General features: G+C 32.4%; 8 protein-coding genes and 1 long non-coding RNA gene across 10 annotated transcripts; 6 read left to right on the top strand and 3 right to left on the bottom strand.

The window, feature by feature from the left end:
- The first annotated feature begins 5521 nt into the window (after positions 1 to 5521).
- On the top strand, positions 5522 to 16193 carry LOC139484250 (TBC1 domain family member 5 homolog A-like). Its single transcript, XM_071267986.1, has 5 exons — positions 5522 to 5744; positions 6938 to 7004; positions 13133 to 13509; positions 15023 to 15106; positions 15871 to 16193. Exons 1-5 carry the CDS (start codon positions 5522 to 5524, stop codon positions 16089 to 16091), a joined length of 972 nt encoding a protein of 323 aa, XP_071124087.1. The 3' UTR covers positions 16092 to 16193.
- Positions 16194 to 20176: 3983 nt separating this feature from the next.
- On the top strand, positions 20177 to 20542 carry LOC139484249 (bone marrow stromal antigen 2-like). The gene has a single exon (XM_071267985.1). The coding sequence runs from the start codon at positions 20177 to 20179 to the stop codon at positions 20540 to 20542; it is 366 nt and encodes a 121-aa protein (XP_071124086.1).
- A 9899-nt stretch (positions 20543 to 30441) lies between these two features.
- LOC139486011 (cyclic GMP-AMP synthase-like receptor 2) lies at positions 30442 to 35359 on the bottom strand. Its single transcript, XM_071270706.1, has 2 exons — positions 35334 to 35359; positions 30442 to 33776 (listed from the first exon to the last, which is right to left on the bottom strand). Exons 1-2 carry the CDS (start codon positions 35338 to 35340, stop codon positions 31810 to 31812), a joined length of 1974 nt encoding a protein of 657 aa, XP_071126807.1. The 5' UTR covers positions 35341 to 35359; the 3' UTR covers positions 30442 to 31809.
- A 6327-nt stretch (positions 35360 to 41686) lies between these two features.
- On the top strand, positions 41687 to 52061 carry LOC139486020 (uncharacterized). 2 transcript variants are annotated; one of them, XR_011655453.1, is made up of 15 exons: positions 41687 to 42040; positions 42396 to 42474; positions 43037 to 43127; positions 43708 to 43786; positions 44350 to 44440; positions 45013 to 45091; positions 45654 to 45744; positions 46317 to 46395; positions 46958 to 47048; positions 47621 to 47699; positions 48262 to 48352; positions 48929 to 49007; positions 49837 to 49927; positions 50504 to 50582; positions 51412 to 52061. It is a non-coding gene; the product is annotated as an uncharacterized lncRNA (long non-coding RNA). The 2 variants fall into 2 exon arrangements; XR_011655452.1 differs by having other exon boundaries at positions 41687 to 42474.
- Positions 52062 to 68019: 15958 nt separating this feature from the next.
- On the bottom strand, positions 68020 to 70481 carry LOC139486012 (uncharacterized). Its single transcript, XM_071270707.1, has one exon. The coding sequence runs from the start codon at positions 70361 to 70363 to the stop codon at positions 68519 to 68521; it is 1845 nt and encodes a 614-aa protein (XP_071126808.1). The 5' UTR covers positions 70364 to 70481; the 3' UTR covers positions 68020 to 68518.
- A 6498-nt stretch (positions 70482 to 76979) lies between these two features.
- Positions 76980 to 77321, top strand: LOC139484248 (uncharacterized). Its single transcript, XM_071267984.1, has one exon. It carries the CDS (start codon positions 76980 to 76982, stop codon positions 77319 to 77321), a length of 342 nt encoding a protein of 113 aa, XP_071124085.1.
- A 9625-nt stretch (positions 77322 to 86946) lies between these two features.
- LOC139484247 (uncharacterized) lies at positions 86947 to 88847 on the bottom strand. Its single transcript, XM_071267983.1, has one exon. The coding sequence runs from the start codon at positions 88816 to 88818 to the stop codon at positions 86947 to 86949; it is 1872 nt and encodes a 623-aa protein (XP_071124084.1). The 5' UTR covers positions 88819 to 88847.
- An 11536-nt stretch (positions 88848 to 100383) lies between these two features.
- On the top strand, positions 100384 to 103411 carry LOC139484246 (short-chain collagen C4-like). Its single transcript, XM_071267982.1, has 3 exons — positions 100384 to 100769; positions 101392 to 101463; positions 102951 to 103411. The coding sequence occupies exons 1-3, from the start codon at positions 100397 to 100399 to the stop codon at positions 103409 to 103411; spliced, it is 906 nt and encodes a 301-aa protein (XP_071124083.1). The 5' UTR covers positions 100384 to 100396.
- Positions 103412 to 133487: 30076 nt separating this feature from the next.
- Positions 133488 to 138393, top strand: LOC139484245 (uncharacterized). The gene is made up of 2 exons (XM_071267981.1): positions 133488 to 133515; positions 137933 to 138393. Exons 1-2 carry the CDS (start codon positions 133488 to 133490, stop codon positions 138391 to 138393), a joined length of 489 nt encoding a protein of 162 aa, XP_071124082.1.
- Positions 138394 to 139993: the final 1600 nt, after the last annotated feature.

Below are 139993 nucleotides of genomic sequence, written 5' to 3'. Positions count from 1 at the left end.
GTTTTCTAATATAAAATGAATACACGTCACAATGCATGTCAAGAAAACCGCAAACATAATTCACAAACTTAGTTCATGACCGGCTTAATGTTTGAGAATCAATATCACTAAAATTTCGTATCTGTAACAAAATTAACGCTTACATGAACTTATCATTTTAAAAATGTTGCTTGACCCTATTGATAGTTGAAAGTGTTAACAAGCAGTTCAGTCTATTGTATTCAATCACATGGTTTAACCGACTAATTCTATTTGAAGTGATGATGCAACGGCAGAATTTAACTGCGGTTGTAAATAGTCTGTCTACCGACCTATTAGATTCTAATAAAGTTCCAGTGACAGATCCAGGCGGGGGGGGGGGGGGGGGGGGGGGCATTATAATGGGGATATATGGTTGGACCCCCCTGTAACCTGGGTTTGGAACCCTCTTTTTGAAAACGGCTGGATCCGCCCTTGAGGTCACACTGCTATAGCCTATCCACATGGGTAATATCGAAATAGACAAAAAATATCATTACTTAAAAAAAAAAGTTCTTTCAAACAATCCAATCCAATGCAGCTCCAAATAACAATGAATATTCAAATGGTAAAATAATTTCCAAACAAGTTAAAATGTACAAATGATGTCCCGAACTTTGAAGATACTACCTGAGTAGCCTCAGACTATAAATTGAACAATTTCAGATACAACGAAAATCAAAAATTTTGTCAAACAGAAAATGTATTTATTATTAACATAGAAAAAAATATTGTGAAGGAAAACAGTTTGGATATCAAAGACTTTTCCCGCTGGTAAATCGATATCTCTATGAACATATTTCAGCTCGCCGCGTGGCCGCTCTTTTACATCGCGATGACCGTGAGGGCATTCCGATGTATTGTTGCCACATAGATTTGACTTTCGTTTTTGACTAGTAACCGATCGTATAAATACGCGAACATTTCTTAGTGCAAAATTACAATCCGTATCGCTTGTTATAAATTCATTTCTTCAATGAATACTAAAAAATAATGTTTAGAAAACAAATAAATAAGATGTAAATGTCTGTTGACGGTAGAAATGTGTATATATCTTTTCTATATTCATACATTTAGATCGTTCAGTGCTGTTTATTTGGTATTTTTATTTCACGTAATCGTTCTTGTACCATCATAACTTTCGTTACCGTTAAAGCTTTAGAAGTGTGCTAGTTCATATTGCACTTTACAAAAGATTAAGCACCCAAATGACGTTTTTGGAGGACTGGAAAGCAGTTATTTATTTATTTAGGGGGAATTTTAAAGATTTATAGATATAAGAAGATGATGCATGAGTTCGAATGAGACAACTTTCCATCAAAGTAATAATTTGTTTCAAGTAAACTATTATAGATCAAAGTAGTGCCTTAAACACGGAGCTTTGGCTCACAGCAAAAATTACGAGTGTTAAACCATTCAAACAGGACAACCAACGATCTAATTTGTATAAAAAAAAAGAGATTCAAAAGTACAGGTCAGATTTTGTCGAATCAATCTGAACGAGGACAGTATGATTCATCTTTGTCACAAGTTAGTTTCATTGTTATCAATAAAGAAAGTCTTCCATGCGTGCGTTGCGAGCATATCAGATATATATTAGTTCGGTGCATTCATTTTAAAATTTGCTATAAAATGTTATATATGTGAACAATAATTTTGATACATTTTCAAATTTTGAAATGGTGGATTGAACCTGGTTTTATAGCGCTAAACCTCTCACGTGTATGACAGTCTCATCAAATTCTGTCATATTTACAAGACGCGTGAATAAAACAGACATGATAGGTAAAACTGCCAAAATATGGGTACAGCAGTCAAATATTTATACTAATAAGTACTAATATTGATATAACAAAAACACTGCTATGATATTTTAAAAGTATCGCATTGAAATAAGAACTAATAGCATCTGATATTTATGTATATAAGAAAAACACAGCACTTCAAATTTTACACGGACATAAACGTTTGCTTCTAACTAACTTCTGAATGTATATTTAGACTCAATTGTTGTTTATATTTGAACAATAAGTTTTAAAGTTAGTATTTTCTTAATTTTTTGTTGCCGAAAACAACATTTTCCGCATGGAATGTCAACATGTTTACAATTGATATTAGACAATAGCGCTATGTGATATAAGAAAAAAAATTATCGATTCGCTTCTTGCATAGACTGATTATAATAACCAATAAACAGCACACCATACATACAGAAATAACGAATATATTAAAGCAAACAAAATTAGCTGTTTAAAAAAAATTTCACTCAACAATTTAAAACATCTTTTTATCAAATATAACACATGTGCAACATATATTTGAATACTACTAGTAGTATGCAATGTTTTGTGTAACTATAGGATATGCATTTGGCGACAGTACAGCGAAACCGGAGCGACTGTCGAATACGTTTGTCTACACCAGACCCAAACGATGTTGAAACTAATGGCGAGGATCATGACCGATTTTTTTTTTACACCAATTTTTATGCTTCTGATGCTGTAGGTGAAGACGTCCCTTATGCTCTTTGTCGCACAAATCATGCCAACACAGCTATAATGATTCCAGGGAAGAACACTTGTTACAGTGGATGGAAGGTTGAATACCATGTATATTTGTCATCAGGGCATTATGGTAATGAAGCTGCTACAACTTATGTTTGCGTTGATATAAAGCCAGAGTATATTATAGGAGGCGTGAATCAAAATCTTGGTTAACTGTTTTTTGAAGTTCTTACCAAATGCGGTTCTTTGAAGTGTCCACCATACAAGAACAACTACCCTCTGACTTGCGTAGTTTGTTCTAAGTAAACATAAAATTAAGAAAAAAATGAAGATTATGTTTTTGTGTTACTTATTTATTTCAACGTTCCTCTGCACTACCGAATGCACAGAAATGAAATTTAGCAAGAAAAGACCTCATCTTGAATTTCACGATTACAAAAAAAGAAAAATATCATAAAAGAAAAGAAAAATTTGTCTACGGAAACGAATGCCCTTGCTCAAGCTTTCAATTTTTCTACTTAAAAGTCGAACTTTGTCTGCATGTTGCGGTTCTTACATTCGGACGAGGAAAACTCAATTTTCAAGAGTTGGAAAGCAAATATGTGACGGACATACGGAAAAGTTGGCGTTCAAATGTAATTCATTTAATGCCCCAGTTGCTTATGACGAGGGCATAACTCATCTTTCAATAATGACGACTTTGGTATGTACACTAAGGAGATTTATCCTGCCGAATGGATTTTAAATAAAGCATATACTAACAATGGACACTGCCCTTTCCTGGATCTTGATATCTATATCTTAAACGGGAAGCTAAAAACTAAAATATATGATAAAAGAGATGACTTTTCATTTCCTATTGTTAATTATCTTTTTTTAGATGCTGACGTCCCCTTGTCATAACCTTATGGTATTCATATATCTTAACCTGTTCGATTCGATCGCTCGTGTATGTAACAAGGTATTTAATTTCAACAAAAGAAATCTATATTAATGCAAAATTATTACACAAGGATTTTCGATATCATAAACTAAGTCAAAACATTTACTAAATTTTATCATCGATACAAGGACACCATTCGTAAATATAAATCAAAATGAAGACTTCCAATATTTTATGGTAATATTCTATACAGAGCACAAAAATGTCGGCATTCACATCAAAAACTAACCAAACCTTTAAAGAGATTTACTCGGAAAGGTGCTAGTTACCATTCTGTTGTCATGTGATTAAAAATGGCATGTTTTGGTATACATATTGATTCACTTATAGGGTATTTGCATCGGAAATAAACACATTTATTCTAAAACCAGTTGTTGTCATGACACGCGTTATGTTCTTCTCATATATTTTATGATGGTATGATAATAATCCCATAAAAGGAGGGATTGTACTTGATTTTCATATGATGAAGACATTATATTTCAATCAATTTAATTGAGGTCTGGAGCTGGCATGTCAGTAACTGCTATTAGTCCTTTATTAATTTATATATATATATATATATTGTCATTTTTGCTTGGTTTCTTTTGTTACATATTCTGACATCGGACTCGGACTTCTTTAATCTGACTTTTACTGTGCGTGTTGCTATGTGTTTCTTTAATCATCATTGGCTAGAGGTATAGGGTTAGGATTGAGATCTCACAAACTTGTTTAATCCCGCCGCATTTTTGCGCCTGTCCCAGTCAGGAGCCTCTGGCCTTTGTAAATCTTGTATACTTTTAAATTTTAGTTCATTTATATGCTTTGGAGTATAGTGTGACGTCCATTTATCTGAACTAATACACAATTTATAAAAATGATAAATTACAATTTATACCCTTTTTTCAAATACTAATAACAAAAAACTACCATTTTCAATTCAGTATTCACCAGCATGAACCGCATACAAACTGTCAAAATGTGTCTACCTCTAGTTAACAATATTTTGCAAAACTGAGTTGTAGTCATGGTAGTGGTATTGAAAAAGTCAATAATTTAAAACTGTTGTTTAGAGTGTCGTTTAAAAAGAGTGACTTTATTGACACCTGTTGTTTCCTTTTTCCTTTTTCGATATTCAAAACTTGGATATGTCCAAACTGATTTTTTTTTACTCAAATTATTTTTTCCTTAATTTTTTTTTCTCTCAATTTTTTTTTCTCTAAAAACTTTTTCCTCAATTTTTTTTCTAAATTTTTTTTTTCTCTAAAAACTTTTTTCTCAATTTTTCTTTCTCAAAATTTTTTTTTCTCGAATTATTTTCCTCAAAATATCATTTTTCCCTCAATTTTTTCTTCCATTTCCTTCAATATTAACGTTTCGACGGCAGTTATTGTACTCTTGTTTTTGTTTTTTTAAGACAAGAAGTTTTTCAATACATGATTATAATTAGTCGTTTAAAGAATACTTTTCTTTAAATATGTCATGTGCACATCACATTATTTAGTAGTTAAAGGGAAGATGTGGTATGAGGTTAAAAGGAAGTAAATAAAGATGACTGGCGATACCTAGATTTTACATCCAATAGGTATAAGTAAATTTATTTTCTGCTGCCCTGGTAATTAGAAATCAAAATTGAAATAGTGAGAAATGAGTGTTGGCCATTGGTGTTCTTCATTTAAACTATTTCCAAAATTCCGGAACCGTTGAGTACCCTTAAAAATGCCATTTGCTATCAAAAAGGCTGCGGAACCATATGTGTTTTGTAGTTTCAATTACAACCACAGGTCTTGATATTCAGAATTCGACATGTTTTTAAATGGATCTTTGATAGTGAAAACGTATGACCAAAAAAGGCTACCATTGTAGCCAATGTAAATAATTACTTCTTTGTAACCGAAAGTGCCAATGTGACAACTCTCCATCAAAGTAACAATTTATAATAGTAAACCATTATAGGTCAACATTCGTATATCATTAAATGTCTGATAGCCTTTATGACCTTTTCTAGCTGTAGAATGATAAGGATCAATGTGTGTCACTTTATTTCCTCAAAGCTGATAATAGACGTCTTACAATGATTGCATGGTTAATATTTTTTCTTTCTTTTAAGGTCAGTCTGGTAAACACAGAAGAGAAGAGGTTTTTGCTTAATGACCCAGATGTGCTGGTAAATCGGTTGAATCGACTGGAAAGTGTCGTGGCGGTACTCAATAACACAGTGCAACAACAGTCAATAACAATTCAGAAACAGGAAAAGACAATTAAACAATTACAAGATTATGCTAGCACTACTCAAAGTAAGAGTATTTTGTTGTTTATAGTTCGTATATTTAACTAAGTAACTCAGTGATATTGTTGGCTTTTTTCAAAACTACCTCTACCCTTTTTTATTGGGAAAATTTGCGTCATTTTTATCAAATTGGGAAATTATGATAAACCCTGAAATTGACTGGAACTTTAATTTGCAGACCCCCTTTCAAGAGGTAAACCCTCATTTGAAATAAGACCCCTTATTGTCAGAAATGATACATAAATAGACCCTCAAATCTGCACATATAGTCATTTTAGGCATGAAAAATTAAGTTTGTATCAAAGACAATTACTACTGAGACTGCACTGTTTGGGAAAAAAGTTGTCTTTTTGGGAATAATTTTAAGCCATTTATATTTCAAATTGGGATTCTGCTCCAGGGGAAAAAGCCTTTATTCTCCGGTAGTTTAAGGCAAACAATATCACTCCTAACTATTTATTCAAATCCGTCTTATTTGACGACAAGATTATATATATAAAAAATAGAACAACTCGAACAAACAACAGATGTATTTTTTATCTTCTCTTAATAAGATTGCAAGGTATCGTCTTTAGCTAATAATTTGATGTTTCAAATGTGAAAGATATTTAGATTTGTATCATACATTCTTAATTTCAAAAGGTCTCCTAATGTCTCCTTCCATTGCTGCATTCAACGTAGCTAAAGTCGCCCTATTTTATAAAACCCGTGAATAACGATGTTAATAGATTTAATTATTTTATATAAATTATGCTCCTTTTTAATTTTTGAACATCATTCCTTCATATTGTGACATTATGAATACTCCCATAAAACGTTGTGAACAGAAAAGACACTAAATGTTTCTTTCCAGTAAAATGGGATAAACAGTACAAAAAGAGAAGACATTAAAAGTTTTATTCTTCCCTATACTAATTTATAGGTTTTTCCTATTGCACTCGCTTATTTTCAGTGTATTTATATTTTTTACACTTAACGCATGTAAAATTACAGTTAATGTTACCTGCGTTATATGTGTCTTTTAAACTAAAGGCATAATTATGTCCAGTTGGAGAACCGATTAGTCATTTTCTAAAAGTTGTAATCTGTGAATATACTCTTTGACAGATGACCAACTTGCCCATATATAATAACCATACGGCTGTCTTAGCCATAATTGCTAGTGTGCTTAAAATGTCTGAAGTAAAAAATATATTCTAGGCCTTGGGACAACGTATATTAGATGGGGAAGAAAGCAGTGTCCTAATAATAGCACAGAATTAGTGTAATCAGGTAAGAATGTAATTAAGATACTAGTAAATGAAACAAAATTAATTTAAATCACAAATATATGTTTTATGAAAAAAGAGTCTTAAAAATAGTTTACGCCGTTGCCTTGGACACGATCATTTGTGTTACCGGGTATCTATGCCTCGCATTCTGCAACCCGCGTCGAAAGCGAGGGGAATGAAAACAGCTTAAATTAGCTGTCTGATCAGTTTGCATCTAACTTAACAGTAAACAATGAAACGTTAAATCTAGTACTAGCTTCGGCATTTTTCTATATTCTTTCAATTTTGTTAGAATTCTGATCTCTATTGAGTTGCGGTCTCGTATATATAAGCACATATGAGGATAGCAAAATCAGAAATGAATATTTTGATTAGATTGATATTGTTTTCAAGTGTTTTTGAAAAACTTCAATGCAAACATAACCCTCTTTTTGTAGATAATATATAATTTCATGTTAGTTGTAGTTCAAGTTATGCTTAAAGTTGGTAAAATGGAGTGATCAACCTGATTTTAATTATCATTTTATTACTATGACTTTAAAAAAACCACCCCTTCCTCTTTCCCACCATTTGCAGTAGTTTTTATTTCAAAGAAGCAACGATATATAATCAGACTTGCTAATTCAATCCATTCTGCACAAGTATTATAATATTAAAACAGAGTAAAATTTAATGTATTTCCACGCCCATTTAAAGAGAATTTGACATATACACAGGAAATCGTTAAAAACACCTTCTATTAGAAGATGAAATAAAAACATTTTGGGAGGCAACTTATAAATGTTAATATCTGAAAAACAACCCTCGGGACCACTTGCATTGAATCTTATGTATAACTTTCGAATTTTGGAATTCTATTGGGCATGGTCATTGTTATATAACGTCTGAATGCAAATTGTAAATGTACACCAAATACGCACAAATGTCAACCTCAAACCATAATTGGCAACACTAATTTATCAAATAAGTCACAAATTTGGAAACTGTAGGATCAATCCTTTGAATATTTTTTAGGATGTTTAGACTTGAAGTCGTCAATATCGAGATCCTGCAAAACGTGTTTGTAATTGAAAATTTTAGTTGCAATAGGTTTGGTATAAGTATAAGAAATGATCGGTACAGACTGGTCTTTGAAATAAGGAGGTATATTCGATTGAACTAATTTATGATTAAGGATATTGCCTAAGTTGACGACATCGAGACCTTTGTTGGCAAAGGAAAGATTAAGGAAAGATCTTTTCTCTTTTTCATCTTTTCCAATGCGGACTGGTTGAAAAGTCTGTGACTTGCAATATCCGAAATTATAGCTTCAAGTTTGTATTGGATTTGAATGAGGGTTTGTAACAGTAGATTCCAAACATAAATTGAACAGAGAATGAAGTTTGTAAGGGGTAATGAATAAAGTTTCGTGCGAATGTGATGAATACCTAACGGCTTTTGTATAAATGGCAGCAGGTCATTAATAGAGACATCATGCAGAGAAGGTGATGTATAATGACGATGACCATGACTGCATCTACATCAAGGAGTCGAGTTGAAAATATTCATCACATTCACCGAGTTACACGAAGGACTAGATAGAATACGTATACCATAAATTTTGTCATTGCAACCATAAGGTGTCGCAGTTCCCAATTGTCGAATACAGTAGTCTTCTTTTTGTCTACGGAGAGTCGTTGAAAGATTAGGATTGTTAGAGCTATGGTATATCTTTTCGATAATGCGAACTGTCATAGAAACGATGGAATGATGGGCTGATTGAAATGCTGGTATAGAATGTCGTTAGCATTGAGGTTGATGTCTGATCTGTGACCGCACATACGTTTGTTTAGCCTTCCTTTCGTTTCACCGACGTATACCAATCCGCAAAGGTTGCACTCTAATCCGTAGACGACATTTATCGATTTACAATTCAGATCATCGTAACTTCTGGTGAAATATGACTTCTTGGTCAAATTGCTAGTGAATTCAGCATCTGTAATTAAAATTGCACCAAAAACTAGAGGTGATCTTAGGTGCTCCGGAAGGGTAAGCAGATCCTGCTCCACATGTGGCAACCGTCGTGTTGCTTATGTGATATCAAATCCGGTAAATAGTCTAATTCGGTAGGTCACATTCATGAAAGGGAAGGGGATTGTAGTTACGACGTAAGTAACATATCCGATATAATTTGTGAAACGGTTATTCCATAACGGTCAACCTACTCGTGATGGCGGCCGTAAAATTTACAAAGGGATGATTTCAACTTCACCATTTGAAACTCTTGGTTTGATAGCTTCCTTGTGAGCAACAACCATCTATCAAGAAAAAAATGATAGGAAATAAAAGCACGGGAATATCGTATCAATTGGGAGATATATACCCCGTATGCAGGTGCTGCTGGAATGTTGCTACTTAGAAATGGAAAGTTCACAATTGGAAAGCTGAAATCATCTGAAATTGTGTCGTAAAGTTTTGTTTTCAACCAACCCTCATTATCAATTTCTAGATGTAAGTCAAGATATGAAGCCGACTTAAACGTATCTGTAATATCCTTTATCTCTAGTTCAATGGGATAGATGCGGTCCACATAGTCACCAAAGTTTGAATTATTTAGTGAAAGAACATCATCTTTATAGCGGAAAGAAGAGTTAAAGGATATTGCTAACTTATCTTTCTTCCTAAGAAGTTCCTGTATGAAGTCAGCCTCATAATACTAAAGAAATAAGTCGGCAAGTAGAGGGGCACAGTTTGTTTCCATTGGAATGCCGACCGTAAATGTACAGTAAAAAGCAACCCCAAGAATGATAATGGGGTACTAGTACTAAAATATGAAAAAAAGAGTATTGAAAAAAATAAAGAATAGAAAAAATCAACCATTATTATTCAAAAATATGGAAATACCTTTCAGACCCTCATATAAACTGCGTTTGTTGGTTTTGAAGCTTCTTTCGATTTCTTATTCCAACAATGTAGTTAAAATTAAAATAGTTCATTGAAATAACACAAAATCACCAGCAGGCCCTTTAAACGTGAAGAAACTATTCAAACGTTTAATTTCGTGGATAAATAAGTTGGCTGTACGGTTTCCAATGGAAATGCAAAGAAGTGGAAGACGAGGAATTCACAAATTCACCGTCTATTGCAAAATCTCTGTTGCAAACTGGTTTCAAGTTTTATTTTGACTTCGATACTGAACACATATATTTTTCGGTAAAGCTATTTCGGTAGTTAAACATTAAAATGAACGTTGTAAAAAATCGAAATGAAGATTTCATGAGGCAACTGTTGACCGATGACCGCGTTAGACAAGTGACCGCTGGTTTGTGCCTGAGACAGTTGTTGGTATACCGTAGTTCATATGGTTCAATAAGAGTATTATTAAGGCCTTCAAATTGGAACTTGCTCTTAAATATCACTACTTCAAATGTTATGTGAATCTTTTTTTGTTGTGTAGGGTGTTATTGGTTAGATTTTATTTTTATTTTCTTGTTTGAGGGTTTGCGTTTTTTCCCCAGAAATTATTGACCTTTTTTGTTATACACATCGTTGTCTCTTATCTGATGTACACAATGGTTATCTTATCCGCCGCATAAAGCGTTTATCTCGTTACTACTGTACAACCTTGACAATATGATAAATCAACATTCATTGTCTCTTTACCATATTAAATGGAAAATTATAATGTATAGATCAAATGAGTTTGGTTGAAAACATATTTCAAACGGGATAGCACGTCCTCATTTTTACGGAAATGATGTTAACCATGCCCAGAAATTTAGAAATGATCCGGGTAAACTTATCTCTCCTTCAATTTAACTTATTCTAAAAGGTTACCAATTCAACACTTTTATACTATCATTGAATATTTTTTTTATTGGTATAAATATTGATTCGATTATCAGTAAATTAAAAGCAAACTAAATATTACTAGTATGTTATATACATATACACATTCATGGACCTACAATCTGTCGAAACCTATATCTTGGCAATGCACAAGGTTTATGACGTCTTTACACTAAATCCATTGGATGTTGTATGTGTACGGATTGATAATTTAGTCTTAGATGTATGAGTTTTTGTTAATTAGTGGTTAGTGGCTTTGAACAAGCTGTAAGTTAACTGCAAGTACTCTCAGATCTGTACCTAGTGTATTTTTGTTGTTGTGATGTATAAGTACCCGGCCAAGTCCACTTGTATTTTTGTACATCTGATGAGTTAAGCCTTTTTCAACTGATTTTATTTTGTACTGTTATACCACTGTTAAAGGTTAGGGGAGGGTTGGAATCCCGCTAACATGTTTAACCCCGCCACATTATGTATTTATGTGCCGGACCCAAGTCAGGAGCCTGTAATTCAGTGGTTGCCGTTTGTTTTTGTGTAACATATCTGTACATCAATAAGGCCGTTAGTTTTCTCGTTTGAATTGTTTTTCCATTGTCATTTCGGGGCTTTTTACAGCTGATTATGCGGTATGGGCTTTGCTCATTGTTGAAGTCCGTACGGTGACTTATAGTTGTTAATTTCTGTATCATTTTGGTTTCTTGTGGAGAGTTGTCTCATTGGCAATCATTCTACATCGTCTTTTTTATATTCTTGCGTAGAAATCAAATTAAACAAATCCTTATCAGTCCAAAAACATAAACCAGCTATTTTAAGCCAAACAGTCATTTCTTTTACAAAAAAATCACTACTGACGCTCGAATCAAACAAGCTAACATACCAAATTAAGAACGAAGTTTTAGAGCATTGAGGGCCATTTCGGAAAGGCTTAGCCAAATACAGATAAGAAAATCTTCTCCTGGGGTATCAATTCTTAGTATTACAATCAATTTTTTTGTTGCAATCAGTAAATTTTGAATGATAATTTATTTTTGAATCGAATTTTTGCCTTCTGTTGTTTGGAACCAAATATCCAGTCCTTCTGTAGCATATGTTGAGTGTCGTTTTTGGTCTTTAATAGTATATAATATTTTCTTTTCTTCTGTTATATAAAACCTTCAACAATATATCGCACTTGATTTCAATCGTTTTATCAAGATCTATTCAGAGTTTAACACTGTTTATACCTATAAATACATTTAAAAAACTTTCAGAACTTTTGGTTTTGGTCTTCGTAGGTATAATGCATGTAGGTAATTTTGAGCAGCCTGGATCGATTACACTAACAATTTAATCCTGCGTTTATCTGTTTATATTTTAGGTTTTTATATTTGACTGGCAGTTTAAGGCTATGTGTGTTGATTCACTAGGTATTGTGTAGATACACCATTGACCTTACCTTAGCATATCTTATATTATTCCTTTATGTTTCCAACTAATTCGTTTTTACGGATATTTTCAATGGTTACGCTTTTCTGAAACCATGCAGTTCATAACATACCTCAAACGAAACTCAGTAGAAGTTTTCGAAATGATAGAAAAGCTGCTGTTCGATATCATTAGGAAATGAGTGGTTTTGGCAAATTCTAGTAGTTTAATGTAGTTTACCGTAGTTTCATTTTTACGGTATTTTATTAATATTTCACAAAAAAAAAAGAATGCCACCCACAGTCCCAGTATTTTTGATCGGACATTTGAATAGTTGCAGTTCATCAAAGACTACGGGTACTACTAACGTTCGAATACTAAATTCAAAGAAGGAGCATTTGAACTTATTCAATGGTACATATCAGCGAATTTATTTCGAAGAACTAAAACGTTCTATGATAAATTGTAACATTTTAAGATTGGCTTAAATTTCAATAGTTTTTCGAATGAAATTGTAATTGTCACGATTACATTCTTATATATTATATATTTACGCTTTCGATGATTTCTTTTGTTTATTTGTTTTATAAATAATTCGATTTGGACAAATATAAAAAAATGCTTGCCTTAAAAAAATACCAGTCGGTGACACAATTATGGAAAATGTAGGAGTATGTCGAATCATAGATGTCCTTTTAAAAATGGTACTATCCAGATCTTTGGGTTCAAATACACCAGTTGGCATATGCATGTACACTTGTTGATATCTTTGTCTATGTCACCTTACTTAACACTAGATTGATAAGAAATAATTTGTATCAAATCGTTTCTTCATAGCACACGAACTAAGTTCAAGTATGATTATTTGGTTAATATTTTTCTTTTGTTTTAGTGTTCATCTGATCACTTCAGAAGAGAAAAGGTTATTGCTCAATGATCCAGATGTACTCGTTAATCGTTTAAACCGAGTAGAAAATATCGTTGCAATACTGAATGCCACAGTAAAACGCCTATCCACTGAAAACCAACAGCAGACGTTAACTATCCAACAGCAAGAGAAAACCATTCAGCAACATCAGATATCAACCCTTCAACAACAGGCATGGATTACACAACAAAACACATCAAATCAGCAGCAACAGGCATCAATTCAACAACATCAGGCATTAATCCAACAACAGCAGACAACAATCCAACAACAGCAGACAATAAATCAACAACAGGAGCAGACAATTAAACAATTGCAAAGCTCATTTAACAGTATTCCAAGTAAGATTTTTTTTCGTAAAGAAGAGATTCTTCAAAAGATGCCAACAAAAGTCAAAGAATAGCACACAGTGTCTTTTCCCAACAGCCGTGTTGCTACTAGTAACAGTATGTTGATGATGCATATGCGGTGAATATGCAAACCCAAAAATTCTGATTGATAGATATCTTTGTCTTCGTCTGAGCACGGCTGAGATTCATATTAAAATATATTTCGGAAGCTATATGAACATTTGCAAATATATGGAAAACCTTTGCATATATCTAACACACTATGTGAATAGAACGCAAATACAAGTGTCTTTTTTGCTTATGTTTGACGATGTTGTAAATTCAATGTAAAAGGTGGCCTTTCGTATATTTATATCGGACGACAAAACAACCAATTAAGGTTAACATTTAAATACGTTTCAGTACTTTATAAATGTAAGTTATTAATACGACCGTTGTCTTTACTTACATTTAACTTTGTTTTAAAGTTAAGGAAAGATTAGCATAATTTTTGCAATTTCTTTGCATATATAGTGTACGAATGCAAATTTATCATGTATTGATTCACCAAATAATGAGTATTGAGATATATAGTGTAACAAAGTGCCTATCTTTGCCTTGCCTTTATATACACGAGTGAAGTAATCCAAATCAACCTTTTCATGCAGTGAATCTCCTTTTTTAAAATTTTATTAGAATCTGAAGCACACTAAAAGTCTTAATTTTCTGATGTTAAAGTTTGAAACCGGACATTGACATATGAAATCAAACTAGATGTGGTATAGACTAGATCAACGATAAGTGGAATTTTTTATTTAACATAATGAGAGTTGTAACCATTACAGAAATAGGTTTTTACAACTTGTGAGAATAGGATATCGCTTGTTATCTTACCTTTACATTTCTAGGAATATGATTGGTTAACAGCGTTCTCGTGGAAGCCGAGTATATTCAATATAAGTTATTTGGGAGGCAGGGCTTATTTCATACACAGTTAGTAGTGGAGTTACGTCCTATTATATTCCATTTAAGGTTATAAGGAGGCGGGGCTTATTTCATAGACGGTTAGTAGTGGTATAACGTCCCTTTAAACAAAACAGTACTGAGAAAAAACCTTAAAGGTTTCAACAGACGAAGAAAGTGATGATAAAGTGAAATAAATTCATAAAACACATTTAAATCTAACAAATTGTCATTGTTGGCATCTGTTTTTGTAGGATCAAAGGAAGTAGTTTCTTAATCATGTTAATGTTAACTTTATTGAAGACTTGCTCATTTTGATAGGTCAGTAGTCTAAATTTTACACGTTAAGATAGTCGGTAAGATAAATTCGCTCTCACCCCATATGGAATTTACTGACCCCATATATACCGTATTATGTCACTAGCACACTATGTAACTAATAATACCAACTCGAGTTATTAGAGATCAATATAATGATAAACGAGCCTCCGTTTCATGTTTTAACAATCTATCTTTCAACATATTTGCCATTGGTCTATCTGCAATACGTCGAATATAATTTTCTTCATTCCAGGTCTTGGAACAACCTATATACGATGGGGAAGAAAGCAGTGCTCAAATAACAATACAGAATTGGTATATTCCGGTAAATATTATTATGAAGTTAATTTGATGGATTACACGGTTAAGGTTCTTGTAGTTGCCAGTCTTATTCCTGTGGTGCCTTGTTAACATTGTGTTTTCAACTGGAAGTAGTTTGATAAGATTAGTTTATGATCCTATATATGAAGTTTGTATATGACGAACATTTGCTAAGAACTCAGTATCTGGTTGAATCAGCATGTTAATGAAATCAGTATCATGTTATTCTAAAAAATATGTAATATGTTACGATTGTAAGTGTCAGTGTTACAATTTAAAATCAAATATTAATTTTGTTTTACCCAAATGATAAGACAACCGGTTTGCTGGTCCGAACTCAGAAAGTGTCGATGATCTTTTTCCGACCGTAATCACGAATCAAGCGCCACTGCAAACTAATATGTAGTCCAAACTGTCATATCGTCGACTTAGGAGGGTTAATGTTTTATTTGTTATTTTCCGCCTCTTTTTTCCTATCTTTGAATTTTTCTATTGAAATATGCAAACTTTGAGTGAAAATGCGTATTCTAAATAACTCTATCAGAACATTCCATCGGACGTTTTATATCAAAAGTATATTTTAGTGACGGTTATTTCAAGAAAGAATACATAGTTGTCTTCACTTGATAAAGAAAGAATTTTTATTTTAAAATATTGTATTTCACCAATATTGCATATAAATTTTAACAAATTTAAGACTATAACGTACATTTTTTGAAGAATATAAATGCAATATGTCTCAATATTGATATTACATTCTTATAACAGGCTTTGCAGGTGGAAGTCACTATACTGATGCAGGTGCAGCTGCTGAATATGTATGCTTACCACCAGATCCAGATTATGTAAAGACTAGTGGGACAGAATATGGTCGCATGTACGGTGCAGAATTTGACAACGCTTTCTTTGCATCCAATGCTAACGATGAAGATGTTCCTTGTGCTCTATGTAGAACAGAACGTGCCACATCTGTTGTTATGATTCCGTGAAAAAATACATGTTACAAAGGCTGGACGATGGAGTATCATGGATATTTGGCGTCAGGGAATCATGGTCATGCAGCCGCTTCGGCTTACGTATGTGTTGAGCTCAACCCAGAATATATTATTGGAGGCGTTGATCAGCATCTTGGTAAATTGTTTTATGAAGTTCTTTCCAAATGTGGATCCTTGAAATGTCCTCCGTATATAAACAATTATCCCCTTACATGTGTAGTCTGTTCTAAGTGAAAATGACAAGAAAAGAATTAATTAAAATCTATTTTCTCGTTAGTTCTATGAATGCTTTGAATCACAGCTTGACAATTAGAGCCCCGAGAAAACAAGTCTCATTACGGTATAAGATCCTTCCATATTTATTTTTCGTATACCGGAACAAAAAGGTTATTTTTGAAACAATTGTTGAGGCATATAACTAATGATTACGACGTGTTATTTCAAAGCATCATCCTTTAAAAGTAGAGTCACAAAAATATTGAACTCCAATGAAAATTCAAAACGCAAAGTCCCTTGTCATATTCCTGACTTTGTACAGACATTTTCGTAAGTAAAAATGGTGACTTGAACCTGGTTTATAACTAGCTAAACCTCTCACTTGTGTGACAGTTGCATAAAATTCCATTATATTGACAATGATGTGTGAACAAAACAATACAAAACAGGTAAAAATGTCACAATATGGGTACAGCAGTCAACATTGTGCTATAATCTCAATAACTATAAAAACAAACAAATATGTGACAAAGAGACACCAACTGGCATATAAAGAAAGCTCGTAAGCAAAAATGAAAGACAAGAATCCCCAAAAATACCATAGCAAAATAACACAATGACGGAATGAAGTACAGAGCCACATCAAATGAATATCACAAAAATTGACTAAACAGTCAAAGTAACATCCAAAGAGAATATTTTAACACGTTATTATGATGACATCAGTACACAGAATCTATGCTTTAAGACCATCGGATGTCATTTGTGAAGTTAATACGGAATATTTATCAACAAGGTCTTGGTACCTTTCGATGATTTTTTTTAGAAAAGGACGATAAGTTCTTTGGCATACCCCTGGCTTATTACCTTTTGCTCAGACATTGGTGACGTTTTACAAATTATGAGTAGTATCTGAATAACAAAAAAGTTAGGAAATGTATATCCCATATGCACGCGAAGTTGATATTTTGTTAATAAGTTTGGGGAAATTGAATAGTTTCAAAATTAAAATAGTCTCAGAACCCAATAAGAAAAGTTAGGATTATTAATGGAAAGAACATTATCAATATAATCATCTAAATGTGAAATTAAATTACCTGACATTTTTAATCATCTTGTTTTTTTTTGTGTCTGATGGAACTCCAACTCATATGGAAATAAGAAGAGGTCGCAAGGAAATGTGCACAGTTCGTTCCAATAGTAATGCCGACAATTTGTTGAAAAATTCTACCTGCAAATTCAACAAATATGTTGTCAATAAGAAACTCACGCATACGGATCACTTGTTCATGTGTGTAACATCTTTTACCTTTTTGTTCACTATTAACAAAATATGCTATATGGTATTCCAAAGTAATAAATGTATAGCGCATGCTACAATTTTTATATTGAAAAGTATGGTGGATTATTTCTTTTAGACGATTTTTTTATTTCAGTGAAATGTTGGTATACATTGTTGGAACCCTGTTCCTCACGTCGTGTTTTTAGTTATTTATATTCAAATATCATTTTCGATAGTACAGGATTTGTTTATCATGATTTCATTGGAAGAGGATTGTTGCTCACAATAAAGCAATTTTAATAACGAGTTCCTAGTACTAACGTTGAAAATTATCCCTTCAAAAATTTTACGGAAACGACGCCATCACAAGTTACAATGTGGTTGATTGTTTTGGAATTTTCTGTTTCAAAGATGACGACGTAACAATGACGTAAACAAAATTCCGTTCTCCTTTTCCACAAATGTGACATATATAATTAGACTTATCACTTGGTTTGTACGTACATGAGTAATACGACGGATGCCACATGTCGAGCAGGATCTGAATGTTTTAATTACTAAATTCAAAACTAATGATATCAAATATATGTTATTTTGTCTAGTCTTTGGCTTATGAAATTTAGACGTTTCATCCCATCTAAAATATATTTGTTCTGCTGGTATAGTTAAACTTTGAAATAAACTCGTTGTATATACATGATATATATGGAAGAATTTAGTTTATATTTTAAGTTTGTGGAAACGAAATCACTGATTAATTAACCATTAATACTATTAGTTACATAGTGTGCTAGTGACCTAATACGGTATATATGGGGTCAGTAAATTCCATATGGGGTGAGAGCGAAGCTCGAATCCCCATATGGAATTTACTGACCCCATATATACCGTATTACGTCACTAGCACACCATGTAACGAATTTATCTTTCCGACTATCTTAACGTGTGAAAGTAAGACTAGTGATTCTCAAAATGAGCAAGTCTTCAATACTGTTAGCACTAAGAAAATACTTCCATTGATCCTACAAAAACAGATGCCAACAATAACGACTTGTAAGGTTTAAATGTGTTTTATGAATTTGTTCCAATCTTAATCATCAATTGCTTCGTCTGTTCGAACTTTTAAGATTTTTTCTCAGTACCGTTTTGTTTTTTATAAAGGGACATTACACAATTACTAACTGTGTATGAAATAAGCCCCGCCCCCTTCTTACCTAATAAGGAATATAAAGGGACGTAACTCCACTACTAACCGTGTATGAGATAAGCCCCGCCTCCCTACTAACCTAATATCAAATATACACGGTTTGCACGCGGACGCTTTTAACCAATCATATTCCTGGAAATGTATAGGAGGTAAGATAAATAAATTTCCTTCATTAAATCACAAATACGTCACTTCAGACACGGGTACAGCGAACGCGTTATGATTAATAGTATACAAATACAGTGAAATTGTGCAAAAGAAACATCACCATTACAAAAAAAGGGAACGAGCTCGAGAATTCAATTATGTTTTATAATTTCGAGGTAACATGTCATGACTATTTATGAATTAGCTGCCTGTATCATTGACAAGACCTCTCACACATCTTTTCATATACCTCCATATGTCCGAATTATAACTTCTTCAGGGGTTAAGACAGTCTGATTTAAATTATAAATACAACATGTAGTACCCATGATAGAACTCAGCAGCGTATTTAGACATTTTTAAATGTAAAAGGGTTTTTAGTACATCAACCAGGAAATGAGAGGATTTATTTTTATTTGTATTTGAAAGATACTGTTAAAAACGGGGGAAGGCATATTCCGAATTCGCTTTTGGAACCGTGACACGTTGTTAAAATCTAGAAAATTACGGTCGTTGTTTGCAACTCCAACCTAACTAACAATGCATCTTATTTATCCAGAACTAAATATTAAGCATTATCATATATTATTTAAAAATATTTTAATGACTTTTGGTTATATGTTTAAATCTAAGCAAATCAAATACTGTGAATTCATTCATTTTCGTTCGTATCAATTTTCGTGGATTGCTGAAAACTTGCATATTTGTGGATATTTGATTTCGTGGTTTTGTCAATCTCTGTATTCAAAGCCAATTGCAAATATGTGTTATTCGTTGAACATTTGATTTCGTGGTTAACCTGTATCCACGAAGCTCACGAAAACTGGTTTCCAACGAATAATAATGAATCCACAGTACTTTGTTTTTAAATGTCGTAACATTCTTAACAAAACTGCTTGAACATTCATGAACAATTAATGAGCTGGTAAAAATAAGTCATATAATCAGAGTATGGTAACGGGAAATGTGTTAAAGAAACAGCAACCTGCCAAAAGAAAAGAAACAGCTACCTGCCAAAAGAATAGAAGACAACTCAAGACCACCATATACTCATCGGGATTTCAAACGTATATGTTGCCATAGGCATGATAACATTTTGAGACACCTTGTGAACTTTTCTGACTTTTGAATGATAAGAATCAATTTGTGTTGAATTATATGATAGCTAACATGGAACAGATTAGTAGAATTGTCTGTTTATATTATTTTCTCTGTTTTAAGGTAAATATGGTCAAATTGGAAGAAAAGAGGTTATTGCTTGATGACCAAGACATACTAATTAATAGGTTGAACCGAGTAGAAAATATTGTTGCAATATTAAATGCTACGGTAAAACAGTTATCTACTGAAAATCAACAACAGACGTTAACTATTCAACAGCAAGAGAAAACAATTCAGCAACATCAGACATCAATCCAACAACAGAAGACGTTAACGCAACAACAACAGTCATTAATTAATCAACAACAAATATCAATCTATCAACAACAGACATCAAACCAGCATCAACAAACATTGATCCTACAACACGAGCAGACAATTAAACAATTACAAGGGTCATTTAGCAGTTCTCAAGGTAAGATTCTTGTGTAATTTTTCTTCGAAGAAAAAATTAAAATCAATCGTAAGATTAATTATGTGAAACGTTTTAGAAAGATAGCAATGCATTCTTTTTGTTGTTGTTGCTGACTTTTATAACATGTTAACGTTATATTACCACAACAAAACTATATGATATGATATGATAGATAATAAGCAAAAAGGCAAATATTTTCGTAATACACATTCTCCAATGTATATTTTTAAAGGCCTAGGATATTGCAAAGCGTGTTTTAATCGACATAATTTGCGATAATTTGCCACATTGAGTGTTTTCAATATTTTGTATGTATTTTTATGCAAACTTGAGTGACATTTAAAACTTTATATATCTAATGTTTACTATGTACTCAAACGTATTGTAACATTTATTTTTAAAATATGTCTTCACTAGATTCCCGAAAGTTTTTGGTTAGCTATAATGTAAATCTCGTAAACGATAACCGAAATGGAATTTTTTTAAAAAGTTGGTAATCAAATTCGAACTTTTTCTTCGAAAATATTTCATCAAGAAGTTAGATTTTAATTAAAATTTACATTAATCAGCAAGCAAACATTGCGTCAATTTCAGATTTTGGAACAACATATATTATATGGGGAAGAAAGCAGTGTCGAAAAAATAATACAGAATTAGTTTACTCAGGTAAAGAAATTAATTTTATTAAACATATTATTTATTTAAAGTTTCTTAAAGTTTAATTTCCTTTATCGTATAACTAACCAGTTGACAGAAGATGTGATATGAGTGTCACTGAGACAACTGTTCATCCAAGTCATAATTTGTTAAAGTTATTCATTATAGGTTAAAGTACCGTCTTCAACACGGAGCATTAACACATCGATCTGCAAGCTATAAAGGACCCCAAAAAAGTGAAAAACCATTCAAACAGGAAAAACAGCGATCTTATTTATATTAAAAAAACCGGCAAACGAGTAACACTTATGAACCACATCAATAAACAACAACAACTGTTTTAAAAAGGTTTTCAAATACACGACTGCCTGGCGATACCTTTATCTTGACAGTCATAATTCAAAACTACTACAGGCTCTATTTATTTGCTCGGTCAATCTTTTCTTTGTGTTAAATAACAAAATTACCCTAGATATTGAAAAAGATCAAATTGTCAATTGTGAATTTCATGACACTTATACACAATGCATAGAAATTGACAACATACATACAGAGTTCGGATTGTGAGTCATTTCCCGTACTAGAGTAATGCCTCTTTTTCACTATTTTTCACTGTATACAATTAGAAATAATCAAATATCAGCAGTTTTAAACAAATTGAAAATCTAATATCGTTTGCTGTACTTATTTACAGGAAACGTATTTTTTTTTATATTGTGACTTACATGGATGACTAATTTGTTACGATATATATATATGTTTATACATGTCAAATGCTTCAACTGGAATATATATCGAGGTACTTTTTTACAGGATATGCTGGTGGGGGTTACTATGGGGTATCGGGCTCGGCAGCTGAGAGTGTGTGTTTACCACCAGATCCAAATTATTTAAAAACTAGAGGTTCAAATTTTGCTCAAATATACGGTGGAGAATTCAATAATAACTTTTTTGCCTCTTATGCTGATGGTCAAGATGTTCCATGTGCACTATGTAGAACGACTCAAGCTACTTCTGTGATAATGATTCCTGGAAAGAATAGATGTTACAGCGGATGGACGAGAGAGTATTATGGATATTTATCGTCAGGAGGGTATAAAAATGCTGCTGCTTCGACTTACGTATGCATTGATATAAACCCAGAATTCAGTATTGGAGGTGCGGCTCAACATTATGGTAAACTGTTTTATGACGTTGTGACCGTATGCGGATCTTTGAAATGCCCACCGTACATAAACAATTATCCGCTAACATGTGTAGTCTGTTCTAAGTGATATAATAAATGACAATACATAAGGTATCGGATTTGTTTATTACTATAGTTTCCTTGACTATGAATGCATAGCAAGATAAACCTAACCTGTCGTTACAACTTTGCGCATTTCGAATTAAGGTTAATCTATAATTTCATACCCCATTCTACCTTATCGCTTAAGAAAATATAAGAGCAACTATAAAGGTAATTAATAAATTGTGACATTATCTGACCGAGTAGATTCAACGAGATTTCCCGGCATCTTAAGATACAGATTTTATCAGTAGAAAATCCTTAGAACTATTGAGTGCCAATCTATTAATCAACAAGTACTAAAAATAACAATTCGATCTAATACTGGTAAACTTGACAATTAAACCTTAAATATCTTTATATAGATATAGGAAGATCTGGTGTGAGTGCCAATGAGACAACTCTCCATCCAAATAACAATTTTAAAAAAGTAAACCATTATAGGTCAATTTACGGCCTTCAACACGGAGCCTTGGCTCACACCGAACAACAAGCTATAAAGGGCCCCAAAATTACTAGTGTTAAACCATTCAAACGGGAAAACCAACGGTCTAATCTAAATAAAATTAAAAAAACGAGAAACGAGAAACAAGTATAAATTACATAAACAAACGACAACTACTGTACATCAGATTCCTGACTTAGGACAGGTGCAAACATTTGCAGCGGGATTAAACGTTTTAATGGATCCAAACCTTCTCCCTTTTTCTGAAACAATAGCATACCATCACAACATAGAAAAACACAATTCCAATAAAATTTGCTTGAGTAAGCTTTTACTTGCTTTTAAAAATCAACAGGCGCCCTATATTGAGTAGGAATCACTTACACTTCCATATAAGTAGGGTTTCAAAGTTCTCTGTGTTGTGTTTTATAAATGTTTAGTCTAATTCGTTGTATTTCGCTCTTTGCTGTTCAGTTTTGAAATTAATCATGTTAATAGACAACTAATCAAATAAAAAAATAATTTGGGAACTTGTTATCTTTGGGGAACGAACCATAATATTATAAGGTCACAAAAAGATAACTAAAAAAAAATTTACTTTTTTCATAACACCAACAACCTTACTATATGTAACTTCTGAATATGAAATTGACTGATAGCTTATGGAATGTTGAATAACGAACTGGGCTCATATGTAACATTCATTCGTCATGATAATAAACAGAATTACACACACACACACACACACATGCAATCATTTTTAAGTCAACATATGTTTTTTGATAGACAAGCCCGAATTCAATATGACTAGTTGGTAATGGTCTCAAGTAAAAAAAAATCAATTATATATTAGAAGATATTGGATGAATGATTGAATATTGAAAGCGTAATGACCAGTGTTTTATGCATAGTCAGGACAATTATAGAACAGGTGTCTGCAATGAATATGACAACAGTAATGTATCACAAATGGGAGACAATATTTTCGAAGCTATACTAGAAAATCTGAATTTTCTACAAAATCGTGTAGTACTTCGTATACATCAATTTACAACATATGAGTGATTAGATAAAATCATGACTTTCTGGACTCTTCGTTTTGATTTTTGTCGGAATTTGGTATTTTTGTTATTTTACTTTTTACATACATCCAATCCAATAGCTACGATATATACATAGACAATAACTGTTAAGTGTCGTAAAATATCAGCAGATTAAAAAAGCAGGTGTAAAGCTATCCAATCCTCGCACGTTTATGGCAATTTGAATGTTACACTAAAATTAAGCAATTACATGACCATTGAATACATTACAAATAAATGTAAGGATATTTAGGACAGAAAAATACAAAAATTAACAATACAATAGTACATTCGACATGCTAACCAGAAAATAAATAACATCATAACTCAATACATGATTGTTGAATAAAAAAAGTTCGTGACACGTCTTATAGCGAAACACCAGATATAATCCTAAGATTTTGGTAAGGTTTGTGTTTTGTTTACTGCCGTTTTTAATAGATTTTTAGTTTTTTCTTGTAATAGTATGAATATAGATGGAAACAAATAATTTCTCTGAAATAGACACAAAGGACTATATTGTTTTAACTGTTAACAAAACTTTAAATTTTTGAAATAGTAAGGCTTTTCTATCTCAGGAATAGATTTCGTAGCTGTATTTGGCAAAACTTTTAGGAATTTTTAGTCCTCAATGCTCTTCAACTTCGTACTTTATTTGGCCTTTTGAATTTTTTTTTATTCGAGCTTCATTGATGATTCTTTTTTAGACGAAACACGCGTTTGGCGTAAATATAAAATGTCAATCCTGGCATATATGATGAGTTTATTGGACTGTGTTTTAAGAGACGGTTGCATATACGTTTTAAAAGAAAATGGTCCTTTGATTCGACAAACAATTTAACCATTATCAGTATTTAGCATAATTCAACTCAAACTTTTATGCAGGTTAAACAGAGTAAATCTTGGACCAATGAATAATATGTTATTACCATTGGAAAATGTGCGTTTTATCATATTCATGTGGACTCTCTGTGACAGGCATTTTCTTGTGTAGAACATAGTGGATTAAACCTTGTTTGTAACTGATACCCACAACCCTTCGATTCTAAATGCAAGGGTTTCAGATGTATTCTAATTGTTTTTGTATAAAAAAATCTCTTTGCAATTTTGAGCATCAAATGTGCTATTCGCAAAAACATAACTACTTTTTTGAAAGAAGATGGTGTTCATCCATTTGCTGTATTATTCCTTATAATTTTTATTATTCCTCTGTATACAATTTATTTTATTAAACGAAGTGCTTTGTTTTTTTTCGGTCATTTTTTTAAATTATTATATAAGACAGTATTTTGTTGACCAAAGTTTCCAAAATAAGCCAAACAATTTTATAAAATATGTCGTATATACAAATCTCGATTTTAAAACGTGACATCTATAATATCAACCTGAGACCCTTTGTGACCTTTTCTAAATCTGTAATGATAAGATACAAATTGTGTCACTTGATGTCTTCATATGTAATAACAGCCTTCTAACTATGATTTTGTTGTTAATATATTTGCTTTATTTTAAGGATAATCTGGTTACTACAGAAGACAAGAGATTATAATTTATTCGTTCATAGTGTGTTAATTTACGTTTTTTGATTGATTTAAGCCTTCCAATGAACATTTTATAGTGTGTTTTTCTATGTTGTGATGTTATATTTTTGTCTCAGTAAAAGGAAGAGGGTTTGGTACCATTAAAACGTGTAATCCCACTGTAAATGTTTGCACCTGTCTTAAGTAAGGAATCTGATGTACAGTAGTTGTCGTTCGTTTATGTAGTTTATACATGTTTCTCGTTTCCCGTTTTTTTATATAGATTAGACCGTTAGTTTTCCCGTTTGAATGGTTTAATTTTGAATAATTAAATGTTAAAAAGAAAAATCATTTTAGAAAAAGAAACATTTGTTTTATGAGGTGACACTGTATAGTTGATATCATTTAGAAAAGTAAAATTTTCCAGTGATGTGGTGTTGTGAAAACAAATTAAAATTATAAAAATTAACCGTTTCTTGGTCTTCAATTAAATGTTAAAAAATATTCAAGGAATAAATGTTACGTTGAATTTTCCCCGGACATTTGTAAAATTGAGAAAGGAAATGGGGAATGTGTCAAAGCGACAACAACCCGACCATAGAACAGACAACAGCCGAAGGCCAACAACGGATCTTCAATGTACCGAGAAACTCCCACACCCGGAGGCGGTCTTCAGCTGGCCCCTTAAAAATATGTATACTAGTACAGTGATAATGGACGTCATACTAAACCCCGAATTATACACAAGAAACTAAAATTAAAAATCATACAAAACTAACAAAGACCAGAGGCTCCTGATTTGGTACAGGCGCAATATTTCGGCGGGTTAAACATGTTTATGAGATTTCAACCCTCCCCCAATACCTCTAGGCAATGCAGAAAAGTAAACGCATAACAATACGCAAATTAAAATTCAGTTTAAAAGAAGTCCGAGTCCGATGTCAGAAAATGTCACAAAAGAAAGTAAATAAAACGACAATCATACATAAATAACAACAAAATACTAGCAGTTAACTGACATGCCAGCTCAAGCCCTCAATTAAACTGATTGAAAGATTATGTCTTCATCATATGAGGGGTTTAGTATCATACTATCATAAAATATATGAGAAGAACATAACCCGTGTCATGCCAACAACTGTTGTTAAAAAAAAAAGTGTTTAGTTCCGATGCAAAATCCCTATTAGTGTTTTGCTACTGTGATGCCCACATCCAAATGATTTTGTTATGATTATTAGGTCTTTCCACTTTTCTGTGGAAAGCCTATTGTATTTGTTCTGATTATTTTTTTTTTTTTTTTTTTTCTTCCGCCTAATTTTGTTCTTGCGATAAACATTTGTTTCGCAATATGTCGCTTAGATATTTGGTATATGATATCGAACAGTTTATGCGCTTTTGAAATTTACCCTGCGTAAACGAATACTTTTCTTTGTAGGAGTTATCTCCCCAAACACTGTTTTCCTTGTTAGCGCAACTCCTTCGCAACCGTAAAATATTATGACAAATTTATTTTACAAAATTACTCGTTATATCCTTCGCATGATTTGTCCTATTTTGACCGAAGCGATATGAACGCTCCATATGAGTTATTTCCCCTTATGCATTTGTTATAAGTGATATGCATTTCTATCTTGTAAACCATAAGTGCTAGAGACCTAGGATCTTTTGATTTGAGGTCCTTGGTCCAAAAAAATGAAAATTAGGTCAAGGTCAAAGGTCAAGGTCATATTTTAGATTTTCATATGTCTTTGATTTCCCTATAATTCTTAAATGGTTATAGATACAGAAAATTTAAGCAGGGAAAAATGTTAAGGACTTCAAGGGGCAACTTTGTTACATTATGACTATATTGGTTTTACCATTGTGTAAGGAACATAATCCCCATTGATGGTTTATATAAAGCCATTATTAGACAAAACTCTTAAACAAAATGACCTTGACCCATAGGGTCTTCTGCAATGACATTGTGAAGAAATGACCTTGACAAAGGTCACAAGGTCAAAGGTCAAGGTCATGTACATATGTGATTTGGGGCACTACTTGAAGAGTTTTATGTGTGTTTGCCTGCCAACCAACCAACCAACCAACCAACCAACCAACCAATCAATCAATCAATCAATCATGATCATGATCAATCAACCAATAATTATCATGATCAATCAATCAATCACGTTTCCGTCTCGTGTGTTTATCATAGGGTTCAAGATCTTCTTTGTTTCTTTTTCGCTGTTTCAACTGACCCTATTCAACGTGTTTGACCAAACAAACAACCAACCAACCAACCAACTAATCAACCAATCAATCAATCAATCAATCAATCAATCATGTATCCGTCCCATGTGTTTATTATACGGTCCAAGATCTTCTTTGTTTCTTTTTCGCTGTTTCAACTGACCCTATCCAACGTGTTTAACCAACCAACCAACCAACCAACCATGCAACCAACCAACCAACCAACTAATCAATCAATCAATCAATCAATCAATCAATCAATCAATCAATCAATCAATCATGATCATGATCAATCAATCATGTATCCGTCTCATGTGTTTAATATACGGTCCAAGATCTTCTTTGTTTCCTTTTCGCTGTTTCAATTGACCCTATCCAACGTGTTTAATCAACCAACCAACCAACCAACCAACCAACCAACCAACTAATCAATCAATCAATCAATAAATCAAGTAATCAATCAATCATGATCATGATTAATCAATCATGTTTCATGAAAAATTGAAATTTAATATTGTTCTTGCGTCACTTCTGAAAAAAAATCAACATGTACTGTGAAACTACAAGTACAATCGACCTCAAAATTTGCAGTCAGCAGGGCATACATGTACTTAAAGTTTATAAAAAAATTTGGTGCAGATATCTCTCAAAGCTTTTCCTAGAGAAAAGAAATGGCAATGCCGTAAAAATCGCTTGCAAGGTCCGTAAATCTCAGTAAAAACCTACAATAAAATGTCCGCTCCGAGATTGAAATACTAATCTGTGTTACAAACAGGTGCTGAAAAATGTACAATATCAGAAAATAATCAATAAATGTGTTTTAAAGTTACACCGGATCAATTAAATCCAAAACATGCACTGCCCGTGAACTGTGATCCAAATGTCAATTTCCTACAATGACAAAAGAAATTACATTGTGTTTATTCCGTCTCTATACATGTTGTCTGTTCAAAGTCCCCACCTAAAAAGAAATAAAAAGACCAACTTTTCGTTATTATAAACCCGTGTCACGTGATGTGGCGCGCGCGCTGTACCTAAAATAAAAGAAAAACTTTCCAAACTAAACATGAAACTTCTCCGGTAACAATAATATAGACCCCATACAGAAACAAACAAACAAACAAACAAACAAACAAACAAACAAACAAACAAACAAACAAACAAACAAACAACCCCCCCCAAGTTCAATTAATTTTAAAGGGGGAAAGAAAAAAAAGCAATTGATTTATATTTGTTATAGGTTGCATTTCTGTAAATATTGACAAGGCAATTTCCCATAAGAACTCCTTTTACGGCTAAAACTGTACCACTTTTACTATGAAGTTTTGAAAAAAATCTAATCCTCGAATTGAAAGTGCATATGCACCCCATTTTTTTTTCAAAGGTCAAAATATAGGGCTGTGAGGCATATTTTCAACGTTTATATGCCCTGAACTTCTCAGAGTTTAAACTAAACTAATTTGACATTCCCCAATTCTATTCTCAATTGTATTGAAGGAACTTAAATGAAATTAAGGGAACGTGTACTTTTTTGCAAAATACAAATCCATTGAATATTTGGAAGAATAGATTCACTGTAGCATTTTCATACATTTAACAATGGAACTTTTTGTCTTTCTAAACTATGACAACTAATCAAATTTTCCAAATATGGCTTTTCGAAATATTTGTTATAAAATTATTAAAAAAGCATCAGTTAGTCGGCAAAATTTGTAATGGCATTTCATAGATAAAGCCATGTTTTCTCAGTGTTAAAGGACAAACAATTGTCTCCAGTTACTTTCATTCCATTAATTTGAACTGGGGTGGATAGTTATCACGATGGCAATCATATTTAGACTGAGGCTGCTTGTCTTTCATAAACCCTGTATTTATGTCATTCGCTAAAGCCTCGGTCACACCTTGCCGGATAGCTCGAACGACACCTAACAGATAACTTCTTTTCAATCCGTTCATGTCTGTTAGACGTCCGTTCTTATCCGTTAGACGTCAGTCCATATCCGTTGTATGTCCGTTAAGCGTACGTTTTATCCGTTGACGTCCGTTCTGTTCGGTGAAAAAATTTGAGCATGTTCAAAACTTTTAACGGACGTCCAACGGATAAAATGTCCGTTGAACGTCCGTTATGCGTCCGTTTTGTACGGTACTCGTCCGTTTTGTTTCCGTTTTGTATCCGTTACGTGTTCGTTATTTTAAAGAACAAACCAAAACCAGTTACACAGAACATTTTGAATATTAATGCGATCTACACTTATAATTATTGTCGCATTTAATTTTTTCGTATATCTTGTTTTATCCGGTACGCTTCTGTTAGGTGTCTGTTTTATGCGGTACTCGTCCGTTGGATGTACGTTCGACATCCGTTATGTCCGGTACGTTTTCGTTTCTCGGACGTTGCATATCCGTTGCATGTCCGTTATGCATTCGTTAGGGGTCCGTTTTATTTGGTCAGTACTTCAACGGACTTCCAACGGATAACAATTTTATCAACGGACAACTTTTATTTTCATCCGTTAGGCGTCCGTTCGTCTTATCCGGTAAGGTGTGACCGAGGCTTAAACTACAATCTAAAATTTATTCTAGATAATAAATATCCGCGAGTAGGTTGATTGAAGAACGCAAGTCTTGGTGTTAAATAAATTCAGAGGGAAATTTACCCTACCACCTTCCTCCAAAATGAATATCTATAAGATTTCTTTTCTGGATTTATTGTTTCAAGTTTCAAAAACTTACACACACACCTTATTAGAAAAAAGCATTGATAAACAGTAGTTTGACAACACCAATTTTGATCATTGCAAAGCTTCATATTTCCTAAAGAATAGAACGTCTTTCAGCTATTTTTACAGACTTCGAATAGTGTTATGTACCACCTTACACTAGTAATGACCTCAAACAAGACACATTGACAAAATGCATGTATTAAGCATATTTTGATGAATACTTACATAATCTGCAATTATTTACCACGAATTCAATTCTAGCTGACACATTTCGCAGGTGCTTCTAATCTCATAAAGAAATGGACTATCATCAATGGTTTTAAACAGAGTTTACAAAAAGGACTGCTTTTGCAATGCAATATACAAAATGTCAAGAGTCAAACAGTTTTTTTTAATATACCTTTGATCCAATTTGATAGAAGTCAACTGTCTCATTGAATACACCATGGCGCTAGAAGTCAACAGTTTTATTGACCACGCTAAATCACATTTTCGCTTGGCTTTATGGCTTTTAAGTAGCTGTCAACAACTGCGAGTTCTTTCAGATCTGTACTTAGTGTCTTTTTTGTATTCGAGATTTATAAGTGCATGAAGTACCCGGCTACGTCTACTTTGTGTTTTGTTAGATGTATCACTATTTGTTTCCATCTGATGAGTTTTCAACTGATTTTAATAGTTAGTTTTTATGTTGTAATGTTACACCACTGTACAAGGTAAATTAGGGTTTCGTGCTCACAAACATGTTTGACCACGCCACATTATGTATGCACCTGTCCCAAGTCAGGAGCCTGTAGTTCAGTGGTTACCGTAGTTACATGCTTGTCATATTTGTTTTTCGGAAACTGTTTTGTTTTTTAGTTAGACCGTTAGTTGTCACAATTGAAATATTTCTTATTTCCATGTCGGAGCCTTTTATTGCCGATCATACGGTATGGGTTTTGCTCATTGCTAAAGGCCATACGTTCGCCTATAATTCACTTACATTCACTTCGTTTGGACTTTGGTGGACAGTGATCACATTTGAAGTCATACCACATCTCCTTCTTCTTATTATGTTTGTATATATACAATGCATCCACACACAATATGCATGCTTGTATTCTGTCTTTATAAGATTTTAGCAGAAAAATAAAATAAAAAATCATATTGCCCAATTTGAATAATTTCTACCAGGAATCAGGTCGACCCCCTAGATATATTTAACTAGTTCTGTTATCTATGCATTGTACATTATTGTACAAAAAAAGTGCTAGAGAAAACAAATATCACTAAACGAATTACTAATCTGGAATAAGACCATCCTATAAATACCAGTCGTTAAACTGAATGTATAAAAATCACAATGAGCTCATTAACGAAAGTCTCTTATAAGAAGTATTGAACTTGTGATCAGGGTATAATTCAAGTGACTGCAAGAATGATCGACGGGCGGCTTCATAGTCTCCTGACATCTGTAAAGCAATACCAAGAATTTTGTAGTCTTCAGAAGGTAATTGTCCATTTTGTTCGATACAATAATTTTCTACTAGAATAAGTTGTAAAGTGTGGAGACAATTCTGACATTGTCTGACATTATTGAGATGATAATGACACAGAAATTTTAGAAAATAAGCATACACTATAGAAGAAATAAAACATACTTCATTTTCCACTTCCATGTGTAGTTCATTTGGTATTAAACATGACTTTTTTCCAAATTTCATGAAATCTATAAGCATTGTTTTCCATAGTCGAACGATAGTTTTCTTCTGAAATAATTTCAGTTCTAGCAATTGGTATTGAATATCCGATATCTCCATGAAGCTGTATAGTTTTTCGGCAGTACATTTCGATAAAGAATACATGATGATGCATAACGCTTTCTTGTACTGTTTTGATGTATAGAAAAACGAAGCTAGCATCAACCATCCGGAAACAGCGTCATGATAAATATTTTGGAGCAGAGTACACAGACAGGAATTATACTGTTTATATTGTTGTTTGTTACTATTTGTAGTACTATTCAGCGAAATAGTCTGCGCAGATTGTGCACACCTCAATGACAGGTAGTATGTATATAAGTATTTTAGGTAGGATTTATCACAGGACATTATCAGGCGGATTCCTTTTTTGTATACATAAGTTTGAATCTCAAACTCAACATCCTTCCAATTATTTGAAAAATATAACAACTTGGAATTCAGTATTTTTGCAATATCGATAGTATGCAATGAATGTGGTTCGACGTGATTAATCAACATTGAAACATGAAAGTTAGATAGTTGATCAGAAAATAAGACGCACCGCCAACCATAACTATGTAGGGTATATAGTCTATCTAAGAGAAGTTCACGAGCCCGGCCCTCTATTTTATTCTCAAACAGGTTGTTTTCTGGAATAAAGTAATGCAAGCAAGCTGAATACTTAATACAATAAATAAGTCTACTAAAGCAACGCGAAAAACAATATATAAGATTATTTGGTTTCCAGATGGATTGTGGTAATTCTTCTGATATCCAGAAAATAATTGTTTTCACAAAATATGAACAGAGTAAATCTGAACATTCGGAGTTTGTTTCTAGAACGTCTTTCACAAGAATTTTTAAAAGGGCATAGCATAATAATTGTGTGTGTGTAAATGTGTTTATGAGCATTTTTTCACCAACAGAAAAAGATATTCGCCATTCTATATCTTCTTTTGGTGATCCCTTAACTCCAATAGGTACAAAAAGTACTCCATGTTTTATGATACTTTGTTTGACATTATAGCTGGGCCATGAGTTGTTTGATCTTGTTATCCACTGGAATGCTTGTGATATCCATGTCTTACAATGTAAGCAAAAGGCTTGGTCTATCTGTCCTCCTTGGTGCGACAAACACGGTCCATGAATTTTGTGTATATCTGAATAAGATGTACCTAATACGGATTGTTTCAACAATGTGCTTGATAAAAAATATACTCCATTAAATTCATCCCACACTTTTAATTTGATACCATTGTTTTCTGGAAGCAAATGCGTGTAACCAGGTTTTACATCGTCTGTTACCATTCTATAATAATACTGTATATTTGGCCGTTGTCGTTTTTTTTCATCTGAATAAACCTCGATTGGTTTTACTACATGCATTATATCCAAATCGCTACCTCTCATATCAAGCCCTTCTCCAAAACTTCCACTTGTTATAGTTACATGATATTTGTTGCTTATCACATTATCCCTCACAGAATTCAGTAGTCTGATTGTTTTAACATGATTCTCAGTTCCAACTATGTTTTGACACAAGAATTGATAAAGTGCTAATGATTCGGTATGTGTGTCAGTGTCTAAAATAAAAACGAACTTACTAAAGCGATTTATTAAAAGAAATACAATACAATGTTCACTATGCTGACCGTTGTCATTGAACTGCAATTACAGTGTATTTTCAAATTGTGAGTCGTTGCGCTTTCAATTTAGCTCAAAAATGTGTAAAAAAATAAATAAAACAGAAACATTTTCCAAAATACTTGAAGTAAAAATGAAGTGTTGGGATGTTTTACTAATACGATTAAATGGAAAGTCCAAACATTGATAACTGGTTAAAGAAAGAAACTATTTTATTATGATCAATTGTGAGACTGAATAATCGTTACCATTTTGGTTTGATGATAAGTGACTAGCTGATCATTCTGTCATTTTATGGAGTATGGAGGCTTTTTTTTCTTTCTAAAAAGCAGCTAATTTATCGCACGACGGTACGTTCATGCTAAAGTCGAAGTTTAATTTACAAACTTATAGGTCGGAAGTTCAAGTCTTTTTATGCTAATTATACAAAGTTTTAGAAAAGAATAGTTTGTGACCACTTTACCGAACAAAAAAGGCCAAAACCCCCGAAAACATAACATAAACCTCGTAAAAACAATCTCAACCTGCTTTTTAGTGTTTTGAACCTAAAGGTAATTTTATAGAAATCCAAACACTTATACACCATGGAACAAGTCAAATGCTTGTTTTTAAACTGTTTCAGGCACCTGATTCCTTCAAACTACGACAATAAAACAACAATCAATCCTAGCCTTCCTATTGTTGTAACACCTTCTGCTACAATTTCATAGAGATCCATACACTTATACAAAAGTTACTATTTGTAAACAAAATGTTTTCGGTCAAAAAATGGGTTTGGTAAATGACAAAGACATCGTCATTACAAAATACGAAAGCAGAAATTTTGCAGTCGTTTAAAACGTTCCCACGTGACATAATGTGTATAGCCAGTCAAATTCATTACACACTTTTATTTGTAATGTGGAGAGAGTCAAAAGAGAAAATGAAAAGATAATATGACAGAGAGTGGTCAACAAATATTCCTTCATTAGAGACTCCTGGTTGTTTGAAGGCATGTTAAGCATGTAAAGGACGTTGCGGAGTTAGACTTAACTGTAATCACCGAAACTTTTCCCAAATCACGTGACTAGGACCAGTGAATCATTTGTGTATATCGACTAGTCTGTGACAGTGGCTCATCAACATGACATACAGGCAAGATATTCAATCATAAATGTCTCTCTCATGACAATTTTCGTATTTCTTCGAAGAAATTTTTTAGTGTCGAACCATAACCCATTCTAAATGCTCAATACACATACTCTATAACGAATACTTTTTAAAACGTTTTTCATAAATGCCATTTTGTTTGGTATTTCAGATAAACTATAACTACTTTCGTTTTTATTTTCATCAAACTTTGTTTTAAAATTAAAATCAAACGTGCAAATGTTTGTAACAAAATACGTTTGATGTAGCTAAAATAGAAACACAATAGCAAATGATTACAAATTTACGTGAAACATGTTAAAACAACATGTTTCATCCTCTTCAATTACTTCGAGAAAATTACGTACCTGCCATTTTGTTTTAGCTTTTCAAATGTGTATTTCCGTTAAAAATATTTAATCAACTTTCGTTTCTATTTTTAATCTTTCGTTATCAATTGAATATGTGTTTTTTAAAAACGAAAGAGGTCTTCAGGGAATAATATACATCACGACATAATTATGTGTAGACCAATAAATTCACAATTTAATGATCAAAATGTTTCTTATCTACATTATCGAAGTTGAATTATAAATAAGAAAAATTTAAAAGTTCAAACGTATACATCATGTACATATTCATTGACTTTACATGTGTAGAAAACAAAAGAGAGGAGAACTAGCTTGGTGAAAGTAATATAACTTCACTAGAAATAGAGTAATTTTTGTAAAGGACGGCAGGGTCACTTATATTTGAGGCATTTATTTTGCGTGTCAAAATTATTTTTTTCTTCATCAACTGTGAGAAGAAAACAAAGAAACAATAGGAACGTTGAGGTGCAAAAACAAACGCCAACATAAATAGAAACGAACTATTTGATAACACATGAATAGACTATTAAGTTTTATATGGTCTTATTTTCCTTTGTTTTCCTCTTAATGTAAAATGGCAAATAATTACTTCTTTATTTTTTGGGGAGGAGGGGCAATTTGAGACATTTGATTGTAATAAGTCATTTACATGTCCTGGCTTTGTTTCATTCAGGTACAACCTCCGTTTTGAAAGCAAAGTTTAACGTACACACTCTTGTCAAGATTGATTTATTATAACTTTCAATGAATGTGAAATAAAAAAGCGATAGCAAATGATGACAAGTATATGTTCAACATATTCCATCTTCTAATAATTACTTTTAAAAATTAAATTCCTGCCATTTTTGTTTGAGCTGTTCAGATAAGTATTTCCGTTGACAATGTTAAATCTACCATCGTTTCTATTTTTAAACCCATATCAAATAAAACATTGGTATTTCATAACAAAAGAGGACTTAAGGGGTGTTAATTATTCAGGCCTCAGAACACAATTATTCTTCCCCTTGGCTACAATGCATTTTTAGTTAAAGTCAAAGTGAATTAAAAAATTTGCACCGCCACAAACATGAAATAAATTTAACTGCTTATAGACCATTATTAATCTAATAAAATATGCTTGTCCCAGGACAATCCATCAGTGCTTTTATCTTTTGAGGGCCCTATTAGCATGCCAATGGTAGGATTTGAATCTTGAATAAATGACGAAGGCTAATTTTTACCCTACTTTCAGTTCTGCCTAATCACTACTTTCACTTTCAACAATATTTTTTTCCACATGTTTTACTTATTTCAATATATATGCAACTGATAGAACCACTTAAATAGTAAACATTTCAAAGAAAATAGTAGACAGATTCCTTGGGAAGAAATACCCTATATAATAATTGGGAACTATATTCCTAGACCACGAACAAAGGGGATTAATTGTGATCTGAGGCCTATAAGCCCTCAAAAAATTAAAGTATCCATATGAAACTTCACAGTTACTTCGCATTATATCTTAGTAGTATAAATGTCAAATTTTATTACATTCTGACAAATAACAAAAAAGTTTGGAATGTTTTTATATTAGTATATATGTCTGCGGAACATACTATTTGCAAAGTTTTAAGAATTCAGTCAAACTTTTATTCAGAAAATATTTTTTTTATATTGTTTTCCCAAAATAAGCCTTGATCCAGTTAACATAACTTGTATTTAGTTGAAATGAGACAACTGCTAAAGCAAACTGCACTTATGTGCCATTATTTTTCATATCAATATCTCTATGTTTATTAAATCAGAATTGGTCAATATGATAAAGGTACAGACATAAAAAGCATGATTGTGGATGAATAGACACTGAAAAATTGATTTTTTTCCCTTTATTCTATCCCAACTATTGGTTATTTACTTCTAAACAACTTAAACAACTAAAAGTAATTTAGACTTGACACTTTTAAATTTTTTAAAACATTTTATTTTCATTATTTTTAAATGTCTTTGTGTGTCATGTTATGTCCCAGGATCAACTCAGTTTTGTAAAACCTTACTAAATTGCATTTATAAGGTAATGTCATTGATTTAATGAAGTAATGTGGTACATTCTCACAATTGTATTCCTTTAATTTTCATTAGAAATCATGTCAACTGTAAAAAATGCCAATATCTGCCTCATATGCCCAAATTTGGTGAAAATGTCTTATTTTGATAGACTTTGTGTAATTTCTGTTTTCTTTCTTGAAAAGTAATCAGACAAAGATCATGTTGTTACCTGTTAGACCCTTTATTTACAATAATTGTGTTTTGTCCATACTCATCTCCTAGGCCTCAGAACACAATTATTCTTCCCCTTGGCTACAATGCATTTTTTAGTTAAAGTCAAAGTGAATTAAAAAATTTGCACCGCCACAAACATGAAATAAATTTAACTGCTTATAGACCATTATTAATCTAATAAAATCTGCTTGTCCCAGGACAATCCATCAGTGCTTTTTCTTTTGAGGGCCCTATTAGCATGCCAATGGTAGGATTTGAATCTTGAATAAATGACGAAGGCTAATTTCTACCCTACTTTCAGTTCTGCCTAATCACTACTTTCACTTTCAACAATATTTTTTTTCCACATGTTTTACTTATTTCAATATATATGCAACTGATAGGACCACTTAAATAGTAAACATTTCAAAGAAAATAGTAGACAGATTCCTTGGGAAGAAATACCCTATATAATAATTGGGAACTATATTCCTAGACCACGAACAAAGGGAATTAATTGTGATCTGAGGCCTTCATGATGGTAGAATATAGTATGGTCCAATAAATTCACCAATAGATGATATTATATTCATCTCAACTGGATAAATCGGTTGAATTATAAACAAAATAATTTTAAAAGGACGAACGTTAACACTTCCATCGACATTAAATATGAAGATACAAACGATGTGAGAGGAGAGTATGCTATGTCATTTATCAATAGTGTCATCTTTGTAAAGGACGACAGGGTCACGTATATGTTAGGCGTGTTTATGTCAAAATATCTTTTCTTCGTTTGTGTAACCCTTTATTTCGGCGGCATTTTGCTTTGCAATATATCTCTTTTAACTTTAAGTTATTAACCTGATTTCGTAATTTTCAAATGTTCATTTTATCATGTGCTTATAAACAATGTGAGACCCTTTATGACCTTTTCTATCTTATAAATGATAAGAAACAAATTGTATCAGCTGATGTGATTTCTTCATGGCTCGCATTAGACATTTAAGTATGATTGTATGGTTAATATATTTTCTTTCTTTTAAGATTTATCTGGTCACATAAGAGGAAAATAGATTAATAATAATAATTCAGATATATTTTTTAATCTTCTGAACAGAGTTGCAAATTTCGTTGCAATACTGAATGCAACGGTGAGACAGCCAACCACCAAAAATCAACAACAAGCGGTAACGATTCAACAAGAATAAAACTATCTGCAACATCAGACATAACACCAGCAATATCTGATATTAATCCAAATGCAGACCACATCATTTCAGCGACAACAGACGCTAATCCGAAACCAGCAGGTGTCATCCAACAACTAAACATAACAATCCAACAACAACAAATATTAATCCAAAACCATCAGATGATGTCAATTCAGCAACTAAATATAACAATCCAAAAACAACACACGATTACTATAGTATCTAAAACCAACAGACATCAATCCAACAACATAACATATCACTTCTGTTCAACAACAGCAGACATAAATCCAACGTCATGAACAAACGATAAAAGAGTTGTAACACTCATTTAGCATGAACACATTATCATTCTTTGTGGTGTGAAGATAACATTGTTATAAAGATTACCAAAACATATAATGGTAAAAGAACGACTACTAATTCCGGAGGGGAAAGATGTCAGCTGATATTTTGTTTAACATATACAAAAAAAGTTATGTGTTATAATTACCTATGATACAACTATCCAAAAAGTTCAAATGAATGTATTTTTGTAAATTTCGAATCTGATTTTTTAAAGTTCTTGTAAAGATGCATTAATAAAGGAATACCAAGTTTTACTGCATGCATTGCAAGAATATGAAATGGACAATTTGGCCTAATTTTTATTTTATTGTTAATTTTATTTTTGTTATTTGTTTTCAATACTTACCCTTTTACATTAATTTTGAACAAAAAATGCTAAAAATGCAATGTGCTTGGCCTAATCTTAGTGATGTCACAATGTTTTATATCCGGTGGACGAACTAGAAGGGCGAAAGTAGAGCAGGCCTGGATTTCATGTAAGTTTGCACTTTGTATTTTCGTTATAACACAGTCTTTTGTTGAATCTTTTGCATGTCAAAGTTTAGAATTTTATTGAATCTATAGACTGCAAATTATTGGGAACATACGGGAAACGTAACTGAAAATGCACCGCGATATTCGTTAAATGGACGAACTTTGGGGAGTGAAGAGTATGTTAAAATTGTGTTTAGATTTTAGACACCATTCATACAATTAACATACAGTTTAGATATTGGAAACTGGTTTGTTACATGCTCATATAGAAAGTTAATCAGTGTTATGTCAATCCTGTTAATGTTAAACAAAAAATATTGTCTTAATAAGAGAAACTTGTATTGTATACATTGATAAGCCTTTGAGTGTTAAAGCGAAATTTAAAAAAAAGCATAATTAAAAATACCACCAATAAAATAGTTTACTTAAAACGCTCAGTTCGTTTACATAACACTCATCAGCGACACTCGAATCACACAGCTTACAAAACTTAATACAGTATGAAGTTTGGCCTTTCTCTTGTAAATCTTATTCTTATATATTTCTCTCAAATTTTGTTTTGTTTTAGGGATATGTTCTTGTTGTTCTAAAACCAGGAATTTATTAAAGTGCCTTGGGCGAAACTCAGTTGCGATTTTAGAAATTAAAAAAGTGTTATATGATTCTACTTCGAAAATAATGGATCTTAGAAAATTTAGCCTTATGATAGGATTTTATAAAAAAATATTTCCCAAAGAATGGGGTTCGGTGCAATCCTTATTTTCCTCATTATGGATTGGTATTGGGATAGTCGCAGTTAATACAAGGTTTATCTCTAAATGGAAAACATGTTATGATAAACTGAAATGTTTACGCTTAACATTAGTGTTTCCATCAAAACGTTTTTTCTTATACTGAATTATTCATGTGATTATATTCTTACATATTATAGGCCTGATATGTATTTACGCTTTAAATGTTTGGTTTGTTTTGGCTTGGTTTCCACATATGAATCATATGAAAACCAGTTTGCCAATGAAAATGACAGTAGTTTCTTCCATTATAGAAAATTTAGAGTTTTTCGAAAGATAGATACCCTTTTAATTAAGTAAGTCATATACGCATCTTTATTTTTAAGCGTGCCATTTTTCTATATGCATGTTACACTGTTGATACCCTTCGTGACCTTACCTAACACTTGATTGATAAGATTTGTGTTAAATCGTTTCTTCATAGCACACGACAGGCATTTAAGTATGATTGTGTGGTTAATATATTTTCTTTGTTTTAAGGTTGATCTGGATTCTACAGAAGAGAAGAGGTTACTACTGAATGACCCTGATGTGTTGGTGAATAGGTTGAACCGAGTGGAAAGTGTCCTGGCGATATTAAATGCTACAGTAAAACAGCTAACTACTGACAACCAACAACAGGCAGTTACTATTCAGCAGCAAGAGAATATGATTCAACAACAGCAGACTTCAATCTAACAACAACAAACATTAACCCAACAACAGGACCAGACAATTAAACTTATGCAGAGCTCAGTTAACAACATTAAAAGTAAGACTTTTATATTATAATTTATTTTTTTTACATTACTTAGGAATTTATTTGTCCTTATCGACCAACATGACCCATTCAAACAGTTTGTTTATCTTAGACGAAATAACATTATGATGTAACATTCATGAACATGCTGAAGCACGCCTAGGGATACAGGAATTTCTCGCTGCATTGCAGACCCATTGGTGGCCTTCTGCTGCTGACAAATAGAAAACAGCAAACTTTTACTTCAAGAAAGCTATTTTTCTATGACATGATTATATAAAGAGCCAAGATAATGAGAAAAAAACCACAAATCATTTACTGTTTATACTGTTTGTTTGAGTGTGTACTTTCGATAGTACATGAACGTATATTCTATATTGAACGCAATCTTTAAGAATAGGAAAAGTATATGTGACACTAGCTACGAGATAAAAAATTTAAAGTACAACTTTTTTTTGTTCAATCATTAATGAAAGTGATTTAATGAAATAATAATTCGCTTTTAGGTGTAATACCACCAAATCGTATGTCACATCGTACGTCACATCCGGTTGCATACGAAAGTAGGCCTAAAAAAATATTCCCTTGAATTTGACAGCTGTAGAAAATTAACCCTGCATTTCAATGCACTTAAATTTTTCTGAGTCGTAAATATGTATGTCGGGTGTCTGAAAGCATCATTCTTTTTTTATTTGATGGTCTTATAAAATATTTTGGAACGTTAAGGTTACATAGTTACCAAAGTAGGTAACCAGTAAATAACAGTGTAAAAATTGGGTTGTCTACCCTTGGCGGTGGTTACTTTCTTATATGCAATGAAATGTATTGTGAAATTTTCACTGTATCACTGGAAAGGATTGAACTTTACACATGCAAAGTATTTCTTTGGTTGAAATAAAGGTAAATACTGTACGATTTTTTACAAGTGCCAATTTAACAAAGACTAATAGGGAAAAATCAATGGTGGTATTACACCTATTTAGGGAAACTAAATGTGCACTCGTGACCCTATTGTACTTTCATTTTTAAAAGTTATTAATAAACCAGTTCATACATTGTAAACATGGACTATTCGGAATGGATTTCGACACAGAAAGTACGTTTGAGGTAAAATTGCATTGAAATGGGGGTTTACAGGTGTTTTCTTAGTCAAATGGGTGGACAGACGAAGCTGTATTTAGATTACTGTGTTAAATTTTAAATTACCCTTACAGTTTTTGTTTTGTTTATACAACATGTGAATTTTTTATTTCAGTGTTAACCATGTTCTGAAGAGCATTCTGTTGAAAAATCTTATATGTGAATTGGTCTGCAGATGACACTTCAGCATTAAAGTATGTATCAACTATCATCATGTTTTTTTTGTTTTAGCCGCAAAAGTTTACAATTTGCCATTGTGCCGTCTACATTTTGCACAGACAATAACTCATCTAAACACTTATTTGTTTCTGGATTTATACACATCAGAATCCAGTCTCACATACTTAAACTTTATAATTCTTACAAATTATTTTTTGTACCAGCATTCCAAGGGACATAACCCTTTTCAAAAACATTTTGAGGTATTTTTTTATTACTCTTTCTCCCCATTTTCTAATGTAAAATACAAGAAAGTGGACTTTTTGTGTAAATCTATTAGAAATATACTGTTATGAGTAAATAAAAAGACTTTGATACCAGTAGCAATAAATCATTGACTGAAAGGGAACCGTTATTTCTCACACTAGGGGAACAGACCAAAAACTCAAGTTACACATAAGGGCTTATAGAAACTTCCGTGTAGACTGTTAACATTTATAGAGACAGTTCTTTCAGCTAAAACACTTTAATTATTGATTTAACATTACATTTATTTCATTTTTGTGGAAAAATAATCACATTTGTTTTATTTTTTAGACAAAAGATATAAAGTTTTGATGAAAAAGGAAGGAAGGAGGAAAAATGGACCAAAACAGACCAAAACAGACCTTCAAATGAACTCTAAAAGGTGCAATAAAATTGTTTATCATCTTAAAGTTGTCTTTTATATTCTATTTAATTGTTTGAATGCATATATCATGAGTTTATGATCAGATATTAGTCAACACTGCATTTTATAATGATACACTGAAATTAGGATTTTTCAAAGAAATTAGACTGAAATTGCCGCAGGATATGGCCTTACATTATAGTGATTTTCTCTGAAACTATAGTTCTGACTGAGACAAAACTTGACAGTTATGCTTGAAATAACTTGCAATTAGAGGGGGGAAAATTGCATTAAGTTTATTTGACATTTAGGTGTTCTTTATTTAGGGAAACTAAATGTGCACTCGTGACCCTATTGTACTTTCATTTTTAAAAGTTATTAATAAACCAGTTCATACATTGTAAACATGGACTATTCGGAATGGATTTCGACACAGAAAGTACGTTTGAGGTAAAATTGCATTGAAATGGGGGTTTACGGGTGTTTTCTTAGTCAAATGGGTGGACAGACGAAGCTGTATTTAGATTACTGTGTTAAATTTTAAATTACCCTTACAGTTTTTGTTTTGTTTATACAACATGTGAATTTTTTATTTCAGTGTTAACCATGTTCTGAAGAGCATTCTGTTGAAAAATCTTATATGTGAATTGGTCTGCAGATGACACTTCAGCATTAAAGTATGTATCAACTATCATCATGTTTTTTTTTGTTTTAGCCGCAAAAGTTTACAATTTGCCATTGTGCCGTCTACATTTTGCACAGACAATAACTCATCTAAACACTTATTTGTTTCTGGATTTATACACATCAGAATCCAGTCTCACATACTTAAACTTTATAATTCTTACCAATTATTTTTTGTACCAGCATTCCAAGGGACATAACCCTTTTTAAAAACATTTTGAGGTATTTTTTTATTACTCTTTCTCCCCATTTTCTAATGTAAAATACAAGAAAGTGGACTTTTTGTGTAAATCTATTAGAAATATACTGTTATGAGTAAATAAAAAGACTTTGATACCAGTAGCAATAAATCATTGACTGAAAGGGAACCGTTATTTCTCACACTAGGGGAACAGACCAAAAACTCAAGTTACACATAAGGGCTTATAGAAACTTCCGTGTAGACTGTTAACATTTATAGAGACAGTTCTTTCAGCTAAAACACTTTAATAATTGATTTAACATTACATTTATTTCATTTTTGTGGAAAAATAATCACATTTGTTTTATTTTTTAGACAAAAGATATCAAGTTTTGATGAAAAAGGAAGGAAGGAGGAAAAATGGACCAAAACAGACCAAAACAGACCTTCAAATGAACTCTAAAAGGTGCAATAAAATTGTTTATCATCTTAAAGTTGTCTTTTATATTCTATTTAATTGTTTGAATGCATATATCATGAGTTTATGATCAGATATTAGTCAACACTGCATTTTATAATGATACACTGAAATTAGGATTTTTCGAAGAAATTAGACTGAAATTGCCGCAGGATATGGCCTTACATTATAGTGATTTTCTCTGAAACTATAGTTCTGACTGAGACAAAACTTGACAGTTATGCTTGAAATAACTTGCAATTAGAGGGGGAAAAATTGCATTAAGTTTATTTGACATTTAGGTGTTCGGGAAACTAAATGTGCACTCGTGACCCTATTGTACTTTCATTTTTAAAAGTTATTAATAAACCAGTTCATACATTGTAAACATGGACTATTCGGAATGGATTTCGACACAGAAAGTACGTTTGAGGTAAAATTGCATTGAAATGGGGGTTTACGGGTGTTTTCTTAGTCAAATGGGTGGACAGACGAAGCTGTATTTAGATTACTGTGTTAAATTTTAAATTACCCTTACAGTTTTTGTTTTGTTTATACAACATGTGAATTTTTTATTTCAGTGTTAACCATGTTCTGAAGAGCATTCTGTTGAAAAATCTTATATGTGAATTGGTCTGCAGATGACACTTCAGCATTAAAGTATGTATCAACTATCATCATGCTTTTTTTTGTTTTAGCCGCAAAAGTTTACGATTTGCCATTGTGCCGTCTACATTTTGCACAGACAATAACTCATCTAAACACTTATTTGTTTCTGGATTTATACACATCAGAATCCAGTCTCACATACTTAAACTTTATAATTCTTACCAATTATTTTTTGTACCAGCATTCCAAGGGACATAACCCTTTTTAAAAACATTTTGAGGTATTTTTAATTACTCTTTCTCCCCATTTTCTAATGTAAAATACAAGAAAGTGGACTTTTTGTGTAAATCTATTAGAAATATACTGTTATGAGTAAATAAAAAGACTTCGATACCAGTAGCAATAAATCATTGACTGAAAGGGAACCGTTATTTCTCACACTAGGGGAACAGACCAAAAACTCAAGTTACACATAAGGGCTTATAGAAACTTCCGTGTAGACTGTTAACATTTATAGAGACAGTTCTTTCAGCTAAAACACTTTAATAATTGATTTAACATTACATTTATTTCATTTTTGTGGAAAAATAATCACATTTGTTTTATTTTTTAGACAAAAGATATCAAGTTTTGATGAAAAAGGAAGGAAGGAGGAAAAATGGACCAAAACAGACCAAAACAGACCTTCAAATGAACTCTAAAAGGTGCAATAAAATTGTTTTTCATCTTAAAGTTGTCTTTTATATTCTATTTAATTGTTTGAATGCATATATCATGAGTTTATGATCAGATATTAGTCAACACTGCATTTTATAATGATACACTGAAATTAGGATTTTTCGAAGAAATTAGACTGAAATTGCCGCAGGATATGGCCTTACATTATAGTGATTTTCTCTGAAACTATAGTTCTGACTGAGACAAAACTTGACAGTTATGCTTGAAATAACTTGCAATTAGAGGGGGAAAAATTGCATTAAGTTTATTTGACATTTAGGTGTTCGGGAAACTAAATGTGCACTCGTGACCCTATTGTACTTTCATTTTTAAAAGTTATTAATAAACCAGTTCATACATTGTAAACATGGACTATTCGGAATGGATTTCGACACAGAAAGTACGTTTGAGGTAAAATTGCATTGAAATGGGGGTTTACGGGTGTTTTCTTAGTCAAATGGGTGGACAGACGAAGCTGTATTTAGATTACTGTGTTAAATTTTAAATTACCCTTACAGTTTTTGTTTTGTTTATACAACATGTGAATTTTTTATTTCAGTGTTAACCATGTTCTGAAGAGCATTCTGTTGAAAAATCTTATATGTGAATTGGTCTGCAGATGACACTTCAGCATTAAAGTATGTATCAACTATCATCATGCTTTTTTTTGTTTTAGCCGCAAAAGTTTACGATTTGCCATTGTGCCGTCTACATTTTGCACAGACAATAACTCATCTAAACACTTATTTGTTTCTGGATTTATACACATCAGAATCCAGTCTCACATACTTAAACTTTATAATTCTTACCAATTATTTTTTGTACCAGCATTCCAAGGGACATAACCCTTTTTAAAAACATTTTGAGGTATTTTTTATTACTCTTTCTCCCCATTTTCTAATGTAAAATACAAGAAAGTGGACTTTTTGTGTAAATCTATTAGAAATATACTGTTATGAGTAAATAAAAAGACTTTGATACCAGTAGCAATAAATCATTGACTGAAAGGGAACCGTTATTTCTCACACTAGGGGAACAGACCAAAAACTCAAGTTACACATAAGGGCTTATAGAAACTTCCGTGTAGACTGTTAACATTTATAGAGACAGTTCTTTCAGCTAAAACACTTTAATAATTGATTTAACATTACATTTATTTCATTTTTGTGGAAAAATAATCACATTTGTTTTATTTTTTAGACAAAAGATATCAAGTTTTGATGAAAAAGGAAGGAAGGAGGAAAAATGGACCAAAACAGACCAAAACAGACCTTCAAATGAACTCTAAAAGGTGCAATAAAATTGTTTATCATCTTAAAGTTGTCTTTTATATTCTATTTAATTGTTTGAATGAATATATCATGAGTTTATGATCAGATATTAGTCAACACTGCATTTTATAATGATACACTGAAATTAGGATTTTTCGAAGAAATTAGACTGAAATTGCCGCAGGATATGGCCTTACATTATAGTGATTTTCTCTGAAACTATAGTTCTGACTGAGACAAAACTTGACAGTTATGCTTGAAATAACTTGCAATTAGAGGGGGAAAAATTGCATTAAGTTTATTTGACATTTAGGTGTTCGGGAAACTAAATGTGCACTCGTGACCCTATTGTACTTTCATTTTTAAAAGTTATTAATAAACCAGTTCATACATTGTAAACATGGACTATTCGGAATGGATTTCGACACAGAAAGTACGTTTGAGGTAAAATTGCATTGAAATGGGGGTTTACGGGTGTTTTCTTAGTCAAATGGGTGGACAGACGAAGCTGTATTTAGATTACTGTGTTAAATTTTAAATTACCCTTACAGTTTTTGTTTTGTTTATACAACATGTGAATTTTTTATTTCAGTGTTAACCATGTTCTGAAGAGCATTCTGTTGAAAAATCTTATATGTGAATTGGTCTGCAGATGACACTTCAGCATTAAAGTATGTATCAACTATCATCATGCTTTTTTTTGTTTTAGCCGCAAAAGTTTACGATTTGCCATTGTGCCGTCTACATTTTGCACAGACAATAACTCATCTAAACACTTATTTGTTTCTGGATTTATACACATCAGAATCCAGTCTCACATACTTAAACTTTATAATTCTTACCAATTATTTTTTGTACTAGCATTCCAAGGGACATAACCCTTTTTAAAAACATTTTGAGGTATTTTTTATTACTCTTTCTCCCCATTTTGTAATGTAAAATACAAGAAAGTGGACTTTTTGTGTAAATCTATTAGAAATATACTGTTATGAGTAAATAAAAAGACTTTGATACCAGTAGCAATAAATCATTGACTGAAAGGGAACCGTTATTTCTCACACTAGGGGAACAGACCAAAAACTCAAGTTACACATAAGGGCTTATAGAAACTTCCGTGTAGACTGTTAACATTTATAGAGACAGTTCTTTCAGCTAAAACACTTTAATAATTGATTTAACATTACATTTATTTCATTTTTGTGGAAAAATAATCACATTTGTTTTATTTTTTAGACAAAAGATATCAAGTTTTGATGAAAAAGGAAGGAAGGAGGAAAAATGGACCAAAACAGACCAAAACAGACCTTCAAATGAACTCTAAAAGGTGCAATAAAATTGTTTATCATCTTAAAGTTGTCTTTTATATTCTATTTAATTGTTTGAATGCATATATCATGAGTTTATGATCAGATATTAGTCAACACTGCCTTTTATAATGATACACTGAAATTAGGATTTTTCGAAGAAATTAGACTGAAATTGCCGCAGGATATGGCCTTACATTATAGTGATTTTCTCTGAAACTATAGTTCTGACTGAGACAAAACTTGACAGTTATGCTTGAAATAACTTGCAATTAGAGGGGAAAAAATTGCATTAAGTTTATTTGACATTTAGGTGTTCTTTAGGGAAACTAAATGTGCACTCGTGACCCTATTGTACTTTCATTTTTAAAAGTTATTAATAAACCAGTTCATACATTGTAAACATGGACTATTCGGAATGGATTTAGACACAGAAAGTACGTTTGAGGTAAAATTGCATTGAAATGGGGGTTTACGGGTGTTTTCTTAGTCAAATGGGTGGACAGACGAAGCTGTATTTAGATTACTGTGTTAAATTTTAAATTACCCTTACAGTTTTTGTTTTGTTTATACAACATGTGAATTTTTTATTTCAGTGTTAACCATGTTCTGAAGAGCATTCTGTTGAAAAATCTTATATGTGAATTGGTCTGCAGATGACACTTCAGCATTAAAGTATGTATCAACTATCATCATGTTTTTTTTTTGTTTTAGCCGCAAAAGTTTACAATTTGCCATTGTGCCGTCTACATTTTGCACAGACAATAACTCATCTAAACACTTATTTGTTTCTGGATTTATACACATCAGAATCCAGTCTCACATACTTAAACTTTATAATTCTTACCAATTATTTTTTGTACCAGCATTCCAAGGGACATAACCCTTTTTAAAAACATTTTGAGGTATTTTTTTATTACTCTTTCTCCCCATTTTCTAATGTAAAATACAAGAAAGTGGACTTTTTGTGTAAATCTATTAGAAATATACTGTTATGAGTAAATAAAAAGACTTTGATACCAGTAGCAATAAATCATTGACTGAAAGGGAACCGTTATTTCTCACACTAGGGGAACAGACCAAAAACTCAAGTTACACATAAGGGAATCTGATGTACAGTAGTTGTCGTTTGTTTATGTAATATATACGTGTTTCTCGTTTCTCGTTTTGTTAATATAGATTAGACCGTTGGTTTTCCCGTTTGAATGGTTTTACACTAGTAATTTTGGGGCCCTTTATAGCTTGTTGTTCGGTGTGAGCTAAGGCTCCGTGTTGAAGGCCGTACTTTAACCTATAATGGTTTACTTTTTAAATTGTTATTTGTATGGAGAGTTGTCTCATTGGCACTCACACCACATCTTCCTATATCTATTATAGAAACTTCCGTGTAGACTGTAAACATTTATAGAGACAGTTCTTTCAGCTAAAACACTTTAATTATTGATTTAACATTACATTTATTTCATTTTTGTGGAAAAATAATCACATTTGTTTTATTTTTTAGACAAAAGATATCAAGTTTTGATGAAAAAGGAAGGAAGGAGGAAAAATGGACCAAAACAGACCAAAACAGACCTTCAAATGAACTCTAAAAGGTGCAATAAAATTGTTTATCATCTTAAAGTTGTCTTTTATATTCTATTTAATTGTTTGAATGCATATATCATGAGTTTATGATCAGATATTAGTCAACACTGCATTTTATAATGATACACTGAAATTAGGATTTTTCGAAGAAATTAGACTGAAATTGCCGCAGGATATGGCCTTACATTATAGTGATTTTCTCTGAAACTATAGTTCTGACTGAGACAAAACTTGACAGTTATGCTTGAAATAACTTGCAATTAGAGGGGAAAAAATTGCATTAAGTTTATTTGACATTTAGGTGTTCTTTAGGGAAACTAAATGTGCACTCGTGACCCTATTGTACTTTCATTTTTAAAAGTTATTAATAAACCAGTTCATACATTGTAAACATGGACTATTCGGAATGGATTTAGACACAGAAAGTACGTTTGAGGTAAAATTGCATTGAAATGGGGGTTTACGGGTGTTTTCTTAGTCAAATGGGTGGACAAACGAAGCTGTATTTAGATTACTGTGTTAAATTTTAAATTACCCTTACAGTTTTTGTTTTGTTTATACAACATGTGAATTTTTTATTTCAGTGTTAACCATGTTCTGAAGAGCATTCTGTTGAAAAATCTTATATGTGAATTGGTCTGCAGATGACACTTCAGCATTAAAGTATGTATCAACTATCATCATGTTTTTTTTTTGTTTTAGCCGCAAAAGTTTACAATTTGCCATTGTGCCGTCTACATTTTGCACAGACAATAACTCATCTAAACACTTATTTGTTTCTGGATTTATACACATCAGAATCCAGTCTCACATACTTAAACTTTATAATTCTTACCAATTATTTTTTGTACCAGCATTCCAAGGGACATAACCCTTTTTAAAAACATTTTGAGGTATTTTTTTATTACTCTTTCTCCCCATTTTCTAATGTAAAATACAAGAAAGTGGACTTTTTGTGTAAATCTATTAGAAATATACTGTTATGAGTAAATAAAAAGACTTTGATACCAGTAGCAATAAATCATTGACTGAAAGGGAACCGTTATTTCTCACACTAGGGGAACAGACCAAAAACTCAAGTTACACATAAGGGAATCTGATGTACAGTAGTTGTCGTTTGTTTATGTAATATATACGTGTTTCTCGTTTCTCGTTTTGTTAATATAGATTAGACCGTTAGTTTTCCCGTTTGAATGGTTTTACACTAGTAATTTTGGGGCCCTTTATAGCTTGTTGTTCGGTGTGAGCTAAGGCTCCGTGTTGAAGGCCGTACTTTAACCTATAATGGTTTACTTTTTAAATTGTTATTTGTATGGAGAGTTGTCTCATTGGCACTCACACCACATCTTCCTATATCTATTATAGAAACTTCCGTGTAGACTGTAAACATTTATAGAGACAGTTCTTTCAGCTAAAACACTTTAATTATTGATTTAACATTACATTTATTTCATTTTTGTGGAAAAATAATCACATTTGTTTTATTTTTTAGACAAAAGATATCAAGTTTTGATGAAAAAGGAAGGAAGGAGGAAAAATGGACCAAAACAGACCAAAACAGACCTTCAAATGAACTCTAAAAGGTGCAATAAAATTGTTTATCATCTTAAAGTTGTCTTTTATATTCTATTTAATTGTTTGAATGCATATATCATGAGTTTATGATCAGATATTAGTCAACACTGCATTTTATAATGATACACTGAAATTAGGATTTTTCGAAGAAATTAGACTGAAATTGCCGCAGGATATGGCCTTACATTATAGTGATTTTCTCTGAAACTATAGTTCTGACTGAGACAAAACTTGACAGTTATGCTTGAAATAACTTGCAATTAGAGGGGAAAAAATTGCATTAAGTTTATTTGACATTTAGGTGTTCTTTAGGTGTAATACCACCAAATCATGGTACGTCACATCCGGTTGCATACGAAAGTAGGCCTAAAAAAATATTCCCTTGAATTTGACAGTTGTAGAAAATTAACCCTGCATTTAAATGCACTTAAATTTTTCTGAGTCGTAAATATGTATGTCGGGTGTCTGAAAGCATCATTCTTTTTTTATTTGATGGTCTTATAAAATATTTTGGAACGTTAAGGTTACATAGTTACCAAAGTAGGTAACCAGTAAATAACAGTGTAAAAATTGGGTTGTCTACCCTTGGCGGTGGTTACTTTCTTATATGCAATGAAATGTAGTGTGAAATTTTTTCTTTGGTTGAAATAAAGGTAAATACTGTACGATTTTTTCAAAAGTGCCAATTTAACAAAGACTAATAGGGAAAAATCAATGGTGGTATTACACCTAAATTTAGCTGGAAGAATGGTTAAAGTTGGTTAAAATAGGCGCAGAATCATCGATGACGAATTATTTACTTCATTGATTCCGTTTTCATGTGACTTTCAACTTAACTCCTTAGCAAGAGATAGATTACGCATGAATTATGTGTGTTCAGTTAATAAAAAGAAAAAAATGTCAACATTGAAAATAAATTAAGGGAAAGATCATTGGATTGACTAATTCGTTCCCTAAAACTCATTCTTAAACCGTTGAAAACGGCGATTAACCTATATGTTTAATCTATTATAAGAAATAAAACAGACATAGAAAAATCGTATTTCACGAGTTTGCCATATATTAAATTTTTGATGTGAGACACATAAATACACAACTATAAATCATCGTATGTACGTTCTTCAACAATGAACAAAGTCCATATCGCATAATGAGCTACTAAAGGCCCTAATTTCACAAATTTAAAACAATACAAATTAGAAAACTAACGGATTAATTAATTCACAAAAATAAAAATTGATCGAAAAACAAGTATGTAATATAGTAACATACTACAACCACTGAATTAAGGACAGGCATACACATACAGAATGTGTGTGTGAGTGTGTGTGTGTGTGGGGGGGGGGGGGTAAACATGTTAAAACATTTTAGCTGGACCCCAACTCTAACCTACAGAGTGGTTTACTAGTGCTTCATAAGAACGAACTATGAAAATCGTTTGCAAGAAGGCTTAACTCATCAGATTGACAAACATAGAAATACATAAAGAAAAGGCACAGAGTGCACGTGACCGGCATCCCAACAACAAACAGACCCATAGCACAAATATGAGAACTCTCGCAGTTACTAACAGCTAGTTTAAAGCCAATAACAACTAATAAAAAGAAATCATGCATCTAAGACTTTAGAATGTTGTCATTGTTGCAACCAACTTGTCATAAAGACATTGTATGATGATCTTTTATTTGTATTTATCAGGTCTTGGAACAACATATATTAGATGGGCAAGAAAGCAGTGTCCAAATAATAATACAGAATTGGTATATTCCGGTAAATACTGACGGAAGTTTATTCGAAATTTTATACGCTTTTAATGATGACCAAAATTAGAATAAAACACCACAGTCTTTCTCTACATTTTTTTGTTTTCTTACTAATTTGTTTTGTCATTCGTACGTTTAATTCTGTCATAAACCTTACTAACCTCTCGGTTGACTACATTCGTTTATAACATATATATAAATTATACCGTTGCTTATCCCGTTTTAATGGTTTTACTCTAGTAATTTTGGGGCCCTGTAAAGCTTGCTGTTCGGTGTGAGCCAAGGTAGGTTCCGTGTTGAAGGCCGTACCTTGACCTATAATGTTTTACTTTTATAAGGTGTTACTTGGATAGAGAGATGTCTCATTGGCTCTCATACCACATATCTATATAGTGAATTATTCTCACATAACATTTGATTTTCCGCACTAATCTTATATTATGTTTTGAATAGCAAAATTGCTTTAATCGGGAATATGACTACTGTCTTATAATCTCATTAATTTTATCGTATCTCTGAAACAAATAAGTGTAAGCTATAACTAAACTCCTTAACTTGTTGCGTGAATTTGGGTGTGGTTTGATTAAATTCGTGGATTAAAGCCCTTAACCTCGTCGTTGACTTTGTTATGCAATATTCATCGTGGACTCGCTCAAATTTTTATTGATTTCTTTTCTGCAAGTTTGTCAAAGTTGTCAGTCCAATTGAATTGCATGATGTTTTATAAACATTTCCTACATCTACTGACAAATTGGAAGTCAACATAACAAATTTAAGTACATGATAGCAAATGCAGGTAAGCATAAAAAGGGACGCATTTATTTGTAATCGTATTTTTGGCAGAAGTGTATTTTGTCAAATGCGAATCAAAACGACTCGGTGTCCTCTGAAGAATGTTTTTAAAATATTATTAAGCCTGAAGTAAACGTCAGTTAACTGCTAGTAGTATGTTGTTATTTATTGTCATTTTATTTATTTCCTTTTGTTACATCTTCTGACATCGGACTCGAACTTCTCTCGAACTGAATTTTAATGTGCGTATTGTTATGCGTTTACTTGTCTACATTGTCTAGAGGTATAGGGGAGGGTTGAGATCTCATAAACATGTTTAACCCCGCCGTAATTTTGTGCCTGTCCCAAGTCAGGAGCCTCTGGCCTTTGTTAGTCTTGTTTGATTTTTAATTTTAGTTTCTTGTGTATACAGTGGAGATCACTTCTAACCTCTCATTAAGTCTGTCAGAATCTGTCAGGAGAACTGTTCTAGGACAGTACGTAGAACTGTCAGCCTGACACCTTTTAGTCAGCTCTAGCTAGAACAGTTCTAACCTAGAACTGATTTGATCCTGACAATTCTACCCTAGAACAGTTTTAGACAGTTCTAGCTAGAACAGTTCTAACCTAGAATTGATTTGATCCTGACAATTCTACCCTAGAACAGTTTTAGACAGTTCTAGCTAGAACCGACCAAATCTTTGGTCAGTTCTACGCTTAGCATTGATTTCAAATTCTACGGCTAGAATTGATTTATAAATTCTACGGCTAGAATTGATTTATAAATTCTACGGCTAGAATTGATTTATAAATTCTACGGCTAGAATTGATTTATAAATTCTACGGCTAAAATTGATTTATAAATTCTACGGCTAGAATTGATTTATAAGTTTTAATTACTCTTTGTCTAAATATAAAGGCTTCGGCAAAATAGCGATTAATATTATATAGAGTTTTGCTATCATAGTTTGCCGGTTTTATTTCAGATTTATAATCGTCAAGAGAACATGTTTAACCCCGGCATATTCTGCATGTATGTGCCTGTTCAAAGTCAGGAGCCTGTAATTCAGTGATATTCTTTTGTTGATGTGTTACATAAATAATTTGTTTTTCTTTCATTTTTTTACATAAATTAGGCCGTTAGTATTAGGGGTGGGGGCATTATTATTTGAATTGTTTTACATTTGTCATTCCGGGAGTCAGGATTACTCGTTATCACATAACAAAATTAGCTGACCTCATTAACCAAACGTAATAACTTGTTTCCCAATCCACAAATGTGATATCTGTTTACGAGGAGTTTGCATACCTCGGACGGACCTGTTAAACAAAAATCGTTTGATCGCATCAATCTAAACTGACATTTTTTGTCAAAACAGAATCTTAAATCATGAATGTAAATCCAAGGCAAACAAGGTAAATTACGATTAAAATTCCATGAATTAAATGCAGAGTTATATTTTAAAAAGGAAGAGACTGTTAAAAACGAAGAACGAAGAAACGTAAACAGTGATGTTCCATATATATGCAATCTTATAAAAATATTTGTCCGATGAGTAGGATAACCTTCTATCCACTTCGATATTTGTACATGTAACCTTTGATTAGTAAAAAGTATAGAAAATCTGCTATTATATAGCAAAGTAATTGGAAGTGATTTTTTTTCTTCTAAAGTGCCCTTACTGCAGTGACGTCATTTAGAACTGTTCTACAGTCCCGTGACTGATTTAGTCAGTTCTGCTGACAGTTAGAACTGCTTTGGACAGTTCTACCTAGAACAGTTTTAGACAGTTCTACCCTAGAAGTGATCCTGACAGTTCTACATGGAACTGATTTAGTCAGTTCTACCTAGAACTGATTCTGACAGTTCTACTTAAAACAGTTCTAGGGTAGAACTGTTCTAAGTAGAACTATTCTAGGACAGGTTAGAACAGTTCTATGACAGATTATTCTGACAGTTCTAATGAGAGGTTAGAAGTGATCTCCACTGTAATTCGGAATTTAGTATGACGTCCATTATCACTATACTAGTATACATATTTTTAAGGGGTCAGCTGAAGGACACCTACGGGTGTGGGAGTTTCTCGCTACATTGAAGACCCATTGGTGGCCTTCGGCTGTTGTTTGCTCTATGGTCGGGTTGTTGTCGCTTTGACACATTCCCCATTTCCTTTCTAAATTTTATGTATATGCTGACGTGACATTTCATACCGTTACTCCATGAACTCTGCTGCCAGACTATGAAAATTATTCGAAACGCAAAGGGTTTTCTATCATAATGCAAAGCCGGGGCCGACGGTGCGTGCTACTCAGTCTTCATTTTTTTGTGTCCTGTTTTGAAGATCGCATTTCGATTGCTTTTTATCACAGCTAGACTGTTTATATGAGACTCCCGAATCCCCCGTTTTTATTATTCGTTGATTACAATTGAATAAGAAGTAAAATCCACAAATACGATACTGGTAATAACCTTATTCTTAAACGAAGTGTCCGCAAGCAGTTTCAGCGATGAGATATTTAAAATACTCTTATATGCATAGTTTTATTATCTATATAATGTATTCTTTTCACAGGATATGCAGGAGGTGGTTACTATGCTAATTCAGGTTCGGCGGCGGAATATGTATGTTTACCACCAGATCCAAATTATGTAAAAACCAGCGGGACAGACTATGGTCGTATGTACGGTGGTGAATTTGACACTAACTTCTTTGCTTCTAATGCTGATAACGAGGACGTTCCCTGTGCTCTCTGCAGAACTGATCGTGCTACGTCTGTTATAATGATTCCTGGCAAGAATACATGTTACAGTGGTTGGAGGCTAGAATACCATGGATATCTGGCTTCAGGACTTCATAGTCATGTCGCTGCTTCGGCTTTCGTCTGCGTTGATATAAATCCAGAATATATTATTGGAGGTGTGAATCGAAATCTTGGTAAAATGTTCGATGAAGTTCTAACGAAAAGCGGGTCTCTAAAATGTCCTCCATACAAGCACGATTATCCACTAACATGTGCTGTCTGTTCCAAGTAATAAAAACAGAATACAAAAGGTTGTGTTTTCTTTAATTTTTCAGCTTCAGTTTATGAATTCTTTTGAATCATGAATTGACAGCAAGAGCCGATAAACCTTGTCCAATTCGTTTAAAAGAAAAACACTGACCCACAACAATAAAAAAAACAAATCATGCTGACCACTGGTTCCTGACTTGGAACAGGCACATATACACAGTACGTGGTGGAGTTAAACATACAACAAAAAAGATAACTACATGTATACATATTTGCTGGAACAGGCTTAACTCATTAGATTGATACAAATAGAAATACATCTAACAAAAACACAGAGTATACGTTGCCGGGTACTTATACATCCAAACAACAAAAAAACACTAAGTACAGATCTATGAGTAGTTGCAGTTACTGACAGCTAGTTCAATGTCAATAACAACTAATACAAAAAAATCTTGCATCCTCTAAGACTTTCTAATCAATCTGTATACATCTAGCATCCAATTGATTTAGACTGAACACGGGGTAAACAGCAGAGAAAATCATGACCTTGTGCAACGTCAAGATATAGATATCGACAGATTGTAGATCCATGAAAGTGCATATGTATATAACATTAATATTTAGTATGGTTTTAATAAACTGATAAAAATATCAGTATTATAACCATCTCATTACAGTGTTGAATTGATAGCCTTTTACAATAAGTTAAATATTTCATTTTTAATGCCACAATATGGCATTTCTGCACCGAAGGGAGATCAGTTGGAGCTTTTTCAATGACATCTACATTTTAAAAGTCACTTGGGCCAACAGGAATTGATTTCTGGAAAGATTCTTGTACCATATGATAAAGTTACAACTACTTAAGGTAATAAATAAATTTTGTAATGAAAAATAAATGTTTAATTTTTTTCTGAAAATCTTATACCCGCGAGCCTCCTTAACAGGATTGTTTCTAAATTTCCGGGTACGATAATCAACATCTTCGTAAAATTGAAAATGTGCTATCCCGTTTGAAATAAGTACGTACAATCTAACTTCAAACCAAGACTATATAACTAGAAAAGAGTTTAATAAATATGATAAAGGTGTTACATAATTTGTGGTCACGAAATCACTGACTTGATAAGTTACCAGTAATACACAGATTACGTTCTTTAAAATCTAAAATCACAACAGGCACGAGTTAATTTGTAATTTCCCCGTTTGAACATGAATGAATAGGTTTTAGGAAATTTGATCGTCCTCCGCTTGAAACTTTTATGCAAAATTTTGACGGAATTTTGAAAAAAAGAAATACTTTAAATTCAGAAATTATTGCGTGCATTTGCGATTTTGTCATTTAAGACTAAATGCGATTTTAATTGGTGTGATCATGAGAAAAATCCTGTTTAATTCATATAATGCGATTACAACACTGTTGCATTTATCGCAATAATAAAAGCATTACATAATTTCTAAATATACAGCACAGCATTCTTCACACAATTTATTAGAAAAACCCATTTTGCAAAGCTAGCCTGCTATAATTGAATAACTTTAAAAAAATGTCAGTACCTTTTTTTGTTCTATACAGCTATTCCCATTAAACTGTTTTTGTGTCAGTCCTTGGTAATCAATTATATTTTGACATGTATATCAATTCCAGTTTTTATATACATATACTGCATGAAAACAATTTTATTCATATGAAAGACGATAGGCATTATCAAGATCATTGATTACTGAACTGAGTTTGCACATTACAAATGTCCATGCCTCGTGTCGGTCTAATACACAGCATATTTTAACAGGAACTTATATGTTGTAATATATCGGGAGTCTATGTTGGTGGTATATATCTGAGTATCCCATTTTGGGCATGTTGCAAATATACGAGTTTATGAAATATTTTACCGAATATCATTTTTAAAACAGAACCATCTAAACCTAGAAATTCAAAGATCTAACTATCAGTGTCGTGACAATCATTTTAATTTCACTCTTATTTGTATTTTATATTTTGGTCCGTGATCCCGTTAATTTTAACATTATGTTATGGTTTATGACCCCTTCTGTAGCCATTTTTGTAGGATTTTTTCAAACTTCAATTGTATCAAAACTACAGATATAACGAATAATAGAGATACGTTATTTTGTACATACACCAAGGGGAAACTTGATGCAAAGCATTATCATTTACTGTTTCATTTCATTTAATAGAAAAAAGTACTTTGTGGCAAATAAACCAAGATTTTTATAGAAAATCCACAGCCTTTAATACAGAGATTTTTGTTATAAAATTTGAAACATAGATTACTCACTTGCTTTTCTATGATGTGCTAGTATTTATTTTTTACAAAAAGTTCAAACCAACCTGTTAATTCTAAAATACCTCGTGCTGAGTCACTAAAGTCGAGCGCACCCTTAAAGGTGTACTTGATTTGGTCCATATTTTTATTTGTTTTAACCAAAAACTACATTAACAAACTTGTATTATGGAAATCAATGCTAGCACTGCATGCACTAATCCTATATTTATCAGTCATCAAATTGCCAGATATAAGAGTGCAAGGATAAAGGCTGTGGATTTTCTATAACATTTCCATATATTTAGCATTGAATCAACACAAGGGTACATAATCCTTAATAAGCTGAAATACAATTTTAGTTCAGGAAAACATACATGGTAAAGAATCATTATAAACATACATAATGATATACCTGATATTCATATGATGAAGACATAATCTTTCAATCAGTTTAATTGAGGTCTGGAGCTGGCATGTCAGTTAACTGCTAGTAGTCTGTTGTTATTTATGTATTATTGTCATTTTATTTATTTTCTTTTGTTACATCTTTTGACATCAGACTCGGACTTCTCTTGAACTGAATTTTAATGTGCGTATTGTTATTCTTTTACTTTTCTACATTGGCTAGAGGTATAGGGGGAGGGTTGAGATCTCATAAACATGTTTAACCCCGCCGCAATTTTGCGCCTGTCCCAAGTCAGGAGCCTCTGGCCTTTGTTAGTCTTGTATGATTTTAAATTTTGGTTTCTTGTGTATAATTCGGAGTTTAGTATGACGTCCATTATCACTGTACTATTATGCATATTTTAGGGGCCAGCTGAAGGACACCTACGGGTGCGGGAATTCTCGCTACATTGAAGACCCATTGGTTGCCTTCGGCTGTTGTTTGCTCTATGGTCGGGTGGTTGTCGCTTTGACATATTCACCATTTCCTTTCTCAATTTTAATAAGTGCTAATGAAAACATATGCTGTAAACTTTTTCACTGTAAATTGACCATCATGCTTTACATATATTTTTTTCTAACTTGATTCCTCAAGGAGCTTTATATGCAAAACTTGTTAACCTTGAACTAAATTGAACTTAACAAAAAATGTCCAACTATATTATTCTCCGACGATCTGACATACAACATGCACATAGGTCAAGTTTGCTATACAAATGCAATAGAAACTTATTAAAAACTTAATAGAAATGTATACTCACCACCTCAATCAACAAACAACATTTTCATGTCGATTTTAGAGTTTGGAGCAACGTATATCAGATGGGGAAGAAAGCAGTGCCCAAATAATGGTACGGAATTGGTCTACTCGAAATTTATTTGATTAAATGTTTCAATTTTGTTGTCCATAACAATCACAAAATATACAACATGCATACCCTCGTCAATTTTTTTTTTAGATAGACACGCGTTTCGTCTACTTCTAAATTGCTCGAATGGTACCCCAGTAAAAAGCAAAACCAAAAGCTAGATATAAAAGCATAAAAACCCGACAAAGTTTCTCCTCTCATTAACTATATATATATGGAAAGAATGATTGAAAGGTAAAGATAGCACCAATAGCATGCCTTGAGTTAATATTGTGAATCTGTTTTTGAATTTTCAATGGATGTTGGTATCTATGCTCTTTTACTTTTAGTTTTTAAGTAAATTGTTTCTTTAACTCACTGTCAAACATGAATTTGTTTACTAATGTGAGTAGTTTATCAAACATGTAAAATCATTTATCATTAACATTCCTTGCGTACAAATATTCTCATGCTATTTATCCTCATTTGTGAGAATGTCCATTATTTACTCAGAATATTGTTTAACATATCTTGGTACATGTATCTATGATGAGTTTTTTTATACAACCACTGGGTTTATACTACTGATGGTGGAGTTTTTATTCCCTGAGGGTTTCACTAGCCTAATATTCAGCACTTCGGTGTTGACATGAATTATTATAGATATGGTCATAATCATAAACTAACTGTTTACAAAACTTTGATTTATTGAAACACAAAGGCTTTTCTACGTCAAGAATAGATTTCTTACGCTGTTTTGGCAACACTTTTATTATTTTTTTAGTTCTAAATGCTCTTGTATTTTGTCCTTTGTTTCGCCAGTTAAAACGTTTAATCGAGCGTCATTAGCGAGTCTTTTGTGCAGGAAACGCACATCGGGCGTTAATACAAAATTTAAATCTTAGAATATAATTGATGAGTTTTTGAGCCAGTAAAAAGGTGAAATTATTTCATTCGATCGTTTAACACATTTGTCTGAATTTGAAGCACCTAAACTTAAAACGTACAACCAAAACACAACAACAACCACTCGATCTTTTCAAATATGTCGAATTCCTTTTATAGTTAAGTCAAGTGTGAGAGACGCTTGATTAACGGTTCCAAAACCATATTCGTTGACAGTTCAGAAATACCCTTTAAATTAACTCATCATAGATACCAGGACTCAATTTTATATATACGCCAGACGCGCGTTTCGTCTACAAAAGACTCATCAGTGACGCTCGAATCCAAAAAAGTTATAACAGCTAAATAAAGTACGAAGTTGAAGGGCATTGTGATCCAAAATTCCTAAAAGTGTTGCCAAATACAGCTAAGGTAATCTATGCCTGAGGTAGAAAAGCCTTAGTATTTCACAAAATTCAAAATTTTGTAAACAGTTAATTTATAAATATAACAATATCAATGATAATTCATGTCAGCACAAAGAGTGCTGACTACTTGGCTTGTGATACCCTCGGGGAAATAAATATCCACCAGCAGTGGCATCGACCGAGTGGTTGTAAATAAACTCATCATAGATACCAGGACTAAATTTTATATATACGCCACTGTAAATAACCACTGTTTTAGGCAAAATTTACCATACATGGTTTAGACAATGTTTTTAAATGGTCCAATGATTTACACTTACAAAAATAGTCAATAAAGTAACATTGAATGATTGTTCATTTTTTTAACAACCTTTTCTCTGCAGGACATTTTCTTGATACAAAAAGGAAAATACATCTTTTGTTACGTTATATTGAACACCTGCCTTAATATTTATCCGCTAAAACACCACTAGAAGATAGCAACCAGCACAGTTTTGTTTTTAAATCCTCCCTATTTTATCTATATTATGGAGATCACAAGCTTACTTCGCACTTCAACCATAGGAAAAGTGTTTAAAAGAGAAGCTATCAGAACCTAATGAGGACTTCTATACTGCTGATGTTTAAAGCCATTGGATGATCCTAACACACGCATTACTCTTTTATCATTAGTTTTCTGCAACGAGATAAACATAATAATTACTAATTAAGTCTTTCCTATAATTATCACGAGACCAGGCATGGGGAAATGCAAATTTGTCATTCAAATGCAAGGTAATCCTATACAATTTTACCAAGTAATTGCATGTAATGTGAAATGCATCAATTTTGACGTAACATGTAATTATAATTCAATGCATTAATAAGCACAAAGTTTTGTAATTACATGCATTACATTGCATTACATGGCATTACTTTTTTTGTCTCGCCTTGACGGAGTCAAAAAGTAAGACATAGGTATGCTGTTTCCGGCATCGGTGACGACGACGGCGTCAACAATGTATTAGTTTGTGATTATGTCTAGTTTATGGTGAACCACAAGTGTTGGGTCAATCATATTTGGTATGCAGTTGTATAAGCATTGGCTCATCTAATTTCCATTGGGATTATTTGGCCCTGCACCCTCAGTCATGGTTTATTGACTTTTGAAGTTTTTCTGAGTTATCATGTATTAGTTTGTGATTAGGTCCGTTCAAGGGGAAGCATTAGTAGTAGGCCAATTTTAATTGGTATTCAGTTGTATAAGCATTGGCACATATCATTTCCATTGCGAATATTTAGCCTCGCCCTTCAGTCACAGTCTAATGACTTTGAAACTTATCTTAGTTTACATTTTTAGTTTGTGTGGTTATATCAGTTTAAGATGAACTGCTAATGCTAAATCAATGATATTTGGTATGTAAATTTATTTGCATTTGCAAGTATTGTTTCGATGGAGATTATATAGCCCCACCACCTCTTTATGCTTCATTGACTTTTGAAACTTTTACATAGTTTACAAGTTTATTTTTGTATTTTGATTTGGGAATTACTTATAAGTCAATGGTATTTGTTTGGTATGCAGTTGTATAAGAATTGGCACATCTCATTTACATGGCAATAGTTTAGCATGATGATATAACTCAGTCATGGTTCATTGACTTTGAATATTTGCAGAACTTGTTTAAGATGTTAAAGTATCGCTATTTTGATTTCAACATTTGCATAATCAAAATTACATAAAGGCGAGACATATCTCTGTGATAACAGTTTATTTCACATATTGTTGGTGATTTACTAAAGCGGGATTTAAGATTTCGTGATTAACTAAGATCACACTCATTTGAATATTGATTTCCTTTTCTTCTATTTATTTTTCATCCTATTGCTATTTTCACTTATAGGAAAAGGTGCAAATTAATTTAGGATTGATTTTTCTACATGTACATGTTGTAAACGTATTATCATATACATGTCATATTTTCACAGGCTATGCCGGTGGTGGTTACTATGGTGAACCAGGCTCTGCTGCTGAATATGTATGTTTACCACCAGATCCAAACTATATAAAGACTTGTAGGTCAGGTCGTGCTCACATGTACGGTGGAGAATTCGATATAACATTTTTGCTTCTGATAGTGACAACGAATATGTCCCATGTGCGCTATGTAGAACAACTCAAGCTACGTCTGTCATAATGATCCCTGGGAAAAACACATGTTATAGTGGCTGGAAGGAGGAATACCATGGATATCTGACGGCAGGAGGTTATAGTGAGGCATCTGCCTCTGCGTTTGTGTGCGTTAACATAAACCCAGAGTATATTATTGGAGGTGTGGATGAACGTTATGGTAAACTTTTCTATGATGTTCTAACCAAATGTGGATCTTTGAAATGTCCCCCGTACAAAGAAAATTATCCACTGACATGTGTTGTCTGTTCAAAGTAATAAAAAAGCGATAACAACATGAACAAGAACGGAATAGGAGTTTGTTTTATATGTATGTTTAAGTTCGTGGAATCGTATGAATCAATCATATTTGTTTGTTAAAATGCATAATTTTCAAACAAAATAAAGGGACAATTCGTCAATGTTACCGACTGGTAAATCAACATTGACTGATTTATATAAATAAGTTCGTAGCAGCTATGTACTTCTATACCAATGTTCAAGGAACTATCTATGCAGGAGTTTTCTTGTCTAATTTTGTATTAACCTTCATGTCATTTTCAGTTTTAAACATATAAAGGGAACAAACAAACAGACATATATGGAAAGTTTCAATATTAGATATTCTGTGTTACACATGATTTATGAAAAAAATACTTTTCTCATGTAATTGATTCTATCCCTGGTGGGATTTTTTTTTCTACAAAGGATTGGGCGTTTTAACTAAAATCCCGACGCAACAAAGCGGTCTAGTACAAAGTTGTTTTATTGATATGACATTAAAATGTTGTCATTTTCCATATGCAACTTCAGGATGTTTGTTTCCAATTCTGCTTCTGTTGTTGTTACATGTGCTTTCTGCAGAACAAGTCATGCAACATCAATAGTTTATGATTCCTGAATGAAATGGTTGCTACAGTGGCTGGAAGGTGTAATTCTGTGGATGTTTTATCTTCAGGAAATAGTTGGTATATATCTGATTCTTCTTACTAAATGACTAATTCTATGACATACACATGATACATGCAGAATATATTACTGAAGGCGTGGCTGAGCTTAATAATAAATCTGCTGTGAAGTTCTTTCCAAATGTGCGTCACTGTAATGTCGACATGTAACATTATTTTTTTTGTGCATTTATATTTTTCACAGTGTTAGCTATATTATTGAAAAAAGATGTGGATAAAACTTCATAAACAATTAAATAACTTTTTTTAAACAGGAAAATCAGTGAAAAGCTCCAAATTATTGCGCTTATAAATGTACAGCTATACGCAGAAACTGTATTGTTTACAATATTAACTACTTTATTGTGTCGTTCTTTCTCATGAATTATTGGTTATATACCTTAATGATATTTATTAGTTTTCCATAGGAATAGAGTGCATCAATGATACAAACTCATTAGTTCGTAGATCATCTGTCTCGTCTGCTGTAAAAGACTCTCTTACAAATGAAATTAGACAGGAGAGACACAATTCCTAGCACATTTCGTTTAAATCTGATCAAATATAAACCATCTATAGTGACAGTGTATTCACGTTATCATTTATCTTTTGTGTTAAAATGTATATCCGCATTAGTGTTTCTTGTAATAACGTATACGTACACGGTATAAGGGTCAGTGAGACACATTGCAAATCGTCCTCTAACCTTATTGTTCTCACTATAGATTATTCTTTCGACAATATGAATTGAGACTCAGCTGGTATGTAAAGGACTAATGAATACATCAATTGTCACATGAGTGATCCTTTAAAGAATCATGGCTGATTCCAATCTTTGAATACCACTAGAGATCGCTATGCCTTGAAACCAAATTATCCATACTGTTTTAGAATATTTGAATAGTATAATCAATTATAGTTATCAAAGGTACCAGTATAACTGGTATATAATTTGATACACCAGACGCGCGTTTCGTCTACATGAGACTCGTCAGTGACGCTCAGATAAAAAAAGTTATGAAACCAAACAGTACATAGTTGAAAAGGATTTAGGACCAAAATTTCCAAAACAAGTTGTGCCTAATACGGCTAAGATTATCTTTGTCTGTTTGGAATAGGAAAAGCCTTAGTTTTGTAAAAGGAAATTTATATAAATGACCGCATAGTTGATATTCATGTCAACACCGACGTGCTGACGTGGCTAGTGATAACATCGGGGACGAAACGTCCACCAGCATTAGCATCGACAATTAGTGTTGTAATAGCTATTGAATATATTTACAAATAGTACATTGACATTTATTTAGTTCTACAAAAAGAAAATACATTAAATAAAATCAGGTGTTGCACTATTTTCTATGAATGCATCCTGTCCAGCGTCAACCTTTGATATACATGATATAAGAATCAAATATATATTTTCTTTGTAATTTTCTATGTGATAATTTTTTATTCTATGTTTTGGAATAACATAAAAAAAGATGGGAAGAAAGCAGTGCTAAACTGCTATCACATAATTGGATTATTTAGGTAAATATGTATACGTGTAGTAAAACACACGAGTAAAGAAAGCTTGGTATACTCCTCTAACTTTGTTGTATTATGAAGATAATGTCATCAAATATTTCTTTCAAGCTTTTACTATGTTTTTACTTCTATCTCTTTTTTGAATAGTACTTTGAAACTCACTAAGTCAACAATAAACTGTTAAAAAAGAGGGACAAAAGATATCTGACTGGAGATATTTTCTCAACCTTATATTTATCAATCTAGATAACATGGCAGGCATATTTTTACCACCTCTACACCAGTTGATACAGTTTATATGACACATGATATTTTTATGTATAGACACTTGTTTGTCCTATCACGGTTTCCTTGGAGAGTTGCTGCTCACAGGGAAGCTATTGAACCAAGAGTTCCAAATGGTGAAAATGAAATCATCCCCTCGTAAATTTTTCGGACGCCATTACAAGTCGGTTGACCGATATGGCATATCCGTTTCATAGATGATATGGGATATGTTTCTAACGTCGTAATTACAATCCCCTTTAAATGAATGGGACCTGCCGACTTAGACTATTTACCGGGTTTGTAATAACAAATCATCATCATCATCATCATCATCATCATCATCATCATCATCATCATCATCATCATCATCATCATCATCATCATCATCATCATCATCATCATCATCATCATCATCATCATCATCATCATCATCATCATCATCATCATCATCATCATCATCATCATCATCATCATCATCATCATCATCATCATCATCATCATCATCATCATCATCATCATCATCATCATCATCATCATAATCATCATCATCATCATCATCATCATCATCATCATCAAAGAGCTTACAACAACCGAAGGCTACAAATAGGTCTTCAATAAAGCTGGAAACTCCCGCACCCGGATGCGTCCTTCAGCCGGTCCCTATACAAATATATACACTAGTTCAGTGATAATGGACGCCATACTAAACACCGAATTATACATAAGAACTAAAATTAAAATAAAGAGTCCAAAGATTTTTTGTCAGCTTTTTCCCGTTTTATCCATTTCAAACAGTAAATACGGAGTGAGTCGTGTATGAAATTGCGACACTCATTCCAATTAATTATTGACTGGGGACGATATTTATGTCCTTTACTCAGAAACTCTCTGTCGCAAACCATGTTAAGGTCTCCTGTTATAACATGGGAGCATAAGTGTATTCGGAATAACTATAATTATATACAGGTGCATATTCACTGATATTTACATCTTTACACACTTGGATTTAATTAAACACATATTTCCGGGTAGATTTCTTGTTAATATAACAAATTAAACAAGAGAGAGTTCAGTATTATAAAATATCAAGGAATTAATTCTTTAATGGGATGGTCGTTAAAAATACAGGCAAGATTATGAAAATCAAAACTTTATTGACACACTTTATTTTAATAAAATGTGTTTTTTTATGATCTTCATGTCATTATAATTTGAATGATTTCATACTTAGGACTGCAATATAAGATTGTGTTGCAATCCTCTAAAATCTTATTTAATTTATTTATAGGTAAATATCCAGAGATTGGTTGACAGATAATGGCTGCCGTTGTTGATTGAAATAAAAATTTGGTCCCAAATATTTGTATGGTTAGTTTGTCCCAAATATTCTTTGATTTCGATTTTTTCTACGCCCATGAGAACGGTTTTTACAAACAGTTTTAGAAATTTATCCAAAATGTTAAAGTAATCGGTTCTTGATTTATTACCAATTCCAACGATATTATCCTTTAAACCTGGAGGGTAAACAGTCTGGAATGTTTTAATCCAATTTAATTCAGATATTTTCCGTGATCGTACAAATTTTGAATGAGATTCACAAGGCTGCTTAATTACTCCTTCTAAAGGTTGAACTGTTAAATATATAATAGTCTTCTTGTTACTACCAGTTTTAAGCTGAATGTAAAAATATTACACTGAGCTCATCGACGAAAGTCTCTTTGAAGAAGTATTCAATGTATGATTTGGGTATTTTTGTAGTGACTGAATAAATGCTTGACGAGCGGCTTCATGGTCTCCTAATAACTGTGAAGCAATACCGAGTATTTTGTAAGCTTCAGATTGTAAACCTCCCTCTTTTTCAATCAAAAAGTTTTCAGCTATAACAAGTTGTAAAGTGTAGAGACAATTCTGACATTGTCTGACATTATTTAGATGATAATGGCACAAAAACTTAAGAAAATAAGCATACACTATAGAGGAAATTAAGCATGTTCCATTGTTCACTTCCATTTGTAGTTCATTTGGTATCACCCAAGAATTTTGTTCAAATTTCATACAATCTACAAGCATTATTTTCCATAATCTAACTATATTTGTTTTCTGGATTGATTTCAGTTTGAGCAATCGACAATGAACATCAGACATATCCATAAAGCGGTATAGCTTCTCGGGAGTAAATTTCGATATAGAGAACATTAGGACGCGTAACGCATTTCTATATTGTTTTGACTTATAGAAAAACGAAGCTAACATCAGCCATCCAGAAACAGCGTCATGATGAATACTCTGAAGCAGAGTACAAAGACCGGAATTATATTGTTTATATTGATGTTTATTACTACATCTAGGATTAGTCAGTGGGATGTACTGTGTATATTGTGCACACCACAAAGACATGTAGTATGTATAAATGTATTTTAGGGAGGATCGGTCACATGAAACAATCTTGCGTATACCACTATTGTATACATTATTTTCCATACTAGTACTATTAACAGTAATCCTATTATCTGCAGTCAATAACATTTTTGAATTCAGTGGTTTTGCAACCTGGATAGTATGAAATGTATGTTGTTCAATGTGATCCATCCATATTGAATCACGAAAGCTAGATAGTTGATCTGAAAAAAAGACGCATCGCCAACCGTAACTATGGAGGGTATATAGTCTATCTAGGAGTAATTTACGTGGACGGCCCTCTATTTTGTTCTCAAACAAGTTGTTTTCTGGAATAAAGTAATGCAAGCACACTGAATACTCAACACAATAAATAAGTCTGTTAAAGCAACGCATAAAACAACGTATCAGATTATCAGGTTTCCATACGGATTGTGGTAATTCCTCTGATATCCAGAAAATAACAGTTTTCACAAAATATGAACAGAGTAAATCTGAACATTCGGTGAAGGTCGCTATAACATCCTTCAAAAGAATTTTCAGGAGGGCATAGCATAATAATTGTGTGTGTGTATATGTGTTTATGAGCATTTTTTCACCAACAGAAAAAGAAATTCGCCATTCTATATCTTCTTTTGGTGATCCCTTTACTCCGATTGGTACAAAAAGTACTCCGTGTTTTATAATACTTTGTTTGACATTGTAATTTAGCCATGAGTTATCTGATCTTGTTATCCATTGTGATGCTTGTGACAGCCATGTCTTACAATGTAAGCACGTTGCATGGTCAAATGATCCGTCTTTGTCCGATATACACGGGCCATGAATTATGTGAGTATCTTGGTTTGGTAATAGGTTATGCATAAAAAAAGCGCTCGATAAATAATGTTTTCCATTTAGTTCCTCGCAGTATTCTGATATAACATTAGTTTTTATTAGTAATTTCGTGAAACCAGGTTTTACATCGTCTATTTCCATTCTACAATATCTCATATATGGATTAAATCGGATTTTTTCATCTTCATAAACCTCGATAGTTTTTGCTACTAACATCACATCTAAATCACTACCTCTCATATCAAGCCCTTCACCAAAACTTCCACTGGTGATATATTCATGTAGCCTGTTGCTCTCCATATTGTCCCTAACAATATTCAATAATCTGAGTGTTTTAACATGATTCTCTGTTCCAACTATATTTTGACACAAGTAGTGATAAAGTGCCAGTGATACCGTTCCTGTATCTGTATCTTAAATAAACAGGACATCAATAAATAGAATGAAAAATAATGTCCATCATGCACGTAACCATTCAACAGTTATTGTAGTATAGCTTAAAAGTGAATGAGTTATTGAGGTGTCAATCTATCTTAAAAATTACTGAGATTTTGCTGTTATTTTTTTTATTGATTTTTCAATACCTTTGTTTTCTTGCTCTACATGTGCCACCCGTATCACAATATTAATCTCTCCAAATTTAATTCATTTTCTAATAATATAACTTTGGATGTAATGCTTCTTCTGATTGACTGACAGTTTTTTTTGTCTATCATAGACATAATTTTGCAATGTAACCGGGACTTCAACAACGTTTTTTATGGTTTACCCGGGGTTAAAACGGAATTATAAATAAAAGTATAAGGAATGATAGTATTTTTTTCCTGTTTATTTGAAATACCATTTAAAATGTGGTGCTTCGTGCGTTATTCAGTGTCACTACATTTTTTATATTGTTTCTTCATAAACAGAAAAAATATTTCAGTCATTCCTTAAATGTAGCATGTGGTTGATATACGTTTTTTGAGAAATGCTTCATATGTGTATGGAAATGAATAAACAGAAACATTTTTTCAGGTACTTGTTGTAAATATGTAGTGCTAACGGTTAACTTTAAATACTTGCAATGGTCATTATTAGGTTATTCACACACTAAAATTCAATGCGGTAATATTGTCAATAAAACAACAATAAAAAATCAAATAAAACAATCGTTTATATTTAAAAAACTGATTCACGGGGCCGAGCTATATGCAACCGCAGAGGTCAAACCCTGAACAATTCGGGCACTACACCCAAGCGTGATCAAGCTCTGAATTTTAATTGTGAATAAACATTTGACAAATCATAATCTAAATACACGGTTAGATACAGGATATCAAAGGACACCATTCGTTCAATTTTTGTTGAAATTAGATCAAATTAAATGTGTACCCCAGGGAACCCTAATATTGACAAATTATAAAAGAACAGGACCCAAAATCGAAAACGGTTTGATAAGCATATAAATCAATATCCAAAACGTCAAGTTTTTGAACTTTTACCAAAAAGAGTAAGACCAAAACTGTGAAACAAAACCTTGTAAAATGAATCTCTATCTGCCTTTTAGGGTTTAGAACCTGAAGGTCAAAATTGATCGGAATACTTATTCACAATTGCTTGTCATAAAACAAGAAAAATGCTTGTTTTTGTGGCCCGTTTCAGGCCCCTGTTTTTTTTTCAAACTACGACAATAATCACTAAAATCAATCCCAACCTCCATGTTGTTCAAATACCTTCTGCCATAATTTTACTTATACTAAAGTAATTATCTGTAAACAAAATGTATAAGGTTAAAAGCAAATGTCTTTTGACAACGACACAGCTATCGTCATTACAAAATAAGAACGCCGAAATGTTGAGGTCGTATAAAAAGCCCGACCTGACATTATGTGGAGCGAGTCAAAAGAGAAAAATGAAAATAAAATATGAAGAAAGTGGTCAATGACAAATCCTGAATGACATACTCTTAGCTGTTGGTAGGCATGTTATGGATGAGGCGGAGTTATACTTGACTCTAAGCCCCGAAACTTTCCTTACTACGTGACTAGTATCAGTAAATCATTTGCGTAATTGGTCCAGTGTGTGACAATGGTTTATTAAAATGACATACGTGTAAGGCAACATATTTAATGATAATTGCTCTCTTATGACAATTTTGGTATTTCTTCGAAGAATATTTTCAGTTTCGAACCATAACCCATTCTCAATACTCAATACTCGCATACTCTGTAACAAATACTTTAAAAACGTGTTTTGTCTTTGTTGGTATTTCCGTTAAATTTTATCTACTTTCGTTTTTATTTTATTTTCATCAACCTTTGTTTTAAAAGAAAACTTTAACGTGCAAATGTCTGTAAACAATGACGTTTGACGCTAAATTGAAATAGAAACACAAAATTAAAAGCAAATCATGTCAATTCTACGTTTAACATGTGTCATCCTCTACGACTACTTTTAGAAAATTACATACCTGCCATTTTGTATAACCTGTTAAAATGGGTATTTCCGTTAAATATGTTTAATCAACTTTCGTTTCTATTTTAGTCTTTCGTTTTCAAATAAATATGTGTATTATAAAAACGAAAGAGGTCTTCATATAATACCTCATTATATAATTTAGTGTGAAACAATACATTCACCAATGAATAAAAATGTATCTTATCTGCATAACCACATAGTTGAATTATAAACAAGATATTTCAATGGTCAAAATTAAAAACGTGTATTTTATAATCAAAGAGGCCTTCAGGGAATATCATATATCATGATGTTTTTAGTGTGGACAAATAAATTCACCAAAAAAACGATATAAAATGTATCTTATCTTCATAAACACAATTGAATTTTAAACAAGAGAAATTTAAAGGTAGACACATAACATGTGACAAAAAAGCAAAACAATGTGAGAGGAGAATTAGCTGTGTGAAAGAAAGATAACTCAGCTATAAATAGTGTCGTTTTTGTAAACATGAAAAGTACTGCAGGGTAACTTATATTTGAAGCATTTTTTGGCGTGCAAATTTTTTTTTTTCATCATCAACTATAAGAAGAAATCATATAAAGAAACCAACTATTTGATAACACATGAAATTCATTTACAAATAATGGCAAATTGTGGCAAAATACATACTAAAATTAATAAATGTAAGTAACGATAGGCTATTAACTTTTATGTAGGATTATGTTCCTTTGTTTTTCTTTTTATAGTGGAATGGAAAATAGTTTCTTCCCTTTTTTTTTGGGGGGGGGGGGGGGGGTTTGGGGGGGGGGTTTGGGGGGGTCTGGGCAATTTGGGAAATTTATTGTGGAAAGTCATAAACCATTTGTAAACATATACTGGCTTTGTTTCCTTCAGGTTTAACTTTGGTTTTGAAAGCAAAGTTTAATGTGCACACTCTTTTTAAAATTGATTTATTATAACATTCAATGGATGTAAATAAGAAACACAATAGTAAATGATGATACGTTCAACAAGTTCCATCTTGTTAAAATTACTTTTAAAACTACATACCTGCCATTATTGTTTAAACAAAATATGTGTATTTCGTAACAAAAGAGGACGTGAGGGCTGTTAAACATGAAAATATTAATAGTGAACTCCGAGCAATTTCAAAAAAGAAAGTCCCTAATCAAATGCCAAAACAAATGTTTAAACACATCACATCAATCGTCGCTGTCATATTTCTGACTTGGTACAGGTATTTAGTATAAATATAATAATTGAGTATGGTCCAATAAATTGAGGAGAGCATGCTGTGTCATTTATCAATAGTGTTAGTTTTGTAAAGGACGACAGGGTCACTTATATTTTAGGCGTGTTGTACATGTCAAAATGTCTGTTCTTCGTTTGTGCAACCCTTTATTTCGGCGGCATTTTACTTTACAATATATCTTTTTTTACTTATTAACCTGGCATATTGTTTCTTTTTTTGGTATTTTTTTAAATTTTTGGGCTTGATTGACACAAATCATTTGTGTAATTCAGATATTTGCCACTAGACTAATAAAGTTGTATTCAAGCAAACAGACATTGATTAAGCCTGAAGTTCCGTTTACCAGAACCCATATTCTAGATCCTCTATAAGAACAGTAACACACCATTTGATGCCTAGGAGTTCACGGATGAATGTTTCAACCCAATACTCGTTACCGGCACAGTTAATATGATATAACAGTTACTTGTCAATGATACATCATCTTATTGTAAATATTTTGTAATATATTTTAACCTTTATGTGCGTTGCAGATGATAATATGTAATCAGCTCATTTTTTAATATGTGAGAAATAATGCTTAGGAATTAGTCGGGCTGTTGCTCCTTTGTAAATATAAAAATCAATATCATCTATCAGGATACCCTTTCTGTGATGTTTTTTCATTACATTCTTCAATTTTAAAAGTGAATGGAAATTTAAGGCAACATTAAAATAACGTTAGTTTCTACATAATAAAAATAATTGGAGATCGAAACAAATTTACACTGTTTCAAGATTTGTCGTATACACATCGTAATTGCCAAACGTTCATCTTATCATGTGCTTGTAAACAATGTGAAACCTTTTGTGACCCATTCTAACTTACCAATGATAAGAAACAAATTGGGTCAACTTATATGATTTTTTCATTGCTAGCATTAGACATTTAAGTATGATTGTATGGTTAATATATTTTCTTCGTTTTAAGGTCTAACTGGTCACCACAGAAGAAAAGAGATTAGTGCTCAATGATCCAGATGTATTGATTGATCGACTGAACCGAGTTGAAAATGTCGTTGCAATACTGAATGCTACATTGAGACAGCTAATCACCGAAAATCAACAACAGGCGGTAACGATTCAACAACAAGAAAAAAAAAAATAGCAACAGCAGACATCAAATCAGCAACATATGATATTAACCCAACAGCAGACCACACCACTTCAGCAACAACAGACGCTAATCCAAAACCATCAGATGCCAATCCAACAACTGAACATATCAATTCAACAGCAACAGACGTTAATCCAAAACCAGCAAACGTCAATCCAACAACAGAACGGATCAATGCAACAACAGCAGACATTAATCCAACAACAGACGATTAAAGAGTTGCAACATATATTTAGCAGTTTTCACAGTAAGCTTATAATTTTAAACAATGTTATTCTTTGTGGTTTACAGATAAAATTGTTATATAGCATGATACAAAAAAAACATATAAAGGTTAAAGGATGACTACTTGATTCTGAGAGGAGATATGGTACCTTGTGTTTGCTTTTACATATAGAAATAAAGATTTTTGGTATGGTTGATAAAGAGACAACTATCAAACAAAGTTTAAATGACGTGAATGTAACCAATTGCAAACGGATGGTCTACAACAATGAGAAAAAACATATACCTTATTATAAACAACCATAAAAGTCCCCGACATGAAAAAGATGAAAGATATGACACAATTCAACTGTAACATATCTATGTTTCTTCTCATATAGACATAACTTGGGAATGTTACTATTATAAGAACACATGGTAGCAGCAAAATTCAATTCTGAGAAAGATATAAAGTAAAAGGAGTGGTGGTGCAGAGTTTTAGTATCCTTTTAAACTGTTAGAATTACGGGGAATATAAATGTTGAAAATATGACGCATATGAGACCTATGTTTAAACCTTTGAATAAAATTGTTGTACATATCCACTTTCCATTCTAGGATATAAATTTTTTTAACGAAACTTCATAGTAAAAGCGTGCAACCTTAACATGAAGAGAGAATATTTTCATTGTACATTTTTATTTGAAATTATCTTATTTTAGGCCTTGGAACAACGTATATAAGGTAGGGAAGAAAGCAGTGCCCAAATAACAATACAGAATTGGTTTATTCAGGTAAATATGGATAAAACAAAGAAGACCCTTCCAGTGCTGTTTATGTTTAAGAAACATTTTATCATCAAAGATTGTTATTGAATTGTTATTATTCTTTTTTTTTCTTTTGTCATTTTGAAACAGAATTCACATGGTCAAGTTAAATTTTACAGAGACGGTTATTATTTTAACAATCTCATAGACATCACGTAAGACAGGCTCTGAATATTTCTGTACCAATGTTTCCGACATATGTTGTTTTTATGTATAGACTCAATTTCACCACAAGATTTACATGATATAGTTTATTTGACGCAAGATGTCTTTATGTATTGACACAGTTTTAGTGAGTGTATTCCAAATGTATAATATCATTATTTATGAGTTATTCAACAAATATTCATCTGTAAGACATTTCTCAGTTGGTACGGTATTCAAGATCTTGCGTCTCGTAGCCCAATTGTCATGATAGAGGATTGCTGCGAATAAGAAATCCATTGATTAGTAGTTTGTATTAGTTGAAATTATTCCTTCTACGTAAACCCAAATGGTTGATTTAATGGTATATACGGTGTTATCGAACAACTAAAGACACCGATCTCCAAGTTTTACATGCCATGACCAGCACAAGAGATAGAGAGGTCTGCTTATTTTTGCAGAGAACATACAATCACACCGTAGTTATGTTATGGGGTTCGTTTTGCAGTAAGATATTTGTATTGTTTTGATTTCTTGTCTTTTTTATAATGCTCTTTGATCACTAAATTGTAAGCTTTTTTTGCCGAATGTTTTTTTATTGTTCCATTTTGTTGTTTTGTCATTTCATGTTTTTTGAAATTTTAAATCCAGTCATAACTTATTTGTGTTTATATTGCTAAAACGTTAAGATGTCAAACGACAGAAACGATTTATATATCAAGTCATCGTATTTTCTTGAATAAACATAACCTTTATTTTTTAAATCATATTTCAACCAAAAGTTATACAGGTAGTGGTCACTACAGTCATTACAAGGCTCTGCAGCTGAAAATGTATGTTTTCCACCAGATCTTAATTATGAAAAGACCAGCGGGCCAGACCATGGTCGCATGTACGGAGCAGAATTTGACTCCAACTTTTTTGCTTCCAATTCTGATACCGAGGATGTTCCTTGTGCCCTATGCAGATCTGATCGTGCTTCATCTGTTAAAATGATTCCTGGTAAGAATACATGTTACGCTGGATTTACAAAAGAATACCATGGGTATTTAGCTTCAGGATATTATAAACATGCCGCTGCTTCGGCTTACGTATGCGTTGACAAACATCCAGAATATATTATTGGAGGCGTTGATGAGCGCACTGGTAAATTGCTTGATGAAGTCCTTACCAAATGTGGATTTCTGAAATGTCCACCTTACATAGACAATTACCCTGTTAAACATGTGTAGTTTGTTCTAAATAAACGAACTATTTTTGTTAAATATGTTTATACATTTCATAGTTTTGTAATATAAACAAAACAGGGTGCGGGGAAACTTCATAAACAATAAAAACAATCTAGGTTAACAAGATAAAAAAAAACCGAGTGCACAGACCTTAATTGTAAAAATGCAAAACTAGAGCTATGCGTAAAAACTGGTTTTGTTTTTTAATATGTACTACTTCCTTATGTTTTCATTCTCAATGGTCTGTGAATAGTGTATATTAACCATAATGTTATCTGTAAGTTTTCCTTAGGAATAGTCATCAAATATACAAACACTTTAGTGCAAACATGGTGCTCGCCTAACTCCTTACACAGCAAATTTTTCAACACAAAAAAATTATAAAAAGCTGAGCTTGTTTCAGGAATAAGTTGTATGTATACTTTCACATACAGGTTAATGTGTAAGATTTTTGGAACTGTTTATGAGTAAAAACATTTTTATTTAACTAATACCACTAGCTGCACCAATTTCATTGCACCAGATTCACATTTTGACAATAAGCGTTTCTTTAGTGATGATCGTGGCAAACTATTTAAAAGTCAAATGAATGTTTAACAATTATGTATTACTGTGTACTTGCCAAAGGTCAACCAAAAAAAATATATCCGATGCAGAAATTTGCAAATGCATATCATGTCAGTAAGATTCTATCAAAGTTTCATAAAATTCTGACCAGCTGTTCAGGAGTATTTTGAAAACATACTAGTACGTGGAACGAAAGGACTGACAGAATGATTTCCCAATAAACATAAACCGTCCTTTTAATGAAATGAGGTAGATAATTCGGTTAGCTAATATTAGCTAAATACTTCCTATAAGAAATACTAGTACTCCTGATCTAACATGATGTCAGAGTGCTGTATAATTATTCAGGTGACCTTTTATGCTGAATGTTGTGACGCCTAACTCCTGATTTTCTATGACCAAAATCTTTAACGTTCTCGATATATCAAAAGGAAAATACTTTTGCTAATGGTTGTTTATTTCCTGTATTTAACTTTACTTTTTTTTTATTACTATTGCAAATTCACTACCAAGTCAGTAATACATTGGTTTTTTTTTTCAAATAGGAACAGGAACTTTTAGATTTTGCTTCGTAAACACACTGCTTTTTTATATAAATTGATATCTTTGGTTGGATGCAGTTTAATTGATGCACTTAGTTATCGATTTACACAAGTAAGATTGTAACTCTGGCTACCAAATCATTCATACTGTCATTTATAAAGAGCTGCTCATTGAGCGTATGATACGCCCGTCGCTTTTGAAATGAACAAGTTCCATAACTCCTCAATATCATTTCAGAAATTTATGAAAAAAATAAAATAAAGGGAGCTTATTATGATAGATATAAACCAATCACCAAAGTCTCATAAACACTGCCCAAAGAAGTTTTGAGTAATTGGTCGAAAAACGAGAAATCATCCCTTTCTGCTTTATGAATGAAATCACATTTCTAAAAAATGTCAAATCTAAAATGTATAAAAATGGAAAGGCAGCTTGCGTCAATCTATATAAATAATTCGCCTAACTTTCAGGAAAATTGGTTTAGGCGTTTTATTTAGTTTTTGCCCGACATGTTTACGACGGAAAGACGGATGTACAGACGGACGGACAGACAGACGGACGGACGGACGGACGGATGGATGGACGGGCAAACAAACGAACAACGGTATACCATAATAAGTCCCATAAACGGGCATATTAAAAGGCGAGTACTGTCAGCAATTTTAACCTTTATTCATGGAAAAATTTCTGAAACAGTCATTTTCCTCTGCCTGTCTCATACTACAAATAAAGAAAAAAAGTGTTTATGATAGTTTTGATAATTAAGGAAATCATGTTTAATGTTGAATTCTTCAGACAGAGAATTTGGCGTAAATATTTAATGTGATACAATCAATGATTTCAAAGCAAACAAGGGACAATCTTGCTGTTCATATATAACTCGAATAACACATGCTTTATCGAATTGGAAACATATTTAATATGTTTACGTATAATATTTGAAAATAGTTTTGTCATTTGACATAATTCAACGATTCATACACTATATGAGTACATAGCCAAAATCTTAAAAAAAACTTGAGTTATAGTAATGTGTTTGTTACACATATGTATTTTAATACGCCTCCATTGAGTAGAAACCTGAGCCAGTCAAATTCTATGGTGTCTAATATGAAAAAAAGGAATGATGGACACATTTATAGTTTGTTTTTATGGTGTGTTGTTAATAAAAAAAAAAATAGGTGTAACCCCGCAACATTCTGTATGTATTCTGTATTTGCATGACCGTAATCAGGAGCCTGCGCTTCAGCGGTTGCGTGTTTTTGGCTATATATCATATATGTTTTTCGTTTATTGTTGTTCATAAATCAAGTCGTTAGTTTACTCGTTTAAAAACATTTGACATTTCTGGTTCCAATTTCTGGTTTATAGCTCGTTACGCAGTATTTGTTTTGCGTATAGTGGAAGGCCGAACAGTAAACTATTATTAACTTCTATGTCATTTGGTCGTTGGTTGCGAGGTGTCTCATTGGAAATCTTGACACATCCTCTTATCTGTGTATCAATGACAACAATTAAACAAGACAACCTCACAAAAATCATCATTTAAGGTTCTTCGATCTATAACAAATCTTATAATGTTTATATTACCTCTATATATGGAATTAACTCCGTGGTGACCACAATTTCTAGTAGGTTCACCAAAACATTTCATGCTGCAACTAGATTCGGGTAACAGTTGGTGGTATGCCTTCCCTGAGTTGATATTATTTCCACAGAGACAGTATTGACCTGCCTATTAAAAAAATATTAACATTTCTATCATTCCGTTTAATGTTTTTCGATTTACGCGTGTCCTAAAGATGACCATTAACACCGCATGAGGTAAATAAATAATTTTCAACGTCATGACTGAGGATTAAAGGACTAATGTGAAAAGTCCAGTTGAAAATATCAAATGCATTTTCATTTAATATAGTTATCTTGGGTTGAATAAACTATAGACATTAAAACTGCTTTATTCGTAAAAAAAACAACAGACTCGATACATTTATTCTACCTTTTATCATGTTTATTGAAATGATATACTTTTGGATTTTATCTTTATGTTTTCATCAATTAAGTGAAATAAAACAAAAATGAAGAACATAGACGTGCTACTATTGTCTTCAATCATATAAAAACACACACTATAACGATACGGTAGTTGTGTCTATGTCTAAAATAAACATGAAATTAATAAAGCGATTCATTGAAGGGAATTAAATACAATGTTCATCATGTTGACAGTCAACTATTGCATTAGCTTCAACATGGATGATTTGTTGCGATGTCAATTTATCTTTTTTTACAAATCGGTTGCTTGCAATATAGCATTGCTTTCACCAAAAACATAATTATTTGATCTCAGGTGCTCCAGAAGAGTAGGTAGATCTTGCTCCACATGTGACACCTGTTCAACCATTAAACAGTTAACTAAACAGATTTCTCCAAATTTATTTTATTCTATCACGCATCATAAGGGTAATATGAACAAATAGTTTTTGATAAATTCTTCATATACATTTATGGAGATACATAAAACAAAAACATTTTCCAATGTACTAGAAGTACATATAAAGTGCTTGGTTGGTTTTCCATGTGAAATTTGAAAAAAATAATAATTGGGAACGAAGAAAAAAAATCAAATTTATCAGAATGATGATAACCGACTGGCTGATCATACTGTCATTTTATGGTGTATTTTCTGTTATCATTTGTGTAAAAACTCGAACAGTTCCTTTTTTTTTTAGAAAAATATGTAAAATATGAAATGACGACAGAAGAAAGGTATTTTTGCGGTCACATGCAAGTTGTCGAATTTTCGACCTGCAACCCTATATTTCACAAGATCTAGTCTTATTTTATTTACAAACTATAATGCTCAAATGGTCATTATGTCGAGGGTATTTACTATGTACTGCATAGCACATAAACTGAGAAGTTTTAGCATCATATTAAACATATCTTCTAAACCATCTATTTTAAAACTACATGAGTATTATTGTCAATAAAACAATAGCAAAAAACAAAATTGAAAAAAGCCCAAGTGTGACAAAATGTGGATTACAGACTCTTGGCTTTTAGTAGGCATTTAAAGAAAGTTGCGGAGTTAAATTTTATTGTGACATAGTGATGACTGCTGTACCCCTATTTTGACATGTTTACCTAGTATGTCTGTATTGTTCACACATCGTTGTAAATATACTGGATTTTGATGCGACTGTCAAGTGAGAGGTTTAGCGCTATAAACCCAGGTTCAATCCACCATTTTCTAAATTTGAAAATGCCTGTACCAAGTCAGGAATATGACAGTTGTCTATTCGTTTGACGTGTTTAATCATTTGATTTTGTCATTTAATTAGGGAACTTCCGTTTTGAATTTTCTCGGAGTTCAGAATTTTTGTGATTTTTTTTTTTTTTATTGTGAGCCCTCAAGACTTCCCCTAACCTATGACTAGGATCATTTGGAATAGGATCCCAGTTAGGGCAACCAGTCCGGTACCCACGAATGTAGTTCTTAAAAAAAATATATAACTTTTGTTATAAATTGTGTAGTGTTATTATTTCACTAGTTCTGTAACTGAATGTAGTTTTATTTGAAAGGGTAGGCTTTCTAGTTTGAATTTCTGTAAAAATTTTGATTGATTTAAATGTAATCTGGCGTCAGTACATAGAGTAAATTGCCTAAATTCTAGCCTTTATTCTTTCCCGGAAGTAGACAGACTGACCCTGTTGTCAATAAAAACAAAATTTTGCAACGGAATGCCGGTCATGAGGCACTGAGATTGCACTTAGACACTTCTAAATGAATGCCTAACATGAACCAGAAGTCCCAAGGTGGCTATCAAAATTATTTATTGAACAGGACCCTATGTATTTACTATGATTTTCAATGCGTTCCAATGGGGCAAATAATTGGGTCCCCGTTCCTGTCAGAGAGCATGTTTTGAACATTTTAATCTGCAATTGTCAGCTCATTTTTAAAGTTTCATGGATGAAATTTGGCTACAGGCTTCAAAATTTAATAAGGAAAACAATGGTGTAATTATTTTTAAAATTTGAATTAAACTTTTTAAATTAAATTGAAATTTAAATTTATGAAATTTAAAAAAGTTTGTTTTTCAATTTAAAGTTTAAAAGGGGGTCACAGAAAGGTCATAGTTGTCTGTAATATGTATTCCTACACTTGCAAGTTAAAATGGAGGGATTTTTGAAAAATATCAGCAAATAGTATTAGAAAAAGTCACAGGGAAAGAAATAATAAATGTGTTATATGGGATCAGGGGACAGTGAAAGATGGAAAATATGGGCTAATTTCTTTCTAATATCTTATTTCTGGGACCTGGAAACAGAAAATAAACCCATAGTTTCAGTTTTAGGTTTTTAATAAGTTTTTGATAAATTGTGGCTATTAAATAAATCATTTAAGTGCCACGGTTCAGTTATGAAAGTTGTGTGCGAATCCAGCTAACATTTATTTAGAGCCGCATCACATACATAGCCACATATTATTGTGTGAACTCAGAAACACTTGCTAGGGGCTCTCTAATTTTACATTTTTTGGAAGATATTTAAGGGGTAGGGCTATAATATAGCTTATACAAGCAATTTAAACTCAATGTACAACAATTTAAGACTCCCTTTTAAAGATTTTGATGGTCCTTAAAAGGACCGTTAATTTTATCTGTATCTATTTCAGCAGTAAATGAATAGAGCTATATCTTCCTTGGTTTTGGAACTTTTGGAGATCTGCTTCTGGTTAAGGAAACACTTAGTGCTCTTTTAATAGTTTCACTGTTTGAATTTCATTTTAATTAATGCTTCTTTCCTAAGTTTCATTTTTAAAAGTTCCTGCATTATTAACTTGTCTTTGTTATCTATATTCAGGTTGGTGAACTTGGACTAAAGTACATGGATCCCAGCCACCAACAGTTTCAGTGTCCAAGAGAACACACATATGAACTAGTGGGACATTTAGAGCAGTCAAAAGTACAACAATGCACAGTAGCGTTAGGCGGTCGGGAAGATCAAGGATTTCCCTTCACATCTGTTAAACTATAGGAAGGAGGTGCTGTTTGACTGGTTTTAGCTACAAATGAGAACTTCTCTGCATCTAGCCTCTTATATTGTATTTTAAATGAACTTAGCAGACTATTTGAAGACTTTGTCTCATATTTTATACCATTGTTTATGGGGTATGCTTGTTTTGCATATGTAATTCTTTAAAACAGAAGATTTTTTAATTTTAATTGAAAAAAATAATATTTTTTATTTATTTTTAAATAAATTTTGGTTTCAACTAGATTTCCATACAAAGAATGAATTTGTCTACCTTATGCAAGTTACAGAATGTAAATATCTCTTGAAATAAAAAAGTTTTGCTGATTTTTAGCATATTTTCTTCATGAATTTAAGATTTTCTCCGATCAATTTTCTGGTATTTGAGATGTTATAGATAAGGATCTATAATTCTGTAACTGTTTGATCAAATTTTTTGAAACTTTGCACAATAACTACTGAGATGTATATCTTTATTTTAAAAGTGCAGTTTTAAGTCTGGAAAAAAAAATAAAGTCTGACAGGAATAGGATCCCAGTTAGGGCAACCAGTCCGGTACCCACGAATGTAGTTCTTAAAAAAAATATATAACTTTTGTTATAAATTGTGTAGTGTTATTATTTCACTAGTTCTGTAACTGAATGTAGTTTAATTTGAAAGGGTAGGCTTTCTAGTTTGAATTTCTGTAAAAATTTTGATTGATTTAAATGTAATCTGGCGTCAGTACATAGAGTAAATTGCCTAAATTCTAGCCTTTATTCTTTCCCGGAAGTAGACAGACTGACCCTGTTGTCAATAAAAACAAAATTTTGCAACGGAATGCCGGTCATGAGGCACTGAGATTGCACTTAGACACTTCTAAATGAATGCCTAACATGAACCAGAAGTCCCAAGGTGGCTATCAAAATTATTTATTGAACAGGACCCTATGTATTTACTATGATTTTCAATGCGTTCCAATGGGGCAAATAATTGGGTCCCCGTTCCATTTGATCATTCGTGTATTAGCCCCAGTCTGTGACAATAGTGTAGCAACAACACAAAATGAGCTGTAAAATCAGATGAATTGGGTTGGCTCATTAGATAAGTATACTAAGCACACAAAAATAATTGGAAAACTATAACACACATTTAGCCTAATTTCAACTAATTTCAACTAAACTGTATATCCTTTTCTTCCAGATTAAATAGCAGACATCACATAAATATGAAACGACCATTTAACTTTGGAAGAGGAGGTTGGTAATGGTCTTTTTTTCTATTCTGATTGTTTTCGCGACACTAGCACGCAAGCTTATTTTTTTTTTAAAACTTTCTATCATAAAATGAACTTCTTCAAAGTTGAATATGTTTAGTGTAAAGCTATCAGGATCCCCTCTCAGAGTTCTATAGTCGTACTCTTTAAGTTACACTTTGTAAATACAGCTGTTTAACAAGCCACGTCTATTTTGGGGAGATATGTATATTCATAGATATTTGAATTTGTTTACGTACTGGTTCCCAGATATTATCTCTATGTTTCATCTCATAGAGACATAATTTCAGAATTTTACCAATATTAAAAACAAGGTACCGGTGAAAAATTAATTCTAAGGCAGACCAAAAATAATAGATGGGAAAGTACAGAAATTTAGTATAAGTTCAAACACTTAGAACATTTTAGAACTTCGGGGCCAATAAATGTTGAAAATATGCCACAGAGTCCTATGTTTTAACCTTTGAATAAAAAAGTAATGCATTTCCGTTCTAGGATATAATTTTTACGAAACTTCATAGTAACAAATTTACACTTTCAGCCTTAAATGGAGTCCCTATGGGAATTTGCGTTGTTTATATTAGCCGAATTGCAACCTATGGCGAAAACATTTAAAACGTGAATTTAAGACAATTTAAATGGCCGTTAATTACTTTTAATAAATCTAATATCAACAACAATAACTGTCCTTTCCTAGATATAGATATTTCAGAAACACTACACAAACATTTACGACATAAGGGATGATTTTTCTGTTCTAATTGGTAATTTTCCCTTTTTGAATGGAGCTGTTTCATTGTAACGGTCTTATGGTGTTTATATGTCCCAACTTATTCGCTATGCTTTTGTCCGAAGTGACGTTTTGGATTTTAATGAGCGTAATCTATGTATTACTAGTAAATTATTAAGTCGGAGATTTTGTTACTACAAATTACTTTAAACTTGCACTAAATTCTTTCGTAGATACAAAGATTTCTTGTGCAAGTTTGGCTGTACATGTACCTGTAGAAAACGTATTTCAAACGGAATAGCATATCCTAAATTTTACGGTGATGTTGTTAATCGCGAAATTTAGATACAATCTAGAAAAACCTATCAATCTTTAAAAAAAAACTACCTATTCCATTCTGTAATTAAATCTTTGATTATTTTTATTTGTGTAAATATTGATTTTGTTAACAATACATCAAACCTATACTTAATATTACACATACAAAACTTCACCTTACTACGATCTGTTGATACTTGAATTTTGGCATTGCACAAGGTCATGGTTGTTCTCTGACTGTTAGTGACGTTTTAACATTTTGAGTGTTCGATGTGTAATGATTGATGGTTTGTCTTAGATACATTATTGTATTCATTTCTTTTCAAGGGCTTTTAACTAGCTGTCAATAACTACGAGTCCTCTCAGATCTGTACTTAGTGTCATTTTTTTATTTGAGATGTTTAAGTACACGAAGTACCCGGCTACGTCTACTTTGTGTTTTGCTAGATGTATCACTACTTGTATCCATCTGATAAGTTAAGCCATTTTCAACAGATTTTTATAGTTAGTTTTTACGTTGTACTGTTACACCACTGTCCAAGGTAAGGGAGGGTTTCGTGCTCGCAAACATGTTTGACCACGCCACATTCTGTATGCACCTGTCCCAAGTCAGTAGTTCAGTGGTTGTCGTTGGTACATGTTTGTCATATTTGTTTTTCGTAAACTGTTTTGTTATAAATTTGGCCGTTAGTTGTCACAATTGAATTGTTTCATATTTCCATTTCGGAGCTTTTTATTGCCGATCATACGGTATGGGTTTTGCTCGTTGTTGAAGGCCATACGTTTGACTACAATTGCTTACATCCACTTCGTTTGAACTTTGGTAGATAGTTGTCTCATTGGTGATCATACCACATCTTCTTCTTCTTATCAAGCTTGTAAATATACAAGGTATCCACAAATGTGCATCCTTGTTTTCTGTCTTTATGAGATTATAGCAGAAAATAAAAATTAAAAAAATAAATACCCATTTTTAATCATTTCTTGGTGTATTGCCCAGCCCAGAAATACTAGGAATCAGGTTCTCCGCCCTAGGAGTACTTAGCTCTGTTATCTTTACATTGTACATTATTTTACAAAAAAGGTTCTAGAGAAAAAAAATGTCACTAAACAAATTACTAGACTTGGTGAAGTCCGTCCTGTAAATACCAGTCGTTAAACTGAATCTACAAATATTACAATGAGCTCATTAACGAAAGTCTCTTAAAAGAAGTATTAAATTCGTGATCAGGGTATATATCAAGTGACTTCATGAATGCTTGACAGGCGGCTCTATAGTCTCCAGACATCTGTAAAGCAATACAAAGGATGTTATTGGCTTGATATCGTACCTTTCTACGTTTCTCAGTAAAATCGGTTTCTGCTATAGCAAGTTGTAAAGTGTGAAGGGAATCTTGAAATTGTCTGATATTATTGAGATGATAATGGCACAAAAATGTTAGAAAATAACCATAAAGTATGGAAGAAATAAAATACATTCCACTTTCCAACTCCATTTGTAGTTCATTAGGTATTAGACAAGAGTTTTCATAAAATTTCATATCATCTACAAGCATTATTTTCCATAATCGAACTATTGTTTTCTTCTGAAACGATTTTAGTTTGAGCGATCGGTAATGAAAATCTGACATTTCCATGAAGCTATATAGTTTTTCGGGAGTACATTTCGACAAAGAATACATGAGGATGTGTAACGCTTTAGTATATTGTTTTGTCTTATAGAAAAATGAAGCTAACATCAGCCATCCAGAAACAGCGTCATGATGAATATTCTGTAGCAGAGTACAAAGACAGGATTTATAGTGTTTATATTGATGTTTATTACTACTTCTAGTACTGGTCAGTGGGATAGACTGCGCATATCGTGCACACCACAATGACATGTAGTATGTATAAAAGTATTTTAGTGAGGATTGGTCACAGGAGACTATCTGACGTATTACTCTATTGTTTAGATAAGTTTCCCTTTCAATATTATCATCAGTCATATTATATGTCCAATATAACAACTTGGAATTCAGTGAATTTGCAATATCAATAGTATCCAATATATATAGTTCGGTGTAATCCATCCACTTTGATACATAAAAGTTAGATAATTGATCGGAAAATAAGACACACTGCCAACCGCAACTATGGAGAGTATATAGTTTATCAAGGAGTATTTCACGAGCACGGCCCTCTAATTTGTTCTCAAACATATTGTTTTCTGGAATAAAGTAATGCACGCAAGCTGAATACTTAACACAATAAATAAGTCTATTAAAGCATTGCATTAAACAAGGTATCAGATTATCTGGTTTCCATACGGATTGTGGTAATTCCTCTGATATCCAGAAAATAATTGTTTTCACAAAATATGAACAGAGTAAATCTGCACATTCTGTGTCGGTTGCTATAACATCTTTCAAAAGGATTTTCAGGAGGGCATAACATAATAATTGTGCGTGTGTAAAAGTGCTTATTAGCATTTTCTCACCAACAGAAAAAGATATTCGCCATTCGATATCTTCTTTTGGCGATCCCTTAACTCCAATTGGTACAAAAAGTACTCCGTGTTTTATAATACTTTGTTTGGCATTATAACTTGGCCATGAGTTATTTGATCTTGATATCCACTGTGATGCTTGTGATATCCATGTCTTACAATGTAAGCAAAAGGCATAGTCAAAATTTCCGTTTTTGTCCGACAAACACTGTCCATGAATTATTTGTGCAACTGAATTATTTAATATATATTGTTTCACAAATATGCTGGAAAAATAATAGTTTCCGTTGAATTCTTCACAGTCTGAGTTTATATCATTGTTTTCTGATAGCAGCAGGGTGAAACCATGTTTTACATCGTCTATTTCCATTCTATAATAAAGTACATATTTTTTTAGTCGGGGTTTTTCATCTGCATAAACCTCTATTTGTTTTGCTACATGCATCACATCTAAATCACTCCCTCTTAACTCAAGCCCCTCTCCGAAACTTCCACTTGTGATAATGGTATGAAGCTTGTTGCTCGTCAAGTTATCCCTCACAGTATTTATTTGTCTCATTATTTTAACATACTTCTCTGATCCAACTATGTTTTGACACAAGAAGCGATAAAGTGCTAATGATATGGTATGTGTGTCTGTGTCTAAAATAAACATGAAATCAATAAAGAGAATTACATGCAGTGTTCACCATGTTGAACTGTTATGGCAGTGTAGGTTCAATGTGGATGACTTAATGCGAAGTCAATCTATCTTTAAAGAAGCTGAGTTTTTGCTGTGACTCTTTTGATTGAAAATTTTTCTATGTTTTTACTAAAGCATTATTTTGGTGGATATCATGTGTTCCCAAGTGTGAGATATACCTGGCTCTACATTTGGCACCCGTTCAACTATTAACATTGATTTAACAGTTGACTGTAAATATCTTATTAATTTAATGTAGCATCAGTTCAAAAAGATAGATATCTTAGAACTGTCTGATACTATATAATCATAAGTATGCCTGAACCAGTGACAACTCTACAGCAGATTTATCTATCGGATCACCAGTAGTGGTGGTGGTATAAGGCTGACAATACATTTTGTATATCCAAGTCTTCTAAACATCGGCCCAACAATGATAAATCTTTAAATTTGCTTTCGCAATTTTGTTTTTGTGTTTTGTTCTTTCCTCTGCGGGATTCTAACTCATGCTACTGAGATATAGTGACACTAAATCGCCTTGTACTTTGAATCCCGACGAGGGAAGAACAAAGCATTTGCAAAATATAGATAGATTGATAGATTCTACCGCTGCATCAAGTGTGATACGGTATTTATATACCGAAGACAGTTAAATTTTCAAATTCAAAACACGACATTCGCTGAACATTTAAACAAACAAACATTAAATGTGGAATAAGGATAGATATCGTATTGCACGAGATTTAGTGGTGAAATCGGATTCTCTAATAATATTTAGATGATAGGTTGACACCATCATAATCCTCTTATCGAAAGATCTGCAAAATGATGTGTCTTTTCCATGTTATGTATTCAGAGAGAGTCGCCTTTTTCATGACGTTACAATGGGAATGTTTAGAGAAAAGCCTGAATATTAGAACTCATAGTCAAATTGTTACCATAACATTAGATCAAACGAACCACACGTTAATTACATAGCACTAATCAACAGGTTAGTAAAGGTATAAATCGAGTAAGAATTAGAGAAATATATATTGATATATATATATACAGTTTCTTCTCAAAAATGTATCTGTTCATATCAATCGGTTGTTTCATTTTAAAATAAAATTAATTTACAAAGTCAATTGATGTACTGAGACATTTATAATATATATATAGAACTAGTGGTACAAATTAAGTGTTTTGATGGTTTACGGTTACGATCTTATGGTAAACAAAATGAAAAATGAAAACGTTGAAAAAAAGAAAGAAAACATGTCATAAAGATCAATTGTGAGACTGCTAAATAGGTATTATTTTGTCACCTTAAGCTGGGGTCACACATTCACGATTTTTACTGCCGTCCTTGACAGGACCATTCCCGATTAAAATTTGTCAAAAGTCTGATCAAGATCCTGTGAATCGTGGATGGAAATTCGATTTGTATATTTCGCCAGGTAAAATTCGACCGAGTCTGTCACGACTGCGTCCCGATTCTACCGAATGTAATCCGACAGAGATCAGATAGTGACAAGACAGTGAACCGACGCTGACGGAAGTTATCCGTTCGAAAACTGTCGGCATAATCGGAATGATCAGGTACTGTCGGAACGTAATCCTATCACGGTCCGCTCTATCGTATTGCAAACGGCTTTGTCTGGTCTCAGTCGTATTGTATTCTGTTATTGTCGGGACTTCTCCAGATCATTCCCGTTCCACAGGACACCGTGCTGAATACACAGAACATTGTTAGGAATTCGATCCGATACAGCAGAATCTGTCACGACATAGGCACGATTATAATCCGACTAGACAAAATCGGCTGAGTTTCCCCGAATGTTACGGGACGCACCTAACTGTCGGGGTGCTTTGCCGAACTATTCGGACCCTTCCCGACCAGTAGGAATCTGTTACGAACTAAAACGACTGCGTTCAGACAATGATAGGACATTCCAGATAATTGAGGATACTAATCCGACTTTTTCACTTTTCGTGTCGTATCGCTGTCTGATCTCAAACGGGAGCAATAATCGGCAATGTGTGAACCCCGCATTAAGGAGTATTTTCGTCATTATTGGTGAAAAAAAAAATGGAAGATTTTCTTAATTTCCCTGCTCAAGTCCAAGTTGTAATTTGGTTTACTTACAAACTTATATCTCGAAAGTTCCAGTTGTATTTTCCTTACTAACTTTAAATGCTTGCAATCGTCCTTAATAGGCTTTTCGCTAACAGTGTTGTGTAGAGATCACAATCTGAGGAGTTGCATGATATGACACATGTCTATTGAAGCATCAATCTTAAAATTTTAATGAAGTACTCTTGTCAATGAAACGACAATAAAAACCGAATAACAATCCTTTATATTTGATAAAATGCTCTACGTTGCCGAGTTGTACGCGACCACAGAGGTCAAACCCTGAACAATTTGGGCACTACACGGAAGCTTGATACAGCTCTAAATTTTGATTGTGATTAAATATTTAACACATCATAGTCAATGTGGTCAAAGAACTGAACAATTTAGAAATAGATTTTTATCTATTTTAGTCTCATATCCAATATCTAAATACACTGTGAGATACAATATATCAAAGCACATCATTATCTCCAGTTTCGTTGAAAAAGACATTTTGGACCTTAGAGACCTGAATATAGACAAATTGAAAATAAACGGTTAGATTCAGCATATAAAAAATCCACAGGAATTCAAGACTTTGAACAAAACCCTATTGAAATTTCTCAAGGAATAGGCAATTTATATAAAGTATTGGTAAAGTATTGTTTGTTACCACTTTTACCCAAAAGATAATAGCCCAAACCCAAAAGACCAACCAAAAACCTTCCTTTTTTGTAGGAGACCTTGAGGTACAATTGCATAGAGATCCACGTACTTGTTTTCCCAACATTAATACACAATGATTCGACACTAAAAATAATCATCGAAGAAATAATAAAATTGTGATAAGAGAGAAATTTTTAAATTATTTAGTTTGTTTTGGAACTTCATTACATTTAAAGCAAAACACTTCATCATAAATTTCTCTCTTGTCACTATTTCCATATTTCTTCGAATAATATTTGTGTCAAACTCTAATCCCCTCTCAACGTGTTCAATACTCGTATTCTATAACAAATACTATTGAAACGTTTTTCATCTTGTAAATTACATACATGCCATTTGGTTTGGCATTTCCGTAAAACTTTTTCTTCTTTCGTTTCTATTAATTATCAACCTTTCATTTAAACTTAAACGTGCAAAAGTTTGTAAAAAACGTCGTTCAATGTAGCTGAAAAGGAAATACGAAAGCAAATGATGTCTTTGTTTGGTATAGAACCTAAGGAAACAGTATCATACAATGTTATAGAATGTTATTCAAGTTCTTATCCTTAAACCAGAAATTCCTAGCTTATGGCTCCTTACTTGCGATTTTGGTAGTTAACCCAGAAATCTATTTCAATCACCCTTCTGATGTATAGAACTCAAAGAGATCCTTGAACTTATTTACAGACTTGTATTTCCTATTATGATTTCTTTGATAGAGGCTTGATGCTCACAAGGAAGCTATTAAACCAAGAGTTCCAAATGGTGAAATTGAAATAACACTTTCGTAAATTTTACAGACGCCATCACGAGTTGTTTTGACCGTTATGGAATAACCGTTGCACAGATGATATCGAATATGTTCCCTATCTTGTTACTACCGTCTGCCACCCTTTTCACGAGTTCGACCTACCGAATAAGACTATTCATAGGGTATCAAATTACATGAGCGACACTATGGGTGCCACATGTGAAACAGGATGTTCTTACCCTCCCATAACACCTGAGATCACCCCCATTGTTTGACGGGTGCTTGTTGCTTAGTCTTTAGTGTTTTATGTTGTGTATTGTGTACTATTATTTGTATGTTTGTCTTTTTTTCTTTTTTAAGGCATTGCGTTGTCATTTTTATTTCGATCTATGAGTTTGACTGTCCCTCTGGTATTTATCGCCCTTCTTTTATACACAATGTATTGTCCAAATTGGAGATTAATTTTCGGTCCCTTTTTGACCTAACATTTCTCAACAGCTAACACAATAACCCGAAAGATCTTACAATTGAAATCCCAATGGGCAGTTTGGAAAGTTTGCAGGAATGGAAGTTATCGTCTGAAGAATAAACTGCCGATAAAAAATTATGTGGAGCGATTCAAAAGTAAAAAAAGAAGAATGAATATGACATGAAAGTGGCTATAAATAAACCCTGGATGACAAATTCATGTGTTTTGTCAGGCATTAAAAGAAATTGGCAAAATTAATCTTAATTGCGAGCCCTTAAATTACTTCTAATATGTTATCAGAAACAGAAGATCATTCATGTATAAAACCAAATTTATGATTATGGATTAACAACAGGACATAACCATGGGCGGATGGAATACACATACGTATACTAAGCACAATAAGAAACTTGAGGTCCGATGTCCAACGCGTTGCACGTAGCAAAAACAAATTAAAAAATTATGTTAGACCTATAGCCTTATTTCAAACAAAAATGGTGATCTTTTTCTTACAGAAATAAATAGGAAACATGTTGTAAATATAGAATAAACTCATCATAGATACAAGGATAAAAAAAATATATTTACGCCAAAAAGACTCATCAGTGACGCTCGAATAAAAAAATGTTTGAAAGGCCAAATAAAGTACGAAGTTGAAGAGCATTGCGGACCAAAAGTGAAAATGCCTAAAAGTTTCCCCAAAACAGCTAAGGTAATCTATTCCTTAGGTAGAAAAAGTTTTGTTAACAGTTCGTTTTTGAATATGCAAGAAACGACAAGTTAACTTTGAAAGGGAAGAGAAGATATGGGACTTTTTTATTCCGAATTTTTTCCTCATAGTACAATGCAAACTTAATCATTTTTCTAACCAGCATTTGATCTTTTGGTAAAAATTCTTAATCCTAAAATTCTCTCTGACCATAGTATATATTACTTTAAAGTATATTAAAGGGGATAAGAATATTCCAAGTATAACAGACATATCCTACTCCAAAAGGTCAAAAGTCGTAACATATAGCAAATTCTTTTTAAAACGTGAATTTAAATACACATCACGACAAGATATAAACTAAAACATAAAATAAAAATACAGATAAGCAATTAATGCTTGTCTTGAGACATCACTAGAAACTGTCATTAATAACTTCTTTTTTTCTCTTTTTGGGATTTTGAATGTAGTATGTCCTTTATAAATGTATGTCTTTGTTACATTGTTTATACCCAGTTTAACGTTCACACATTTGTAACTATGGATTTACTTTCATCGACGTTAAATCGAAACACGATAATACATGATGACAAATAAACGTTTAAATGTTTCTTCTACTGAAAATGCATACCTGCCATTTTGTTTGAGCTGTTCAGATGGGTATTTAAATCTACTTTCGTTTCTGTTTCTAATCAAATATCATATAACCTGGCAGTTATGGTAGGTAGTTCTAATCAAATATCAAATAATTCTAACATTTATGACTAATGGCTAATGTTCAATTGATATTACAGTAAATAGGTGAATTAGGAATTACACATAACTACTAAACAATTCAGTAAATACCTAATTGTTTTAGTAAGTACAGGTAATCACTGACGTTTTAGTCATTTTTCCAGCTATTTACTAACTTTATATTTGTATTTCAAAGTTTGAGACAAAGTTTAAGAAACCAAACAAGAAAGTAAAGGACTGCACAATCCAAGATGGCGGTATACCATGAAAAATATATTAACACTAATTGAAATCTGGTTTTAAAATTAAACGTCTCACTTGTATTACAGTTGCAAAACATTCAATTTTTCGAAGTACGACATTCAACACGGAGCAGTGGCACTTACCGAACAGCAAATGTTAAAGGACTCAAAAACAACTATTGTACAAAAATTCAATTAGGAAACCAAACGGTCTAATATATATATATAAAAAACAAGACACAACAAACGACGACCCTGAACATCAGGTTTCTGACTTATGACTGCTGTAAACAAATGCAGCGGGTTTAACCGTTTTAATATTAGGCACCAACATTCACCCTTACCTGAAATAATAGTGTCTACAAGACTACATTACAAATATCATCCCAAACTATCTCGAAAATTTGTGTGAAAATTGCAGATTCGGTCATTAAATGCAAAAATTGGAAAACATAAATCGGTTTTATTCTCACAAATCGAATGAAAGGATGTAAAATGTGCATTACAAATATCAAACTTCAAAAGGAGAATTTTTTCAATTATTTGTTAAATAATTGATATAAATAATTGATTTCATAGTTTATTTTTCTCCAATTGGTGAAATTTGTTGTGGAATGTCTTTGAAATTTCCTGTCTTTGCAATATTAGGTAATCATTTGTTTTGAAAGATATCATGCAAACTTTTATAAAGATTGATCTCTAGACGAGAAATAAAAACACGATAGTAAAGAATGATTATAGTTATCAAAGGTACCAGGATTATAATTTAGTACGCCAGACGCGCGTTTCGTCTACATAAGACTCATCAGTGACGCTCATATCGAAATAGTTATAAACCAAACAAATACAAAGTTGAAGAGCATTGAGGATCCAAAATTCCAAAAAGTTGTGCCAAATACGGCTAAGGTAATCTATGCCTGGGATAAACGATTTATGAGCCGCTTCGGATAGAAATCGACCTTATGCAACTCGACGTCAAACCGAGTAACGTTACGATAAAGTTTCACAAGTGTTTATACAGGTGGTTTCTAACGTTATAAAACAAAGATAAAATGTCGCTATCTTACAAAACTACGTTTTTTCAAAAGATTATTGTGGGAACATTTCTGGTCGGGTTTTAATGTACTAGGTATCAATAGAAGCAGAATTGTCATAGTTTTATTTGTTTTTTGGATAGTTTTTTGTTGTAAAACGTTTCAATATTTGATAATATAACCAGTATTGTTTTTGTTTAGAAGTTTCTTATGTATTTCAACGAAAAACTGTTATACATGATCATATCATGAGAAACAAAAGTAATGGACGACAAAACTATGACAAATTAAACTATTATACTTAAGACGATTCATTTCTGCGTCTTTTAACTCCGTATTTGTGAAAATCCAACATAATATGCCTTCGCAATTTTTTTTTAATGTGGTTTTATATGAAACTTGTAAAAAAAAATATACGGGGAAACCATACAATGTTATTCTGATTAAATCGGGCCTTTAGCTAACGTATTTCATACATATAGGGCAACACTAGTATATTATTTCAGATAAGCTTAGTAAAAAATGCCGATAATCTTTCACGGAAACCGCTTTATCCGGTCGCACAAAAACATTTTTAAATTATCTAGGAACTGTCACCTGCGTCTCTCTTGTCGTCTGCTTTAATAAATAAATAATGTTCCTGAATGCTGTCCTTTTCTAAATAACATATTTCTCAACCTTAGTATCAGTTTTGGCTAACAGGAACATATTATGTTAAACTTCTTTTATCTTTTATAATTACATACCTGCCCTTTGTTTGAGTTGTTCAGATAGGCATTTCAACTAAACATTTTATATCTGCTTTCGATTCGATTTTTAGTCAGATATCAATAAATTATGTGTAGTGTAAAGCGTAAGTGACAAGAAGGGGTTATAAGTTATAAACAAGAGAAATTTAAAAGGACAAAATTATTCTTATTCATAAATATCACATGTGAAGATAAATAAATCATTTGGGCTAGCTAGGTGAAAGATTTATAAATTCACTATAAAAACATGATAAACGTTGTCGTCAATCTGTGTCATGTTAGTAAAGGACAGGTCGCAGTTGCGTCGTTCGAAAACCTTGTTTTGATTTTTGTACACATTTATTTTCGGCATTTTGCTTAAAAAATACAATTCTAATCATATTTTTATTCAAGTTATTTGTGTGTATTTCCTTTTTAATATTCCATTCGCCCTGAACAGGCTTGAAATATTTACCATTGAACGTTTAGTAACCAACAATCAATCAATTCAACATTCGAGAATATATTTGGAAAATAAGAATTGTGTTCATATTTAAAAATCCAAGTATTACAAATGCAGGGGGGAGAGATAATAGTCTTAGTGTGTCTATGAAGGTAGTGGTATCTATAAAACAAACTTCGTTTCAAACAACAGAAATATACATTATTATACAGCTTTGTATATATTTCCAAAATAAAATCATAGACGCATGTTGGATGGATTGTCCGCAAAAGGGTAAATAGTCAATTTATTAAAAAAAAACAACAAAAAAAACAACCCACTTTTTACTTGATATGAACTATTTATTGGGAGCAACCATTATTCCTTTGTAAAAAGACTATGTACTGCTGTATAAACTAAGGAATTATTTACTGGTATGAATTGTTTATTCAAATCATTTTTTCTGTACTGTATGATAAACCTTTATTTCTTTTGTCAACAAAGCATAAACACTTTTTAGTGAGACAACAGTACTCACACGAATATACATAGTTTTAAACATGTTTAGGTTATTTTCCTTTCTATGTTAAAAAACTAGTTCACTCTATAAAATCTAGCATTACTATTGTCCATTTGACTACTATCTATTTGCATATAAGTATCAGTAGTGTAAAAGCCTTCCAACCAAAACAAAAACAACATACATGTGCTTTTAACATGTTTAATGTTTGTTTTTTTGTAACACGTGACTCTATATATTTAAATATTAAGATGACCCTTTCCTGACCGGCCAACACAGTTAGATTTGATGTCATGTGATTGTAATAACTGTTCTATATATGATAGGATTCTGCACATTTTCTGTTAAAAATATTATATATAGTATAAACTAGTAAAACAGTACTTTATAGGCAAAGGATAGGAAAATGAATATTGTTTCATATGTTTACCTTTATATGTTATGTTAGTGACATGACTAATGACAGGATTTATCAACTATAAAACACATGTTTTATTTTCCGAAATTGTTTGCTTCCAAGATGTGCATTTTGAATATTAATAAATAACTGAATGTATATTAACTTAAGTCTGTTTTTTTAATAAAACCTTTTAGAGCCTCTTTGTCTTGGTATACAACTCACCCTGCTAAAAGCATGAAAGCTTTTTAATCAAGTTAACTTATATAATGATATAAAATCAATAATCAAAACTGTAATAAAATTAAAGGTACCAATTTTCTTGCACCAGATGCGCATTTCGACAATACATGTCTGTTCAGTGATGCTCGTGGCCAAAATATTTGAAATTCAAAGCTTATATAAAAGATGAAGAGCTATAATCCAAAAGGTCCAAAAAGTATAGACAAATCAGTGCAAGGAATCAGAGCTTTGTATTAGGGAGATACATTCCTTAATTTATAATAATTTCTATCATTTTGTAACAGCAAATCTTAATAACACAAAAAATCCGTATTTTCATGCCAGTATCGAAGTACTGGCTACTGGGGTGGTGATACCCTCGGGGACTTATAGTCCACCAGCAGAGGCATCGACCCAGTGGTAGTAATAAAATTAACGATACCAATTTTGTTGCACCAGATGCGCATTTCGACAATACATGTCTCTTCAGTGATGCACGTGGCCAAAATATTTGAAATACAAATCTTATATAAAAGATGAAGAGCTATAATCCAAAAGGTCCAAAAAGTATAGCCAAATCCGTGAAACGGATCAGAGCTTTGCCTAAGGGACATACATTCCTTAATTTATAATAATTTCTATCATTTTGTAACAGCAAATTTTAAAAACACAAAAAATCCGTATTTTCATGCCAGTACCTAAGTACTGGCTACTGGGGTTGTGATACCCTCGGGGACTTAAGTTCTGATCATTTTCATTGGTGTACTTTAAAGTGGTACCTAACACCTTAACTAAAATTAATTTGGCTCGTTTTATTTTCTTAAAATTTTGACAAAGTATTTTTTTTTGAACTTTTGACAAAAATATAAAAATTTCAAAAATTTTAACCAACCGTTTATTCAGAAAAAACACACTGGTTATATAGCAGTTTGACAAAAACTTATTTTGATCATCGAGAAGCTTGATATTCCCTATAAAACATAACGTCATTAAAACGTTCTGCTAATTTTACAGAGTTATCTCCCTGTAGTGTTAGGTACCACCTTAATATTAAAATAGGTATAGTCACATGGTACATAATAAACAAACATTAACAGCACATGTATGTAGTTTTTGTTTTGATTGGAAGGCCGTTACACTACTTATACTTACTCAATCAGGTAATCAACACTTCAAAAAATAAAATTAACATAGAGACCTAATGGGAAACCTTTGAATTATTGACCAAAAAAATATGAAATTAATAGTCAGAGTTCGTATATATCATATATTAAGAAAAATCGAGGAAAAAATATTAATTTAAAAAAATGGATTTAAAAAAAAAATAATTGGCAAATATATAGTAGTTAGTTTAATAAAATGGTAAAAGCAAATTAGCTATATCGCACTAATGCATGCATTAACCCGTTTTCATAAGCAACTCTTCACATTTTAATGAATGTATACATTCCCCAATTTCCTTCTCAATGGTATACCACTATATATCTCACCGGTGACATTATTGTCATTCTTATTGGTTTATATTTGGTATCAAAATTAGGAATGCAGTTTGGGAGGATATTTTTACTGTGGTAATGTTCGAACAAAACTGACTAATACAGCATCACAATTTGTAACTATTCTATTTAGGAACCTGAATACAGCTATAAAATTAAAATAAAATATGTAAGGACATCAACCAGTTTTGAATTACAACTCTAAATTATGGTGTATGTCAAAACGCAGAATGAACTAAAATAGTCCATTTTTTTCTGGACTCAAACGTTTCTGTTTAATGTCAAGTTTATGGTGAATTGAAATACCATCATTTCTATCTAACTTTTTTATACATTTTAAATCTATTTTTTTAGATTTCACATAAGAAAAAAGTATGGGTATCATGTTTACTAGAAGCGGTGTAGAATAAAAAAAAAGCAAACAGAACATAAGTAGTTTTGACTTCATGGTTTCATATTTTCTTCTTCTTTGTGGCAGACTTTACTGGCAGGATTGTTTCGCAAATATGAATATGTATATATACGTAGTTAAAATAGTGATGAGAAAGAAATTTGTTCAGAAAGAGGTTGGGCTGTTGTTCCTTTAAAAATGTAAAAATCAATATCATCGATTAGAACACCTTTTCAGTAAAAATTGTCTTTGCGTGTTTTCATCTAAAATTTGTATGTAAATTTAAGATGATATTAAAATAACATTAGTTTACACAAAATCTGGAACAAACACGTGGAGATCGAAACAAATTTACACTGTTTTATCATATACACATCGTTATTGTCAAACGTTCAGGTTATCACATGCTTGTAAACAATGTGTGACCTTTTGTGACCTTTTCTAACTTACAAATGATAAGAAACAATTTGCGTCAACGTATATGATTTCTCAACGGGTAACAGAAGACATTTAAGAATGGTTGTATTGTGTCTAATTTTTTTTCTTTGTTTTAAGGTCAATCTGGTCACCACAGAAGAAAAGAGGCTATTGCTGAATGACCCAGATGTACTGGTGAATCGACTAAACAATGTGGAAAATATTGTGGCGATACTTAATGCTACAGTCAGACAGTTAACTACCGAAAACAAACAACAGGCAGCAACAAATCAGCAGCAGGAGAAAACCATTCAGCTACAACAGTCTTCAATTCAACAACAACAAATGTCGATTCAGCAACAAAACACATCTATCCAACGACATCAGACATTAATCCAACAACAACAGGTTTTGATCAAACAACAAGAACAGACAGTTAAGCAATTACAAGGATCAATTATCAGTATTCAAAGTAAGAGTCGTATGTCATTGTTGGTTGTAGGCATATTTTATGAATCCATGACAAGATCTATTTCAAATTGGGGAAAAGTTCTAGAAATAATACGGTAGTTATGTCCATGATCTCTTTTATTCCAACTAATGCTTATGAAGTATAAAGATCACGTTGCTACAAAAACACATTATGTTAATAAGTTGAAAGGTATTTTTTTTCGGGAAAACATACATGGTAAAGAATCATTAACATACATAAGTGCTAATGAAAAGATATGTTATTTTGATCTGAGCGTCACTGATGAGTCTTATGTAGACGAAACGCGCGTCTGGCGTATAAAATTATAATCCTGGTCCTTTCGATAACTAATTATAAACTTTTTCACTGTAAATTTACCATCATACTTTACATATATTTTTCTTACTTGATTCTTCACGGCCAGTGTTAGCTATATTTGTAAAACTTGTTAACCTTGAACTAAACTGAACTTCAAATAAGATTTGTTCAAATAATTATTCTTAGACAATCTGAAATACAACATGAATATTGGTCATGTTTTCTATACAAATGAAATCGAAACTTATTGGCAATTTATTATTACTACCTTAATCGACCAACAACATTATCATGTCGATTTTAGAGTTTGGAGCAACATATATCAGATGGGGAAGAAAGCAGTGCCCAAATAATGGTACAGAATTAGTTTACTCAGGTAAAAACATTTATTTGATTGAAAGCATCAATTTGTTCATTACAATCACAAAATATACATAACCTCGCCAAAGATCCATCTTTTTACCAGTAAGGCTCGAATGGTCGACCAGTAAAAAGCAAAAGATTTAAAAACACAAAAAAACGGACAAAGTTTCTACTCTCATACACTTTTGAGCTATGAGTCCATATTGTGCATCTGTTTTTTTAGAATTTTCAATGGAGCTCGGTATTTACGCTATTGTGAATTTAGTACTTAAAGTGTATTGTTTCTCGCTGTAAACCACGCATTTGTGAAATCAATGCTCATTTATATTCCTTGAGTACAAGTATCCCTATGCTGTTTATCCTAATTTGTGAGATTGCCCATTATTTAATATATAATTACTCAGAATACAGTTTAACCAATCTTGGTTCATGTAACTATGATGCATATTTTTACAACCACTGGGCGATATCACTTCTGGTGGAATATTTATTCCCTAAGGGAATCACTAGCCAAGAAGCCAGCACTTTGGTGTTGATATGAATTATCAGTGATATGGTCATAATTATAAATTAAATGTTTACAAAACTTTGAATTCTTGAAATGCAAAGGATTTTCTTCGAAAAAAAAATTGATTACCTTAGCTGTGGAATGTTTAGTCTTCAATGCTCTTTAACTTCGTTCCCTTGTTAAGTCTTTTAAACTTTTTTTAATCGAGTGTCACAGGTAACTTTGTAGACAAAACGCACGTCTGGCGCAAATACAAATTTTCAATCTTGGTATTTATGATTAGTTTTCTACAAATGGAAAGGTTTCTTTTGAACCATTTGTCTGCATTTTGATGCACTTTAGTTTGACAAAATGCAACCAAAAATGACAACAACCTCCAGATGTTTTTTACTATGCTGAATTCTAAAACATCTATATCAAGTGCAATGTACGCTTGTTGTACATATTCCGATACCATATTCGTTGACAGTCAAAAAATACCCTGCCAATAACTCTTGTTGTAGGCAAAGTTAATCATATGTAGACAATGTTTTATTTTAGTGGTCAAATGATTTACACTTACAAAAATAGTTAATAATTAACATTGATGTTGTTCAATTTCTTTACAAATTTCTCTTGGCAGGACGTTGTCTTAATAAAAGAAATAAAGGAGTATACATATTTTGTTGAATATTATTGTAGACCTACCTAAAAGTTTCGTCGGTAGACGATAGCAACCAAAACAGGTTTTTCTTATGCTCACCATGTGATTGAGATCGTGGAGATTTCAAGCTTACTTCGCACTTAAATCAGAGTGTTAGTGTCTGAAAGAGAAGCTATAAGAACCCAATGAGGACTTTTAAACTGCAGTCTAAAGTCAATACATCTTCTTAGCTCACACATTACTCTTTAATCATTAGTTTTCTTTCAAATTGACTCAGGACTGATTGTTTACAATATGTACATGATCACCATACCTGTGAAAACGTAATATATATGCATTATTTTCTCAGGCTATGCCGGTGGTGGTTACTATGGTGAATCAGGCTCTGCTGCTGAATATGTATGTTTACCACCAGATCCAAATTATGTAAAGACTAGTGGGCCGGATGGTGCTTTCATGTACGGTGGTGAATTTGATACTAACTTTTTTGCCTCTGATAGTGACAACGAAGATGTCCCATGTGCGCTATGTAGAGCAACTCAAGCTACGTCTGTTATAATGATTCCTGGGAAGAACACATGTTACAGTGACTGGAAGGAAGAATACCATGGATATCTGGCGTCAGGAGGTCATACTGAGGCATCTGCATCGGCGTTTGTGTGCGTTGACATAAATCCAGAGTATATTATTGGAGGTGTGGATGAACGTTATGGTAAACTTTTCTATAACGTTCTAACCAAATGTGGATCTTTGAAATGTCCACCGTACAAAGCAAATTATCCACTGACATGTGTTGTCTGTTCAAGGTAATAAAAATGTGATAACAAGAACAGATTATTGTGTATGCTTCAATATGTGGAATCATATGAAACAAGCATATTTGTTTGTTAATACTCATCATTTTAAAACAGGAATAAAGGGACAATTCGTCAATGTTACCGACTGTTCAAATAAACATTGACTCAGTAGCTGTGAAAGTACTTTAATTCGTGGGTATCAATTTTTTTCGTGGTTTCAGCAACATTTACATATTCGTGGGTTTTTAAATTCGTGGATTTAAGTTTTCTAAAAAGAAAGAAAAATTAAAATCTGAAGCCTTTACAAACGACGATTACACGTAGTCATGATTGAAGGAAATTGCTAAGTAAACATTGACCCGTATAAATCGTAGTGACAACACCAATCAACCCCAAGATAAAGTGATCAACAGATTAAAGACAATCACATGTGTTAATCAGGCCATAAACATGTCCCCTAAAGAAAACAGTAACATAAACAGAATGCTATAAACGTATCTTGGTACCATTTGTATTATTATTCTGTTGAACACATTGTCTAGTTAAAAAACATATAGATAAAGAGGTTGTGGTATGAGTGCCAATTAGACAACGCTATAGGTCTAAATTGAAATATACAAGACACGCGCACACATATATAATAATCACTGGGTTTTATTCTACAAAATTAATATGAATTAATACAATTTCAAAATGTCTTCGTTTAAACAACTGATACTTTAGGATATTCTATCAGGGCTTGAAACCCGGGAATCAATATCCTAGTAATTATGTAACCTTTTATTGTCATCTTATTTACCCCAATTTGCGGTCTGATATTGTGATACTTCATACGAACCCCGAGGTTGTATCTCATAACTTGTTTCCCAATTTGCGGTTTGATATTGTGATACTGCATACGAACCACGACGTTGTATCTCACTTTCATAAAAGTCATCTGTTTAATTGACTACACAGAAGAATCATATTGTTAACAGTCAGCTGTTTCATTGACTGTACTCAAGCACCGTATTGCGCGAAATCTACTGTCTCATTGGCTATACTCTAGAAATACGTGCGTAGAAGTCTTCTGCCTCATGTACTCAGTGAATGTCAGATTGCTAAAAATCAGCTGTCTCATTGACTACACTTCAGTTAAGCACGTTATTGTAAGAGGTCTACTGTCTCATTGGCTACTTTAAAAGCAACTAAACTCGAAAACCATATTGCTTGAAGTCTACTGTCTCGTTGACTTTATTGAATTACCATTTTGCTAAATATAGAAATAAGAAAATTTGGTATAAGGACAACAATTGACAATGTGTAAAAAGTAAACACTTATAAGTCAAAGTATGCCCTTCAACACGGAGCTTTGGCTCACACCGATTGCAAGCTATAAAGGTATAAAAAATAACTAATGTAAAACAATTAAAACAGGAAAATAACGTTCTTATCTTTATAAAAAACGAGAAACGAAAAACGTTAATGAAACAGATCAACAAACGACTGAACAACAGGTTCCTGACTTAGAACAGGTGTAAATAAATGCAGCGGGTTAAACGTTTTAACAGGCCACAACCTTCACCCTAACCTGAAATAGATTATATTGCAACATTGAAAGACGCACAATAACATATAAATTAAAATGGGTCATCTTAATAAAAAAAACTTATTAACAAAACAACGTTAACATACCCTGAACGAATAAATTGGATCTGTTACACACTATAAGTACAATATCAAAAAATAAATCGTAAGGATTCTGCAGAACCCAGTGGCTCGCCTAGTATTGATGTTAGTCGCAGGCTCAACACAAATGGTATAAAAAAAGTAAAATCACAAAAATACTGAACTCAGAGGAAAATCAATTAGGAAAGTCCATGATCACATGGCAAAATTAAATAACAAAACGCATCAAAAACGAATGGACAAGAACTGTCATATTCCTGACTTGGTACAGGCATTTTCAAATGTAGAAAATGGTGGATTAAACCTGGTTCTATAGCGCTAACCCTCTCATTATTAAAAAAAAATCCTCTAAATTCAATCTTTTGATTGTAAGAAGCTTCTGTAAGAGTTAAAAACATCCAGGATTGTTTATCAATATAATAAAGATTTTTTACTGGAAGAAAATTAAGTCCATTGATAAATGATATACGGAAAACAGGAAATATTTTTGTTACACTATTGATTTCTAGATACTTGTTTTTCATCATTTTAACATAATTCTGTCAAAGCTTGGTACACATCTAGTATAGTTTAAGACATTTTTTTTTAAAACTTTGTTAATAAGATATTCTTAAAATCATTCCAGCCTTTGCTTTTTTTTAATCGAAGTCAAAAGGGTCAAATTTTATTGGTTTATTTTAAGACACCTCAAATTATTTTATAGAGGTATACCAGTGCAAAAAGCAAAATTCATATTATTGTTATTGACCTTTTTTCTTTGAAATTTTACCAGTACTTGAATTTCATTGATAAAATGTTTAATGTTTTATATACATGAACCCATGTTCATGATCAACTCTTTAATATACGTATTCCACTGCATGTATAGGATGTGTCGGTTATTACGATAAATATTGGAAGGCTGAGTGCTCAAGTTAGCTATTATATATTAGTATCTTAAAAGGCACATTCTTTGATATGGAATACTCTTATAATACTTTTCCTGCAAACATTTTTCTTGTCTAAATATAGTTTTGAAAATCACCCAGTTTCCATCATCTCAACCCATCTGCAAACCTGCTCACAATAACTTGTTCGGTTAAAGAATGTGCGCACACATACAATGTTAAGCTGAAGAGTGATCATTTTGAAAAGAACTTAAATCAAAACTCTTACATCAAACACACGGACATCTGTTATCAAAAGAAGCAAACAAACAAATCCACAACCAAGCTTACTTCGTCGGGATGCTACCCATGCTATAAAATGTTGAAGTCATTAAGGCATAATCTACCTTCAGGAAATATACATGATTGGAAGCATAGGGAAAATAGCGACACGTTTCGTCCTTCAATATTCAAGTAAGTAACGAACGCCATGCTTTTCTGATCAAATGCTATGAACGTGTAACTATGGCCTTAATATAGCCTCAAATTATCATCAAATAAAAGTAAAAAAAAATAATGGGAAATCAGTCTTCACGTGTACCAGAGACATACTTCATGGTTTTCCTTTCACCAAGATTTAATGTCCATCCTTTTGGTTCAAATACATCCTTGAATTTCTAATTTTTGGTTTCGATCGCCCTTGATGGATCTAAATCAGAAAAAGGCCTCGGATGGATATTTTTTTGTCCTGCAATTAGCCAACTATTGTACAAATAACAGGTATACAAATATTTTTTTGTTTTTTTTTGTACAAGTACAAATAAAACAAACATTTACTTGTACAAAAAAAGTGTTTTGTAATCCCACTTTCACGTTGAGCAAGCGGTAAAATGAATAGTTCTGTTTCCTAACCAGATCATTGTGGGGTCCTCTTGCGTTCTGCGTTTCAATGATGACCATTTCTTTAAAAAATTAGAGACAATGAGTTTGATTTAATTACTAGAGTTTAAAGTGTAGGGAGTAATTTCAGGATATAAGCAATACATGTACATTGTCGGGAAATCTAAAATGCTTTTGTACTCGCTACGAAACAGGAGAAAAGCTCGACAGAGCCTCTTTTTTCGTCACGTTTCTAAAGCTCTTACAAATACATTTTAATTTTTTTCGACAACATACAGATATTGTATATCAACGTGTTGGTTTCATCTTTTATTGACAAAAAGTAAGAATTTGACTTAATCTATACAATAAAAGAAATATCAACTTCTTGCTGACATTCATCTTACAGCAGTGTTCAAAGATAAAGCTACTATAAGTATTCTTTGACATTACTTAAGCCCTCTTATTTTGCATTCGGTATTTTCAATGAGGTGTAATGGTTTTGTACTGATTATGTTTCACCATTTTACGTTGTGCGACTAAAATTATAAATTTAAGAAATAATTCATGGAAGCCATAGGTTATTGGAAATTTACACATGGCCTGGGTCGTGGTATTCGAATTTTATTCTGAACGTTAGCGTTTGATTCTATTAGGACAAATACGGTTATTAAAAAACTGAAGCGAGGGTGGGTATGCTGTGTGTGTGGCAGTTTCTTTTTACTCCCTGTTAAATAAAGTTCAAACATCTTAATAAATCTGTAACTTGCATGGGTTATTTCAAGAATAACCACTAGAAAAAAATGTAATTCTCACACCCATTTTCAATTTACATGTTTTTTTTCTCGTAAGCTACTGTCAAATCCCAAGTTGACATATCGTAACTAAGGAGCCGCCATGTTGACTTGCTGAAGTCAGTAAATATGCGAATAATGCATTAGAATAGAAAATACACAAAACCTATCTCAAAAATCAGTTTTAATACAATATCATTAGAATGTCGGTGTTTCACGTAAAAACGTTCAAACATCTTAATAAATCTGTAAAGGCAACAGTAGTATACCGCTGTTCAAAACTCATAAATGCATGGACAAAAAACAAAATCGGGGTAACAAACTAAAACCGAGGGAAACGCATTAAATATAAGAGGAGAACAACGACACCACACCGAAACGCAACAGCACACAGAAACGGACCAAGCAACAGACAAAACACCACGAGAATAACAAATATAACATCAAACCCAAATATATGAACTTGGGATAGACAAGTACCGTGCCACGTCTTATCTCAAAAATAAGAGAAAACACAAACGACTCAACGTTAAAATGCAACACACACACAGAAACGAACAATATTATAACAATGGCTATCTTCCTGACTTGGTACAGGACACTTTTAAAGGGGAATAAAAGTGGTGGGTTGAACCTGGTTTTGTGGCATGCCAAACCTCGCACTTTAATGGCAAAGTTAAATATAACATTGAAATGACAACATAATATTACTGGACTACAATACAAATAAATAGGAGAACATATTAGACAAAGAAAAAACATGATTAATAGATAACAAAAAGCATCAGGTTTAAAATTCAATACGCCAAAAACGCGCCTTGTCCACACAAGACTCGCCAATTTCGCCCAGATATAAAAGATCGAAAGTGAAAAAAGTACAAAGTTGTAGAGCACTGAAGATCAAAAGTTGAAAAGGTTTCGCCAAATACGGCATTGTTTTTATGCCCGGGATAAGAACATTCTTATTATATAGAACACTTAATGCTATTGCAAACAATAAATTTTAACAAATGAATATGAAAGAGATATACATAATGAAACTGAAGTATTATCCTAAATTTTTACCAAACTTGGACAGAAGCTTCTTACAATCATAAGATAGTATCAAGAGAAATATTTTTGTTGATTTTTTCCCTCTTTTTTGTTGCATGCGATTTACAGCAAAAGTAGGCGAGACACTGGGTTGCATGGGTTATTTCGAGAATAACCACTAGAAAAAAATCTAATTCTCACACCCATTTTCAATTTACATGGTTTTTTTTCTCGTAAGCAACTGTCAAATCCAAAGTTGACATTTCGTAAATAAGGAGCCGCCATGTTGACTTGCTGAAGTCAGTAAATATGAGAATAATGCATAAGAATAGAACATAAAACAAACCTACCCATATATATTACTAATAATACAACAAGTATATGTACAGAATATGTATGTGTGAATATTTGATAGGCCGCAGATAAAATGTTTAACCAGTTCCAGGGAGACAAACAAACCGATAGCCAAAGGATTGAAAAGAGCATATCGGTGACCCTTTGATTACATAAGTGTCAAAACATCCCTCCTACGTACAAGAGTGGACTGGACAGAGAACCCCCCTGTATTTACAATAACTGTTAGTTATTATATTTGTCTATTTTCGTTAGGCCATTTAAACAAAGAATGTTAACACTGAAAGTGAATCAAAGGAAAATCACTTAAGTGATGGCCTCTAGACTATAATGCACCCGAAACGTAGTAACATATCATCAAGTCCTCGATCTCTCAATCGTTCATTATAATTTTTTTATAATTTAAAAAAGAAAAATGTTTTATTTTGTTATAAATCCACAATGATAATTTTAGTCAAATCGTTGCACATAAATTTGATAGATTGTGCCTATTCAGTACAATAATTTAATCTTTTCATATTTTTATTTGTGGAAATAATAATTTAGTTATCATTAAAGTAAAATCACTCTAAATATAACACCTGTTTGTCGTTAATTTAAGGTTGTGATATTAGTTTGTTTTTCGTAAACTAATTTGTTTTAATTTAGGCCGTTAGATATCTCAATGAAATTTTCCATGTTTTTCATGTCGGGTCATTTTATAACAGACCAGCTTTGTGCTTGTTGTCTGACAGTTGCCTACAATTGCTTACATCCACTTCGTTTGGACTTTGGTGGAAAGTTGTCTCATTGGCAATCATACCACAACTCCTTCATCTTATTAAGCCTGTTAATATATGAGATATCCACAAATATGCATCCTTGTATTCTGTTTTTATAAGATTATAGCAGAAAAATAGAATAAAAAATCATTTTGCAAAGTTTAAAAAATTTCTGCCCATAAAGCAGGTTCTCCGCCCTAGGAAAATTAGATCTGTTATATTTTAATTGTACATTCTTTAAAAAAAAAGGTGCTAGAGAAATAAACTCATCATAGATACCAGGACTAAATTTAATATATACGCCAGACGCGCGTTTCGTCTACAAAAGACTCATCAGTGACAACAACTGTCATTTAATAAATTTAATATCTTGAACAAGTCTGTTCTGTAAATACCAGTTGTTAAACTGTATTTAATAAACCACAATAAACTCATTAACGAAAGTCTCTTAAGGAGGCCCGCGGGTATAAGATTTTCAGAAAAAAAATGAACTTTTATATTGCATAACAAATTCTATTAAATACCTTCAGTAGTTGTTACTTTATCATATGGTACAAAAAATATCCCAAAAATCAATTCATGTTCACCCCAGGTGACTTTTAAAATGTCGATATCATTGATAAAGCTCTAAATTATCTCCCTTTGGTTAAAAAAAGGCCATTTTTTGGCTTTAAAATAGAAATATCTTTTTTAATTCATCGGTGACCTATATTTTTTATTGTTGTTTTCGAATAAGCTGTACACAAACTAAATAATCGTAAAATTTAAGCGATTTCTGTAATTTAGTTCTTTTTTTATTTCGATATTACCGCTATTTCTCCTTTTAGTTCAACAGAAAAAAAGTACATTAACAAAAATGTATGCTTCTTTCGACGGCAGATTGTGAGCGTAAATGAACGGTGACCCCATTTTTTTATTTCATTTTTCTATTATGGATAAGATAAAGTTCATTTACAGAAAAATATAGAGAAATCCTATAGTAAATAAAAAAAAATCATTTAGACCCGCGAGCACCCTTAAAAGAAATATTGAATTCGTGATCACGGTATATTTCAATTGACTTCATGAATGCTTGATGAGCGGCTTTATGGTCTCTTGACATCTGTAAAGCAATACCAAGAATGTTGTAGGCTTGATATCGTATCCGTCTACCTTTATAAGTAAAATAAGTTTCTGCTATAGACAGTTGTAAAGTATGAAGGGAATCTTGACATTGTCTGACATTACTGAGATGATAATGGCACAAAAAATTTAGAAAATAACCATAAACTTTGGAAAAAATAAAATACGCTGAACTTTCCAGCTCCATTTGTAGTTCATGTGGTATTAGCCAAGAAGTTTTATAAAATCTCATATCATCTACAAGCATTATTTTCCATAATCGAACTATTGGTTTCTTCTGAAATGATTTGAGTTTTAACAATCGATAATGAATATCCGACATATCCATGAAGTTGTACAGTTTTTCGGGAGTACATTTCGATAAAGAATACATGATGATGTGAAACGCTTTTTTATTTGTTTTGTCTTATAGAAAAACGAAGCTAACATCAGCCATCCAGAAACAGCGTCATGATGTATATTCTGTAGCAGTGTAAAGTAACGGGAAATATATTGTTTGTATTGTTGTTTATTACTACTTCTAGTATTGTTTAGTGGTCGACACTGTGCATATTGTTCACACCATAATGATAAGTAGTATAGATATAAGGATTTGTGTGAGCATTGGTCACAGGAAGTTAGCTGGTGTAATTTTCTTTTGTATCCACAAGTTTCCATTTTAATGTTTATACCATTTGACACATAAAATAATTTAGAATTAAGTGTTTTTGCAACCTCGTTAGAATGGAATGTTTTTGGTTCGATGTGATCCATCAACATTGATACATGAAAGTTAGATAGCTGATATGAAAACAAGACGCAACGCCAACCGTAACTATGAAGGGTATATAGTCTATCTAGGAGTATTTCACGAGCACGGCCCTATATTTTGTTCTCAAACATGTTGTTTTCTGCAATAAAGTAATGCAATTAAGCTGAATGCTCCACACAATAAATAAGCTATAAGGTATAAGATTATCAGGTTTCCATACGGATTGTGGTAATTCTTCTGATATCCAGAACATTATTGTTTTCAAGAAATATGAACGGAGTAAATCTGAACATTCGGCATAGGTTGCTATTATATCTTTCAAAACAATTTTCAGGAGGGCATAGCATAATAGTTGAGCATGTGTAAAGGAACTTATAAGCATTTTTTCACCAACAGAAAAAGATATTCGCCATTCTATATCTTCTTTTGATGATCCCTTAACTCCAATAGGTACAAACAGTACTCCATGTTTTATTATACTTTGATTGACATTATAACTTGGCCATGATTTATTTGATCTTACTATCCACTGCGATGCTTGTGATATACATTTCCTACAGTGTAAGCACATGAGATCGTCCAACATTCCGGATTTGTCCGATATACACGGTCCATGAATTATGAATTTATCTAAATTTTCTAATAGATCATTTTTAAATAAGCTGCTTGATAAATAATATTGATAATGAATTTCTTCATAGTATTCTGATAATTTGATATCATAATTGTCAGCAAGCAAATGCGGAAAACCAGGTTTTACATAGTCTGTTACCATTCTAAAACATGCTTTCTTTGGATTAAGTCGATCTTTTTCATCTGCATTTATCTCGATTGCTGGAAATAAATTAATCACATCCAAATTACTACCTCTCATCTTAAGCCCTTCTCCAAAACTTCCACTTGTGATAGTTACCATATGATAGGTGCTTATCACATTATCCCTCACAGTATTCATTAGTCTGATTGTTTTAACATGATTCTCAGTTTCAACTATGTTTTGACACAAGTATCGATAGAGTGCTAATGATACGATAGTTGTGTCTGTGTCTAAAAGAATAATGAAATCAATAAAGCGAATTATTTTAGGGAATTAAAAACAATGTCCACCGTGTCATGCATGTTTACTGTTAACATTGAACTAATATAGCAGTGTAGCTATTGGAGCTATTGGAAAATGTTTAGCAAATTGGAGGAGTAGTTTCGATGTCATTATGTAAAAAGTCGATGACTGTTTTGCTATGATTATTTTACTTGTTATATAACATTGCTTTCACTAAAAGCATAACTTGTATGGATCTCATGTGCTCCAAAGTAGATGTTGCTCCACATGTGGAAACCTGTATAACTATATTTTCTCCAAATGCATTCTATGTTATAATGTAGCACCCGGTTGACATGAACAAATAGGCTTTGAGAAATGTTTGATATGTGTATGGAAATAAATAAAACCGAAACGTTTCCAAAGTAATTGTTGTACATACGCAGTGATAGGATGGTTTACGATAACGATCTAATGAAAAATCTAAAAACTGATAACTGGTAATGTAGGACAATGAAAATGTGTCATAAAGATCAATTGTGAGACTGAATAGGAACTTATGTTTATTGACAAATGTCTGGCTGATAATATTGTCATTTAAAGAAGTATTTCATCATCATTTGTGAATAAAGTTGGAAAATCCTTAAGCTATTTTTAGAAATGCAGGTAAAATACCAAGTGACGACTGAAATAAAATTGAGAATGGAAATGGGGAATGTGTCAAAGAAAAATAAAAACAGACAACCACAGAAAGTCACCAATAGATCCTACGGTTTTGTCCTGCTCAAATCCAATTTATATAGTGTTTTTTCTATGTCGGAAGTAAAAGTCTATTTTTATCAACAATTGTCCTTATTATGCTGTTCACTCACTGTGTTGTGTATAATACATAAACTGAGGAGTTGCACGATATTACACATGTGTGCTGAACCATCAATGAAGATCTATTGTCAATAAAACAACAATAAAAAACCAAATAACAATCGATTATATTTAATAAAACTGCGCTTAATACAACTTCAGTAAAAATCTGAATAAGTATGGACACTATGTTCAAGCTTTATACAATTCTTCATTTTGTTTGTGAATAAATATTTGACACATTATCGACCATGTGGTCAACGAACTAAACAATTTAAAAATTAATTTTGTTGAAAAAAAATTACAAAAATTAAGTTTGAACCCTAGGAACCGTAATATGGAAAAACAGGGCCTAAAATCGAAAGCGGTTTCATTTAGCATATAAAATAATCCCCAAGAATTCAAGTCTTTGATTCAAACTTTTTTGAAATTATTCATGGCAAAGGCAATTTAAACAAAGTTTAAGACCTTTTACCAAAAAGATAAAGACCAACCCCCCCCCCCCCCCCCCCAAAAAAAAAATCAAAACCTTGTCAAATCAAATTCAACCTGTCTTTTAGGGTTTAGAACCTGAAGGTCAAATTTTATAGAAATCAAAAACACTTTTAAAATCACTATGCTTGTCCCGAATCAAGAAAAATGCTTGTTTTTAGCCCGTTTCATGTCCTTAATTTCTTAACTACGAACATAATCCCCACAATTAATCCCAACCTCCCTGTTGTTGGAATACCTTCTGCTACAATTTTACTTATACAAAAGTTATTATTTGTAAACAAAATGTTTTTGGTGAAAAAAGTCTTTTGACAACGAAACAGACATCGTCATTTCAAAATACGACGGCCGAAATGTTGTTGTCGTAGAGAAGGCCCCGACATAATGTGGGACGAGTCTTAAGGGGATTACAAGATAATATGACAGAGAGTTGTCATCAACAATGAATATCATTTAGGTCATTTTTGACCAAGGGCGTAAATCCTCATCAGGTACCCTAGCCTTGTATTATAATAAATACTATGTAATTACAATTTGATTAGTTCTTGCTCTGGTAACATATCAAATGTACTGTTATTTTTAGGGCACTTTATTAATAGTCGTGTCCATTACCAATCCCAGCAAAACATATTAATACCTTTGTCAATAAGTGACTTATATATTGCTTCCTAAACAGAATTTTTTTTTAAACAAATATATTGCATAACTTATACATTTATTTTGTAGTTATTTTCATCATTTTACAAAATGCCTGGAAAAATTGAAAGGCATTTTGTAGGCATTTTACAAAATGCCTGAAATTATTTTATTATATAAAATGTTAAGAAAAACAATTGAAAGCTTTGAACACCAGAGCTGTTTTATTTATGATAATTACTGAATTAAGAAGGAAGAGCTTTAATAAAAAAAAAAAATCCCGAATACATTTTACTGATTATTACAAATAAACTCATTATAGATACCACGACCAAAATTTTATATTTACGCCAGACGCGCGTTTAGTCTACAAAAGACTCATCAGTGATGCTCTAATAATTTTTTTTTTAAAGCCAAACAAAGTACGAAGTTGAAGAGCATTGAGGACCAAACATTCCTTAAAATTTTGCTAACAGTTAATTTATAATTACGAGCATATCTCATTGATACCTCAAGTCAACAAAGTTGACTTAAATTCACACAAGCACAGAACTTGACACTTTTGTTTATTCTCAAAATGTTTGCACGACAGAACTGTACACAATTTTTCACCTGTTTTTAGGCAAATACATTGTTTGGCGTAAAATCTGATTTAGCACTCCGACCACATTAGGAAAAATCGGGATCATCACACTTTTAACTCTTTAATTTTCCTTTACTTATATAACACTTAACGTTAGGCAACATGAGGTTTTGCAATAAGCACACATGTCACCAATACATCTTCTTTTTCATATGTTCCCCAAAAATCAAACTATATTATCCGCATCTTTTGACTTATAGCTGTTATTAAATGTTGTTCTATTGACAGAATACTTTGTCCTTTTGCCATTTTGACAAAATAATCATACATTTACTGTTGGTATCATTAATACAGAGGGAGTACATGTACGTACTTAACACTTAGTTTCACTAAAAAGAACATATCATAAGGCATAAAAAAAAATTCCGATCTGTTTTTTTTGGAGAATAACTTAGTTCTTCCGAACTATTAGTTATTTTCTTTGGAAGATATTGTGCTTTTGTCAATTTTTGCCATATGCATCTCAATGATATCCTCCTTCTACAAATAGCATGAAACTCAACAGGCAATTTGTGGAATTTTGCTTCAAAATTTCAGTTATTTTACAAAATGACTAGGTATTTTTAGTCGTTTTGTATAATGCCTGTCAAGGTTTGGCATTTTCTAAATTGCCTGAAAATTCAGTCATTTTACAAAATGCCTAAATTTAGAAAATGCCTGTAACATATATATATATATATATAATGTTTTTCAGAATTGAAATGAAGACATTATGTAAATAAAAACTATGAAATGTAGCGTAATATTTTTCATTCTGATTGTTTTAAAACTCAATTATACATTTTTTTTTTAATTTGATCACATTATATTTTTCTACGAAGGTGAGGATCAGAAAACTTATCATGTGTAAAACGATTACTCCCTCTCAGAATTTAATAGTCGTACTCTATAATGAAAACAGATGCTTTTTAAAATTGAAAGATATATACTAAAACAAGATATAAAAGAACGGATAGTGTATCTTTTATTAATTCTTGATATAGACACTAGCTATATAGTAATGATAATTTAATTTAATATTTTTCTTGTTAATTTTGTTTCATCATTTAGGGAAATATGTTTGAGGAATGTTTTAACATATTCTGGCTTTGTTCCAAAGGTTCAACCTTTGTTTTGAACATGTTGAAAGTAAACTTAAACATGTTAGACGGTGCAAACTGTTTGAAAGGTTGATTTTTTTTCACGGTCAATGTTGTGAAATGGAAACACGAAATTGAACATGTTTCATTTTCTACAATAATATCGAAAAAAATACATACCTGCCATTTTGTGTAAGCAATTCAGATGGGTATTTTCACTAAATATGTTCAATATACTTCCGTTTCTATTTTTAATCTTTCGTTATCAAATAAGATATGTGAAATACGAAAGAGGCCTTAAAGGGATAGTATACATGAGGGACAAATATATTCACCAAAAATTGATCAAATATTTAGTTTTATTTTAATAAACATTTGAATTATAAACAAGAGAAATATAAAAGGTCAAACGTTAACACATTCGTAGACATTACATAACAAGATAACAAAACAATATGTGAGGAAAACCAGCTGAGTTACCACAACACCTTCACTATAAATAATGTCTGCAAACAGTGTCAATTTTATAAAGGACGAGTCGCTTATATACATTGATATTTACAAAAATCTCAAGTTTTATGTGTAAATTTTCGTTATTCATGTTTATCAAATTAATATCAATGTATTCGAACGAAAATACAAGTTCCGAGACTTCAAGTTTTCATATTGAAATTAAAAATTACATAAACCATGAAGTGTTTTATGAGAGGTTAAGACAAATCTATCGTTGGACATATAGACCCATCAGCTACCTATACATAAAATCTTAAGAAAGCAAAATGAATAAAACATTCAAGAGAATTAAAATGGAAAATGAACATCACAAACTGTCTAAAGGTAACTTTGTCTGTTTAGCGGTAACTTTGGTTGTGCATTCAATTAATCAAAATTCAACCAGGAAAACTGTGTGTTATTCTATCAGCGTCAGGAGTTATCATTCAGCAACAGCAGAAATCAATCCAACAACAACAACAGACATTAAATAAACAACAGGAACAAACAATTAAACCTTTTCAAAGCTCATCTAACAACAATACAAGTAAGACTAGATTAATTATTTTTATTGTCTCACATTTATCAATAGTTTTTTTATTTTAAATCTAGACGATAAAACTTTTATTCGACGACAATCGGACATAGTAAAACACAAAAAAACGAGAAGACCAACTTGGAAATACTACATATAGATAACGAAAGATCGAGCAATATGGCTCAATAAATAAACTGTTTTTACTTGGTTTTGCTATCAGTTTGAATCCGTTTACAAAAGTTAAACAATGACGATGATAATGCGTACCACAATGTCTAATGCCTAACGCAAATACTTAACCGCATTTGTGAATCTTGGTCTATGAAAAAGATAATAATATGATTCGACAAGCTTATAAAGTCTTTGAAAAACGTGACAAATTGGATAAGTGTAGCTGTTCAAGTTGGAGTTAAACTTAAAGATACACATTACAGTGACAATATCATGCACATGCACTTCAATGGAACTTGAGATAAGAGATACAACGAATTGGAATACCGTTATGATTTATCAAGTTCAAACGTGACTGTCTTATTCCACTTTTAATAATTCGTTTAACCATCGTGTCGACAATTTGGTGATAAATCATAACATAGTATGCCCGGTGTCCTAACACCCCCTGTGTTATGGTGGGGATTGTCCTTGTATATATTGTTGTAACGTTAGTGACACATCTCCATTGATCTCAATAGGGACTCTACATGTATTCGACTGTACCCTCGCAACTCTCGAGAGGGATCTGTAAAATGCGCACATACATACTTATAAATACACCCATAATGTATATAAGGATTCCACTGTACCATCACAGCTCTCGTGGGGTGTTCAGTAAACAAAAACGGGGGGATATATACACATACATACATACATACATACATATAAATACAAGAATAATGTGTAAAAATACATACTCTCAATCCCGTTTTATATATTTTATCTATCATAATAGGTCAATATAAAGCTCTTATCTCTCTTTTTTGTGTTACTTTAAACAAGAAATTGTTCATTATATACAATTGCTCCAACAGATGTACATGTATAAGGAAGAACGACTGAAATCGGCTATTCATGCGGTTTACGTTCAAATCAATAATTGGTTGACCAGTACGATTTGTCTATGTCTCAACTCAATAGCGACATGTTTTCACGTTCCCGTGTCTTCAGATAAAGGAATAATCATCTGATCTAAAATTATACCGATTGTGTTCTATTCTAGATTGAATCATTGTCTTAGTTTGACTGAATACGTATGAACAATGTGAACTTTTAATGCAAGAAGAAGACACAAACCATATCGAAGCAATTTTATTTGTTACCATGATATGTGTATTTCTTATCGATTTGCGATTTTTGAACACCAGTTACCTACTGTTGCCTTATCTTTACACAATCAATTAACCAATCCATATGTCTGTCTTCTTTTGGAGAGACGTAGAGTAATTTCGTTCCATGTTTCAGGTTTTAGAACAACATATATTAGATTGGAAAAGAAGTAATGTCCAAATAATAATAAGTTGATTCTGGTTAAAATTAACAGACGTCTATTTTTTTCGAAATACATGCTTTAAAGAAATATCATGACTTGAATTAAAGAAAAAGTCGCCATTCCAGTGGTAGACAGTTTTGTTTTTACTTCAATTTTCAAAAGCACAATTAACATATAATTTCTTTGTTGGAAAAAAATCTATAAAGCATAACTAATTCTTTGATAAATCTACAATTGTTTAACCATTTCCAGGTTGGTTTATAAAGTAATCAATTTGAACAGATTGATTTGATATTATTTATTTTTATTTAACATGTGGTCACTTTTAAACAAGCTTAAAAAAAATTCTGGTCTCAACTGTCACTGTAAATCTTTCACTCGACATATTTCCTGCTTGTTTATTTGTTTGGTTTCAATTTACCCGCATGGCACATGGGAGAGTAGGTATCTATATTGCTATCTGGTCATTTGTAGCTAGGCATCATTAACCAACTTTTACAGCGTCTGTACTGCTGTCGAGTAGTGAGCCGGGACCCCAAGATTAACCAGTTACATCATTTAGGTTTCTCCTGGAGTTTACATTTGATGTTAATTTGCATACTATCGAATTCAACACTCTTAAGACATATTGACAATAGGCGTGTTTGAATATAAGTTATCTACGTTCATATCCGTAGATATGGATATTTTAACACCCTGAAGTACCCCAGTACACCATGAGGCGTAGCCGAAGGGTGTACAGGGTACTGAAGGGTGTTAAAATATCCATATCTACGGATATGAACGTAGATAACGAATTTATCCCCGGTCTTAGTCCGAATCGGGCGAGTTTTATGGAAATTCGGGTACAAAGTGTAACGCGAAAACAACGTTTTTTTCATTACCTAAAAAAGTTTTATTGAAATTTGGAAATTTTACATATTTTTTACAGGGTGTAGGGTTCTACCTGTGGTAGAACCCTACAGGTAGTCAAATATAAGACGTTTTTAATACGGAGACAGAGAAACTGGAATGAGTCAAATTTGGCGCTCAATGTTGTGAGCGTTACGCCATAGATGGTGTGACGTCAACGTGGGTAATTTGCATAGCATGTCAGTAGTCCCATTCCTTGAAAATGTGGCAGTCAAGTGATGCATTTAATGAAATGAGTGTAAATGATCGGCATAATAGGACAAAATCGTTAATGAATTAAATATTTAATTTCAAACATCATAGATAATCTACAGATTTCAATATTTCACAAGGAACAATCATGGAACTAAGGAAAACTTGCGTGAAGTTCCCCGGGATAATGGTTAGCAACGTCCGGGGATATGGGTTAGCAACACCCAGGGGCTATGGGTTTTGTAACGACGTGCGTTAACCAATCAAAATCCTAGATATATACTAAGCCGGGGATAATATAATTTGTTAACAGTTGAATGATACTATCATGACAATAAAACAGAGAAAGTAAAACAATGAACCTTCCGCGCACGCACCTGGTCATGAAACGAATCATAGATGTTTGTGAGTCAAACAAAGTTTTCCAGTGCATGCAAGTCGACAGAGATATCTTACTAACTAATAAATAACTATGATGCAAGCCCTTGTGTTATCATATTAAAAAAACCTTAGAATATTGCTAACAGTAAGTTTATTGAGTATAAAATGCTGTCTTGGATTATCCTTCATCAGATACACCAGATTTCCAAAAATAGTACATGATTGATGAAAAAGTTGTTGTTCTTATTGTAGATAGTGTGTTACAGAACTTATTGTAGTATTATTAACTTTTATGCTGTTATCAACTCGGGAAAAAAAAACTCGACTGCCACTTTTACTATTTTGTACTTGTAAATGAATCGTTTGACTGGTGATCAATTGTATATCACCACTGCAGTATCTGTGGTAAGTGTATTTTGCCCGCTATGCAAATTTCATTCCTTGTAGCGGCGATTTCGTCCCATAAAACTAAACTACCAGGTCTCTACTCAGCACTTCTGCCTTGACATGAAAAATCATTGCAGTTCAATGCTTTTAATATATGTAAATTTTGAGTACTTTACAAAAATGTGAAATACAAAGGTTTTTCTTCTTTTGAAAAATGCGATGATAACAGTCGTTCGTATATGTTGCATAATGCATTGTTACCATCATTCCTTGATTCTGATAATATTATATTGATATTTTGAAAAAATGATATGATTTTATGTTTTAAAGGCTTTGCCAATGTTGGATACCATACTCTAACAGGCACTACAGCTGATTATGAATATTTACCACCTCACTCGAATTATGTATAAACAAGCGGGTCAGAACATGGTCGTATGTACGTTGCAGAATACGAGTTTAACGTTTTCGCCTCCGATCCATTTAATGAAAACATCCCCTGTGCTCTCTGCAAAACGGTACAAGCTTCATCTGTTATTATGATTCCTGGAAAAAAATACTTGCTACAGTGGCTGGAATATAGAATACCAGGAATATTTGTCTTCCGGATTTCGTGATCATACAGCTGCTTTTGCTTACGTATGTCTTGATAGAATGGATGATCGGGATGGTAAACTGTTCTATGAGATTCTTACTGTATGCGGATCTCTTAAATCTCCACCCTATATAAACAGCTACCCACTGACTTGTGTTGTTTGTTCTAAATAAAAGAAATTATTTTTGAAACCTGTGTTTTATCCTTTTGTATATGATGTAATACAATTGAAAATGTGGTGTGGGGGAAATGTCTTGCATATCTTAACAACCTTTGTTAACTATAAAATTTAAAAAAAATCCTTTCCATTACCATTAAAAAAAAGGGCAGAAGATGATGCCACAGGAACAGTCAAACTAATACATAAAAAATAAACTGACAAAGCATTTTCCAACAAAGAAAAAGACAAACAGCAAATAACAGTACACCAGACACAAAATAGAACAATAACGACTAAGCAACACTAAACCAACAAAAACCAACCAAAAACTGGGGGAGGGGTCAATTCCCATCCTCCAAACAAATAAGCAGATCCTGCTTCATACGTGGCACTAGTCTTGTTGCTCATTTTTTTTAAAACCCGATAAATAGGATCAAATAGTATAACTCTGTAGACAATGTAAAGTTATAGTTCATAGCGACAGTTTTATGTGCAATAGGAACTAATTTCTTGAGTTGTTCTTTCTCCATGATCCTGAATTAGTAGTTATCTATCTTAATTATATTTATCGGTTTGTCATTAGAGTAGACTATGTAAGTGCCTTATTTTTTAGCGTCTATTCTTCTGCAAATTTCTCCTACAGCATATTTTCAATAACAAAAAAAGAATGTGAAAATTATAAATAGCTGTGATTGTTTTCGGGATATACTCAAGGTCACATACAAGGCATAACAAATGTGGAAGATTGGTTTGAACAGTAATGTGTAAAAAAATTCTATAAAGTGATGACCCTTACGGTAAAATTTATTTGCAACAGATGCATATTTCGATCATTAGTATCTCTTTATTGATGGACATGCCAATTGATTTGAAAATCCGTTAAATGTGGAAACAAATATGCACTTTGGTAGAAGTACCTATAGCTATCTTCAAAATTAATTCGGATGTAGGTAGCTTTATTAACAAAACAATTAAAATCATCGAAGAACTCTTTTTTAAAAGAATCGTTATGGTCGATAGTACAGGCTCTCAATGGATTTACAGGTTTTTGGATACAACCTTTTAAAAACTGATTATTTTCTCGACAAAAAAATGATGATGCCTTAATATGAAGACGATTGTTCCCGCAAATAGTGTTTTATTCAAAAGCCTTCAGAAAAAAACGCCTTTATCTTATTTAAGTTTCCATTTTGCTATCAAGTCAGATAGACATTGCCTTTTGAGGACAGAGGAACAGATTTATTTGATAATTTCTTCCTTTTTGATGTTCATATACAATCTTGTTGACTTAAAGATTATTTGGTGTCGGAGTTTTGGTATTTTTACCATGCAATTGATATCTGCATGTGGTCCGATTCAATTCAGTTGGTGAAATTATCTATCGACAGGAACATGCAAGACTGTTCATGTCTAGATCAAATCTTTGTCTTTTGATAAAGCAGATATCTATGACATATACTAGTATAATAAAAAAGTAAATATCAATTCTATAATTTATTCAGGATTTTTTTCTTCTGAAACAGTAATTTTCCTCTGCATCAAACTACAAATAAAAAAGACGGGTAAAAAAAGAGTTATTCATCAGTATAAAAAATGTAGAATTTAAAATTCGGGGGAAAGGAATTTGGTTACGGAATCAGTTCATGTGACACTATTAGTTTTTGCAATACAAATAAAAAATAGTCATGGCTTTCATCACATTAATGTAACATACCTGACAGTACATGTAAACCGATGAGAGTAAGGAGCCCTAACATGTTAAACTCATCCAAGTTCTGTTTATGTCTGTCCCACGTAAGGGGCCTGTTATTCAGGGGTTGTATTTTTTCCCGTACTTCATATTGATTTTTAGTTTTGTACATAAATCTGGATGTTAGTTTACTCGTTTCAAATATTTAACATTTGTCAATATGTGGCCTATTATAGCTTCCTTTACGGTATGAGTTGTTCGTCGAGGAAGCTATAGTTGTGAACTAGAAATTAAAGGTTTCATTACATCAAAAATCATGCCACATCCTCTTGTCTTAATATCAAATACAGCAAATAAAGAACACAACCATTCACAAATGATCATTTACACTTATCAACTGCTCTTTAATGTAGTAAATTACAACACATATAGTATTATAGCCTTGCCACAAAGTACTCTTTTTACGTTTGTACAGTGTTTATCTAGTTAATCATATTGATCAAGTTTCTACCAAGCTTGTTTTTGAAATTAATTTTGATCTGATATTTTTTATATTCATGGGCTTTAACTTATGTTTTATCTATGATGGTCAAGATTTAGTAACTAGGATTTGTCACAACTTTTGCTAAAAAGTTTGTTAACTGTTGCTCGAACTTTAATGTATCTTTTCGGATATCGTACCTCTATATATAGAATTTATTCCGTGGTGACCGCAGTTCCTAGTAGGTTCGCCTTCACATTGCAGACTGCAGCTTGATTCGGGCAAACGTTGATGGTAATTCTTTTCACTGTTAACATCATTTCCACCCAAACAAAATTTACCTCCCTATAAAATAATAAAAATCAGCTATTATATTATTCCGTTTAATCGCTGCATGTCGATCTGGTCTTGTCAGAAGAATAACTATCACTATCTTATCATTTAAACTTATATATCACAATTTATAAATGAGGATTAAGAGATTAGTGGCAAACGTTCAGTTGAACATTTGTCATGCATATTAGGATCAAACATACTCATGTTTATAGTGACCTGCTTTGTTCTAAAATACAGTGGTGGTTTACGAGGAACCTACAAGAGAGAGACATCCAGAACTGACATTTTATTACAACTATTATTCGTGTTTTGTTTATTGTTTTCAAAATTTATCAGGACGTCGTTATACTCGTTTGAATATCTTTGACATGTGTCATTGAGCCTTCTCTAACTTACTATGCAGTATGTGTTTTTGCTCATCGTTGTAGACCGTAGGGTGACCTATAGTTGTAAAATTTTATACTAATTCGGCTTTAGTGGAAGGTTGTCTCATTGGCAATCATACGAAATCTATCTATTTATTTTATCAAAATGTTCACTCACCTGAAGCCCCGTGAACTTGTAACCTTTACAATGTCTTTTGCATAAAGCAAGTGTTATTTTGTTACCAAATGATTGTATCCTATGTCGAAAATGCCTGTCCGAAGCGTTGTCCTGGAAACATCCGACATATTCTTAAAAAAAGAAAATTTAACATTTGTTCGTAAATCTCGATAAATGTCTCATTATTCATATCATTATGCTATCAATAACACTTAAAAATATTTGCTTTAAACTTTCTTAACAAATATCTACGCAGGAAATTTAAAACATGTTGACAATATTTTGTCGTTCTATATAAGTCGTAAATGAAAATAACACTAAATATTTCGTGCTTTTTAAGACAATGAAAACAGACAGGTATAAAAGTTATATATGTTAGCAAGCACACGACCCCACCCCGTCTAAACCACGGAGAGTGCAGTAACAAAACAACACAAAAACAAACTGTACGAATCATTGAATGAAACAGAAAAATGATGAACAGCAAAAACCAACACAAACTCAATTAAAGGCTCCTAACTTAGGACAGGTCCATAAAAATTGGGCGGTTTAAACATGTTCTCATACGCTCAATTTGTCTAATTCGTAACAGTTGTGTAAAAATTTCATGATGGTATGATACTAAACACCTAAAGGGAAGGATATTCATATGATGAATTCATAATCTTTCAATCAGTTTAATTGAAGTTTGGAGCTGGCATGTCAGTTAACTGATAGTAGTATGTTGTTATTGATGTATTATTGTCATTTTGTTTATTTTCTTTGGTAACATCTTTTGACATCAGACTCGGACTTTTCTTGAACTGAATTTTAAATGTGCGTATTGTTATGCGTTTACCTTTCTACATTGGCTAGAGGTATAGGGGAGGGTTGTGAATCTTAAACATGTTTAAACCCGCCGCATATTTGCACCTGTCCTAAGTCAGCAGCCTCTGTCTTGTATTATTTTCATTTTAGTTTCTTGTGTACAATTTGAAAATTAGTATGGCGTTAATTTTTATCATGAACAAGTATATTTTTGTTTAGGGGCTAGTAAAAGGACGCCACCGGGTACGGGAATTTCTTGCTACATTGAAGACCTGTTGGTGACCTTCTGTTCTTGTTTTTTCTATGGTAGGGTTGCTGTCTCTAAGACACATTCCCCATTTCCATTCTCAATTTTATTTAACAATACAACATCAGAAAAAAGCTATCAAAATAAGTAGAAGAGGCCTCGACTCATCAATTCGATGCACACACAAACATATATTTAAAACAATATGTTATAATTGATTATTCGATTTGGAACTATTTTAAGCCTCTCTTTTACTTTGTGTCTAATTACCTTCTGCTATTCTGACTTGCAGGTCGTTGATTGTCAATTTAACTTCATCCAAACTCGATGCGATGACCTTGGTGGTATTTTGACTTGTCTTTTGTAGCTGGTGTATTTTAGACGTTTCCTTTTCTACAGTTTGCATTCTTCTCTCAAGACTTTTAAATGTGTTCAGCACTTTTGTTTCAATTGCCTTATTATTAGACAATACTTCTTCCATTTTGTTGTATAGTTTTCGTTGCTTCCCGTTTATCCGTTCCTTAAATCGTGTCCAATCTGCATTATTCAAAGGATCATAGTTTTGTTGTAACACATATCCAAGGATAGGTAAAGTCTTCGGGATGTTTACTGTTACTGTGAAATGTTTGTCATTATCTGAACTCTGCTTTTCAGATTTTGCAACCTGAAAAATACAAAAAAACATGATGTAAATAATCATCATCATACTTTTTTTCATGTTTCCTTCCAACCACTGCAGCAGATATATCATTTTTTATGGAAGAAAAAAAAATCAAATTTATTTAATTGACAAATTGCGTGCAATTGTATTGTTAAAATTGACATTTCCATGTTCGCTATTGATTATTAAAATAATACTTAGTAAAATGTGTGACTGTTACAAATAATAGGTTAATATTTCATACCATATTATTCGTTCTCTTAAAACACAACTGGTTTCATGTTCTTGCAAATAATCGCCCCAAAAACGTTGCTTTGTGTGTTATATTCTGTTAGATCAAATAATTCAATTTGGATGTATAAATAAGAAGATGTGTTATAACTGCTAACGAGACAATATTTTACCAGAGACGAAATGACAGAGTGCTCTAGGATGTCCGCATCTCTTTTTATCCATAAAGTGTAGTTACAAATTGTGCCAGATTTGAAAAAAATTTTTGGAAGAAAAAAGGGGCCTATGTTACTATCCAAAATTCTAGATATATTTATTTGCCGCCAAATTTTCAAAAGCTTAATTTCACAAATTAGCACACATACCCTTCAGATTTTTCATTTTATTGTTAGTTCTTTTAAATGTTAACTTTTAACCAGTTTTTTAAAAATTATATATAGGAAGATGTGGTGTGAGTGCCAATGAGACAACTCTCCATCCAAATAACAATCTATAAAAGTAAACCATTACAGTTCAATGTACAGCCTTCAACACAGAGCATTGGCTCACACCGAACAATAAGCTATAAAGATCCCCAAAATTAGTGTAAAACCATGCAAACGGGAAAACCAACGATCTAATCTATGTATATATATATATATACAACTCGTCTAAACATCAACCCAACAATGTTAGATCTGTAAATTTGCTTTCGCAAATTTTTGGTTCTTCCCTCACCGGGATTCGAACCCATGCTACTGTTATATCGTGACACCAAATCACCTGCACTGCAGCCGTCCCGCTAAACCACACGACCACCTGGGCTTCACAAAAGTAAAGCTTTCGGTGGGCATGTGTTACCTTTCCACGTCAGTTTTAATCTAGCAGCGTACTACAGTACATGATATATAAGGCATGAAGATGTATATATATAACTTGTCTAAACATCAACCTAACAATGTTAGATCTGTAAATTTGCTTTCGCAAATTTTTTGGTTCTTCCCTCGCCGGGATTCGAACCCATGCTACTGTGATATCGTGACACCAAATCGCCTGCACTGCAGCCGTCCCGCTAGACCACACGACCACCTGGGCTCTACAAAAATAAAGCTTTCAGTGGCCGTGTGTTACCTTTCCTCGTCAGTTTTAGTCAGTACATGATATATAAGACATGGACATGAAACACACGTTAGAATTTCTTTTACATTTTTCAGAGCCTTTTTATTGCTATGCGGTATGTGTGTTTGCTCATTGTTGAAGACCGACGGGTGACCTTTAGTTGTATACTACTTCTACTACATGTTGTATACCATTTGATTTCTAGTGGAAAGTTGTCTCACAGGCAATCATACTTCAACTATTTATTCATGATCTTATGCTGTTCGTCTACTTGTAGACCCGTGAATTTTAATCATTTTTAATTTTAGTTTCTTGTGTATAATTTGGAGTTAAGTATGGCGTTCATTATCACTGAACTAGTATATATATTTGTTTAGGGCCAGCTGAATTTCTCGCTGCATTGAAGACCTTCTGCTGTTGTTTGTTCTAAAAAAAACAACGGCACAACAGAAAAACATAACTGCAACAAACACAAACGCTAACATACATAACAACGGTCATTTGATAACACCTGCCTTAGTCATGACTTAGTACTGAACATTTAAAAAAAAAACGTTTGAACCTTGTTTAAAGGCAAGTCAAACCTCCCGCTTATATGGCAATGTTTAAAATACTGCTCAAAGGACAACCCTACGTGTCAGGAAGATAGCACAAAATAAAACGCCGGAACACTCAGCATAGTAAAAACGTAAATAAATAGATGATCTATTAACATGAACATCCAATGTTAGTTTGTGGTGAATACTATAAGGAGGTTAGTCTTTGATTAACACAATATATACTACGGATTGTTTTCTGGTCTTAACTATCCAGAAAGTAGTGCAAATGTTCCTGGTTACTCAATAGACATAAATCATAAAGTTAGCAAATGCTTCTAGATTCTGAATATTCGAAACGAAGTTCTTGAGGAACGTCAGTCTTTGTGTGAAATAAATTCAGAGACAAATTAACCATACCTTCTTCCACGGTGATACACATCTATCAGGTTTCCTTTGTGGATTTGTTGAAGGTATGATCTTGATAATCTAAAAACAATTTCTAGGCAATATGTAAATATGAATACCTGATACATTTTCAATCTTATGCATAAAGAATTATTTAAGAAACATAGTACATTACTAAAAATTTCGAAAAGATGTTACTGAGTAGTACTTTGTCTTATCTATCTGTTCTTTTTTTTTATCAAAATCATTTGATTATACAATCATTTACCTCAACGAAGGCACATTATTAACATTTATTTATAACGCACTTTTGACGACTATTTAAATAAACACAAAAATAGCCTGTAACTTGTCACAATATACATCTTTCAAATATAGATGACCAAAGCTCGCAGAATCCTAGCACCTATAAAAGACACGATGAACCATCAACAATCCTTCTCAATGTTTCACACACGGCAGTGCTAGAGCGTTAAATTTTACAAACTTATTGCTAGAAATCTACTGTCTCATTAACTAGCTCAAACACCATTGTCCTAATAAATAGCAGATGGCAGTTAGGTCCGCTGCTGTATGCCCTGAGGTAATCGGTGCCCTCAGGTAATCGTGGCAATAGTGCCCATATGCGTAGTAATAACATGATCTAAAAATAGAATAAACTAAAAATACATCATTGTACTTTCTATTTCGACTGACAGTATATGTGCGAAAAATAGGAGAAAACAGGAACACATACAATTTTTTACAATAAGTTACGACAAATAATTCACGAAAAAAATCCTAATATTTGGTTTTTTGTGATCATTGCAACGTGAACAGATATTTATTTAGTAGAACGTAAATGACTTAAAATAATTAAAAAGAAAACACTTTTTGAATGGCGATTTAAACTTTTATAATAATAGTTGTCAAAAACTGGTTTCATAGAGATTTATGTAAATAAATGTATATACAATTATTTAAACTAACTATTAAAGAATAAAAGTTATCCACACATGCCTAAGGCAGCAAACATTTGATTTTCGGGGGGGGGGGGGGGGGGGAGGCTATGGATTTTTTTCCTTCGGCGAAAGACAATATTTTTTGGAGACAGGTCGAAAAAATAAATTTCTTTTTTCTTTCATTTCAATTTTAGCATTAACTATAGTGGCAGAACAATTAGAAACAAACTTTAAATAAAAACCATAGCCCCCCCCCCCTGAAAATGAAATGATTGCTGCCTAAGTTTCGTGAATGTCCTGTTGAAACTTTGACTATCATTGTGTTTGGTAATATATGACACTTACATATGGACAGATTACGCATCTATTGATTTTGGTTATTTCTTTTAAAGTAACATAAGTAGAAAATGATAACATTTAATAGATAGGTTATTAAAATCAGTCCATCTTGTTCGACTGCATGAGGGGCAGTGGCGGATCCATCCATTTAAAAAAAGGGGGGTTCCCAATCCAGGACACAAGGAGGGGGTTCCAACTATATATTTCCATTCAAATGCATTGATCTCCAAAAAAAAGGGTTCCTATACCCAGAACACCCATGGACCCGCCACTGTCCGTTGTTCAACTACTAAATTGTCTGTTTTACTTACTAGTACACTTGGTACAATAAAAAACCTGATAATAAATTGTTCAAATAAGGCCTTTGAAAACAGTGGAATTAATTACTTTTGGAGTGTCAAAAACTCGTTGGAAGTACATGATAAATTGAATGCATATATTGGTGATTTTAAATCTGTTCAAAGTTTTGATTTTTCTACCCTATATACCACTTTGCCTCATATTCTTATTAAGAAAAAAATCACATCCCTAATTAACTGGGCATTTAAAAAGTCGGAATGCGAGCACATATGTTCAAACTCTTTGCGATCATTTTTTAGTAGCAATAAACAAAAGAACTATGTCAATTGGACATGCTTTGATACTATTTATGCGCTTGAATTTTTATTTGATAACATTTTTGTTCGCTTTAGAGATTCCGTATATCGTCAAGTTTTTGGAATTCCAATGGGGACTAACTATGAACCAATTATTGCGGACCTGTTTTTGTATTGTTATGAGTTACAATTTATGACTTAAATTAGCAAAGACCCATCAAAACAATATTTGATACAAAAATTTAACAATACTTTTAGATATTTGGATGATATATTGGCTCTCAATAATAACGACTTCCGTATGTATACTAAAGAAATTTATCCTGTAGAACTTACTTTAATTAAAGCTAATGATAACAATGACCACTGCCCTTTCCTCGATCTTGGTATCTATATCATAAATGGGAAGATTAATACAAAAATTGTTGATAAGAGAGATGTTTTTTCATTTCCTATTGTTAATTATCCATTTGTAGATGGTGACGTTCCCTTGTCATCATCTTATGGTGTTTATATATCTCAACTTGTACGATTCTTTCGTGTATGTAACAACGTATTAGATATTAGCGAGAGAAATTTATGTATTACTAAAAAATTATTACACCAGGGTTTTCGATATCACAAACTGGTCAAAACATTTACTAAATTTTATCATCGGTATAAGGAAATAATTCGTAAATATAACTCAACATGCAGACATCTTATACGTTCAGGTATTTCACATCCAATTTTTTATGGAAATATGCTATATAAAGAACAAAAATGTCAGTATTCTCCTCAGAAACTAACAAAATCTTTAAATAGACTTATTAAAAAGGGATATAGTTACGATACTGTTGTCAGGTCATTAAAGATTGCATATTTTGGCTTTAATATTGATTCACCGATAGAGTCTTTGAATCGGAACTAAACACATCTATTTCTAAAAAAACAGTTGTTGGCATGAGACGGGTTATGTTCTTCTCATATATTTTATGATAGTATGATACTAAACCCCTAACGGGAGGGATTGTGCCTGATATTCATATGATGAACACATAATCTTTCAATCAGTCGAATTGAGGTCTGGAGCTGGCATGTAAGTTAACTGCTAGTAGTCTGTTGTTATTTATGTACTATTGTCATTTTATTTATTTTCTTTTGTTACATCTTTTGACATCGGACTCGGACTTCTCTTGAACTGAATTATAATGTGCGTATTGTTATGCTTTTACTTTTCTACACTGGCTAGATGTATAGGGGGAGGGTTGAGATCTCATAAACATGTTTAACCCCGCTGCAATTTTGCGCATGTCCCAAGTCAGGAGCCTCTGGCGTTTGTTAGGCTTGTATGATTTTAAATTTTAGTTTCTTGTGTATAATTCGGAGTTAAGTATGACGTCCATTATCACTGAACTATTATGCATATTTTTAGGGGCCAGCTGAAGGACACCTACAGCTGCGGGAATTATCGCTACATTGAAGACCCATTGGTTGACTTCGGCTGTTGTCTTCTCTATGGTCGGGTGGTTGTCGCTTTGACATATTCACCATTTCCATTCTCAATTTTAATACCTATGTTTCTGATCTAATTTTGTATTCTATAAACGGCATCTATATATTTACACTACAAATCTACAACTCTCAGTCTATTGGTACACGTGCTGATCTTATCTATATTAATGCATAATATTCATTAGCTGTGTATGAGTATCAAAATCGTATCATACGCGATGATGACCAGCCAGTACACACTGTAAGGATTTTATTCACCAGTATTAAAAAAAAGAAACATTGCAGTACGAACAGTAATCTATTTTTTTTCATTTGATATTACTTAGAAAGTAACGTAGTTACAAGCACAGGTTATATAGTATATAACTGCTTTTTTAAAATGTTAATTGTCTTAATCAATCTTATTTGAGAGATGTTGGATATTTTCAAGGAAAAACCTCACATCTCCAGTGGACTTTTGTACATGGTCAGATAACCTTAGGTCATCTCTGAATTACTGTGTATTTCCTGTATCTCAGATCATATCTATGATTGCTCACATGGTGAGGTTACCTCTGGTCACCTCTGTATGATTGAACATTGTGAGGTTACCTAATATTACCTCTGTATTGCTGTACATGGTGAGGTTACTCTGTATTACTGCACATACTCGTATTACCACACTTTGTGTAAACTTTACAAAACACTATTTTTTTAGTTTTCCTCAGGGCACTTCTGCATTTCTATACATGGCCAAGTGCACATGTTAACTAATGTCATTTCTTAACTACTGTATATAAATATGTAACCTCAGAATACCTCTGTATGTTAGACTATGGTGAGGTTACCTAAGGTCACAACTTAATGACCATTGTACCAGCTGCATGTTACCACAGATAAACTTTGCAAAACGCTAATTTTCTACAAACCTCCGCCACATCCTTTATGCATGTGCCTGTTTCAAGTCAGGGGTTTGTTATTTTGTGATTGTCGTTGGTTGATGTCTGTTATATATTTTCTTTTTCTTTTATCGTTTTGTTGTAAATTATGTTGTTGGTGTTTACATTTGAATTGTTGTCATGTTTTGCCTTTAATAGCTGGCTTTAAGGTATGGGTTTTGCTCATTGTTGAAGGCCATACGACGACTTAGTGTTGTTTGAATCCACGTCATTTGGACAATGCTGATCAATATGAAGTCGTTCTGTCAAACACTCTATTGGTTGATCTACTTCAAAGAAGATTTCATACGGCAACGTACAAACAAATCGGTATTTTTTTTAAGTATACCCCAAACTGAGATATTGAGTGAACAACAGTAGAATAATAATAGTCTTCATTAAGTTGATTGAACCAAAGATAATCATTTAAAGGACAGTTCCAAACATTGCCAGTCATTTGGCATCAATTGATTAACAAAACACCTAGTTATCATTATTAAACTAAGACTGGATAGTGTCTAATTTTCAGAACAGTAACGGAACATCAAAAACCATCATAACGGTTCATGTCTGTTCATTTCTTTGTTAATCTGTATGTAAGGCCGCTAAAAATTGATTCAAAGTCTCGGATTCGTCGCGTAAAAATGTTCCGTATCCTAAAAGCTGAATTTTGTAAAACAAAATTCAAAATTACATTGTAATATCTTAAGTAGAAGGAACGATCAACAGATTACAAGATTAGTCAGTAACCTTTTGCACCTCAATATTTGTATTTCTATGCACTAGATACTACCTAGTCTAACATTCTGGCCGAGGTTATTTATACACAGTGGATATGGAACAGCAAAACGAAATCATCGGCATTGTCTTTTTTTCTTTAACATAACTGTTCTCTCATATATATTTCCCCACAATAATTTCAATTACGAAATAATTAAAATGATTGTGGGGAAATATTTAAAGCGAAAGTACTTATTTGACACTATTGGTCCTATATCGAAATGGTTATGATTACGTTTCGACGGCGGTTACCGTATTCATGGTATTCTTCTTGTTTTTAGGACAACACAATTTTCATGATATGATTATAATCAGTCGTTTATACAATTAAACAAAATAGGTAAAAGCAATGTTACACTTTTTATTTTAAATATGTCAAATGCACTTTGTCATATTAAGAAATTCGTTTATCATATACAAGTCCCCTTCTGATACCCTTTATGACCTTTTCTAGCTCTAGAAGGATAAGGACCAATCTATGTCACTGAATTTCCTGATAATTGACATCTTACTATGATTGCATGGTTAATATATTTTCTTTGTTTTAAGGTAGATCAGAGGCCTGGTTTTCGAAAGTATCGTAAGATATGTCATTAGATATATCATAGGACAAATCTTATGACCATATTATGACTATCATATGATATGTCATAGAATGTAAATCAAAGCTGTCCTAAGATAGTCATACCTTTGATGCTTTTATGACTGTCATAAGAACATGTTTTCTTTTCTTTTAAATGATAAATTAAAAAGGATAAAAAGAAATAAAATAATAATTAGTAAAACATAATAATTATTGCCATTCTTATTATTTAGGAATGTTTTATTATTTTTTTCACCCATTATAATGAACATGAAATTATCTATGAAAATTAAGGAATTAAAATCTGGAAAAAAAAATTGTTTAAATAGTTTGCATATATGATAAACATTATCATACTTGAAGTTTTATTTGATTGTAAATACTTTTAAGATTTGGTACATCGAGTACCCGCTATATGCAAAATTGAATTATTGAATAAATGAAACATAAATGCACGATTTATCATTTGTAGATGTACACATTCTATAAATATCATGTAGCAAATTCAGTGGAATGCAATTGAGATGAATTCAATTGTTTGCTACGCCAAAATCACCTATTATAAGTCAACGATACTGCTATATTTTAAAATATCAATGCGATATTTGTCTTATATCATAGCGATGATTTTTTAATATCAAAAATTTATGAATGCGATACTTTTCTAATATAACTGCTATAGTTTTCTAATATATAATTAATACGATGACACGTCACAATGCATGTCAAGAAAACTGCAAACATAATTCACAAACTTAGATCATGACCAGTTCAATGTTTTAGGATCAACATCACTAAAATTTCGTAACTGTAACACAATTAACGCTTACATGAACTTATCATTCCGAAAATGTTGCTTGACCCTATTGATAGTTGAAAGTGTTAACAACCTGTTCAGTCTATTGTATTCAATCACATGGTTTAACCAACAAACTAACATGTTTAACCCCGCCACATTATTTATGTATGTGCCTTTCCCAAGTCAGGAGCCTGCAATTCAGTGGTTGTTGTTTGGTTATGTGTTACATATTTGTTTTTCGTTCATTTTTCTTTTATATAATAAGGCCGTTATTTTCTCGTTTGAATTGTTTTACATTGTCGGGGCCTTTTATAGCTGACTATGCGGTATGGGCTTTGCTCATTGTTGAAGGCCGTACGGCGACCTATAATTGTTAATGTCTGCGTTATTTTGGTCTCTCGTGGACAGTTGTCTCATTGGCAATCTTACCACATCTTCTTTTTTATAATTCTATTTGAAGTGATGATGCAATGGCGGAATTTAAAAGCGGTTGCAAATACGTCTACCGACCTATTAGATTCTAATTTACTTGTCACACTGCTATAGTCTACCCACCTTGGTAATATCGAAATAGACAAAAAATATCATTACTTAAAAGAAACATTCATTCAAACAATCCAATCCAATACAGCTCCAAATTACATTGAAGATTCAAATGGTAAAATCAATAATCCAAACAAATTAAAATGTACAAATGCTGATGTCCCGCTCTTTGAAGATACCAACTGAGTAGCCTCAGACTATAAAAATTGGACAACTTCAGATACAACGAAAATCAAAAATCTTGTCAAACAGAAAATATATTTATTATTAACATAGCAAAAGATATTGAGAAGGAAGACAGTTCTTTTTGGATATCAAAGACTTTTCCCCGTTGGTAAATCGATATCTCTATGAACATAATCAGCTCGCCGTGTGGACGCTCTTTTACATCGCAATGACCGTGAGGGTATTCCGATGTATTGTTGCCACAGAGATTTGACTTTCGTTTTTGGCTAGTAACCGATCGTATAAATACGCGAACTTTTCTTAGTGCAAAATAACAATCCGTATCGCTTGTTATAAATTCATTTCTTCAATGAGTACTAAAAAAAATGTTTAGAACACAAATAAATAAGATGTAAATGTCTTTTGACGTTAGAAATGTGTATATTCGTTCATTCGTTCATTGTGTATTAATTTACGTTTTTTGATTGAGTTAAGTCTGCCAATTGATATTTTATTGTGTGTTTTTCTATGTTGTGATGTTATGCTATTCTTTCAGAAAAAGGGAGAAGGTTTGGATCCATTAAAACGTTTAATCCCGCTGCAAATGTTTGCACCTGTCCAAAGTCAGGAATCTGATGTACAGTAGTTGTCGTTTGTTTATGTAATATATACGTGTTTCTCGTTTCTCGTTTTTTTATATACATTTGTAGATTAGACCGTTGGTTTTCCCGTTTGAATGGTTTTACACTAGTAATTTTGGGGCCCTTTATAGCTTGTTGTTCGGTGTGAGCCAAGGCTCCGTGTTGAAGGCCGTATACATTGACCTATAATCATGGTTTACTTTTTTTTTTTAATTGTTATTTGGATGGAGAGTTGTCTCATTGGCACTCACACCACATCTTCCTATATCTATATATCTTTTCTATATTCATAAATTTAGATTGTTCAGTTGGAGGACTGGAAAGCAGTTATTTATAAGGGGAAATTTTAAAGATTTATAGATATAAGAAGATGGTGCATGAGTTCGAATGAGACAACTTTCCATCAAAGTAGTAATTTGTTTAAAGTAAACCATTATAGATCAAAGAAGGTCCTTAAACACGGAGCCTTGGCTCACAGCTAACACCACGCTATATAGGAAAAAGAACATTGCTAGTGTTAAACCATTCAAACAGGAAAACCAACGGTCTAATTTTTAAAAAAGGAGATTCAAAAGTACAGGTCAATCATTTTGATACTTAGCTATTTGATTATTTGATTACGGCATTGTTTATTAAACTCTTATTTGATTAGATTTGCTTCCAAAACCAATTGAGAAATTTGTAAGATGTTACCAAAAAAAAATTTGAATTTGAGCAATGGTCTTAAAACTGCTTATTTACATACAATACTACTAAGAAGTAAAATTTAAAAAAAATACTGAACTCCGAGGAAAATTCAAATCAGAAAGTCCCTTATCAAATGGTATAATCAAATGATAAAACACACCAAACGAATGGATAACAACTGTCATATTTCTAACTCGGTACTGACATTTTCAAATTTTGAAAATGGTGGATTGAACCTGGTTTTATAGCACTTCACCTCTCACGTGTATGACAGTCTCATCAAATTCTGTCATATATACAACGATGCGTGAACAAAACAGACATGATAGGTAAAATTGTCAAAATATGGGTACAACAGTCTAATATTAATACTAATCGGTACTAATATTGATATAACAAAAACACCGCTATGATATTTTAAAAGTATCGCATTGATATTTTAAAAGTATCGCATTGTTTATTTATGTATATAAGAAAAACACAGCACTTTAAATTTTACACTGACATAAACTTAAGCTTCTAACTAACTTCTGCATGTATATTTAGACTCAATTGTTGTTTATATTTGAACAATACGTTTTAAAATTAGTATTTTCTTAATTTTTCGTTGCCGAAAACAACATTTTCCGCATGGAATGTCTGCATCTTTACAATTGATATTAGACAATATCGCTATGTGATATAAGAAAAGTTTTTATCGATACGCTTCTTCCATAGACTGGGCTTTATATACATATATACACAAGTCTAAATTGAAAAAAAACGTTCAAACCTATGATTGCGTTGGATAAAAACCGCAATTTATATACGTGTGCATGCAAAACAAATATACATACATGTATATACATATCATATTTGCAGTATAGCAGGTGTACTTTCTTTTAATTACAGGCTTTGCAGGTGGTGGCAATTATGCCGATGCAGGATCAGCTGCTGAATACGTATGTTTGCCACCAGATCCAAATTATGTAAAGACCAGTGGGGGTGACAACGGTCGTATGTACCGTGAAGAATTTGATTCCAACTTTTTTGCTTCTAATTCTGATGACGAGGACGTTCCCTGTGCTCTCTGTAGAACTGATCGTGCCACATCTGTTATAATGATTCCTGGTAAGAATACATGTTACAGTGGCTGGAATGTGAAATACCATGGACACTTGGCATCGGGATATCATGCTCATCATGTTGCTTCTACCTACGTTTGCGTTGACACGAACCCAGAATACATTATGGGAGGCGTGGACCAACGTTACGGTAAACTTTTCTATGAAGTTGTTACCAAATGCAGATCTTTGAAATGTCCACCTTATATAAACAATTATCCATTGACATGTGTAGTCTGTTCTAAGTAATAAAATAAAAGATACCAAATATGTATTCAGATTTTTTAATATATACATTGCTCAAGTGAATGTCGAAGGATTTGTAAGAATCGATGGTCGAAAACAATTGTATTTCTATGGACAAAGCTATTACATATACTTTTGTCACTTACATTTTTAGCTCACCTGGCCCAAAGGACCAAGTGAGCTTTTCTCATCACTTGGCGTCCGTCGTCCGTCGTCGTCCGTCGTCGTTAACTTTTACAAAAATATTCTCCTCTGAAACTACTGGGCCAAATTTAACCAAACTTGGCCACAATCATCATTGGGGTATCTAGTTTAAAAATTGAGGCCGAGGTTTCTTTAAAATTAATAACAGTATATTGAATGACACAAAATATCAAAATCTCATTAATAACTTAATTCAAACTTATAAACAAAAAATACTTACTACGGCGGTAGATCCTCGAGTTAAGTGGGACGTTTTTAAAGCTGAAGTAAGAGACATAACCATTAAATACTGTAGGCAAAAACAAGCTGAAAATAAAAATGAAATAATTAAATTAGAACTGTCATTAAAAAAATTGAACGAAAATGCAGAAAACTTACAGGATAATAATGTTCAAAATAGAATAAACAATGCTGAGAAAAAACTAGAGAACCTTTACATAAATGAAGCAAAGGGAGCTCAGGTTAGATCACGTGTAAAATGGACAGAAGAAGGAGAAAAAAACACAAAATGTTTTATAGGCCTTGAAAATTCCAGACAAACTCATAAAAATATTTCTGCACTTACGAATGAAAAAGGAGAAATTGTAACAGATTCATCTGAAATTTTAAAGTTAGAAAAAAACTTCTATGAAAATTTATATAAAAGTACAAATCCTAATGAAAATGAAATAAAAAAATATATAACAGAAACAAAAGTAGATAAAACTCTTTCTCATGAGGAAACTCAAAATCTAGAAGGGGAGCTTACCATAAAAGAATGTACAGAAGCTATTAAATCTATGAAATTAAATAAATCACCGGGCATCGACGGGATCAGTGTAGAATTTTATCAAACCTTCTGGACAAATTTAAAAGAAATTGTTGTTAAAGTTTTTAACACATGCTATCAAAAGGAAGAAATGAGCACACTACAAAAAATAGGAGTAGTCTCTTTATTATATAAAAAGGCAAACCCACTTCTTTTAGACAACTATAGACCAATTACTTTACTCAATGTTGATACAAAGCTTATGGCATATTCTTTAGCACAACGTCTTAAACCAATACTAACTAAAATCATCCATAGTGACCAAAATGGTTACATAAAAAATAGATATATAGGTTTCAACATTCGTCAAATTCAAGACATAATAGACCATGCAGAATACTTTAATATTGAAGGAGCATTGCTATTCATAGATTTTTCCAAGGCCTTTGACTCATTGGAATGGCCATTTATGTATGAAGCACTCAAGAAATTCGGCCTTCCAAATCCTTTTATCAAATGGGTTAAAACTCTGTACAAAGACATAACGGGTTGTATGTTAAACAATGGGTGGGTCTCATCACCATATAACATTAAACGCGGTATTAGACAAGGCTGCCCGTTAAGTTCCCTGATTTTTGTTATTGCTGTAGA

The sequence above is a fragment of the Mytilus edulis genome, chromosome 8, assembly GCF_963676685.1.
Source record: "Mytilus edulis chromosome 8, xbMytEdul2.2, whole genome shotgun sequence".
NCBI classification, from domain to species: domain Eukaryota; kingdom Metazoa; phylum Mollusca; class Bivalvia; order Mytilida; family Mytilidae; genus Mytilus; species Mytilus edulis.
Note: the sequence above shows the minus strand (reverse complement) of the source record. Positions and strands in the feature narration are given on the sequence as shown.

Excerpts from the sequence above, each read along its gene's own strand:
- LOC139484250 (XM_071267986.1), top strand. The coding sequence starts at position 5,522 with ATGATTGCATGGTTAATATTTTTTCTTTCTTTTAAGGTCAGTCTGGTA. Across the intron at positions 7,005-13,132 it reads AATAGCACAGAATTAGTGTA|TGTTCATCTGATCACTTCAG; the intron begins ATCAGGTAAGAA and ends CTTTTGTTTTAG. Across the intron at positions 13,510-15,022 it reads CTCATTTAACAGTATTCCAA|TCTTCATTCCAGGTCTTGGA; the intron begins GTAAGATTTTTT and ends CGAATATAATTT.
- LOC139484249 (XM_071267985.1), top strand. The coding sequence starts at position 20,177 with ATGGTCAAATTGGAAGAAAAGAGGTTATTGCTTGATGACCAAGACATA.
- LOC139486012 (XM_071270707.1), bottom strand. The coding sequence starts at position 70,363 with ATGGAGAGCAACAGGCTACATGAATATATCACCAGTGGAAGTTTTGGT.
- LOC139484248 (XM_071267984.1), top strand. The coding sequence starts at position 76,980 with ATGTACGGAGCAGAATTTGACTCCAACTTTTTTGCTTCCAATTCTGAT.
- LOC139484247 (XM_071267983.1), bottom strand. The coding sequence starts at position 88,818 with ATGAGACAAATAAATACTGTGAGGGATAACTTGACGAGCAACAAGCTT.
- LOC139484246 (XM_071267982.1), top strand. The coding sequence starts at position 100,397 with ATGGTTGTATTGTGTCTAATTTTTTTTCTTTGTTTTAAGGTCAATCTG. Across the intron at positions 100,770-101,391 it reads ATCAATTATCAGTATTCAAA|AGTTTGGAGCAACATATATC; the intron begins GTAAGAGTCGTA and ends TGTCGATTTTAG. Across the intron at positions 101,464-102,950 it reads TACAGAATTAGTTTACTCAG|GCTATGCCGGTGGTGGTTAC; the intron begins GTAAAAACATTT and ends TTATTTTCTCAG.
- LOC139484245 (XM_071267981.1), top strand. The coding sequence starts at position 133,488 with ATGTTCCGTATCCTAAAAGCTGAATTTT. Across the intron at positions 133,516-137,932 it reads TATCCTAAAAGCTGAATTTT|GCTTTGCAGGTGGTGGCAAT; the intron begins GTAAAACAAAAT and ends TTTTAATTACAG.